Source organism: Lonchura striata, chromosome 25 (genome assembly GCF_046129695.1).
Source record: "Lonchura striata isolate bLonStr1 chromosome 25, bLonStr1.mat, whole genome shotgun sequence".
Classification (NCBI taxonomy): Eukaryota; Metazoa; Chordata; class Aves; order Passeriformes; family Estrildidae; genus Lonchura; species Lonchura striata.
In genome coordinates, this window is record NC_134627.1 from 3,236,311 (window position 1) to 3,344,553 (window position 108,243).

Here is a 108,243-nt window from a genome sequence, read left to right on the forward strand (position 1 = left end):
TGATTTTGCATAATTTGCTGTGAACAAAGAACTTACTTCGTTTGGAGGCTGCAAGGAAGTGATGCAGAAAAATCTGTGACTGGACAGGTAGGGATAAGCTGTGAGTGCTTGTTACCAACACACATTTATAATATTGTACAGTAATGCAATTATAGCATATCAATTTATAATATTACATATTTTTTATAATTCATCAAACCATCCAGCAGGGGTTAAAACTTTATCTTGCAAAATTCAGATCGACAAGGATAGTGAGCTATAGCCAATTCAGCCAATTCAGTGGTGGATGTGGCCAACAGAGTGTTTTTGAATTTCAGATACCTTTCCGAAAATAAGAAGAAAAAACTATAAGAACTATGTTAAAAATTATAAAAAAATCAGTCTCTTCAGGATGCACGTCAGTGCTCTTCATTTGTTGTCAATGGAGCTGCCCTGGCTGTGGGCAGTGTGAAAAGGGAGGCGAGCACTCCTGAGTAGGCTCAGGACACATTGGTTTATCAGGGACTATTATTGTGGGATAATCCAAGATACTTGGAGAGAGAAATAAATTGTGGAGCTCTTGTGCCAGCTGTCATGTCCCCAGTGCTGCACCATCATGCTTAGGGTAGTGGGACAGTGTTAGCAAACTTGAAGAAGCTATGAAATTTTTTTTCATTAAAACAGGGAAGAGTAGTAGATTTAATTTTGCAGATTTCATTTGGTGTTAAACCCATCTGCCTTTTAGTGGGGCAGATAAAACCCTGCTGCCAGTGGAATCAGTAACTGGAGTGGGAAATGCAACTGGACCTGGGAGGAGTCTGAAATGTGAGGTAAGAGGTGCAAGGCTGGCTGCTGGAGGTAGATTTTTTTGTGATTAGACTATTTAGTCTAGTCAGAAAAAGCAGATAAACTGTAGGGAAAACAAGCCCTTCTCTGAATTTGAAATAGAAGCAGCAAATTGACAGATGGCTCAGGATAGCAGGAGCAGTACAGCGGGGCCAGCTAATCACTGCAGATAAGATCTGCAACACAGGCAGACTCCCAGCCCCCCCTGTGGCACCGTCCCTGTCCCTGCAGATGTCCTGGCCTGGCAGGTGGGGAAATGCCACCGCACCAAGGGGTGACCTCATGGCCCAGGGGACATGTGCAGCTCCAGCTGTGGCAGCAGTGCCTAGGGCAGCCCTGCTGCCAAGGAGGCTGAGCCAAACCACAGCAAACCTCAGCCTCTGATGGGAGCCTCAATCTCAGGGAATATAAAAGCTCCTGAGACACAATCTGCCTCTAAATCCCTTGGCAGGTGTTTTCCAGCCCCAAGGAAATATGTTTCATGTTACCCACAGTATCAAAACTGTCTTGTGAGAAGATGGTAAAATTAAATTCCTGAGGAAAAGGTTTGTAAGAGCATCAGGCGAGTCAGCGCTAGAGCAGGATCTTCTCTTCAGTGGGGTGTGTTGGGTACTGTGTGCAAACTTGGTAAAGAGATCCACTCCAAAGGGATCCCTATCTTCAACTGTGCTCTGCATTCCTGAGTGTCACTACAGTCCAGAGCTTCCTGAGCCATCAGAAACTCCTGGGACCCCTCTCACAGAGCACCTGACATACCTGGGCCTTGGGAAATGGCCTGGAAAGCACCACCCTGCTGTGGTTACACTGAGCAACACCAGGTTGCACTGAGCAACTATGGACCTACAGCAGCTACCTGGAGAAGCTGTGGCTGCCCCATCCCTAGAAGTGTCCAAAGTCAAGTTGGACAGGGCTTGGAGCAACCTGGGACAGTGGAAGGTGTCCATGCCCATGGCAGGGGGTGGCACTGGATGGGCTTTAAGGTTCCCTCCCACCCAAACCATCCTGGGATTCCATGATTCTGTGACTAGCACAAGAGCTGCCAGGCAGGACTGAATGGTGAATTCCATCTTTGATGCCTCCATTCTGTCCTCACACTTTTTCCTGGTCTCCATTAACACAAGAGCCTTGGGAAGATTTTGCTCAGATTACTGGGGAAGGTTTCAGGAAAATTCCTCTATGACATGCTTGAGAAAGCTCTATCCCCCACTGCTGCAGACAATCCCATTTTCCCTCTTGGGGGACTTGGGCTGGATTGACAGGAGTCGACATCCATCCTGTGGGTGCATGCAGCTCCCGGGGCCTCTTTGTGTCAGGCTGCTTTAACAACAAACAGAGCACAGCCCCTGCAGCATCCCAGCCAGCGGGGAGACACGGGGAGAGGGACCCGGCAGGGCCGGCTCCGCATGCCTGGATTACCCCGTGGATGAAGCGCAGATGAAAACAATTTTGGGTTTTTGGGTTTTTGTTTTCATTTTAAGATCCCCCATATTGACAAAATGTGAGTATGAGGCAGATTGACATCCAGATTTGACTTGGGAAACAGTTCAGCATTAACCTATTAAGCTAATAAACTTCAGTTATCCGGATTGGTTTGCCAAAATTAGACCCAGGAAATGGCTGCTTATTCAGTGGGAAAGAGAACATAAAAGATCTGCTCCTAAAATTTCTCAAAGCAGCTGATGATGTTGTCTAATTTCAATGGAATTCTTAACCTGACACATTTCAGAGAGATTTGACTGTCAGGGAACTGACCCCTGGAAAAATCAGGATAATGGTACGTGGTATTGCTCACAGATTTTAAGATTTTCCTATGTAAGTGTTACATTATGCACATCCACTTCAGGGTTAATAGTGCCCAGACAGACTCTGCCATAATAAATTTATTATGTATTATTAAACAGGGTTGCCCAGTAAATAAATTTAAATGATTTTCAAAGCCAGAGCTTTTAAGGCCAAAACTCAGAGATTTCTGTGGGATTTGGAATTGAGGGGGGATGCCATTTCAGCTGAAGGCAGCTGAGGTTCCTAACAGGTTCCTGATGCTGGGCAAAAGGAAGGTGTAGTGGCAGGATTATTAGAATTTAATTTGTGCACTGTCTGGGGAAGGCAATGTAATTTCTTTCCCCTTCTGCCTCCTTGGCTCTGTTGGAAGAGGCTCTTTGCTCCCGTTTCCTGAATTTCATTAATAAGGTCAAACAGGCAGGATCAGCAGGGAAAAGGCATGAGGAATTCAGTCCTACATGAAGAACTGAGTTGTGTATAATCATTATTATGATAATATAACATTTATAGTGCAGTGGAGGCATGGAGCTACTAACACAGCCATGCAGTGCCTGCACCAAAAATCCATCAAGGTCAGTATTTCACCTCCAGCAGCCCCGTGTGGCCACCACCAGGGAAAGATGAAAGCATGAGGAAAATACACTTGCCCAGGATTCTCCAAACCTCAAAGCCATTTGCGTCTCAAAGATCCTTCAGGCTGGGAGATGCTGCAGTGCTCCTCACCACTGGGTATATTTTGTTTTTATTCCTATTCCTGCCATATTTCCCTGCCTCATTTCAGAAGGAAGGGAGGGAGTGAAACAGCAGAGATGTTCCTTGTCTCCTTCCCTTGGTCTGGCCTTCCCCATCCTTTCCATATCCATTTCCCTGGGATATTTATGCAGAAGGGAATGATGGTCTGAGCATTTGTGACTCTCACAGCCACAGATCAGTCTCAAAACTGACTGTGACAGTTGTGCAGAAACATTCTTAATTTGGGAAGATGAGCAGGAAGGTGCAGTGCGTCTTTAAAAAGCTCCTTGCTCAGGGAGACCTGGGTCCAGCACATCACCCAAGAGCCCGAGAAATTTGATAGATGAGTCTCCAACATTCTTGTCATGTCTCCCCTTCTCGTTTTGCCCCCTTCCCCAGGCTGGAAGTGCTGAGAGGCGTGCTGTGAGGTCTGCCTTGTGTCCGGGAGCCTGTCAGAGCTGGGACATGCAGCCCATGGCCTGCAGCTGGACTCACAGCAGTCTCCATCAAGCACTCATCCACACGTCTCTCCCGGGCGGAATGCCCTGGGGTTCGGCACTCCTTTGTTTTGAAAGTCGCAGTTATTTGTATCAGCAAAGCATGCAAAGAGTGTCCCAAAACGAGAGGGAGGGGGAAGAGAAAGAGAGAGGGGGGCAGAGAGTTTCTGTGCCTCATGGGATCACGCTCAGAGAAGCAGGGAGTGATGCATTATTGGGGTCTGATACTAAACAGAGCAGCAGTGTTTTTGGGGAGAACCCCAAGTGCCATGGCTGTGAGTGGGACATGGGCTGGTGCAGGCAGAGCAAAGGAGACTGTGTGAGGATCCAGCTCTCCCTTGGGTGCTGCCAGGCTGCACAAGGCAGAGGAGAGCAATGGCAACAGCAATGGGGTTGGAAAGCTGCTAATGCACACAGGGTCTGCAGATTATGTGATAGAGAAAATCCCCCAGTTGGGGTTCTGGGAGAGCAGGGAATATAAAATCCTTTTTCTCCAGTAGATGCTACGCAGGAATGACCTGGGGACATGAGAGACAGTGATAAGTGACTCTCTCCATCCCCTTTTATCCTGTTTACAATACAGAGGCTTTCCTTGAACAAAACCCTTTTTTCCTCTCCATGCTCCTGGCTGTTGTGTCTAAATGAGCCAATTTGCTGAAGAACTCCTCCTGGAAGGACTTGAAGTCTAACAAGAACAGACGCTGGGTTGCAGCATGTTGTTTCTGGCAAAAATCAATTTCTTCACAAAAGAACAGAAATCTGTTCTTGTATTTTCAGTGCTTGCCATTTCATCAAGGCTCCTGTGATACCTCTCACAGCCTTGGCCAGGAGGGAATCCCAGAGTCTATTTCCATTCAACCTATTTCCAGAAGTGTTTGAAAATGGGGTCTAATGGCCCAGGGAAGGGAGAGCAAAGGAGTGAATGTGTTTGTTACTGCTGCAGTTAATGGTTTTGTTGATATGCTGTTTATCCTTGGGCTGATGTGATTTCTGGGGCTTGAGTTGCTGTTTGACATCCAGGGGATAATCTCTTGCCAGAGGCCTGGCTGGCTGCATGGCAGGGCAGGGAAGACTAAGTTTGATGCATCATCTGAGACACAAGAGATGGACCCACAGGGACAGAATCTCTCATTAATTAAAGATGTGTTGTTGTTTCCCTCTTTTATATCTGTGTGGTGCTCAGGGATGTGTTCTCCTGTGACAAGGCTGCATTCTTCAGGTGCTCACCCTGAACTGCAAATGAGCAACAACAGAAAGAACCCAACACTGGTTTCCCAATTTGCCCAGTCTCACATCAGGAGGTGTCTGCCTTTAACTTCCCCACCTCTGAAAATATTTTCTCACTTTTCCTCCATCATTTGTCATCCTTCAATAGCCTGAATTTTGCTGTACAGTTATTTTGGTTTTGCCTAAGTCAAATGCAGGACAAGGCTGCGAGTGTTGAAGGAAGTTTAGGACTTAAATCAGTGTATTTTATTCCATAGTATTAGAGCATTTTATCTGGATGGACTCAGTTTAAGACAATTCTTGTTGATAAAGCAGGTTTACCTCACATCACAGGTGGGACAGGCAGCACAAACCCAGAAAAAGGCAGAATCAGCTCAATATCAGGGGAATTCAAAGCCTGAGGAACAAGTATAAAATGACAATATTTATTAGAGGGAAGAAACAGTGGAGAAGGAGAGAGCTGAGTGTTTGTCTGGACCATGAGGACAGAGGCTACAGACTTTTCAATTGAAAACTGACTTTTCAAATTCAGCTGATCTTGTGGTATAGAGTTGAATGCTTTACAGAATACAAGCCTTTCCCAGTTTTTCCCAATCAAACTCTTATTGGCATGAAGTTACATTTGTTGACAAGAACTATTTTCCATTAAACCACAGTGACAAGACAGAGTTATGGTCCTAATTGGAGCTTTTTGATCAGTGTTTGTAGCTGTGCGTCTGATATGCTGCTGCCCTAACTGGGCTATACCTTCCCACCACGTTGGTTTTTTTAATCATTCATCTCCTTGCTTTTCCCATGAAGTAAAAGTTGACAGGAATTCAGGTGGCTCAGCAGACTCTGACCACAAAGATATAAGGTGTAGTAGCCCAGTACATACAAGGAAGAGTTGTGGCTTCAACTGTAGTGGATTATCTGGTCCAAACAATGAAGAATAAACTAAAAAGCAGTCTCTCATGCAGCCCCAGGGAAAAGCTCTGTCAGATAGGGCAGGAACCTGCAGTTCCCCTATGAATGGGTAACATCCCACAGGAGAGAATTTAGTGTATCTCTAAGTATGGAGAAAAACCAGGATTATTAAGAAAGCAAACCTCTTTGCAGGATGGACACCCTAAACTGACCTTGACCATGTGGGAACAAACCTGTGAAGTGCAGGCAGTTCCCTGGCAAAGAAACACTGAACAGGACAGCAAGACACAGTGCAGGACAGGTGTAACAATGGTGAAAGAGCAGAAAGAACTGTTTTAGAAGGGATACCTGGAGGTAGGATTCATCCTGTGAGGAGGGAGGTATCAGCTCAGTATCTGCATCTCCAGGTGTGTTGGTCACTGGATTCCCAGAGGTGACCTCGGGAGGTCCCACCTGCAGAGCTGTGCCCTCGGCATCAGGAGGGTGTGGAGCTGCTCAGGGGAGGAGGCCCTGGAGCTGCTCCAGGGCTGAGCCCCTCTGCATGGAACCACGGTGGGAGACCTCGGGGTGTTCACCTGGAGAAGAATCCAGGGAGAGCTCAGAGCCCCTTCCGGGGCCTGGAGAGCTGAAGAGGCACTGGGGACACGGGATGGAGGAACAGGACACAGGGAAGGGCTTCACACTACCAGAGGGCAGGGATGGATGGGATATTGGGCAGGAATTGTTCCCTTTGAGGGTGGGCAGGCCCTGGCACAGGGTGCCCAGAGCAGCTGTGGTGCCCCTGGATCCCTGGGAGCGTCCATGGCCAGGCTGGACAGGGCTAGGAGCAGCCTGGGACAGTGGAAGGTGTCCCTGCCACGGCAGGGGACAGGGGCACGAATCCACTCCATGCTCCGGTGCGGGGGATGCAGTTCCCCGACCCCAGGCGGCTCTCGCAGCTGACCGGGAGGCTGCAGCCGCTGCTCCCGACGCTGCGGACGGAGGCAGCCACCCACGGATCGTGTGGGAAGGGCCGCCCGCAACCGGCCCCTCAGGGCTCTCCCGGTTCCTCCCGGCCCCTCACGGCCCCGCCCCGCGCGCGCCACGCCGGTCCTGCAGCGCCCCCTGGCGGCCCGCGGGGCGCAGGGCGGCCCGGGGCAGGCGGAAGCGGAAGCGGAAGCGGCGGGAGGCGGTGGCGGGGCCGGAAGTGGCGGGAGGTGACGTGTGCGGAGCCGAGCCGGTGCGGGATGGAGGGGCTGTACCAGCAAACCAACAAGTGCGTGAGGGACTGAGGGGGGTGAAGGACTGAGAGGAGTGTGAGGGATTGAGGGGAGTGTGAGGGATTGAGGGGTGTGAGAGATTGAGGGATTTGTGAGGGACTGAGGGGTGTGAGGGATTGAGGGGTGTGAGAGATTGAGGGATTTGTGAGAGACTGAGGGGTGTGAGATTGAGGGATTTGTGAGGGACTGAGAGGTGTGAGGGATTGAGGGGTGTGAGAGATGGAGGGATTTGTGAGGGGCTGAGGGGAATGTGAGGGATTGAGGGGTGTGAGAGATGGAGGGATTTGTGAGGGGCTGAGGGGAATGTGAGGGATTGCGGGGTGTGTGAAGGACCGAGAGATTTGTGAGGGCTGTCCCATCAAACCTGCCATGTCTGAAGGATCGGCGGCAGCGCCTCAAACCGCGTGTGAGGAGCTCGGGCCGGGTGTGTGGGAGCCCAGGGCCGACACCCACAGATCTCAGCGCCCTTGGAAAGTATTTCCCCACAAAACCCCGTCCCGGAGGGAGCAGAACCCCGAACCGCGTGTGCCACGTCAGCCCCAGGGCTCGGCCGGCCCGGGGCACCGGGAACGGTGATTCCTGCTTTATTAAAGCACGCCCGTTTATAAGGATTTTTGCAGCTGTGAGGGGTCTGCCACAGTTGAAACCACCTCTGGAGGCGTGTGGCTCCTTGAGGATAAATCCCACATCTCACAGATTATACCGGTCTGGAGAGGGGGGAATGGTGTGGGAATTGCAAAATAAGGCAAAAATTCTTGCGGTTCTTCTGGAAATCCATGTGGAATAACTCATGGGAAAGGGGCCAAAGGACACAGCTAAGTCAATATTCCAAATTTCCATGGTAATTTGCATCTTTGTGGAGCTCTGTTAAGGGTGGTGGGGTGGTAAGAGACTTCAGTTGGATCTTATGTTGGATTGTTGTTTCTCTGTCACTGAATAATAATAGAGTGACCCTGTAGGGAAGAGCAGGACATCCTGCTGGAGATCTGGAAATGCAGGAATGTCACAGCAGCTGTTATGGATATGGGGACTGATGTTCTCCTGTTCCCATTTCTGTAGTGCCTTATTTTGTGATCATTGAATGGTTCAGGCTGGAAGAGACCCTAAAGCCCAACTAGTTCCAGAAGAATTTAACAACCATCAATACTTTTTTTTTGTTTTGTTTTCTTATGCCACTGCTTGTCCAGCAAGTAGTTTTTTCTTATATTTACAAGCTTTTCATTTCAGTTGATGCCTGTGAATTCACATGTTGTGACACCATGAAAATCATGCCCACTGTCATCTCCAGACCAAGCTGAACAGCTGTTTTTTGTAGAAAAGCTGTTCTGTGCTTTTCATAACCTTCACCTTGATTTCTGTTTTTAAATGAAGTTACTTTGTAGGTGCACATGAGGTGAGAGCATAGCTTGCTTCCTGCTGAGGAGCTGGTGGTCAGGGATGGGCTGTCTGCTCTGACACTGTGTTGCTGATTCCTGTGCTCTTCTAAAAAGTGCATTTCAGTAAAAGAAGCAGAAAAGTGAGGTGCTGAGGAATGATTTCGTGTCTGTTACCTGACTTCTCTGTTCATTTTGTTTTTATGTCCTGATAGGCAGGTCCATGAGGTCCAGTCTTACATGGGGCACCTGGAAACTTCAGACAAAGAGTCAGTGCACTGTAAGTAATGAGGGAGGTTGATTTAGTTTGCATCTTTAACCTTGTATGCCTTCTCATTAAATTTACAGTCATTATTGGAACAAATTTAGCTCCTAAGCCATTGTGATCAGCTGCTGAGACACGTCACCAATTCAGAATGCATTGAAATTGTGTTGCTGTTTAACTTCAATAAGGTGGTGTTTGTATGAGCTCAGACCAAAAAAGACAGGACAAGAATTTGTTTCATCTTCCTGTTATAATCCTTTAACTGCCACAGAGTGCTTGCTGTGGATACTTCTTTACTGTTGTGGTAGAATGCCAGAGTTTTGGTGCTGTTAGATTTTGGAACTCATGGTCAGGGTGTCTGTGCAGGCCTTCAGCACAAACAGATCAAAGCCCCCACAGTGATGCACTCGTGGAGGTTTTTGAACACCTGGAATTAATGAACACCTTGGTGTGGTGTTCAAGAGCTGCAGACTGAGAGCATCTCTGGGTTGGTTTGTGAGAAGCTGAGAAAGCTGAGATGTGTCTGAGCCTGCCCTGCTGTGGTGTTATTCCCTCAGCATCCACCAACTGGCAGCTTTCCCCTAAAGATGCCCAGTGCACTTTTGGGGAAGGTGCTGTGATTTTGTGTGCGGGAACTTCAGCAGGATGCTCCTGACATTGGTGCTACATTAGAGTCAGAACCTGTGATTCCACCTTGTAGGAAGTGTGTAGAACCATTGGGTGTGAAGTTGCCTCAGTAAATTTGGACTATAACCCTGTGCTCATAAGTGACTGTAATAATGAGATGCTCTGATATGTGTGGCAGGACTTTTTACCCCAGTGTAGAATTGGCACATGTATTTGGGACCTATGTTTGAACCCTTAATTCTTGCATGAGTCACTACTAATGGGTTTAATCAGGAACTTCTGAGGTGAAAGGACACTGCATTGACTGGATGTATTTCTGCACATGCTCCCTGACTTCTCTTACCTTAAACTTATTTGTGAAACATGACTGGGCTCTAGGAAGGGCTGTGATAAACTTCTTATCGCAAAATAGTAACTTACTAATTCTGGTTGTGGTTTTTGTGGTGGCTGTATTACTCCTACAATGCCAGACTTCCCAGGCAGCTGTTCACTGGGGGTGATTTTGAAAGCCCTGAAAATTAGTATAATTTGCCATTTTGCTTCTATTGCTTGAGACCATTTCAAGAGATAGCATTGTGTAGTTTCCATAGTTTACAGTTGGTTCATCAGTTAACATAAATGAATAAACATATGTATCTATATCTCTCTATATAAAGTTACTAGTGTGTATTTCAGAATTTATGGAAAATAGGATTATCCATGGTTGAAGAGGAGGAATAGGGGCCAGGAAATCAAACTTTTCCAACTTGGAGCAAATAGTCCCTTCTTGCTCAGAAAATGTCTAGTGGTGTAGTTTGGTCTGACAAGTTTCTGTAACTGTTAGCTCTGCTGTGTTGGATTCAGCTGCAGGAAATGATGGAGAGCTGCATCAGGACAATTTCAGTCATTTGTCTCTGGATGTGAGCCAGTCACTCTTTTGCTATGTGAGCTCCAGGGGCAAAGACGAGGTCGTGTGTGCTCTTTGCTTCTCTGGGTGTTCCTGGGAAGTGGTTTTCTGGGAAGTCCTGGTGTGTGGAGTACTTGGCAGGTGGTTGATGATGCTTCTTGTTCCTGTGACAGCAAATCCTACTGAGGGAGCAGGAAGGGGCTGCAGGGGGAATGTGTGGGTTTGAAATCCTAATTCATGGAGCTGATGGGAAAAGAGGCTCAGATGTCTGGAACGAGCAGGGGCTTTCCTAGCTGCCTTCTCAGAGGAGGAGGGAAAGGTGAGAGTGTCAAATCACTGACCTAAAGAAGTGACATTTCATTGTATTTATAATTCTCAGTTACCTGATTATTTTCATCCAGTAAAGATTTGCATCTGCCAGGTTTTGCATATTCCTTTGAATGCTTTTGAGTGTTTGCCTTCATCAGATTGCAGTTGTCTAATTCAAGTCAAATCCTGTTTTTATTTCCTTGCAGTGGTAGAAAATGAGATTCAGGCAAGAATAGACAACATATTCAGCAACTTGGAACGTCTGGAAATCCTGTCCAGCAAAGAACCTCCCAACAAGAGGCAGAGTGCCAAACTGTGAGTTCACTGCTTTGCTGTGATTGTGCAGGGTAGTCTTGTAATTAGTTTAATTAAATTTACTGAAACCCTTTGCCTTTTGATTTGTGTGAAATCTTTATACTTTGTATAACTGATTTCTGTGCAATACAGTAGCAAAATTGAGGCACAGAGGCAAAATCACTTTCCTGCATTCAACCCCAGGCTCATGAGAATCATTAAAGCTGGAAAAGGCCTCAAAGATCATCAGGTCCAGACTGGTGATGCAGCTGGATTCATGCTTTGTTCTCAGATGAGCAGAACATCTCTGGATGCTCTCTCTGATACTTGGTTTTAATGGCATTTTGGTGGTAGAGAGTAAAATTTCTTCATTTGGTGTCATTTTCTCTGGGCCATTTTCTAAGATGTTGTTGACTGAAATAAAGAGGTTTCTAAAGTGAGCAATAGTTTGAGCAAGAGGTTGGACCACAGACATTAGGACTTGCTGCTCTTAATTAATTCTGTGACTCAGTTATTAATGTTTAGTCCAAAAAAGTACTTGTAAATAGTAGGGGTGGATTTCATGTCACCTGTATTAAAGAAAGAGGCCAGTATCTGAAATAGTCATTGATTTCTTTATAGAATCCTGGAATAGTTTCGTTTGGAAGGGGCCTTAAAGATGGGTTCCAGCCCCTCCATGGGCAGGGACACCTTCTACTAGACCAGGATAGTCTGGTGATCAAACATTAAATTTTATCAATCATTTAATCAGTGGAGTTCTGGACATGATTTGTTTCAGCCCAGTAGAGATGTCAGAGCTGTCTCCTGTATTACCCAGTGACTTTTGAGCTCTTTTTAATAAAACCTCAAAGTTCAGAACATTTTGCTAATTAAAGAAACTGGAAAGCATAATCTTTAATGTGAAAGGGGAGGGTCAGAAAATAGAACCTGTACAAATGCTACCATCTTCCCAAATCTGTGTTAAATGAGTAATGGATACAGTTACATAACACCTGAAGAGAAAATCCATGGGATAGAATGTCCAAGACAGCTCAGGAGTTCTGCTTCACATTCTGTCATTAGCCTGAAGGCTAAATAATTGATTAAAGTGAATAATCACTTGTGTAGTAGAAAATTGAGACAGGGAGGTTGTAGGTGTGGAATTTCAGCCTAGCATTGGATGTCTTGCATCTTGTAGTGAAGTAGAGCCCATCGTTCCTTGTTATTCATTGCTGTTAATTTGCAGTGCTCTTTTGCTGGAACAAAAAGCACAGAAAAGCAGAGTGTTTTTGTGCTGCTCTTTGCAGGAGAGTGGACCAGCTGAAATACGATGTGCAGCACCTGCAGACAGCCCTGAGGAACTTCCAGCACCGCCGGTACCTGCGGGAGCAGCAGGAGCGGCAGCGCGAGGAGCTGCTGGCCCGCACCTTCACCACCAACGTAAATATCCCTGCTGGGGCTCCCTGTGCTCCAGCAGCTCAATTCCAGCAGGGGGGAGGCAGGCAGCGTGTAAACAGGACTCTTGGAAGCTGCTGAGAGTGTGAGTAAAGGTAGAGAGGAATCAAAATATGTCGGGAGAAAGTACCGCTCCCTTGAGGAAAAGATGGGCTCTTAAGATAACAGGAAAAGGCTCCAGAATGCTCCTCTTTTATTCAGTGCAATCCAAAGGGTCAGTGAGGTAGGTACCAAAGTGTCCATTTCACTTGGATTTGTGTCAAATGTCTACCAGATCCTGAGATCTGTAAAAAGCCTGACTTATACACACCCCAGCAGCAGGTGTCAGCAAACTTCAGTGCAGCCAAACAGAAATCACACACCTGGGACAAAGCCCTTGTGTTTATGCCTAAAAATGAGTCAAAAGTTCCTAATAACATGAATGTGTTTCACTTGCTCTTGTTAGCTCCTCCATTGGGAAGTCCGTCCAGTGCAAATTGCAGGAGGAATTTTGCTCTGAATAACGTAGGCTTGCTTTCAGATTTCACTTTTCTGCCACTGAAAAGTTAGTCTTGGGGTTTTTTTGGGTGTGTTTTTTTTTTTTTTATTTTGTTTGAGTTTTTTTGTTATGTTTTTTGTTTGGTTTGGTTTTTATTTTTTTGGCTTTTTAATACTATTTTTACATTTTTGTTTAATTTCCCTCTTTATTTCCCTTCTTTGTTAAAGGCATCTCACCTAACATTTTGTCAGTCATTGTCAGGACAAGAAAGAAAGAAAGTGAGCAATCCTAATTAACTGAAATTTGGGCAGTTTAATGCATTTTTCAAAGCCTGCCATAAAGATAACATCTGGTATTTTGTTAGCTATTTCAAAATTATAAACAAGGCTTGAAATGCTGCAATTTGTTGTTTTTAAACACTGTGGTGTTTCCCTGCAAGTAGGGACAAGTTTTCCTTCAGGAAAATTTGCAGTTCAGAAACAAAAACTGTGAGTGGAACAGTTTTAAAGAGCAGTAGCAGGCTTACAGCATGCTAACCCATGGGCAAATAGGTTATTTTCTCCTTCAGGGGTTGAGAGGTATGGTAGATGAAAAAAATAATACAAAGTATGTATTTCTTTTTAACTTGCTACAAAAATGTAGCTTTAAAATGGTCCTTTAATAGGAAATTGATGATTTATTTATCACTTATCAGCCTCTCTAGGTTTCAGTTTTCCACAGTTCCTGTTCATACACTCCCCTATTCTATCAGAGATGTCAGCTGAGTGTCTGAGTAAATCACTTCAACTTCCAGAACACATCTTTAGGAACACATCTGTAGCAGTGTTCTGAACAATTTGCTTAATTCAAGAGTTAAAAATGGTATTTATCTTTAAAGCCTTTCCTGTACCTGGAGAAAATCACAAGCAGCAAAACAGAGCTCTGCTGCCATCCCATCTCCTCGAGGAGGGTCACAAATCTACTTCTCTATTTTTATCGCTGCCTTAGAGTGGATAAAAAAAACTTTGTACAGAAATGAAATCTGCTGGTTTGAAGGCTGTTAAATAACTGGAATAAGAGCCATTCACATGGAAATCTAAGTGCTTCTGCTCAGAAACTTGTGTGAGCCTTGGTGCTGTGTTCACAGGGGCTCAGGTTTGTATGTTCTGCCACAGCCCCTTCATCCAGGGCCCCTGAGAGCTCTGTCCCTGATTCTTCCTTCTCCAGAGTGAGCAGACCCCCTGCCCAGGCAGGGCAACACCAGACCTTGGGTCCTGTGTGGCATTTTCAGATGAACATTTGGGGTTTTTACCAAATGTTCAGAGCACATTGTGCTGTATGTGTGTGCCACCTGCAGCTGCTGGGCACACCGAGTGCCATTCATTCACATGACTGTGAATTCTGCCTTTGGCTGGTTCTTGTTCTGAGCACCTGGAGGAGGTGATCAGTGTTCCCAACACTTGCCCCTTACCAGTCCCCAGTTCCTGCTCTAAACCATGTGGGAGTAGTGAGCCATTTCCTTGCCCCTCTGGATGGAGTGGTGTCCAGAAACAGGGACCTGGAGGCCTTTGGCAGACAGGGGTGATCCCATCCCTGCTCTCCTGTGCAGTTCAGGTTAGAGTTTTACCCTGTTATTTCCAGTTCAAGATTCCCAGTTCCTAGTTGAGTGAATGCATCTTTTCTGGAAAAACATGAAAAAATACTAATTTTTAATTTTTTTTTTTTTAAATAGGGCCTTGGGTGATGAGTGAGCCAGAGCTCAGGGAGCCAGGCCCATGTCTGTTTGGCCTTACTGCCAGATATTTGTACTATTTTGTAAATGTTTAGAATGTCATCTCCAAACATTTTTTCAGGCTTTTTGTTGCTCAGAAATGTGGTGTGAAATCTTCCACAAGTCCTTCACTTGTAGTGATCAATGACTAAGCACCCTCTTGGTGTTTGACACCTTGTTAAAGACCTTCTGTTAGCTTTGATGTTCTCTTCTGCAGTACCCTTTCCTACTGAGATTATAAAAATTCTCTGCTTTTGCTCTTTTCATCCTTGAGATCTCATTACAGTTGAGCAGCTGCTCAGCTTTGCCTTTTGACTTCCTCCGTATCTTCTCTAAATTACTCTTTTCACTCAAATATCAATGTTTTATTTAAAATCACCATGAAAAAAAAAAGCGTAAGCACAGTCCTGGCAGTCCTGTTGGGTTCTGGCCGTGGCTGCTGGTGCATGTTGTGTTTCTGAGTGAGCAGGTAACCGAGTCCCTGCTTTCCCCACAGGACTCTGACACCACCATCCCGATCGACGAAACCTTGCAGTTTAATGAATCCCTGCAGAGTGCCCACCGAGGCATGGATGAGCTTATTGGCAGTGGCACCAACATCCTGGCGGGGCTGAGGGACCAGAGAGTCACATTAAAGGTGGGGGCATCATTTTTTACCAGAAAGACCCCACATTTTTCTGTGTTCATGCTGATCGGGCTAAGTAGAATCTATATATGTATTGTCTCAGTACATTGCTCTGAGCTGAGGATGCTGGAAAGGCCCAAACTTCATTTAAACAACTTGAAATCTTTATATTTTACCATCTGTTAGGAGTACTTTAAAGATCTCTTGGGGCTGGCTGGCCTTCATCTGCAGGGCAGCATCTGGAGTGCTGAATGTTATGTTTGTTTTTATTTGGTTGATTGTTGCTTGTTTGTTCAGGTTCAGGACGGGCAGTCACCGGCTGGCAGGAAGATGTTGGTTCAGATTAGCATCACTCAGAGCAGCCACAAAGCTGCTGTAGAGCACTTGTGATCAAGATTAGTAATAAAGATAATGCACCTCAACAGTCCCTCCTTCTCTGCTGACAGCAGCTGCATTTCTGCATGTCTCTTCATAGCAAATATTTGTCTTTTATTTTGTAGACTGTTGAAAGTGATGGTCAATTCTGAGTGAAAAGCTCAAGGATACAAAAAACTTTTTAATAAGAACTGTGTGGGGAGAAACTGGACTTGTGAAAAAGGCAGGGAAATGCTCATTGTGTTCATCTTCAGATGGGGATAACTGCTGTTCTCAGTTTTGTGACACTGTTTTGTTTTCAGATGTATTTGCCAGATTTAGGCATTTTTAATGACATAAATTCCAGATTTGGTCAGGTCTGTCACACGTGCAGCTCCATGGTGTGGCAGGCAGTGCAAGCCTGGTCTGCACTGAGGGAGCTGAGCTGGGTGTGCATGGGCACTTTGCTGTCCTGACCCAGGGTTCCAGGCTGCCTGGTGTTCTCTGAGCCTGCACAGGACCAGCACAGGTCCAAAGCAGGCTGCAGCTCCTTCCCTGCTCCCTACTCTGGTGACCAGGCCCTGCACCCACAGATCTTACGTGGAGAAATCAAAGCAGAGTTTGAAGCTGAGTTCTTCCCAAGATGAGGTTTAGCTTCTGGTTCAGCTCACTTGTTCACTGACCTGGTAAGCATGGATTTGTTTTAAGACTAGGCCCATTACTAGAAAAACCATGAAGAAAACTTAGTGGGTGGTTCAGTGTTCATTGCAGAGGAATGGTGTTACTGAGCACTCTGGCCACAGGAGTGGTGGGGAGAGGGAGAGGTTCTGCTGCCAGCTCATGAGGAAAAGGCTGGAAGGACTCATTCCTAGTGCCTGGAGGAGATTGGGGTTCTGAATGCTTTTTGGGAAGAGCACCCTACTTGAAGTTCCTGCATCCCTGAGAGGATTGTAAACATTTGTCTGCTGTGTTGAGCACTGGGCTGCTTTGGTGACTACTCACATTGGCCTGAACTGTCCAATCATCAGTGTCCCTGTGCTGCACACAGGGAATTGGGGTTGATTCTCCGAGCTGGGAAATCACTGATCCAAGGTAATCTCTCATGAGGGACTGGATGAAGCACATGGATTCTGGAGGGTTCCTGAGAAGAAGGTGCATCCCAGCACAGGAGAGCTCACAGGTGCCACAGAGGAGCCCTGGCAGGACCTGGTGCCCTGCAGGGATGGGGAAATGCTGTTTCTTGTAGCAGCACCAGCCTTTGCTGCCTGGCTGGCAGTGACTGCCTGGGTCCTGCTGGGTCTCCCTGGGCCTCCTGGCTCTTCTCCAGCCTTTGCCAGGCACGTGAGCTCTGGGCCAGCCCTGCAGCAGGGAGTTGCTGGCTCTGTGCTTTTGGGGCCATCATGTTCCTGGGTGTTCAGGGGCATGTTGTTTCTCCCTCACGGGTGAAGAGATGTCTGCTCATGTTCCTTTTCCCCTTAACTCGGTTTTTCTTACACTGACACAGACTTTGCTGCCTGAGAACATCTGGCAGAAACAGCTGGTGTAGAGACAGCTTACAAAGAGAAATGGGTTAATGTGTGATCATGGAACATCCCATGTTGGAAGGGCCTCCCAAGGATCGTTGAGTCCAGCTCCTGGCCCTGCAGACACCCCAACAAACCCACCCTGTGCATCTCTGGGAGCATTGTCCAAATACTCCTGGAGCTCTGGCAGCCTCCAGGAATGACCATTCCCCGGGGAGCCTGGGCAGTGCCAGCACCCACTGCAGGGAGATGATTTTCCTGATATCCAGCCCAACCCTCCCCATGCCCAGCTCAGCCATTCCCTGGCTCCTGTCCCTGTCACAGAGCAGAGATTGGAGCTGCCCCTCAGGAGGAGCTGCAGCCCCTGGGGAGGTCTGGCCTCAGTCTCTTCTGCTCCAGCTGAACAAGTGCTCCTCCTGTGGCCCCTCCAGATCCTTCCCCACCCTTGTATCCCTCCTTTGCACACTAATAGCTTTATTCTCAGTAACTTTGTGTATATTGGGTATAAATAGACAGGTATGGAATGAGTATTGCTAGATTGTCCCTTTAACTGATCCAGTTGTACAATTCCACTGTTCCATGACTGCAGGAATTGAAGAGTTTTTCCTTTCTATTGTTTGCTTTCATTTTAAAGCTTCATATTTGGTTTCTGTTCTCCCAGCAAGGTTTGGTTTTGTTCTGAAGCACTGTGAAAGGATTCTGCAGAGACAGGGAGGTGCTGAGCCTGAGAGCAGTGTGCAGGGTGTTAATAGGAGGTGTGGGAGCTGGAGAAAACTGATTACTTGGGACTAGCAGAGACACACCCGATGTCAGTGAGGGACTTGAACTGCCTTGAATTGACACAAGGCACTGATGTAGTTTGGCATTGCAAATCTCTGTTTTATGGACTGAGAAACTTCTGCATGTGAGTCTAATAAGTTGGTCTAAATTCTCTCCTTGGAGAGCCTTTCTGATCTTTAGTCAGGTTAGTACTCAAAAAAATCCCTATTTTCACATTTTCACTCTTTTGAGACCAAAAATAATGTGGACTAAAGAAGAGAGGCTGAAGTTTTTATTTCAAAGTCAAACATGGGATTCAGCAGTGTGATGGGAATCTGTGCTGTTGACCTGGCTCAGAGATGAAGGCAGTTTACAGCATCCTTAAGTGGGGTGTTCTCTCAGGGACAGCCCAGCTGTCACCGTGAAGGACTGTCCATTGTCCCTGGTGTGGCAGGGCCCTCCTGGCAGTTGCCCTGTGCACACCTGGGTGTGAGGAGGGTCCTGGCCAGTGTCTGGCTGTGGCTCAGTGCTCTGCCTCCCACAGGTGGGTCACCATGTCCAGCTTTCCAGGAAGGGTCCTTCTCACCTCCTATGCCACCAGGACTCTGCAGCCCTGAGTCCTCTCCCTTCTCCTCACTCAGGGCAATATCCCACCCTGACCTGTGCCTGGAGCACATATCTGTGCCTGTATTTCATACTGTTTCCTCCAACCACTGCCCTGAAATAAAGCAGGAGGGTTTCTGTTGTGTCCCTGCTGCTGATCTATTGGTGGGATCCATATTCCTAATAATATCAGGTGTCCTGCCTTCAGCACCCTGTGCTTTTCTGTGGAAGGATCTCAGGGAATGGCATTAATTACACATTTATCTGCCTTTTTTCTGCTATTTACTTTGCCTAGTGTCTGGACCTTCTCAGTCTGAACTCTACAGTTCAGTCGGTATGAACTACACTTTAGCAAGGGGAGCTCTACATAAAACCTTGGCTGGTCTTTTTAGACTGTGACTGGAACAGGACCAGCAGAACTCTTACTCCTCCCAAAGGAGTGCATTTTTCTGAGACACTTTTTATCTTGTCTCTGTCCAGACAGATTGTTTTGTCTTTAACCACATTCCTGTTCATGTGTATGAATTAATTAGTCCAAACACCCAGTTGTTTCCAGGGTCCCATGGCCACCTCCTGTGGAATGGTAGGGATGGTTGGCTGAGAGAAGTTCCATGGATTAGAATCCATCACTCAGCACCAATGATGAAGTACCCTTGGACTGTGGAATAGGAAGGCTCAGAGCATGAGGGTGATTGTGTCTTTGCTGTGTTGTTGTCCTCAGGGCACTCACAAGAAGATCCTGGACGTTGCCAACATGCTGGGCCTGTCCAACACGGTGATGCGGCTGATCGAGAAACGTGCCTTCCAGGACAAGTTCCTCATGCTGGGGGGCATGGCCGTGACCTGCCTCATCATGTTCCTTGTTGTGCAGTACCTGACATGAGCTGCTCACCTCCTGCAAGAGGACTGTCTCCAGAACTGACTTTCCTCTGGGTGCTGCTTTGGATGAGCCCTTCCCGTGGACTTCAGAGTTTACAAATCCCACTTGGACAGTGTCACGTGGAAGGCACGTCGGGAAATGGATGTGTCTGGGGATGCTGTGCTTGAGAATGGCCCTGTGAAAATAACCCTTGGCCTTTACTGCTCTCCCCTCAAGCCTGCAGGTTTAATGGTCTGATTAATAGGAAGCAGAAGTGAAGATTGTGCCCAGCTGTAGCAAGGCAGGAATGTCCCTTTGGGCACACAGGGATGGGAGGATGCAAAGGCACAGCCTGGGATGCAGCGAGTCTTTCCTGTGCTGGCCAGCACTGACCTGACCCCTGCATTTTACAGTGCAAGAATGGCACAGAGAATTTCACAGTGTTCATGGACCTGAGTTCAGCCTGTGGGACTGAGTTTGCAAAAAGATTTGGGAAGTGAAGGGCTCCCATCTGCTGTTCCATTTGCTTGGAGGAGGAGGATGTGTGGGAAGACTTAAAACACGGTTATAACCTCAGTTACCTTCACACACAGTATTACCCAGCACAGATCTCTGGTTTAGACTGAAATGCTGCTCTGCTCCTCTGAGGGGTGTTCTGGTCTCTCTCTGCCCTGCTGCTTCCCAGGGGGTGCTGAGTGCCATGCTCCCTCCTGCTTCCACTGGGATGCACGTCAGGCCTGTGGTATCTCCCCAGGCCTCCTGCCAAATCCAGCCTCCAAAACTGACATTTCTAATGCCAGAGCACAAAGGTTTGGGGAGCTGTGTTAATTTCCTGAGGTGCTGGTTGGGTTTGGGGCTCTGGAGCTGGAACTTCTGAGGTGAGTCCCCCTGTACTCCCTGGAGGTGTGGGATTATTCACAGAGCTGGAATGAGTTCTTCACACCAGAGGAATGGTGGGATCAGCACAACAGGCCCTGGCACTGAAAAATCAGCTTGGTCAGAGAGTTTCCTCAAGTCTGTGCCTTGGGATGGAGATGTCCCCACCCTTGGGAAGGGCATTCCCCTTTGTACCTGTGGAGTCCTGTGAAGGACACTCAGATGTGCCACCTCCTGGGGGTGGTGCTGGCTCACACTCATCACCTTGGGGTCATTCCCTGCCCCCAGTGAAACACTGGAGCTGTGAAATCCTTGTCTCAGCCTGGCACCACCCCCTCTGCAGCCTGGGGGTGTCTGATAGAGGGGCCATCCTGGCATTGTAGGCATCATCCATTTCAGTCACCCCACAGATCCTTTCCTATCCCCATGTGTAGCAAGTCTGGAGCATTCCCTGATGTCTGACAGTGGCACAGAAGTGTCATACCCAGATAATGTGGCCTTGTGCTGGCAATTCCTTCCCTATCTGGAATAGTTGTGGGTCTCTGGATTAGTAACTAATCACAAGCTCTACACTTGCTGACTGCACTGGGCTTTGCTTTCAATATGTGATCTGTTGCAAACTGGGAGGAAGGGTTTTAATAATTGAAAAAAAAATTAGAAGTAATTTGAGGGAATATGGACCATGAGACAGGGCCATGCTGGTGACCAGAGCTGGGGTGGGGCCCAGCCAGACACCCAGAATGGCCCCTGTTTATGGGCTTCTCTATTTATTTGATATTTCTGAAGTGTTTCCTGCTCTTGGAGTTCCGTTTGTCCAGGTTTTCCAAGGAAATAGTGTAGCAGAGCAAACATGGAACTGGTTTTCATTTGAGCCCAAGGAAGTAAGGAATTAAAAGGAAAAGAGGGTGATGGAGCGTCTGTTTTGCTGTGTAGTAAGAATCATAAATCCAAATTTGCCTGAAATTTCATTTGGATATGAAATCTGATGGATTCAGCCCTTGAGAGGGCAGCTGAGTACTTGCAAGGGGTCCCTGGCAAATCTCAGTTCTGATGAACTGATCCATTTCCACTGCATTTTACAGTGTTGGGGTTTAGGGTTTAAGGCTGTCATTGTCTAAAGTTTCTTTAGTTGTGACCTGGTGTAGGAGAGTTTCTCTTACACCAGGGTGGGCCTCTGGCCAATCTCTTTCCTTTTGGGCTGTGGTAGGAGCCGTAAGATACTTGGAACTGGATTTTTTTTTCCTGTTTCTGAGCCTAGCTTGGCATTTTAATAGATGCTTTCCTGTTGATTTTGCCTTCTGAAGTCTTGTCCCTGCACAGGCTGGTTTCCCCTTGGTGAGCCAAGTGTCCTTGCTACCCATGACACCCAAAGGTGACACAGGGGGCTTGAAGGAACCACCTGGGGAACTGGATCTGGGGACATGCGACATCAGACACGTTTGTGGTGCCTGTAAATCCAGAGATTCCAAGGCCAGCTCAGGTGGTTTGTGTGATACCCAAAAACCTGCATGGCAGTGGGACATGGCAGGGGACATGGGTAGTTCCTTCAAGCCCTACATCTCCCCTTTGGATGCAGTGGGAAATGAGCTGGAGCCCTGGTGGGATTGTGGTCTCTGCCAAAGGAGATGAGCTGGAGCTCTGGAGGCTTTGCTGCTGCAGCTTGGTGGTGTTTCCTTCATCACCAAACACTCACTTCTGCTTCCAAACTGTGGCATGAGTTCCAGCTCTGGGGTGAGCTGGTCTCAGGAGGGGACTCTGGGAATTCACTTGTCTCTGGAATAAAACTTTTTACCAGTATTTTATACATAAAGGAGCAAGGGTGGGATATGATTCACGTGATGTTCTGTGAATAAAGATTTTTTTTTCAACCAAAATGAAGGTTTTGGTGTTTTATTACCTTAGCCAATATAATAAACAAGCAGGACCAGCTCCTGGTTCAGTGTGGATGGAGGAGGGGGCTGCAGGGGAGAGGGCCACGGAGCTGCTGTGGGGGGCTCCCATTTGAGTCACAGTGGGAAATGGGTCCCACTGCACGGGGGTTGGAAGGAGCAGGAGCCTGTGCTGGGCCTCACTGGTCAGTCTGGTGGGATGTGCCAGGCTGGGGCAGCCCCAGAGCTGGTGGTGGAAGGGAATGGAAATGGGTGGGTGATGGAACAGGAGTGGGGGGCAGCTGGGGGCACATCCAGGCCCCTGCTGTGCTCTACCCACTCCCCCTTAGGGCCTGAGAGGGGCCAGACCTTCCTCTCCCTGTCTACCTGGCAGTGATGCAGCTCAGGGGGTTCTAATTAGGAGAAGTGGAAGAAGAGCTTGGAGAGCAAAATGTGGTTGTTGATAAAGAGATTGTGGGTTTAAAATGTGAGATCAAGGGGTTGGGTTATCTTCTTCTTGCTCTTAAATTCTGTTTTGAAGTAATTCCAGTCCCCACAGCTACAAAACACTTACTAAATCAGAAAATACCCAGCAAAGAATGCAGAAAGCTGTCAGTGCTATATGTATGAACTTGATGCAGAGGTGGGACCAGCCCATGGCAGTGCTGGGATGGGGCTGCACTGGATGCTATCCAGGCTGGGCCCCTGAGGGGCTTTGACACTGTGAGCAGCAGCTGGAAATGGGACTGATGCTTCAGGAGGGTGTTTGAGTGTGACTGGGCATGTGGAAGAAATGTCCTGGTTTCACCTGGGATTGAGTTAATTTTCTCCCCAGCAGCTGTTCCTAGGGCTGTGTTTGGGATTCAGTATGGAAATAATGTTGATAACACAGCAATGGTTTGTGTTTACTCTAAATTAAGGACTTTTCAGTTTCCCAGGCTCTGCAAAGGCTCAAGAAGCTGGGAGGGAGCAGGGCCAGGACATGTGACCTGAACTGGCCAAAGCAATATTCCAAACCACAGAGAGTCATTCCAAGCATATAAACTGGGAATGATGGCCTGGGAGGGGTCAGAGGCTGGTGAACAACTGTACTGGCCAGCACTTGTCTGTCTTGGCTTTTTTGTCTCCCCCTCTCCCTCCCACATTATTTTTTTATTATTATTTATACCTAACTTTATTTCAATTATTAAACTGTTCTTATCTCAACCCCCAAGTTTTACTTTTCCATCTGCCCCAATTCCCCCATCTCCCTTCGTGGGGGGCAGTGAGCTGTGATGTTTAGTTGCTGGCTGGGGTTAAATCTGAGAGGGAAAGGTTTTTAAACAAACTAAACCTCTTAAAAAGCAGTGAAATGAGCACTTAAAAGCAGTGAAAAGGGGGGTAAGGTATGTGCAGAATAGAGGGGGAGATAATGAGTGATAAGAGATTATGATTGGGTGGGACATAATTAATTTAGAAGGAAGATAGTGTAGATAAGTACCAGAGGATGTTTGTACTTGGCCCAAAGCCTGCTCTGTGTCTGCCTCTCCCTGTTCACTCTTCCTCAGGTTAACCCCAGAATGTCAGCACAAGGGATGTGTTAAAAATCAACCTTCTTTAGAAGCCCATAGTAACACTGCCCAGGGCTGGAAGTCTCAGCTGGAGGAGGAAAATATCTCTTCCCAGGTATTATGTGTGTTTTGGATAATTTGTGCCTATAAAGAGAAATATATATAAAATATGTTATGTTGGCAAGAAATATTCTTATAAGGTTTGAAGCATGCAAGCCAGAGTCAGGGATTGCCTCACATATGTCAAAGCCACAGCTGACAAGAGGGAGAAGGGCTTCATTTGCAAATGAATAAACCTATCTCTATGGAGATGGGTCCTTCTCCAAGGTGATCCCAGGAACTCCCAATGATGAGTACTCGATGAATATATAAGATTGAGATACCCAGAACCATCAGGAAGACACATCTCAATGCTGAGTTCCAGTAGCTCGATGATTGGCATACATCACTTCCCAGACACGGTTTTGTTCAGCTCTACTCTACGCAGAGAAAAGAAACTACATGAATGTGAACCTCTGAAAAGAAAGAAAACCCTGCCTCAGGCAGAATAGAGGGTGTAAGAGCTGCTCAGACAGAACAGTCAGTGTGAACAGAGGAGACCCTATGCTGTAGAGGCTGGACCAGTGTTTCCCCCAGCACTGATCCCGGGCTCAGCGCTGTCCTTATGATTGTGGCTGTCTTAGACCGAATCGTTATCGCAAAATAAAAATCTATTCATTATTAATTCGGCTCGATCATTTTTACCTATAACAGCAGGCCATAAAAGGTGAACGAGCTGTGGTTCCCCAGCCCCAGGTAAAGTAGTGCTCTGGCCCACAAATCCTACAAACGCTGCTGTCAAAGCAGAAACAATCACAGCTGGTGTTTGTCACCACTTTCATTCCAAGTGACAAAAAAGATATGAAGGTGAAAAGGAGAAGTTCCCATGTCAGCACTTATTGACTCTGTAATCTATGTTATGGAGTAATGCATATGTAAAATATATATATGTAATAAATGATGCTTGTACAAAAAAAATCTTCAAGTTTTAAATCACAAGCTGCAGCCAGGCCGTCTCTGTGCTTCTTTCCTGGGCCATCTATACATCAGGAACATGCATCTCAATACCAGGTTCCCTTAACTCAAGATCAGCATTCATCACTTCCCAGAAACAGCTTTGTCCAGCTCAGCACAGAGAAAAGGATACCCATGAATACGTGAAGCAAAGAGAAGGACAGGAGAACCTCTGCCCCAGACAGAAAAAACTGTATAAAAACTGACGACAGAGACAGCATTTGTGAACAGAGGAGATCTGATGCTGAAGAGGTCGTACCCGTGTTCACCCAGCTCAGCACTGCCTTTCTGATTGTGGCTATCCATCACCAAATCTTGGTCGCAAAATAAAAACTTATTTTAATAATTATTAATTTGGCTTGATCATTTTTACCTATTACAACTCCAAAGAAAAGCAGTCTGAGGGCATTTAAAACATTTTTATTCTAAATTTCCAACTAGAACCTTAACATAAATTGACAGAACTTTAGAAGAATCCTAATTTTGCACATTCCAGTCAACATGTAGCATTTTCTACTGTTAGCATACAGATAGATGGTGGATATCCAGTCTTTAGGGGAAAATTAGAAGGAATTAATCTCTTTGTAGACAAACACCATGTCTGGCTTCTTAATTCTTTATGGTTGTATCTTTAGATCCCGTTTTGTACTTTGCATATTTAGAAATATACTGCTTGATCTGAACATTTTCAGTCCTAAACATGCATTTTTACTGAATTAAACCATTCCTACTCCCTTCCTCCTCTAATACAGGACAGGTACCTGAGAGCTCTCAAACATGTTTCAAGCATTAGAAAACTGCAAAACTCTAATGGAAACTGGAAAAGCACCTCAGTGTCCTCCTGAAACTTCCCCTGTTAGGAGTTGTGTGTGATGCAAGGAACTTGCAGAGGATTCTCTGTTAAGGTCTGCCTGGGGAAGTCACTCACAGGAGACAAAAGTAAGACCTAAGGTGACAAATGTAAGGCTTAATGTGTGAAGGTGCAAAAGTTAAGCTCAGGATGCTCTCAAAGCAGTCTCTGCAAACAACAACACGGTTTAAAACCCAACCTGAACACTTCCCATACTCTGAGTGGACAAACTCAGAATCCAACAAATAAAAACAAAAACTGCATGCACATTAAAATACTTCTAAGTTTGCCTGTTACAAAAACCAGAGACTTAGCAATTACGATGTTTTTCCTGTTCACAGGGAGCCACCAAGACGCAGGGCTAGCCTGGGTAGGTTTCTGTGTACATTTATCTATTTTTTCAAGAACAGTAACAAAATTCACCAAGGTGAGGGTAACTTTTAAAACAAATGGTTGGGGGAAACATCTGGTAACCATGGACAGTTCCACATATTCAAACATTACAGAAACACATTATGCAAAAAAAAACAAAGTGTAGAGTTCTGCCATCAGGTCCAGAGCATGTCTGTCTTCTGCAGGAGCTCTCCCATCCAAACCAGGGAGATGCTTACTGCTGGGGCAAAACTAGATTCCTAGGGGAGGGACTAATACTCCCGAGTTCTGGAAAGGACAAGATACAATTTTTGCATGAGATTGTAATATACGTTATGAAATAATACCTGCTTATGTGAAATATATGTATGCAATAAATGGTGCTTGTACGAAAAATCCTTAAAGTTTTAAACCACAAGCCGAAGCTGCAAAACCACAGATGGCAGCAAGCAGAAAGACCTCATTTACAAATGAAAATGTGGCTGTGTGTGAAACTCTCCTTTCCTGGACCATCAAGGAGATCCCAGTGATGAATACACAGGAGATATCTACAATCTAGATAGTCAGAGTGTCAGGAGCATGCATCTCAATACCAGGTTCCCTTAACTCAAGATCAGCATTCATCACTTCCCAGAAGTGGCTTTTGTACAGCCCAACACAGAGAAAAGGAGACCTCATGAATAAGAATAGGAGCACCTCTGCCCCAGACAGAAAAAACTGTATAAAAACTGACTGGACAGAGACAGCATTTGTGAACAGAGGAGATCTGATGCTGAAGAGGTCGTACCTGTGTTCACCCAGCTCAGCACTGCCTTTCTGATTGTGGCTATCCACGACTGAATCTCAGTTGCAAAATAAAAACCTATTTTATTAATTATTAATTTGGCTTGCTCATTTTTACCTATAACAAGATGGACAAATATACAACAACTTCCCCAATCCCCCAAGGGACAGTGGCCTCTGCAGAGGCAGAACTTGTCCCCTTGGCAACAGAGCTTGTCTACAACTGACATTTCAGTTTGGTTTGCCAGACTCAGCCCAACACTGGCAATTGCAGAGTCCTGGCTGTGCAGGACCTGTGTCTGCAGTGCCCTGAGAGCAGCAGGTTCAGTTGCTCTCAGTGGCAACCAGGAGAATCATTCCTCAAAGGATCTTTAAGCTGTTGCTTTGCTGCTAAAGGCAAATAAAAATCTTTGATTTCAGCATTAGACGCTTCCCCATGGGGAGCTCCTTCTCTCCCTCCCCTAGATGGAATTTGATAGCTTCTTCTCCCAGTGGTGCTGTTTAAGGACTCTGTTTCATCTCAGCTCTGACTTAGGGGTGGCTGACAGCTCAAAGCAAAGGAACAATTTGGTTTAAGTCAGGGGCAGGGCTGGGGGTGAAGGGGGATAATGGGGATGCTGTGGAACAGTGTGTTTAGAGAGGCAGAGCCAACGTGGCCAGGAAGCAGCTCTGCCTAACCTGGGCCACAGGAACGGAGCAAGGAAAGAACAGAGAGGATGCCTCAAAGGAAGGACACAGAGGATGATCCCAGCAGCAGATTCCCTCAGAAGCTGCTCTCAAGAAGCAGCTGTTCCATACAACCCTCCTGTTCATGCAGTGACAGCCATGAAGTGCTGCTACAGCCAGAGATTTCAGGAACTGTCCCCAGCTGTGGCCTGGGTGCCTCAGCCCATGCTCAGTACTCACAGGCCTGCAGACAGGTTGTACGGGAGGGTCTCAGGGGGCCGCATCCTTGAGGGCAAGGAGTTGTTCTTGTCACTGATGGTGCTGGAATTAAGTGACTTTGGTTACTTGTGGCAAATGCACTGGCTCACATTTATGCATTTTACTGCAGCAAGGCCCTGGGGGATGGTGCTGTGCCACCATTCTGGTGGTGCTGAGGAGAACTGGATGTGCTCTGAACACTCAAAGGTTTTGTAAAGAGTCTGACAGGTGGAACCAGGCAGTGCTGCTGTCAGCCCCTATGGAAGAGCTCACACAGAACTCAGAGCTGCCAGGGACAGGATTATTGCTGGACTGTAAATGAACCTGTTAAATAAACCTTCAAACACCTTGGGCAGCTCTGGTGGTGCCACCACATCCCCTAGCCAGCCAGGGCAGCCCCTTCCTGTTCACAGCTGGGCACTGAGCTCCTTGCTCCCCCTGCCCCAAACTCTGACCACTCTTTGGAAAGGGCACAAGGGGAGGGTTCTGCTGACACAGGGCCCAACTTCAGCAGCTCTGCCAGGCCCCAGGAGCTCACAAGAAATCTCCCAAAGACTCAAAGGACCACCTTTCTCCCTGCACATTGCCCAGACATCCATCTGTTCCTGAACACAGGCCACAGGAGCTGTATCAGTGCTCCTGAGGGTTTCCTGCTCTTGTCCATATTTGTATAAACAAACACTGATGTAAAGAATCAAAATTGCATTCCCTACCTTTTCATGGCAGAGCTGATCACACCCCAAACAAAAGCAGACTCGGATCCTTCCAGCAAGTCTGTGAAAGAAAGCAGATGTTGTGATCCAGAACTAAGAAACCCCAGAAACCACCATCAGATCAGTACCTTAAATGGCTTCCCACTGCCAGAGGGCAGGGCTGGGTGGGATACTGGGAAGGAATTGTTCCCTGTGAGGGTGGGCAGGCCCTGGCACAGGGTGCCCAGAGCAGCTGTGGCTGCCCCATGGAATGAGATGAACTTTTAAGATGCCATCCAAACCAAACCATTCAGGGATTCTGTGATCAGCAATATCTCTGTCATATTTTTTACATATTCAAGAGAGAGGAAAAGTTGACCTATGAGGAATGTGTCTGCTTCACTGAGGAACATGTTTCCATTGCTATCACCACACATAAGGTACAAAATTATGGGAGGAACGGGATGCTTGGAAATCTCTTCCTGTGCTTGTTCTGGCAGGCTTTTTGGATTGCTCTCTATTGCAAGCCAAGCTTGCTGGGTGGAGAGATCAATATTCATATGAAGGAGCATAAACAAAGTGCCCTACAAGGCAGCCCTGAGTGAACAGCACTCCTGGCCTCACACCATCCCCAGAGGAGCCAGAGGACATGGCCAGGAAGAAGGCAGCAGATAGGCAAGTTCCTCACCTGTTTCCCAGTCTTCAGCACAAGGAGGTGCCTGCCATGTGCTCCCATTATTCAGCTGCTCCTGCGGGGACTCAAAGGACCGGCTCACTTCAGAAAGAGAGAAAACACAGTGACCAGCAGTCCTTAAATCCATTAAACACTTTGGCTCAAACTGCAGAACACCTCTGGGCTTTAGAGGAAGGCCCACCCAAAGCAAACAGTTTGGGGACAGCTGAAATGCAGCAACTTCAAATTTGCCTTTTTCAATGAAAAAGAGAAGACTGTGCTCCCTGAAATTCTGAGCAGGAATTCTGGAGTGAAGAGGAAACCTGCTAACATGGATGCAGGCATCACTGCCTGCGCACCTCTACAGAAGATAGAAAACCATGTGCCCTATGGTGAGCAAGAGTTAAAGGGAGATCAGCTCTGCAAGAGGAGCAGCCCATCCTTGTGGCCATAAATGCATCCCACTCTTCCTTACAGAGGCACTTGCTACATGGTTTTGGGTAAAACCTTTGATTCAACAAGCCTGGTAACAAAATACATGCAAGACCTATCCAGAGCATCTGCCATATTCTCAAGAAACTGCCCAATGAAGCCAAGCACATGAGACCAACTTTCCCCAAAGCTGCTGTGTCACACACAACTACAGACAACCATTTGCCTACCACTCTTGGATTACTCCATGAGGACACCTCAGTCCCCAGGGTGCAGAGACAGCTGGGAGCACAGGGGGTCTCTTACCCACATCTTGCTCTACAAAGGCTTTGTCCTTGCACTTCATGATGTGGTCGCTGAGGTTGGCCCGAGGAACCAGGTGACGAGCGTTGAAAGGGCATGTGGCCAATTTCTTTGCAATTTCAGGGTTGCTCTGGAAAAGGGAAAACCAAAATTATGTGCCACATCTCACAAAGTCACTTACCTCTTGCTGATACATAGGGAAAAAAGACTGGGGTATTTGCAATGTATTGGTTAGACACTCACTAAATACAAAAAGGGAGATGAACATGACTTTTCTTACAAAAACATTTCACAGAAACTGAGCCATACTGACTGAAATGAAAAAGACTCTCAGCAAACTCCACACAGTTCCCTGCAGTGCTGGTGGTATGACTGCATGGCTTACAGCACAAATGAAACCATTTTAAAACCAGTAGGGGGGAGACATAATATCAAAGCAGTGTGACCCCCCCCCGTGTGGCGAATAACTCTATGCTGCAGAAGGCAGAATAATTTGCATTTATTAAGCTAAATTATATTACATCAATATATTTATATATATAATACTATACTAGAACTATATCATACTAAAAGGATACTAAAGAAAAACCCGTGACTGTCTCCAGACACAGCTTTGACCCAACTGGCCAATCAATCCAAACAACCATCACCGGTGTCCAATTAACAAATCACTCTTCAGTAAACAATCTCGGTAACACATTCCACATGTGCCAAACAACAGGCACAGCAAATAGAGATAAGATTTGTTTTCTTCTTTCTCTGAGCTTTCTCACTGTGTCTCACAATTTCCCAGGAAAAATCCTGGGAGAGAGAATCATGTAATCATGTCTCTCTCTGTTCAGAGAATGTGAATACCACATCAGGAAAATCTAAACCATTCAGAATTATTTTAACTAAGTGGGCACACAGGCAAAGATATTCTGTAAGCCTTTGAGAAGAGCCAGGGAGCTGGCAGCATTCCACCTGCATTTCTACTATAGCAGGCACCAGTTCTAGTGGTAGAGCTCAGCTGTCACTACAGTAAATGATCTGCAAGTGATAGAGAATTACTGGGAACACCCCAGCTCTGCCACTGGACCAGTGCTTGCCTGGCTCTGCTGGTCAGGGATTAGACTCACACCCAAGGCTGCTCCAGGCAGTTCTTCCTCCACCACTGCTGATCCCTGGCTTCAGCACACCCAAGGCCCTTGGCACTCCCTGCCTGGTACAGCCAGGGCTGCCATGTCCATAGGTGTCCATCACTGCTGTCACCTGGCATGAGCGAGTGGCTTCCAACTGCCAGAGGGCAGGGTTAGATGGGATACTGGTAAGGAATTCCTCCCTGTGAGGGTGGGGAGGCCCTGGCACAAGTTACCCAGAGCAGCTGTGGCTGCTCCTGGGATCTCTGGAAGTGTCCAAGGCCAGGCTGGACAGGGCTTGGAGCAACCTGGGGCAGCAGAAGGTGTCCCTGCCATTGTGGGGGTGGCACTGGATGAGCTTTAAGGTCCCTTCCCACCCAAACCATCCTGTGATTGCAGGATTCTTAAACAGTTCCAGCCAAGAAGATCTAACTTCTCTGCCCGCAGTGTCCCCGTTTGGGTCAGGACTGTGTTCTGCACAGAGCAATGGGAAACTGAGCTGGATGGAAGTGTTAATTGGATTTTATGCATAAAGCATGCAAAGGAAACCCAACAAATTTGTCCCAAGCAAGAGGGACAATCTTCACCCAGACCCTTGCCACTGCAAATAACACACTGTGGCATCTTCAGATGGACCAGTGACAATCCCCAAGCTCTTCTGCTAATTACTTAGACACTGGTTTTATCTGCTTGATGATCACTATCTCACCACATCCTAAAAGTGGAAAAATGAATACGGCCTCCCTGTGAGCTGCTGGAATAGACCAGAGTCTCCTCCCTGAACTAACCATGAAGGATCTCTGTCTCCTTCCAACAGAGCCAGACTGTGAATGGGTGAATTCCTGTGTGCCTGGAGCTCTCATTAAAAAAATCCTGAAATTATATGAAATAAAAATTAAACAGGGCTACACATCAGGAAAAGCAGAAGACAGGGAATATTTGCAAGCACAGTCACTCAGTCACTGCCTGTCCAGCTCACCTCCTTACACTTCACCAGGTGATACGGAAACCGCCGTGCTCTGATCCAGTGATGTTTAACCAAGGGGCACTGAATTAACCTCTCTGGATCCAACATATCTGGTGGAAAAGGTAAGAGCATCTGGTTAGGAAGATGAGAATCATTCACACAGTGCACTGGGGAAAGCCCCACACTACCACATCAAGGCTGTGGTCTGAGGGAGTTAAACCAGTTGCTCTTAGTTTGAAACCATTCATTACGGCAGGCACTTGCTTTGCATAACCAAATTAATTAAACCTGAAGTCCTCATAACTGGGACATTAGTTAAAACAGAGGAGAGTCAGCACCACTGAGCATAATAACTCTTTAGGTTATTAGAGAGCCAACCACCCTTACTCCAAGAGAAAGCCAGCAGCATTTCCCAGCTCTCCTGGAGGAGGATCAGTGGGATCATGTCACACCCACCAGCGCCTTCAGCAGCTGAAGCAAATGTTTTTTCCATCAACAGCTTGTTTTGCTGGAGGCAGAATGTGAGGGAACTGAGTTACTTTCTGGAGGCAGCAGTGTGCCTAACATGGTACATGAAACTCTGAATGAAGCTTTTAATCATGTAATTATTTAGGAGCTGAGGTGTTACTAAAGCAGCAAAAACACTGAGGAACAAACATATTGAACATGAAGCAGTGTGAATCAATGCATACATAATTGTCTATAAAATATAAATATTAATAAATATGCATATTCTCAGTGAGGAAGAGAAGCAGCCAGGAGGAGACACAAGGCCCCACTACTCCCTGTGGGTCTGTCTGTGGGTACACACCAAGGAGCCTGGGCTGCTCCCATACTTTCTGCTCTGCCACTCTTGCTGCAGGGGTTTTCAGCACATTTAGGATTTGATTATGCAGGAGCTAACCCAGCTCTGTGCACTGGCTGCTGCTGCTGCCTCTGCCCTCCTCTCTCACACATGTGGCTCCATCAGACCTCAGGCTGGCAGTTGTTAAAATGCTGTTCCAGAAGTCCCAAAGAACAGAATTCAGGCTAAGAGCCACTTGGAAAGAGAAGAGACAGACAGGACCCTTGTCTCCATCTGGGCTGTGCAGTGCTGCTGCCTCTGAGCACCTCTTACCTCAACAGCCTACTCAGGGAAATTAAGAGCACCTGGCTTTGCATTGGCCCAGCTGCCTCTGGAAGAGCAATCACAAGTGGCTTTGTCACTGAAAACGTTGTGAAAAATGAAACACTCTAATACTGTAAATTCAGTATTAGAAAGCAGCGTTTCTCTTTTTTGGCACCGGCTGCATGGGGGATGCTCCTCCAAACATTCCTCCCTTCTGAGGAGGGTTTTTTCTCCTTGAATGCATTCCAACTATGGGGTCTGGCCAAGATACACCCTTATCAGGCACACATTCTTTATTCTCACAGCTAAGATACACAGTAGTGCATGTTAACCACTGATATGTAAATACAGGATTAAGCACTATCTGTTTATGGTATTCACAAGACTAAACAGTATTTGGTAGAGATTTTTTCCAATAGCGTCTCTTTTTGAACTGGCGCCACACAGGATCAAGTGTGGTTCCAGTGAAGGGAACAGAGCGTCCAGCAGCACAGGAGCAGCTCAGGCAGCCAAGCAGCTGTAATTTTATACATGGCTGAAACTACCAAAGCACCGGAACAATGCCACGTGCAGGGAGATCCTTGTACCTGTCCCTGTCCACGCTGCATTGAAACGGATCCCAAAACCTCCTGGACCACTGAGCCGGGAGACATGGGTGGCAGCCACGCTCGAACCGAACAAAGTCGCTTTATTCAGTGACATCCTGCAGGATGGACCTCACCCGCACCAGCCGCAGCGACCTGGGCTGCGATCACCGAGAGGGCCCGCGGGGTCCGCCCGGCTCGGGCACCGGGCGTGGGGACGGACCGGGCCGAGAGAGAACAGCCCAGCCCCGAGGGGAGAGACAAACCCGGCCCGAGGGGAGAGACAAACCCGGCCCGAGGGGAGACGACAAACCCGGCCCGAGGGGAGACGACAAACCCGGCCCGAGGGGAGACGACAAACCCGGCCCGAGGGGAGACGACAAACCCGGCCCGAGGGGAGACGACAAACCCGGCCCGAGGGGAGAGACAAACCCGGCCCGAGGGGAGACGACAAACCCGGCCCCAGGGGAGAGACAAACCCGGCCCGAGGGGAGAGACAAACCCGGCCCGAGGGGAGAGACAAACCCGGCCCAGGGGAGCAGACCCCAGTGGCGCGGGTGTGGTCCCCGCCCTGCCCGCACCATCGAGCGCTGTCCCGTCCCTCCCCAACCAAACTTCAAACCTCACCCAAGTCCTCCTCGAGCTCCATGGCAGGGGCGGCCGGGGTCCGCTCTGGGCCGGAGTGTGGGGTCAGCTGTGGGGCCGAGACCGCCTCGAGGCCGGCTGCGGGGGAGCGTGTGGAGACGTCTGTGGGGCCAAGTGCGCCTAGCCGCGGGGCTGGTTTGGGGCGGGTGTGGGGCGGGGCCGGGCCGGTCTCGCCCTTCCCGCCCCGCCGCGGGGTTGGCTCGGGCTCGGCTGTGGGGCCGGGCCGGTCTCGCCCTTCCCGCCCCGCCGCGGTTGCCGCGGCAGCGCCGCGCGCGCGGCGCCATCGAGGGCGGCCGGGCCGGGCCGGGCCCGGAGCCGCCGCTGGGCCCCGACCCCGACCCCAAACCCTGAAACCGCCCTGAGAGGTTGGGGAATGTTCAGCCGGAATAAACCCATGTAGATAGAAGAAGCTAGGCGTAGACTCATCCCGATGTTTTTGACTGGGATTGCTGCAGCCTTAAGCGCTGGTTATGAGCTGGCCACGGATAGTGAATTAAAATTATCGAGATTGGAAGAGACCTTTGATACGATCGAGGCCATCCAGTCCAACTACCCCTAAACCTCATCACCCGGCACCTCCTGAACACCCCAGGGATGGTGGCTCCTTCCAGGGCCTGACCACCCTGATCTGGATGTTTCCTGTCTCAGCTCAAGGCCATTCCCCATCCTCTCACAGCACAAGAGACTGGCCCCACCTCACTGCAGCCTTTCAGGGAGGCGCAGAGAGTGACAAAATCACCCCTGAGCCTCCTTCCTGGCTAAACAAACCCATCTCCCTCAGCTGTGCTTCATAACTGTAATAGATGGGTGGTGTTGAGACTGGCTCTCACAGATGAGGAATAGATATTATGTGTGTTAAAAGAAGACATAAGACAACTTATTTTGGCTGGAATGGAGTTGATTTCGTCTGTAATTGCACAGTAGCTGGCAGAGTGCTGTGCTTTGACTTCAGTATGGGAAGAACACTGATAATATTACTCAAAAAAATTGCATTGATCACCTTGGTATGTGACAAGCCAATAATTACACTCCCTAGGGAGACATCGATTATGTCAGAGTTGCACAAGCATGGGTGCTTCGTGGAATTCCACAAATCGAGCATGCCAAATATAAAAACATTTTACTATTTATACATTTTAGCAAACAAATTAATTAGTGTTCATTGGCTACATGTAACATAGCTCTTTTATTAATTAGTATTCTGTCTTCTTAGTATTCATTAGTTGGCTAATGATTCTCTCATTTCTCATGCTAGTTAGTCCCCATGCTCAGTCTTTATCTTCTTCTGGGTCAGGGGCTTTCTTGGCTCAGTGGTCTGTGTGTCGGTAGCCGCAATCTGCCCCTGACAGAATTATCTTTCACCTGCTTGGAGCTGATTTTAACACAGTTGCTGAGTTGGCTTTGTTAGTTTCTTCTTTATCTTGGGAGTTCTGCCAGATGTCCTTGAAGGCTCTAAATTCTACATTCCTGGTGTCCACTATAATGGTTTTCCCTCCTTCACAAGCTTTGTTAACCTCTCCCTAGCTCTGAGGTCAATGAAGCATGTCCAGACTAAACCTTAACAAGGCAATTCCAGGAACAAGTTGTCTAACACCTGGATGTGACTTACAGTTCTCTGGCTGCTCTCTATTTCACAGATTAAATCTCTCTTCTTGTCGATTAGTCTTGAAAGTATACAAAGATCACACATCAAAGAACATAATTTCTTGAGAAAAATTAACATACTTAATATTTTGTAACAATAACACACTGATGGTTTGTGTGCTCAGTTGTGTTTACTGTGTGTCTGGGGCTGTTTCAGTCCCCTGGTGCACCTGAAGCCAGAGCAGGATGCTGCAGCCCCAGCAGAGACTGTACCTCTGTCAGCTCAGAATGTCTCCCTGCACTGACTTGGAGAAAAGACTCAGCAAGGTGTTAGAAGACTCCAGACCAAAATTTGGACCAAGGGGTGTGTGCCAGCACATGTGGCGGGCAGGTGCCCAAGTCACAGGAATATCATTGCCTGGGGATTTCTTTGCACCAGCTTGAGCTCACCTACTGCTCTATTAAATTATTTGCTTTTATAATTCTGATGCCTGAGACTCTGCTTTGGGAAACCAAGAATCTCAGGCCCATCATTCTGCCTCTGCTTCATAGCATCCCAGTATCATCAAAGTTGGAAAATCTCTCTGAGATCATCAGGTCCAGCTATTCCCTCAGCAGTGCCAAGGTCCCCAAGTACCACATCTACATGTTTTTTGAACATTTCCAGGAATAGTGACTCCAGCACTGCCATGGACAGCCTGTTCCAATGTCTTACCACCCTTTCAGTGAAGAATTTTTCCCAAATAGCCAACCTAAACCCCTCCTGGCACAACTTCAGACTGTTTTAATTCTGTCCCTTGTTCTCTTGGAGGAGAGCCTAAGCCCCACCTGGCTGCACCCTCATGTCAGGGAGTTGTGGAGTCAGAAGGTCCCTCTGAGCCTCCTTTTCTCCAGGCTGAGCCCTCCCAGCTCCCTCAGCTTCTCCTCATTAGACTTGTCCTCCAGTTATTTCTTCTCCTCCCTGGACAATCCACACTCACAGCCCCCTTCTCCTTGGGGCTTTCAGAACTGACTTCAAATGAGGAGTTTCATATACATGTAAGCAAAGGCACTGACCTTCAATCCCCTGATTTCCTTTAGGGGAAGAAGAGACACTAAAAGGTTTCCCACTGTTCTAGTTAGGAGTTACAGGCCAAGGTTTTTCTGGCAGTAGCCAGAAATTTGCCAAATTTAATTCCAGCAGGTGACTGAAGGCTTACCAGTGCTCTCTAATAGCAGCAAGAGCAGAATCATCTTAAGACACAAGAGATAGTGTATTTGTAGAATCAAAACTTTACATCAGGAGAGGAGTGTAGGCTTCTCTTGAGTGGAAATACTACAACACATTTCCAAGCACAGAGAAGCTGGCCTCTTCCAGTCCTGTCTGCAAAAATATGTAAAAAATTGTTTCCAGAAACCTAAGATGGACTAAATCTGTCAAAGCAGTGTGTCTTATACACATGATCTGCAATGAAGTTTTACTCTTTTGCAAAGGCTGAAAAGGGCTCAGTACACTGTGCCATCCTTCCTACGGCAAATAATGAAGGCCTTCCATATGCCTCATGCAACCCAAACATTCCCAGAGGAACACCCTTCCTCCTGACTGTGTGTGTTTGGAGTGTCCACAGAGGCAGGGACCCTGCACGGAGAGTTAACAATCATTGTGTGAACAATCAATGCACAAACATCCCTGAAATACCCTCCCAGAACCACCCCTGGTTAACATGGCTCTGCTTGGGCACCTGGAGATCATACCTGTAGGGTAAAGTATGTCACAGAGGCATGGGCTGGGATGCAACAAAAATTTAATAAATCAGAAGAGATAAACAGGTCAATCCAAAAGAGGAATCCAGTGCAGAAAGCACCAGGGGACAGATCAGAGTTTGGTTTATGGCTGTGGCAGGGATCCCAGCAGGCGTCCATCTGCCTGATCCAGAGAGGGAGCAGGGCCAGCAGGTGCTCCCCAGGATGGCTGTGTGGGGATCACAGCCCCAGGGAGCACAAGGGAACAAGGACACAGGAGGGAACGGAGAGAGTGGCAGGGGACAGAGGCAGGGATGGGCTGTGCTTGCCAAGAGCCCAGGCTGGCCCTGTCCTTCTGCAAGGGCTGCTGGGGTTCTCAGCCCCTCAGGAAGCAAGAAGCCGATGCTGCGTGCCCAGGGCGGTTCCAGCCTGGGAGTCCCTGGGTTCCTTCCCCAGGGCCAGCGGCAGCAGCTTCAGCAGGGGAGGCACCTCGTGCCACAGAGGCCACTGCCCAAGCCAGAGAGGCCAAAGCCCCCAGAGCTGATGGGCACTCCCTGGGAGCTGAGGATGCTGCCAACAGCAGCCGAGGTGGAGGATCCCACCACGGTGTTCTGTGGGAAGGAGCTGAGGATGGGCCCGGGCAGGGTCACCACCACGGGCGAGGGTTCGATGGCCACGGTGGAGTCCTGGCACTGCCTGACACAGGGCTCATTGCAGCTGTTGGCCAGCGGGGTGGGGCCGCAGGGCTGGCAGGGCCGGCACGGGCTGTAGCAGGACATGTCTTGGGGCTGCAGGAGCACCTGGGAGACAGGGCAGGGGAAAGCAGAGCACACGCAGTGGGTGAGGGTCAGCCTGTCACCCCACCATGAGGGACCAAAGGCATGAACTGGAGACTGGCCCAGGAGCTGCACAGAGAGACCCACAGCCTTCTGCATCCTCAAAAGAGCCCAGCAAGAGCTACCCAAGGAAGAGCACTCTGTGGTCCGTAGCTCTGGAAACACCTCAGATAAGCCCAACCTTTGCCCATGTTACACCTTCTGCCTCCTTCCCACATCCATGACAAGAATCCATAAAGCTGAAAAAAGCATGTATAGATGGATGAAGCCCATTGGAGGAGGAGAAGATGAGAGAAAGCTTCAGACTCACCTTGTTCTCAAGGAGATGGAGGTGAGAGGAGTGGATGAGAGAGTGAGGAGAAGGTCCTGCTTTTATACAGATCCTGCACTGCCCCAGGCCCACAGTCACTGCACAAGGACAGTAATTTTCCTACAGACTCATCTCAAAGCAAAACATTCTACCCAATGGCACAGATTGTGGTTTGGTTTTCATCTATTTTGCCATTTCATTTCCCCATTTTTGACATTCTCACTAAGTCATAAAGGCTTCTACATGACTTCTACATGTGGTGGGATGAGAAGTCCCACAAGGATTTCTTGTGCAGGAACAGAATATTGTGGGCAGGAACAAGACTCAAGTTGTCCCATGTGGAGTTCTGTACTTCATTTCTACCTAAGGGATTTGTTGTCTCTTGGGACAGTGCCCTCTCTTCCCCCTCTCTACAAGCCAGGATGCATTTTGGCTGCACCTTTTGCACCCTGACCTGGAGGACACACCAAGTCCTGCCATTGTCAATTCTGTGCACACCCTGAGCTGTGGCAGTGCTGCCAAGCAAGTCAGGCTGAGGGCAATGGCTGCCTGGAGCTGTGGTGTGTGGGCTCAGCCCAGTGCCAGAAGATGGTTTTCCAGGGTTAAGGATGGAGCTGCCCTTGCTGGAAGGGAATTCAGCCCTGCCTGGGACAAAGCCTGCACATATCACGCACTCCTGGCTTGGCCTCACCCCAAAATTGGAGCGTGACTCACCATGGGTCAGGAGAGTTTGGCTTTGGAGATTTGCCTACTGAAGGCATTCCCTTGCCTACCTGGGATGCATCCCAGCTGCCTCCATGTCTGCAGGGCAGGGAAGTGCATCAGTCCTTGGTGCAGTTTGAAATCTGGTTTTGCATCCAGGGCTTTCTGAGCACACCTCCTCCCTGAGCACTGCATGTTGGATTCTGTAGTGATTTTCTCTATCACTTCTCCAGATATCAAAAAAAGTCTGGCTGGCCTGTTATTCCCTGACTCCTTCTCATGCCTCTCTTGAACCCCAGACACTCTCTGGCGTTCTTCCAATTCTCAGATGCTTTCCATGGTCCCTGCGACTTTCAAAGGGAGTTGAGAAAGGCTTTGCCCTGAGCCCAGTGAACACATAACATCAATCCACACACACTCATGCCAGACCAGTGTGTTTGAATGCTCCTCTATCAGATTCTGTTCTGCTTGGGGAAATCTTTGCTGTTCCAGATGTTGGAGGATTACCAGGAACGTGAGTTCCTGACAGCAATTCCTGATGGTAAAGACCAAGGACATGAACCTTTGAGCATGTTCACCTTTCCTGTACCCCCTGCCCTCAGGGAAGCTGCCCTGTTGAATACTGGGGCTGCCTGTGTCCAAGGCTCCCTTTATGGATGGCCTGTCTGGAGAAGATCTTCTTATTGCTCCTCCATGTGCTTTGCCTGATTCAGCTCCAGGTGGGCTTTGGCTTTCATAATACCTAGGAAAAGGCATTAAGAGCAAGAGAGCTGAAACATGGGAACAGCCTGGCTGCCTGGACATGCTGCAGCTCTTGAGGAGAGCAGAGAGAGAGTGAAAAGAGAGAAGCAAGTTAAATGTTCATAAAAAGTGGATTATTGTGTGCTGCCTGACACGTGCAATGCGAGGCAGGGACTCTCCCTGCAGGGGATGCTGCAAAGAGTCGATTTTGACTGCCCTAAAACATCATTCCCTGCCTTCATCCAGCACTTGTGTCCATGTGCCCTCACTTACATGGCTCTGCCTGGGATATGCTTTGCTTCCCATCACAGAACATGACAGGATCCTGCAATGCAGGGCAGGAATGTTGGAAATGAGGAAATGAAAAGGCAGTGTAGATGGAAGCAAAATGTGAATCGCTGCCACTATGTGGGATATTTTTCTTTGAAGATGAGTCTGCTAAAAAATTACGCCCTTGTGCAGGACTGTGGGCCTGGGGCAATGCAAGAGCTGTATAAAAGGAGGCTCTTCTCCCGACTCTCACATTCACTCCACTCACCTCCATCTCCTTGGAACAAGGTGAGTTGGGAGCTCATTCTCCTTTTTCTCCTTCTTCTCTGGGCTTTCTCTGCACATACCTGTGACTTTGTCCTACGTGAGATCTTGCAGATGCTTTTTGTGAGAGGAGGAAAGGAGTGGGAAGTGTGTGACTGCTGGGTCTTGGCAGAAGTAATGCCCCAGATTTGGGCTGGTTGGGGATGACCCTGGGCTTGAGATCTTGGTGGGGTTTGTATGAGGGGAAGAGCCCCTGTGCCTCCAGAAAGAGACTTCAGCTCTCATTCCCAGCTCATGCCTTGGCTCCCTCATGGTGAGGTCACAGTTGGATCCTTACCCACCCCTTGCGATTTACGTCCCTCTGCTCTCTGTGCCAGGTGCTCCTGCAGCCCCAAGACATGTCCTGCTACAGCCCGTGCCGGCCCTGCCAGCCCTGCGGCCCCACCCCGCTGGCCAACAGCTGCAATGAGCCCTGTGTCAGGCAGTGCCAGGACTCCACCGTGGCCATCGAACCCTCGCCCGTGGTGGTGACCCTGCCCGGCCCCATCCTCAGCTCCTTCCCACAGAACACCGTGGTGGGATCCTCCACCTCGGCTGCTGTTGGCAGCATCCTCAGCTCTCAGGGAGTGCCCATCAGCTCTGGGGGCTTTGGCCTCTCTGGCTTGGGCAGTGGCCTCTGTGGCACGAGGTGCTTCCCCTGCTGAAGCTGCTCCCTGCACTGTGGCCTCCACCTGGATCCCCCTCTCCTCCCTCTTTTGACTCATTAAATTGTGCTGCATCCCAGCCTGTGTCTTTGTGTCATCCTTTGCCTGGCAGAGATGTTGCCCCAGGGGTGTGTCTGGGTGGGGGTTGTTGGGGCTAGTTTTGCCCCGGCTGTCAGCACAGGCTGGCATTGGGAGTGCTCAGCGTGCACTGAGTGACTCTCTGTGTTCTGAGTTTCTCTGCCTCTTTGGGTCAGGACAGAATTTCCCCTACATTGTCCAGGGACAAACATGCACTCTGCACTTCTGTTCCTTCTCCTTTCTCATCTCAACAGTGTGACACAAATCCTCAGGAGAGAATGTGTTACTGACCAGACAGAGCTACTGGCTTGCCATGATATTCCAGCAGATCCCATGGATCTGAAAGATTTCTGTAAGGGAGGGATAGAGTTCAATGGGCAGCCTTCTCACAGACCCCAGTTATGATGGGAGCACAGAATGGGTTTTGTTGGAGTAGATTGTTAAATGTATTTAGTCCAGCCCTCCTGCCATGGAGAATATCTCAGCTCCAGCTAACCTGTTCCAGTTTAAAACTCCTGCCCCTCATCCAATCACTTGATATAATGTCTCTCTCCAATTTTCTTACACCACCCCATGAACTGGAAGGCTGCAATAAGGTCCTCCAGACCCTGCTCTTCTCCTGAATGAAAACCTGAACTGCTCCAGCTGCCCTCCAGAGCAGGGTTGATGCATCCATGTGACCATGCTCTGCAGGGCAGCTCTCCTCCCATGCACCCCCAGTTCCTATTGATTTCTGAGATTGCCCCAAGGCAGTGTCAGGACCTTGCACTTGGCTTCGTTGAAGTTCCTGAGTTCCACGTGGACCTGTTGCTCAAGTCTGTCAGGATCCCTGTGGATTTAAACCCTTCCATCTGCCGTAGCTCTTGCTCCCCTCAGCTTCATGTCATTGCTGAGGGTCACAAATCAATGAGGTTGGAAAAGACCTCCAGGATCATCACCTTGAGAAGATGCCCCTGTGGCCACTTAAGCACATCACAAAGTTCCATGAGGGTGCCCCCAATCCCACTGTCCCTGTCACTGATGCTCCCAGACACCGAGGGCTGTCAGCAGCACCCTGGGCTGTGCGAGAAGGAGCGGAGCCAGGAGATGTGGATGCTGCTCTGCTCAGCCCTTCCCTGCTGCCATCCCCCGTGTGGGAAATGAATTTGTAGGGAATTCTCAAAGCCTGACAGAAGGCCCACATTGCATTCATCTGTTGACAGACATTGGTGACAGAGAAATGGAACTAGAAGCAAGTTTCAAAGGTTGGCTTTGCAAATAGAACTAATAACTTTATAGAAACAGAACTATGAAAGATACATCAAATTAAGATGCACAAGGAGTAATTTTAGATGATTTGCTTGAAGGCATTTACAGCATGGGGTGGATAAGGTGATAGGCCAAGATACACTTATAATGTATTTCATTTAGGAATAGTTGCTTTCTTATTCTAATAGCATGAATGATAATATCTGTATTGTCTCATTCTTCTCATGAGATTGAACATAGAATAAAAATGTTTAAAATGTCTCTAAGTATTCCCATCTCTAGGTCAGAAAAAAGCATAATCCTACACCCCGTATTGGGCACAGGTTGTAATGCAAGAACCACCAGGACAAAGCAGACTGAGTTTAGTGCAGGGGGGCCGGGATGGTGAGGAGATCAGAGCACTTGACTCAGGCACAGGGATTGATGGGCATGGAGAGGAGAATGGTTTGTTCAGGGAGAGAAAATAATCCTTGGAGTAGACAGGGCCAATGAAGAGGTTTGGTTCATTCTGTTCATCGATGTCTTAAGGGATAATGACTCAAAACATTCCCCCATTTGTGGAGACCAGGGTGCTTTGGTGAACTGGGGCAGGTGAGCTCTGGCTGTGTAATGGCCAACCTCAGATCTAGTCTGACAGAGGGTGCATGATGGGCTTGGAATGAGGCAGGAGTTTGGTGCTGGTGTCTTTTGCCACCCAGAGCAGCCCTCCCTTGCACAGAGCACTGGGTTGTGGGGGCCCCTCTGTTCCCCAGGGGAAGCACCAGGACACTCAGGTGTGGCCTGACAGTGTTCATTTTTGCTGCTGGGCCCCACTGGGCCAAAACCAAAGCAACTGTGCTGACTGTGATGGCAGCTGTGTTGGCTTAGAAGGTGTCAAGGGCTCCTGAAGGGTCCCATCATCCAAGACATTACATGAGCCAGTGTGAAGCTCCCTCTCCAAGGGAGGAACCTGAGCATCTCCAGCGGAAACTGAGTGAAAATAAGCCAAATAGATTTTATGTTCTGTGGATTTTCTTCGGGTTTTTCTCCCACCACTTCTTTGAGACTTCCCCCACCACCTGACAGGTCCAGTCTGAGAACACTTTGACCAAGAGTGCTCATCAACCAAGTCTCATCACATGGCCTGTGGCTTGGGAGATCTTGACAATCTTGCCCCTAATTTCTCTTCCTTCCTTTTGCCTTGTGCATGTCTCTGGGTGATGTGGTTGCATTTTCATCTTGCCATGCTTTCATGTTGTTGTATTGCTTTAGAAAATAAGAGCCATAATGGCTACAGATGTGTTTTCCTGTCCAATCGTATTTTTCTAAAATAATCCCTCTGTGTGGACTTACAGACACCAATCATTCAGTGTTGGTCCTCCCTAATCAATCCCAAGGGATGTATTAACAAGAACCTGGGTTACCCCTCACCTTCTGCAGTGGGTTGTAACACAGACACCTGGAGAAGGGTAGAACGCAGCAATGCCATAATAAAGCACACACAAGTCTCCCATCTTAAAAAGCACTGAAACACCTTTTCCTACATATGTCTCACAGAACAATCCCTGAGAAACACCTCCCTCCCTGTGAATCTTGGGAGACCAACAAGAGAGGAAAGGATGACACAGATGCATGGGCTGGGATGCAACAGAAATTTAATGAGTCAAAAGATGAGAACAAGGCCACTCTGAGTGGAGGCCTCAGTGCAGAGAGGAGCTGGGTCAGCTCAGAATCTCCATCACACGGCTGTGGCAGGGATCCCAGCAGGTGTCCATCTGCCTGATCCAGAGAGGGAGCAGGGCCAGCAGGGGCTCCCCAGGATGGCTGTGTGGGGATCACAGCCCCAGGGAGCACAAGGGAACAAGGACACAGGAGGGAACGGAGAGAGTGGCAGGGGACAGAGGCAGGGATGGGCTGTGCTTGCCAAGAGCCCAGGCTGGCCCTGTCCTTCTGCAAGGGCTGCTGGGGTTCTCAGCCCCTCAGGAAGCAAGAAGCCGATGCTGCGTGCCCAGGGCGGTTCCAGCCTGGGAGTCCCTGGGTTCCTTCCCCAGGGCCAGCGGCAGCAGCTTCAGCAGGGGAGGCACCTCGTGCCACAGAGGCCACTGCCCAAGCCAGAGAGGCCAAAGCCCCCAGAGCTGATGGGCACTCCCTGAGAGCTGAGGATGCTGCCAACAGCAGCCGAGGTGGAGGATCCCACCACGGTGTTCTGTGGGAAGGAGCTGAGGATGGGCCCGGGCAGGGTCACCACCACGGGCGAGGGCTGGATGAACACGGTGGAGTCCTGGCACTGCCTGACACAGGGCTCATTGCAGCTGTTGGCCAGCGGGGTGGGGCCGCAGGGCTGGCAGGGCCGGCACGGGCTGTAGCAGGACATGTCTTGGGGCTGCAGGAGCACCTGGGAGACAGGGCAGGGGAAAGCAGAGCACACGCAGTGGGTGAGGGTCAGCCTGTCACCCCACCATGAGGGACCAAAGGCATGAACTGGAGACTGGCCCAGGAGCTGCACAGAGAGACCCACAGCCTTCTGCATCCTCAAAAGAGCCCAGCAAGAGCTACCCAAGGAAGAGCACTCTGTGGTCCGTAGCTCTGGAAACACCTCAGATAAGCCCAACCTTTGCCCAGGTTACACCTTCTGCCTCCTTCCCACATCCATGACAAGAATCCATAAAGCTGAAAAAAGCATGTATAGATGGAAGAAGCCCATTGGAGGAGGAGAAGATGAGAGAAAGCTTCAGACTCACCTTGTTCTCAAGGAGATGGAGGTGAGAGGAGTGGATGAGAGAGTGAGGAGAAGGTCCTGCTTTTATACAGTTCCTGCACTGCCCCAGGCCCACAGTCACTGCACAAGGACAGTAATTTTCCTACAGACTCATCTCAAAGCAAAACATTCTACCCAATGGCACAGATTGTGGTTTGGTTTTCATCTATTTTGCCATTTCATTTCCCCATTTTTGACATTCTCACTAAGTCATGAAGGCTTCTACATGACTTCTACATGTGGTGGGATGAGAAGTCCCACAAGGATTTCTTGTGCAGGAACAGAATATTGTGGGCAGGAACAAGACTCAAGTTGTCCCATGTGGAGTTCTGTACTTCATTTCTACCTAAGGGATTTGTTGTCTCTTGGGACAGTGCCCTCTCTTCCCCCTCTCTACAAGCCAGGATGCATTTTGGCTGCACCTTTTGCACCCTGACCTGGAGGACACACCAAGTCCTGCCATTGTCAATTCTGTGCACACCCTGTGCTGTGGCAGTGCTGCCAAGCAAGTCAGGCTGAGGGCAATGGCCTTTGGGCTGCCTGGAGCTGTGGTGTGTGGGCTCAGCCCAGTGCCAGACGATGGTTTTCCAGGGTTAAGGACAGAGCTGCCCTTGCTGGAAGGGAATTCAGCCCTGCCTGGGACAAAGCCTGCACACATCACGCACTCCTGGCTTGGCCTCACCCCAAAATTGGAGCGTGACTCACCATGGGTCAGGAGAGTTTGGCTTTGGAGATTTGCCTACTGAAGGCATTCCCTTGCCTACCTGGGATGCGTCCCAGCTGCCTCCATGTCTGCAGGGCAGGGAAGTGCATCAGTCCTTGGTGCAGTTTGAAATCTGGTTTTGCATCCAGGGCTTTCTGAGCACACCTCCTCCCTGAGCACTGCATGTTGGATTCTGTAGTGATTTTCTCTATCACTTCTCCAGATATCAAAAAAAGTCTGGCTGGCCTGTTATTCCCTGACTCCTTCTCATGCCTCTCTTGAACCCCAGACACTCTCTGGCGTTCTTCCAATTCTCAGATGCTTTCCATGGTCCCTGCGACTTTCAAAGGGAGTTGAGAAAGGCTTTGTCCTGAGCCCAGTGAACACGTAACATCAATCCACACACACTCATGCCAGACCAGTGTGTTTGAATGCTCCTCTATCAGATTCTGTTCTGCTTGGGGAAATCTTTGCTGTTCCAGATGTTGGAGGATTACCAGGAACGTGAGTTCCTGACAGCAATTCCTGATGGTAAAGACCAAGGACATGAACCTTTGAGCATGTTCACCTTTCCTGTACCCCCTGCCCTCAGGGAAGCTGCCCTGTTGAATGCTGGGGCTGCCTGTGTCCAAGGCTCCCTTTATGGATGGCCTGTCTGGAGAAGATCTTCTTATTGCTCCTCCATGTGCTTTGCCTGATTCAGCTCCAGGTGGGCTTTGGCTTTCATAACACCTAGGAAAAGGCATTAAGAGCAAGAGAGCTGAAACATTAGAACAGCTTGGCTGTCTGGACATGCTGCAGTTCTTAAGGAGAGCAGAGAGAGAGTGAATAGAGAGAAGCAAGTTAAATGTTCATAAAAAGTGGATTATTGTGTGCTGCCTGACACGTGCAATGCGAGGCAGGGACTCTCCCTGCAGGGGATGCTGCAAAGAGTTGATTTTGACTGCCCTAAACCATCATTCCCTGCCTTCATCCAGCAATTTTGTCCATGTGCCCTCACTTACATGGCTCTGCCTGGGATATCCTTTGCTTCTCATCACAGAACATGAAAGGATCCTGCAATGCAGGGCAGGAATGTTGGAAATGAGGAAATGAAAAGGCATCGTAGATGGAAGCAAAATGTGAATCGCTGCCACTATGTGGGATATTTTCCTTTGAAGATGAGTCTGCTAAAAAATTACGCCCTTGTGCAGGACTGTGGGCCTGGGGCAATGCAAGAGCTGTATAAAAGGAGGCTGTTCTCCCCAACCTCACATTCACTCCACTCACCTCCATCTCCTTGGAACAAGGTGAGTTTGAATCTCATTCTGCATTTTCTCCTTCTTCTCTGGGCTTTCTCTGCACATACCTGTGACTTTTTACCATGTGAGATCTTGCAGGTGCATTTTGTGAGAGGAGGAAAGGAGTGGGAAGTGTGTGACTGCTGGGTCTTGGCAGAAGTAATGCCCCAGATTTGGGCTGGTTGGGGATGACCCTGGGCTTGAGATCTTGGTGGGGTTTGTATGAGGGGAAGAGCCCCTGTGCCTCCAGAAAGAGCCTTCAGCTCTCATTCGCAGCTCATGCCTTGGCTCCCTCATGGTGAGGTCACAGTTGGATCCTTACACACCCCTTGTGATTTACGTCCCTCTGCTCTCTGTGCCAGGTGCACGTGCAGCCCCAAGACATGTCCTGCTACAGCCCGTGCCGGCCCTGCCAGCCCTGCGGCCCCACCCCGCTGGCCAACAGCTGCAATGAGCCCTGTGTCAGGCAGTGCCAGGACTCCACCGTGGCCATCGAACCCTCGCCCGTGGTGGTGACCCTGCCTGGCCCCATCCTCAGCTCCTTCCCACAGAACACCGTGGTGGGATCCTCCACCTCGGCTGCTGTTGGCAGCATCCTCAGCTCTCAGGGAGTGCCCATCAGCTCTGGGGGCTTTGGCCTCTCTGGCTTGGGCAGTGGCCTCTGTGGCACGAGGTGCTTCCCCTGCTGAAGTTGGTCCCTGCACTGTGGCCTCCACCTGGATCCCCCTCTCCTCCCTCTTTTGACTCATTAAATTGTGCTGCATCCCAGCCTGTGTCTTTGTGTCATCCTTTGCCTGGCAGAGATGTTGCCCCAGGGGTGTGTCTGGGTGGGGGTTGTTGGGGCTGGTTTTGCCCCGGCTGTCAGCACAGGCTGGTATTGGGAGTGCTCAGCGTGCACTGAGTGACTCTCTGGGTTCTGAGTTTCTCTGCCTCTTTGGGTCAGGACAGAATTTCCCCTACATTGTCCAGGGACAAACATGCACTCTGCACTTCTGTTCCTTCTCCTTTCTCATCTCAACAGTGTGACACAAATCCTCAGGAGAGAATGTGTCCAGACAGAGCTATTGGATTGCCATCATATTCCAGCAGATCCCATGGATCTGAAAGATTTCTGTAAGGGAGGGATAGAGTTCAATGGACTGCCTTCTCATAGACCCCAGTTATGATGGGAGCACAGAATGGGTTTTGTTGGAATAGATTGTTAAATGTATTTAGTCCAGCCCTCCTGCCATGGAGAGTATCTCAGCTCCAGCTAACCTATTCCAGTTTAAAACTCCTGCCCCTCATCCAATCACTTGATATAATGTCTCTCTCCAATTTTCTTACACCACCCCATGAACTGGAAGGCTGCAATAAGGTCCTCCAGACCCTGCTCTTCTCCTGAATGAAAACCTGAACTGCTCCAGCTGCCCTCCAGAGCAGGGTTGATGCATCCATGTGACCATGCTCTGCAGGGCAGCTCTCCTCCCATGCACCCCCAGTTCCTATTGATTTCTGAGATTGCCCCAAGGCAGTGTCAGGACCTTGCACTTGGCTTTGTTGAAGTTCCTGAGTTCCACGTGGACCTGTTGCTCAAGTCTGTCAGGATCCCTGTGGATTTAAACCCTTCCATCTGCCGTAGCTCTTGCTCCCCTCAGCTTCATGTCATTGCTGAGGGTCACAAATCAATGAGGTTGGAAAAGACCTCCAGGATCATCACCTTGAGAAGATGCCCCTGTGGCCACTTAAGCACATCACAAAGTGCCATGAGGGAGCCCTCAATCTCACTGTCCCTGACACTGATGCTCCCAGACACCGAGGGCTGTCAGCAGCACCCTGGGCTGTGCGAGCAGGAGCGGAGCCAGGAGATGTGGATGCTGCTCTGCTCAGCCCTCGCCTGCTGCCAACCCCCGTGTGGGAAATGAATTTGTAGGGAATTCTCAAAGCCTGACAGAAGGCCCACATTGCATTCATCTGTTGACAGACATGGGTGACAGAGAAATGGAACTAGAAGCAAGTTTCAAAGGTTGGCTTTGCAAATAGAACTAATAACTTTATAGAAATAGAACCAATAAAGATACATCAAATTAAGATGCACAAGGAGTAATTTTAGATGATTTGCTTGAAGGAATTTACAGCATGGGAGGGATAAACTGATAGGCCAAGATACACTTATAATGTATTTCATTTAGGAATAGTTGCTTTCTTATTCTAATAGCATGAATGATAATATCTGTATTGTCTCATTCTTCTCATGAGATTGAACATAGAATAAAAATGTTTAAAATGTCTCTAAGTATTCCCATCTCTAGGTCAGAAAAAAGCATAATCCTACACCCCGTATTGGGCACAGGCTGTAATGCAAGAACCACCAGGACAAAGCAGACTGAGTTTAGTGCAGGGGGGCCGGGATGGTGAGGAGATCAGAGCACTTGACTCACGCACAGGGATTCATGGGTATGGAGAGGAGAATGGTTTGTTCAGGGAGAGAAAATCATCCTTGGATTTGACAGGGCCAATGAAGAGGTTTGGTTCATTCTGTTCATCGATGTCTTAAGGGATAATGACTCAAAACATTCCCCCATTTGTGGAGACCAGGGTGCTTTGGTGAACTGGGGCAGGTGAGCTCTGGCTGTGTAATGGCCAACCTCAGATCTAGTCTGACAGAGGGTGCATGATGGGCTTGGAATGAGGCAGGAGTTTGGTGCTGGTGTCTCTTGCCACCCGGAGCAGCCCTCCCTTGCACAGAGCACTGGGTTGTGGGGGCCCCTCTGTTCCCCAGGGGAAGCACCAGGACACTCAGGTGTGGCCTGACAGTGTTCATTTCTGCTGCTGGGCCCCATTGGGCCAAAACCAAAGCAACTGTGCTGACTGTGATGGCAGCTGTGTTGGCTTAGAAGGTGTCAAGGGCTCCTGAAGGGTCCCATCATCCAAGACATTACATGATCCAGTGTGAAGCTCCCCCTCCAAGGCAGGAACCTGAGCATCTCCAGCAGAAACTGAGTGAAAATAAGCCAAATAGATTTTATGTTCTGTGGATTTTCTTCGGGTTTTTCTCCCACCACTTCTTTGAGACTTCCCCCACCACCTGACAGGTCCAGTCTGTGATCACTTTGACCAAGAGTGCACATCAACCAAGTCTCATCACATGGCCTGTGGCTTGGGAGATCTTGACAATCTTGCCCCTAATTTCTCTTCCTACCTTTTGCCTTGTGCATGTCTCTGGGTGATGTGGTTGCATTTTCATCTTGCCATGCTTTCATGTTGTTGTATTGCTTTAGAAAATAAGAGCCATAATGGCTACAGATGTGTTTTCCTGTCCAATCGTATTTTTCTAAAATAATCCCTCTGTGTGGACTTACAGACACCAATCATTCAGTGTTGGTCCTCCCTAATCAATCCCAAGGGATGTATTAACAAGAACCTGGGTTACCCCTCACCTTCTGCAGTGGGTTGTAACACAGACACCTGGAGAAGGGTAGAACGCAGCAATGCCATAATAAAGCACACACAAGTCTCCCATCTTAAAAAGCACTGAAACACCTTTTCCTACATCTGTCTCACAGAACAATCCCTGAGAAACACCTCCCTTCCTGGGAACCTTGGGAAACCAGAAGAGAGGAAAGGATGACACAGATGCATGGGCTGGGATGCAACAGAAATTTAATGAGTCAAAAGATGAGAACAAGGCCACTCTGAGTGGAGGCCTCAGTGCAGAGAGCAGCTGGGTCAGCTCAGAATCTCCATCACACGGCTGTGGCAGGGATCCCAGCAGGCGTCCATCTGCCTGATCCAGAGAGGGAGCAGGGCCAGCAGGGGCTCCCCAGGATGGCTGTGTGGGGATCACAGCCCCAGGGAGCACAAGGGAACAAGGACACAGGAGGGAACGGAGAGAGTGGCAAGGGACAGAGGCAGGGATGGGCTGTGCTTGCCAAGAGCCCAGGCTGGCCCTGTCCTTCTGCAAGGGCTGCTGGGGTTCTCAGCCCCTCAGGAAGCAAGAAGCCGATGCTGCGTGCCCAGGGCGGTTCCAGCCTGGGAGTCCCTGGGTTCCTTCCCCAGGGCCAGCGGCAGCAGCTTCAGCAGGGGAGGCACCTCGTGCCACAGAGGCCACTGCCCAAGCCAGAGAGGCCAAAGCCCCCAGAGCTGATGGGCACTCCCTGAGAGCTGAGGATGCTGCCAACAGCAGCCGAAGTGGAGGATCCCACCACGGTGTTCTGTGGGAAGGAGCTGAGGATGGGCCCGGGCAGGGTCACCACCACGGGCGAGGGCTGGATGGCCACGGTGGAGTCCTGGCACTGCCTGACACAGGGCTCATTGCAGCTGTTGGCCAGCGGGGTGGGGCCGCAGGGCTGGCAGGGCCGGCACGGGCTGTAGCAGGACATGTCTTGGGGCTGCAGGAGCACCTGGGAGACAGGGCAGGGGAAAGCAGAGCACACGCAGTGGGTGAGGGTCAGCCTGTCACCCCATGCTGAGGTTGACATTGTTTCTCTCAACTCCCCACAACATAGCAAATAGATATCTGCACCTCGCCAATAACTCAGGACACAGCCAAGCCCCTGTATCTTTCTATGCCACACCTGCTGCCCCGTTCCCTCACCCATGGCAGGAAGCACTAGTCCCCATCTGAAGACAGGTTATGGGCTTAGATATATATTCAGATGAGGACAAGCAGGAGGAGAAATGATTCAAACTCACCTTATTCCCAAGGAGCTGGAGATGGGAAGAGTAGATGAGAGAGTGAGGAGAATTATTCGCTTTTATACTGCTCCTGCACCACCCTAGGCTCACAGTAGCTGCACAGGGCAGCAATTTTCCTACAGACTCATCTACAAAGCAAAATATCCTCCCTAATGCCACAGGGTATGTTTTGGTTTCCATCAATGCTGTAATTTAATTTCCACGTTTCTGACATCCCCACTAGGTCATGAAGATCCCTTTCATGTTAAGGGATGAGAATCCAAATTATTTTTCCTGCAGGAACACATGAGTAATGGCTGGACTTAATGATCTTGGAGGTCTTACCAATTCTTTTGATTCTGTGATTCATTAATTCTCTGATCATGGGCATGAATCAAGTCTCAAAGAGAGCCCTGGAACATTGGGCTGCTCCTCAATATCTGGGGGAGGTGTTGGGTGTCTGGACTGTTCTCTGTTCCTCCCTCTCTCCTCACCCACGATGCCCTTTGGCTGCACAATGTGGTGCCTGACCTGGATGACAAACAAGGCCACTTTTCCAATACATGCTGTCAGTACTGAGAACACACGTGACCTGTGAAAGAGCTGCCAAGCATCCCTTTTCCCAGGGCCAGGATGGAGCTGCCCTTGCTGGAGGGGGACTCAGCCCTGCCTTGGCCAGGCCTGCAGACATCACACCCTCCTGGCTTGGCCTCACACCAAAAGGCTGACACACGGCCAACCCAAAATTAGACCCTGACCTGCCACTGGTGAGGAGAGTCTCTCCCTGGAAATTTGCCTACTGAAGGCATTTCCTTGCCCTCCTGGGACGCGTCCTAGCTGCCTCCATGTCTGCAGGGCAGAGAAGTGCATCAGTCCTTGGTATATTTTGGAAGCTGCTTTTATACACAGGGCTTTTCTGAGTGCATCCCCTCCTTGCACATCCCCAAGTGCAGGCACTGCTGTTTCCCCAAATCTCTCACTTGTTGGGGAAATGGAGGATGTTTCCTTACCTCTGCAATGGTTCTGGGTTGTTCTCTAGGCTGAGGAGGCATTTGGAGCATTGGAAAGGGGTGTGCCTTAGCCCCAGTGCCCTGCAGAAGCCATAGAGCTTTGGACCTCAGGATGTGTCCAAAGCAGTGGGGCAGTGTTTTTCTAGAACCCCTTCTTTCAGCTCCTGAGCCTCCAGGTGAGCTCCCTTCCACAGCCAGTTGTCTTTCACCAGGAAGATGAGTCCTTGTGTCCATTCTCTCTCTCCATCAGCATCTCCTCCTGTTATCCTGTGTCTTGTCTTGACTTTTCAAGGTTTCTGGAACTACCAGGTACCCCTAAGATGCTGCCAGCTTTTCTTATCTCTTTTGCTCTTCACAGATGCCTGTGAAGGCACATCGGACCTGCCAGATACCTGAGTAGAGGGAAGTGTTGGCATGTTTGAAGTCCAGGTCAATCCTACTCAGATCCTCCCTGTCTGCTGAGGACCTCCCAAAGGGAGCTCAGAGGTGCTTTCTTTGACACCAACACTCATGTGCCCATCAGCAGGTCACACACTTCAATTGTTCCAGTCTGTTTAAATGTTCTCACAGCTGATCCTCCTCCTCTGCCATGGGGAGGTTTTCCCTACCCCTATTTCTGAGGAGTACCAGAAGGTTGATTCTGTGACATGAAAAGTTGCCACTAAAGACCAAGGCCCAGAAGCCTTGAAGAACCTTCCCCTTTCCTGTAACCCCTGCCCCCAGTGAAGCTGCTCCAGTCAGCCTTGGCTCAAGCCTCCCTTTTGCTCTTGCCCTGTGTGGAAGATCTTCTCCTTTCCCACCACAAGCTTTCCTGATTCAGCTCCAGGTGAGCTTTGGCTTTCTAACCCCAGCCCTGGAATGCCCAGCCTGCCAAACGATCTGCATCAAGAGGAAGGGAGAGGAAAGCATTTCCCTGGAGAAGCAGTGTCCAGTGGGCGCTGGAGTGAGGTGAGAGGAGGAGAGGGCAGCAGGCAGGACGTGCTGTGAGGAGAGGAACCTTTGGGTGCTCTGCTGCTCTTTGGGGCAGGGCAGAGCTGGGGCTGTCCCTGCAGAGGCAGCAGCCAGCAATGGCAAGGCACTGCCCCGAGCCAACATCCCCTGCCTGCTCGGGAGCCTGCGGCACGGGGGCACATCCTGTGCCTGCACGGACACGCTCTGGTCCCGGGTGTCCTCAGGCCTCGAGTGGCACACGTGAAAGGAGCTGCAACACAGAGCAAGCACGTCAGAAATGAGGAAATGGAATGGCAGCGTTGATGGAAATCAAACCACAACGTGTGGCGTTAGGGCAGATATTTTGCTTTGGAGGTGAATGTGTTGGAAAATTACTGTCCTTGTGCAGTGCCTGTGGGCCTGGGGCAGTGCTAGACCAGTATAAAAGGGGAACCTTCTCCTCGTGCTCTTATTCACTCCTTCAGATCCATCTCCTTGGGATCAAGGTGAGTCTGAACCCTTTTCTTTTATTCTTCCTCCTTTGGTGTTTCTGAGCACATTCTCTGCTTAAATCCCATGTGGGTTCTTGAGCACTGCTGGTTGTAGGAGAGGGAAATAGAAAAGCTGTGCATGGAGAGAGGCTGGGTTTTTTCTGAGATGTCTCATGAGTTCTAGCCCAGGTGTGCAAGTCACTGAGCTTCATAACACTTCAGGAGATTCTTGGGGGATTGAGCAAACAGTGAGGCTGTTTGGCTTCTTTAAGCAGCCTCCTGCTGTTTTCTCTTTGCTATTCTCCATCATGGTGCACCAACACTCTGCTCTGACATAGCCTTTTCTCAACTCTGCCTCCCCATTTCTGTCTCCCAGGTGCGCCTGCAGCCCCAAGACATGTCCTGCTACAGCCCATGCCAGCCCTGCGGCCCCACCCCGCTGGCCAACAGCTGCAATGAGCCCTGTGTCAGGCAGTGCCAGGACTCCACCGTGGCCATCCAGCCCTCGCCCGTGGTGGTGACCCTGCCTGGGCCCATCCTCAGCTCCTTCCCACAGAACACCGTGGTGGGATCCTCCACCTCGGCTGCTGTTGGCAGCATCCTCAGCTCTCAGGGAGTGCCCATCAGCTCTGGGGGCTTTGGCCTCTCTGGCTTGGGCAGTGGCCTCTGTGGCACGAGGTGCCTCCCCTGCTGAAGCTGCTGCCGCTGGCCCTGGGGAAGGAACCCAGGGACTCCAGGGCTGGAACCGCCCTGGGCACGCAGCATCGGCTTCTTGCTTCCTGAGGGGCTGAGAACCCCAGCAGCCCTTGCAGAAGGACAGGGCCAGCCTGGGCTCTTGGCAAGCACAGCCCATCCCTGCCTCTGTCCCCTGCCACTCTCTCCGTTCCCTCCTGTGTCCTTGTTCCCTTGTGCTCCCTGGGGCTGTGATCCCCACACAGCCATCCTGGGGAGCACTGCTCCCTCCACTTCTGTGTGGGCACCTGCTTGGAAAACACACCCTGGAAAACAACAGACTGTATTTTCTCCCTGGTGCTCTGTGCATTGGCTTCTCAGCTTGGATTGACCTAATTTTCCTGTTTTGACTCATTAAAGTTCTTTTGCATCCGCAGTCCATGTTTTGCTCTCATGTATTCCTCTCATTTATTCCACTGCAGATCCTCTCCCAACATGCCCAGAAAGAGAGGTGGTGCTCAGGGCTGGTTACAGGAGGGGATTGTGGGGAATGGTTGTTCACAGGTTGTTAACACAAGCTCAATTTAAATATTCATATTGATGCAATAGGTAACTCCGTTTTCTAATTTTCTCTACTGAACTGGGGTTGGAGAGTATGGCCCGATGCTCTTCAATGCTCATAATGACGAGGAAGAAGATTTTTGGTCTCTCCTAAAGCGTTCTTTTTGGGAGGGGTTAAAGGGTTAAAAGGAGAAACCTCCATTGTGTGGAAGAGCACATGGTGGGACAAATCCTTAGCTACTGGTGCTGCAATATTTTCTCAATTCAGTCTTCTGTTGTATTTTTGATAAGGTTTTAATTAAACCTTTTAAAGTTTTTGAAAGTGAGTATAATTTTTCACACCGGGCACAGGACAGGGCATGAGCAGGGGGAGATGCTCCAGCTGTGGGCCTGTGTGGTGTGTTTCACTCAGTCAGCACTCAGCAGCTCTCCTTTACATCTGCTTTCCCAGTGGGATTGGGGAGGAACTGGGAGAGCAAGGGAGAGGCCTTTCAGTCAAAATATATTTAAGAAAGAAAGGGACAAGAGAGAAAACCCAGGAAAGACAACATTTAAGGAAGTTGGAGACAGACATTCTATCAAGGCTTGCAGTGATTGGACAATGTGAAAAATGCAGATTTTATGATTGGCTTTTCGCAAATGTGACAATGAATATTATATGTGTAATGTTAGAAAGTTATGCTGTATTTATTACGTAGTGTGTTAAATGTAGTTTTAGGTTACAACATAATGTTAAAATAGAGACTATGTATGTGGGGGAAGTTTTTTTTTTAGGAATGAGATACTCGCTTTGAGGAACACCTAAATCTTCCAAAGGAGAGGAATTCATAGCTTCTTATCAGAAGAAATTAATTTCTTCAGGCCTTGCTCAGACTCGAAGACGCCAGGAGATTAATGCAAATAGTTGACATACAACAGACAGAGTCTCTTGTTTTAAATAGAATGTATGCATAACCATATATATGTATATATATGCATATATGAATATGCAACAAGTGTATTGTTTTAAGGGTGATTCCTTTGTTCACAAGTCATGCTTTTCGTGACTTAGTGTCCTAGAGCATCCGGACGTCCGTAATTCTTTGCTTTTTATTGTCTTGTAATTGTCCTAACTCTAAACTTTATTACTCTAATTGTATTATTATTTTTATAACCATTTTATTATTATTAAACTTGTAAAATTTTAAAAACCGAGTGATTGGTATTTTTCACAGACAAGGAGCAAGATATTTAATGTGAAATAGGATAGATATAGAAGGCACTAAAGAAAGAAATTTATGATGATGAGTGTGCTGAGACAATGGAAAATGTTGGTTATAGAGTGATGTGGTACCCCCATCTTGAGAAAAGTCCAAGGTCAGGTTTGAAGGACCTTTGAGTAACCTGATACAGTGACAGATATTCCTGCCCATGGAAAGGGGTTGGACTAGATGACCTTTATTGGACTCTTTCAGTTACTGAAAGAATGTGTAATATGTCAAATTTACCTCAGTTCAGGATGATCTTTGATGTCGGACAGCCCTGGTTCCAGCCAGGAGAGAGTTAATTTTTGCAGTAGCCAGGAGAGGGCATGGCCAGCATCCAGAGGTTTTTCTGTGCCCCCTAAGGTCATTGCTGGGGCTGGGAGGGGGAAGGGGGTCACTGTAGGAAGGAGTTGCTGTTGGCATGGTTGTAGCTGCAGTTGGGTTGGGATCTCCTCAGTTGCATTTTGGCATGTGAGTCACTCTCTCTTGTGTACACTTTACGTGAAAAATACATATTTTATGATTGGCTTTTTGCAAATATTAAAATGAATATTACATGTGTAATGTTAGAAAGTTAAGCTGTATTAATTCTCTTAAGTGGTGTGTTAAATATAATTTTAGGTTATAACATAATGTTAAAATAGAAACTCTGCAATGTAAGATATTTTTTACTAGCTCAAGGAAAGGGATAATATAATCAAGAAACTCTTCACACAGACATAACAGCAACAGGACACATTAAGAGTTACAGCCTCCTTATCGGAAAAGACAAACATTCTTCCACCTTCTCTCTGCCTTTATGGAACCACCAGAATTAAGGGGAAGAAGTTGACAAAAACCAGAAAAATTCTTAATTTGCAAGGAATTTATGCATCATGTATGAGATATATGAATATGCAACAGGTTGTTGCTTTTAAGGGTTATTCCTTTGTTCACCAGGCATGTTTTAGGCAGCTTAGTGTCCAAAAACATCTGGATGTCTGTAATTCTTTACATTTTATTGTCTTGTAATTGTCCTAACTCTAAATTTTTATTACTCTAATTGTATTACTATTTTTATAACCATTTTGTTATTATTAAACTTGTAAAAATTCTAAAAACAAGTGATTGGTGTTTTTCACACTTTAGTTATTAATATTGCTGTGGTTATAGTTCATTTTCTTATCTAATTTCTTCCAGTAAATTGTACTTATCTAAGCCTGTGATCTTTGCTTTTTGTGCCTACAATTCTCCTCTCCAGCTCTCCACAGTGGAGAAGGAGGGGAAGGGGTGAGAGCAGCACGTGGAGCATTAAACTGGAGAATACCATTGTCAAGCCATGATAAAGATCTTTCTGTACTTTCCAGCCTAATCAGTAAGAAAGGAGACCTAACCAGTGGAACAGGCAGCAGCTGGTTCCCCTAATCAAGGATATCTGGAAACTAAACAAGCCTTAAAGATGAAATTGTAATGGTTTGGCCCAGGTGAGCAGGAGGGGGCATGGGCAAGAGCTCCATGTTAATTGATACTAGCTCATGTCCTTTCTGTATTTGTTCTCTCTTGCTTCCAGGGAGAAGGCTGTTCCTCCCAGTGAGAAAAAGCCTGGGAGGGTGAAACCATCTGAAATGTTTTCATTTTCCTGTAAGTAATTTCTTAGTCTCATAGCTTTTGGTATTAATGTTGTAACTGTTACTGTTTGTTATCTTATTTAATTGCTGTTTCTAGTAAATTGTTCTTATCTCAACCTGTGATCTTTGACTTTTGTGCTTCCAACTGGAGGGGAAGGGGAAGCCAGTGTTAGTGTGGATTTTTTGGTTTTTTTTTTAATCAGGGCTACTGAAGTGGAGAATACCATCCCTAAACCACAACAATAATAATAATAAATCAAGATGTTGTGTGCCAGTGCAGCAGATTGCAGTTAGCATCTCTTACTCCAGAACATCTGTGGAAAAATAAGTTTTTAAGGATGTAGTAAATCAAGATGTTGATGTGTGCCAATATATACATTACTAACCTGGCAGAATATTCAAGGTCCATGTATCCTATAGCTGAATTATGTTCATTTCAATACTGAAAGTCACACTTACAGGTCAAAAAGACCCTGTGCTCAAGTGAAGAGCCTTCCCCTGAGTATGTGTAGAATTGAGCTGGGTTGTGTAACTTGTATGGAACTCAGTAACCCATCCCCATAGAGAGCTATACTTGGAAAGTTTCTAACTGAATTTCTGAGTACAAATAATGGCATTAAAAGTCTGGTGGGTATGTTTGATTTGGGGAATTCCACCAAGCACCCAGGCTTGTGCAACTCTGACATAAATAATGTCTGATTTTCTGGGCAGCACAACCAAACCCATTCTGTGATTCCATGGGGACACACATCAGTGAGAAGGCAGCCCACTGCACTGTGCTCCCCTTTTTGGGAATCCTGTGGTTCGGATGGGACCTTCTGGAGTTTGATGGGAAGCTGGCCCTTTGTCTTGTCCGTAAAACATTCACTGCTGAGTACTGAAGCCAGGCTCCTCATAAGACAGGAAAGCTGGACAGGACAGAACACACGTTAAACCAATAGGGTTAATGAAACATTCTCCATTTATTAGTGAGAAGATGGCAGTTTATATACACTTCTATATAGTTTACAGTTTACAAAGGCACTCTCATTGGCAAGCTAACATTGTTTGTCTTTGTCTTAAGGTGGACTAAACCCCACACTATAAACCTAAAATACTTCACACCCAGACAGCCCAGTGCTCCCCATCACACCTTAATATAATTTCTAACTGCGCCACAAACTCTTAATTTCTAACTGTGCCACAGGCTTGAAGGCCTCACAAGGCCCAGATCTGAGGCCTAGGCTGGAGTAGCTCAAATCTCATTCCAGACATAAATCATGCCCTCTCTCTCTCAGAAATGCTGCAACAGAGTGCTTGTGTCAAATGTTTAGCTTAAAGAGGAAAGAGGTGCATGGTTGTCCCTGGACTGTGTAGGGTAATCTATTCTATTCTATTCTATTCTGAAGAACTTTGGGGTGCCTTCCACGAACCAGAACTGTGCTCTGGAAGCCCAGAAAGACAACTGTGTCCTGGGTTGCATCCAAACCAGCTTGGGCAGCAGGACAAGGGAGGGGATTCTGCCAGGCTCAGAAGAGAGAGAGACCCCCCTGCAGAGCTGCCTCCAACTCAGGGGATCCAGCACAGGAAGCACGTGGAGCTGTTGGAGCGAGTCCAGAGGAAGCTGAGATTATCAGAGGGATGGAGCAGCTCTGCTATGAGGAAAGGCTGTGAGAATTGGGATTGCTCAGACTGGAGAGAAAAAGCTTTGGAATGATGTAATTGTGGCCTTGCAGTACATGAGGGGAATCTACAGTCAAGATGGAAAGAGACTATTTACAAGAATATGTAGTGACAGGAAAAGAAGAATGGCTTCACATTGGCAGAAGGTAAATTTAGAACTGTATTTAAAGAAGTAATCCTTTATTACAAGGGTGGTGAGGCCCTGGCAGAGAGCTCAGGGAAGCTGTGGCTGCCCTTGGAACCCTGGAGATATTCAAGGCCAGGCTGAGGCAGGGCTTGGAGCAATCAGGGATAGTGGAAGGTGTTCCTGCCCATGACAAGTAATGGAACAGGATGAGCTTTAAGGTCCTTTCCAATCCAACACATTCTGGGATTTTATCATTCTTTCAGATCCATTGAGACAGGGAAATTCAGAACCCAAAAAGGTTGCAAACAGAGTATCCTAATGCCAGCCTGTGCTGACAGCCAGGGCAAAACCAGCCCCAACAGCACCCTCCCAGAAACACCCCTGGGGCAAAATCACTGACAGGAAAAGGATGACACAAAGACACAGGCTGGGATGCAGCACAATTTAATGAGTCAAAAGAGGGAGGAGAGGGGGATCCAGGTGGAGGCCACAGTGCAGGGAGCAGCTTCAGCAGGGGAAACACCTCGTGCCACAGAGGCCACTGCCCAAGCCAGAGAGGCCAAAGCCCCCAGAGCTGATGGGCACTCCCTGAGAGCTGAGGATGCTGCCAACAGCAGCCGAGGTGGAGGATCCCACCACGGTGTTCTGTGGGAAGGAGCTGAGGATGGGCCCGGGCAGGGTCACCACCACGGGCGAGGGCTGGATGGCCACGGTGGAGTCCTGGCACTGCCTGACACAGGGCTCATTGCAGCTGTTGGCCAGCGGGGTGGGGCCGCAGGGCTGGCAGGGCTGGCACGGGCTGTAGCAGGACATGTCTTGGGGCTGCAGGAGCACCTGGCACAGAGAGCAGAGGGACGTAAATCGCAAGGGGTGGGTAAGGATCCAACTGTGACCTCACCATGAGGGAGCCAAGGCATGAGCTGGGAATGAGAGCTGAAGGCTCTTTCTGGAGGCACAGGGGCTCTTCCCCTCATACAAACCCCACCAAGATCTCAAGCCCAGGGTCGTCCCCAACCATCCCAAATCTGGGGCATGACTTCTGCCAAGACCCAGCAGTCACACACTTCCCACTCCTTTCTTCCTCTCACAAAAAGCATCTGCAAGATCTCACATGGGACAAAGTCACAGGTATGTGCAGAGAAAGCCCAGAGAAGAAGGAGAAAATGGAGAATGAGCTTCCAACCCACCTTCTTCCAAAGAGTGGAGGTGAGTGGAGTGAATGTGAGAGTGGGGAGAAGAGCCTCCTTTTATACAGCTTCTGCATTGCCCCAGGCCCGCAGTGCTGCACAAGGGTGTAATTTTTTAGCAGACTCATCTTCAAAGGAAAATATCCCACATAGTGGCAGCGATTCACATTTTGCTTCCATCTATGCTGCCTTTTCATTTCCTCATTTCCAACATTCCTGCCCTGCATTGCAGGATCCTTTCATGTTCTGTGATGAGAAGCAAAGGATATCCCAGGCAGAGCCAGGTCAGTGAGGGCACATGGACACAAGTGCTGGATGAAGGCAGGGAATGATGTTTTAGGGCAGTCAAAATCAACTCTTTGCAGCATTCCCTGCAAGAAGTGTCCCTGCCTCACACTGTACATGTCAGAGGACACCCAAATGATCCACTTTTTATGAACATTTAACTTGCTTCTCTCTTTTCACTCTCTCTCTGCTCTCTGCAATGGTCATGAGCTGCAGCATGTCCAGGCAGCCAGGCTGTTCCAGTGTTTCAGCTCTCTTGCTCTTAATGCCTTTTCCTAGGTGTTATGAAAGCCAAAGCCCACCTGGAGCTGAATCAGGCAAAGCACATGGAGGAGCAATAAGAAGATCTTCTCCAGACAGGCCATCCATAAAGGGAGCCTTGGACACAGGCAGCCCCAGTGTTCAACAGGGCAGCTTCCCCGAGGGCAGGGGATACAGGAAAGGTGAACATGCTCAAAGGTTCATGTCCTTGGTCTTTACCATCAGGAATTGCTGTCAGGAACTCACGTTCCTGGTAATCCTCCAACATCTGGAACAGAATAGATTTCCCCAAGCAGAACAGAATCTGATGGAGGAGCATTCAAACACACTGGTCTGGCACAAGTGTGTGTGATGTTATGTGTTCACTGGGCTCAGGACAAAGACTTTCTCAACTCCCTTTGAAAGTTGCAGGGACCATGGAAAGCATCTGAGAATTGGAAGAACGCCAGAGAGTGTCTGGGGTTCAAGAGAGGCATGACAGGAGAGGCAGGGAATAACAGGCCAGCCAGACTTTTTTTGATATCTGGAGAAGTGATAGAGAAAATCACTACAGAATCCAACATGCAGTGCTCAGGGAGGAGGTGTGCTCAGAAAGCCCTGGATGCAAAACCAGATTTCAAACTGCACCAAGGACTGATGCACTTCCCTGCCCTGCAGACATGGAGGCAGCTGGGACGCATCCCAGGTAGGCAAGGGAATGCCTTCAGTAGGCAAATCTCCAAAGCCAAACTCTCCTGACCCATGGCGAGTCACGCTCCAATTTTGGGGTGAGGCCAAGGCAGGAGTGCGTGATGTGTGCAGGCTTTGTCCCAGGCAGGGCTGAATTCCCTTCCAGCAAGGGCAGCTCCATCCTTAACCCTGGAAAACCATCTTCAGGCACTGGGCTGAGCCCACACACCACAGCTCCAGGCAGCCCAAAGTCCCTTGCCCTCAGCCTGACTTGCTTGGCAGCACTGCCACAGCTCAGGGTGTGCACAGAATTGACAATGGCAGGACTTGGTGTGTCCTCCAGGTCAGGGTGCAAAAGGTGCAGCCAAAATGCATCCTGGCTTGTAGAGAGGGGGAAGAGAGGGCACTGTCCCAAGAGACAACAAATCCCTTAGGTAGAAATGAAGTACAGAACTCCACATGGGACAACTTGAGTCTTGTTCCTGCCCACAATATTCTGTTCCTGCACAAGAAATCCTTGTGGGACTTCTCATCCCACCACATGGTAGAAGCCTCCATGACTTAGTGAGAATGTCAAAAATGGGGAAATGAAATTGCAAAATAGATGAAAACCAAACCACAATCTGTGCCATTGGGTAGAATGTTTTGCTTTGAGATGAGTCTGTAGGAAAATTACTGTCCTTGTGCAGTGACTGTGGGCCTGGGGCAGTGCAGGAACTGTATAAAAGCAGGACCTTCTCCTCACTCTCTCATCCACTCCTCTCACCTCCATCTCCTTGAGAACAAGGTGAGTCTGAAGCTTTCTCTCATCTTCTACTCCTCCAATGGGCTTCTTCCATCTATACATGCTTCTTTGTACTTTATGGATTCTTGTCATGGATGAGGGAAGGAGGCAGAAGGTGTAACATGGGCAAAGGCTGGGCTTGTGTGAGCTGTTTCCAGAGCTATGGACCATAGAGGGATCTTCTTTGCGTAGCTCTTGCTGGGCTCTTTTGAGGATGGATAAGCCTGTGGGTGTCTCTGTGCAGCTCCTGGGCCAGTCTCCAGTTCATGCCTTTGGTCCCTCATGGTGGGGTGACAGGCTGACCCTCACCCACTGCGTGTGCTCTGCTTTCCCCTGCCCTGTCTCCCAGGTGTGCCTGCAGCCCCAAGACATGTCCTGCTACAGCCCGTGCCGGCCCTGCCAGCCCTGCGGCCCCACCCCGCTGGCCAACAGCTGCAATGAGCCCTGTGTCAGGCAGTGCCAGGACTCCACCGTGGCCATCGAACCCTCGCCCGTGGTGGTGACCCTGCCCGGGCCCATCCTCAGCTCCTTCCCACAGAACACCGTGGTGGGATCCTCCACCTCGGCTGCTGTTGGCAGCATCCTCAGCTCTCAGGGAGTGCCCATCAGCTCTGGGGGCTTTGGCCTCTCTGGCTTGGGCAGTGGCCTCTGTGGCACGAGGTGCCTCCCCTGCTGAAGCTGCTGCCGCTGGCCCTGGGGAAGGAACCCAGGGACTCCCAGGCTGGAACCGCCCTGGGCACGCAGCATCGGCTTCTTGCTTCCTGAGGGGCTGAGAACCCCAGCAGCCCTTGCAGAAGGACAGGGCCAGCCTGGGCTCTTGGCAAGCACAGCCCATCCCTGCCTCTGTCCCCTGCCACTCTCTCCGTTCCCTCCTGTGTCCTTGTTCCCTTGTGCTCCCTGGGGCTGTGATCCCCACGCAGCCATCCTGGGGAGCACCTGCTGGCCCTGCTCCCTCTCTGGATCCAGCAGATGGACACCTGCTGGGATCCCTGCCACAGCCGTGTGATGGAGATTCTGAGCTGACCCAGCTGCTCTCTGCACTGAGGCCTCCACTCAGAGTGGCCTTGTTCTCATCTTTTGACTCATTAAATTTCTGTTGCATCCCAGCCCATGCATCTGTGTCATCCTTTTCTCTCTTGTTGATCTCCCAAGATTCCCTGGGAGGGAGGTGTTTCTCAGGGATGGGTGTGCAGCAGATTTCAGTGAATGTGTTTGAGTGCCTTTTAACAAATGAGAGTTATATCTGCTTTATCATAGTTTTGCTGCTTTCTATCCTTCTTGATATGTCTGGAGCTGGTAGAATGAACCAATCCTCTTCAGTGGACCTGCCTACTCCAAGGAAGGTTTTCTGTCCAACCAAACCATTCTCCTCTCCACACTCAGCAATCCCTGTGCCTTAGTCAAGTGCTTTAACCTCCTCACCATCCTGGCCACCCTGCACCAAACTCACTCCACTTGCTCCAGGTGGTTCTTCCTTTGCAGCCTGTCCCCCACACAGGGAATGGCAGCAGGCAAGTGCTGAGCAGAGCAGCATCATCGCTCCCACCCAGCTCCTGGTTCCACTCCTCTTGCACAGCCCAGGATGCCGCTGACAGCCCTGGGTGCCAGGGCACAGCCAGAGCAGTCTCCGCTGTTCTGATGTGGTGACTGCCAAAGCCCCTTTCCCTGGCCCTGCTTTGGGGCTGCTGCCTGCCAGGGGCTGAGGGAGATGTGGGGAGACAGAGCTGGTTTGTCCCAAGTCAGCTGCCCTTCAGGGCTCTGGGGACATGTGTGCCCAGCTGTGTCCTGCGGCAGTTCAGCCCTCCCTCAGCTGCTTCTGGACAGCCCTTTGAGCCACTCAGCCCACACCTGCTGCCTCTCTTCCTTCCCAATGTTTTTTCCTGCCACCATGTCTCCAAAAACCTTCCTAGGAAGCCCTGGGCAGAGACAAGGGAGGAGAAGGAAAAAGAGGCCAAGCACGGCCTGTGGGTCTGTGTGGTGTTATGAGCAGCAGTAAACACTGAGCAGTGCTTCTTTTGATCTGCTAACCCACTGGGAAGGAGGAGAATTGGAAAAGCAGGGGAGTGACATACCCTGGTTTCAAGATCAGGATATTCTATGAAGGAATTGGAGAAAAAAGAGAAAACCAAGTGGTTCCAAGGGAGTCATGTGAGCAGCAGCAGACCAACGCCCATACAGTGTCTGAAGAATGGCTTCTCTGGGAAGACAGTCCACAGATTTATTGCTAAGCATGACATTATACATGCCCAGTTGTTGTGGTCTTATCACCATAACTGGAGGGATTTAAAAGATGTCTAGTTGTGACATTCAGGGACATGGTTTAGTGTTGAGCTTGGAAGAGCTGGGCTAATTGTTGGACCCCTTAATCTTAACGGTCTTGTATAGCTCAGTGATTCCATGATCTTACATGACCTGGAACAGCCCTGTGGTCAGTTGAGGTCATTTGTCCTGGTTGTATCAGCTCCAGCTGCTTACCCACTCCTGGCCTCCACTATGGGTGATGCAGCATGAGAAAGAGGAATGGTGTTGATGGTGGGTCAGCCCTGTGCAGCAGCAGGTCAGGCTTTGGTGTGTTCTTTGCAGTGGTTTAGCCACATTTAGTGGATAAATATTTAGCCATATTTGTAGTTTAGCTACATTTGAAGCACAGAACAATACTGGCTGCTCTGAAGACAATGACCTCCAGGCCAGTCAGGCCAGTACAGACTGGTGTAAGAGACTTAAAGACCACAAGTGCCTTAAACACTGTCAAGGCCACAGAATAAGATAAGCTACTACAGTGGGAACTTGAGGTAACCACAGAGAGTGGGATTTGCATCTGAAAGGTGATAATTCCAGGCCTGATCTGGGGAGCATCCTTGTTAACATATCTGGACAAAAATTCCCCCTGTGGCAGACTGTGGAAAAGGAAACAACTGCTTACACACATTTCTTCCTAAGCTATGGGAACTGTATCTACACCCTGAGGATACCTAGAACTTGGACTGTACAAAGCTGATACCACAGAAGAACAAGTCAGAGAAGTTTTTTCCCAACACTGAGAAGACCAGAAGGGAAAACCAACAGGATGCTGCTGGAACCATGGGGTGGTGATATCTTTCAACTTAAACTCTCTCTCTCTCACTCTCTTACCCGCCTCTATCTCCTATTTCTTTCTATCTATCGCTACCTCACATTTGCGATTAAATAAAATGATTACTATTAACTTTAGCATATGGTCTCATCTGTACCTTAATTTGGGCAGAGGAACTTCTTAATAATCATATCAAAACAACTGGGCCTCTGTTCCATCTCCTGTTATACCCTTCGCTTTTCCTGGTTTCCTCCTGCCCCCAAAGAGTGAGGGCAGCCAAGCAAGATGAAGTGCCTGAACTTCTCTCCTTTCTCTTCCTCTCTCCTCCTATCCACTTCCACGAGACTTTTGGGGTTTCTGCCCTTCCAGGGCCCTCCACAACCCAGGCTTCTCAACAAACGTCAGCCGTGGCCACATGCCCCTTCTGCAGAATGAGCACCAAGGGCAAGAGGGAGGTCTGGGCAAAGCTGGATCTGATGGTCAGGGGATCAGTTGGGGAGTCATGGCTTCCTTCCTCACCTGCAAGTTACAGAGTCTCACAAGAATTTTGGGAGCATCCAAGGATTTATACTCATGGGCTCAATGTCCAAGTGGAAACGAATGATGACTGATGCCCATCAGGGATCAATACAGGGACCAATATTAGTTAATAAGTTCATCAATAACATAGTGGGACTGAGTGGACGCTCAACAAGTTTGTGAATGACATCATGCTGAGCCTTGAGGAAAGTGTTCCAAATCAGAGGGATCTTGGCAGATTTGAGAATGGTCCCATGTGAAACTCAGGAACTTCAACCAGGCCAGCACTGGAAGAGAAATAGTTTAGACCAGCCCTGCAGAGAAGGAACCAGAAATCATGGAGGTAGAAAAATTGGACATGAGCCAGCAATGTGTTCTTGACATCCAGAAATTCAATCATGTCTTGGTCTGCACAAACAGAAATACAGCCAGCAGGTCAGCTCTCGTTAGACCCCACCTGAATCCAGCTGGACTCCTCAATTCAGAGTAAGCATGGACCTGTTAGAGCAGCTGCAAACAGGGGCTGCAAAAATGATCACACAGATGCATTGCCCCTACCATGCAGAAAGAGTGAGGCACTTGAGTTTTCTCATGCAGGAGAGAGCAGGCTCTGGGGAGACCTTATTGCAGCATTTCAGTATGCAAAGGGAATGCATAAGGAAGTTGGAGAGAGACATTATATCAAGGCCTGCAGTGACTGGACAATGAGAAACACATTTAAACAGAAATAGGGTAGATGTGGATGAGACAGAAGGAAGAAGTTAATGACGTGGTAGGAAATGGAAAATGGCAGGTCCCATGATGGGAAGTGTTCAAGGTGAATTTTAATGGAACTTGGAATAACTGATATAGTGGCACAATACTGTTAGGAAGGGTTTGCCTGGCACCTGATGGGAAGCTGGAACCTGTGTCCTTCCAGCAACACATTCACTGCTTGGTACTTCCAATGCAGTGCTTAGCCGACTCAATGGAAAAGTGTGTGAAGAAAGTACAAGTTAGCCATTGAACTATTTACAGAAATTCCATTCTGATGCAAAGAGGCAGAGAAACTCAGAACCCAGAGAGTCACTCAGTGCACACTGAGCACTCCCAATGCCAGCCTGTGCTGACAGCCAGGGCAAAACCAGCCCCAACAACCCCCACCCAGAAACACCCCTGGGACAACATCTCTGCCAGGCAAAGGATGACACAAAGACACAGGCTGGGATGCAGCAGAATTTATTGAGTCAAAAGTGGGAAAAGAGGGGGGTCCAGGTGGAGGCCACAGTGCAGAGAGCAGCTTCAGCAGGGGAGGCACCTCGTGCCACAGAGGCCACTGCCCAAGCCAGAGAGGCCAAAGCCCCCAGAGCTGATGGGCACTCCCTGAGAGCTGAGGATGCTGCCAACAGCAGCCGAGGTGGAGGATCCCACAGCAGTGTTCTGTGGGAAGGAGCTGAGGATGGGCCCGGGCAGGGTCACCACCACGGGCGAGGGCTGGATGAACACGGTGGAGTCCTGGCACTGCCTGACACAGGGCTCATTGCAGCTGTTGGCCAGCGGGGTGGGGCCGCAGGGCTGGCAGGGCCGGCACGGGCTGTAGCAGGACATGTCTTGGGGCTGCACGTGCACCTGGCAGTGGGAGAAGCAAAAATGAAGGCGTGAGGGATGTTTCAAGTGTAATGTTTCATCCCCCAACATGAGGGAGTCCCTTTTCCTCATCCATAAAGAAATCCACCAGGACCCCACAGGCATCTCCTTTCCCTCAGAACAACACAGCAAGAATTGCAGGCTCCGGGAGAACCCCACACAGGCCATGCCTCCAGAGACATCTCTGTGAAGCCTGATCCTTTTCCTCTCCCCACTGTCTGCATCCTTTCCTCTCGCAGAATAAGTATTCTTGTGGCCCCAGAATATGATGGAGGGAGGTATGTGCAGAGACAACCCATAAGAGGTGGAAAAGGAGGACAAGGAAGAGGACAAGAGGAAAGTCTTCAAAACTCACCTTGTTCCCAACAAGATGGAGCTGAAGGAGTGGATGTGAGAGTGAGGAGAAGGGCTGGCTTTTATACTTCTCCTGCACCACCCCAGGCCCACAGTCACTGCATTTGGGCAGTAATTTTCTTACAGACTCACCTCCCAAGCAAAATATACTCCCTAACGCCACAGGTTGTGCTTTTGTTTCTGTCAACGCTGCCACTTCATTTCCTCATTTCTGACATGGCCTCCAAGGATTATTTCAAGCATTGAGATGAAAGACCAAAGGGTTTTCTGGGCAGTGACACATCAGTGCGTGCAGAGGATGAGCTGCATGCGCTGGAGGGGTCTGTGCAGATAATTGACACCTATCTGGGGAAATATGCTGTGGTTTCTTTCTACTCTCTTTGCAGGCAGCTGAACATACCCTCCCTCCAAGCTTGTCTTCTCCTCATGTGGCAGTTTGTTTGGCAAGGTTGTCCCCTCTCATGGCTGCATTGTGGAGTTACCACCTATCAGCATTTGTGCTATCAGTGTGCTGTCAGCAGTTCTGAGGGAAGATAACTTTGCTCTCCTGAACACCAGGATTCCTTGAGATACGTCATGGAGTTGGGACCCTTCTCACTCTCGTAGGGGTGTGTGGAGGTTCAGTAAATACCTTGTTCTTCCCATTTTCCTCAGACCATCATACACTTTGGCCCCACTTTTGGCCATAGTAGCCGAGAATAATTTTCCAAAACAAGCTGATTGTCCTGAAAGCCCCCTGAGCTGTGGGAGTGATGGTAACAAGTTCATGCTGACAGAAATATCTGTTTGAGCTGCCTGGAGCTCTGCATAAGGAACAGCCCAGTGAGTGAAGATGGTTTTCCTCAGGTGTGGATGGATCTGCCCTTGCTGGAGGGGAATTCATCAGTGTGTGGGTCATGGGCCTGCACACAGCAAGTCACAAGGCTGACACACAGCCAACCCAAAATTAGACTGAGTCTCCCCACAAGTAGAGAGAGTCTCTCCTTGGAGATTTGCCTACTGAAGGCGTTTCCTTGCCCTCCTGGGATGCGTCCCAGCTGCCTCCATGTCTGCAGGGCAGGGAAGTGCAGCCCTCCTTGATGTGGTTCGAGAACTGGGTTTGCACCCAGGGCCCTTCTGAACTTGTCCCCTCCCTGAGTGTCCCGAGGCATGTGGTACCACACGATCCTTCCAGCTCTCATTCACTTGGGAGTTTGGCACGTTTCAGCTTCTCCAGAGGAGCTGATTTGTGCTCCAGGGTGAGGCAGCCTTTGGGTCAGGGGAAAGGAAGCATGAGGAAGCACTAATGCCAGGAGAAGTCATGTCACATGAAGCCTAGGGACGTGTCCCAGATGGTAGGGAGATGTTTTCTACAAACCTTTAACTGTGAAAAGCATTCAGGAGAGCCTCTGACCACAGCCTGAGACAAGCCTGAGGCCAGGTAGATGAGGCCTGCGCCTCCCTTCTCTGTGTGTGTGTGGGCTGACTTTTCTCAGGCAATCCTTGACTTGGTGGTCACCTACTGCAATTAAAGACAGCACTTCACTGTTCCAAGCCAACATATACCTGCCCAGGATCCCTCCAATACTTCTGCACTCACTGGCATGACTCTTCATGGGATATCTTCCAGTTGCGGCACATGAAAGGATCATGCAAAGCAGAGCAGGAATGTCAGAAATGAGGAAATGAAGTGGCAGCGTTGACAGAAACAAAAGCACAACCTGTGGCGTTAGGGAGTATATTTTGCTTGGGAGGTGAGTCTGTAAGAAAATTACTGCCCAAATGCAGTGACTGTGGGCCTGGGGTGGTGCAGGAGAAGTATAAAAGCCAGCCCTTCTCCTCACTCTCACATCCACTCCTTCAGCTCCATCTTGTTGGGAACAAGGTGAGTTTTGAAGACTTTCCTCTTGTCCTCTTCCTTGTCCTCCTTTTCCACCTCTTATGGGTTGTCTCTGCACATACCTCCCTCCATCATATTCTGGGGCCGCAAGAATACTTATTCTGCGAGAGGAAAGGATGCAGACAGTGGGGAGAGGAAAAGGATCAGGCTTCACAGAGATGTCTCTGGAGGCATGGCCTGTGTGGGGTTCTCCCGGAGCCTGCAATTCTTGCTGTGTTGTTCTGAGGGAAAGGAGATGCCTGTGGGGTCCTGGTGGATTTCTTTATGGATGAGGAAAAGGGACTCCCTCATGTTGGGGGATGAAACATTACACTTGAAACATCCCTCACGCCTTCATTTTTGCTTCTCCCACTGCCAGGTGCACGTGCAGCCCCAAGACATGTCCTGCTACAGCCCGTGCCGGCCCTGCCAGCCCTGCGGCCCCACCCCGCTGGCCAACAGCTGCAATGAGCCCTGTGTCAGGCAGTGCCAGGACTCCACCGTGTTCATCCAGCCCTCGCCCGTGGTGGTGACCCTGCCCGGGCCCATCCTCAGCTCCTTCCCACAGAACACTGCTGTGGGATCCTCCACCTCGGCTGCTGTTGGCAGCATCCTCAGCTCTCAGGGAGTGCCCATCAGCTCTGGGGGCTTTGGCCTCTCTGGCTTGGGCAGTGGCCTCTGTGGCACGAGGTGCCTCCCCTGCTGAAGCTGCTCTCTGCACTGTGGCCTCCACCTGGACCCCCCTCTTTTCCCACTTTTGACTCAATAAATTCTGCTGCATCCCAGCCTGTGTCTTTGTGTCATCCTTTGCCTGGCAGAGATGTTGTCCCAGGGGTGTTTCTGGGTGGGGGTTGTTGGGGCTGGTTTTGCCCTGGCTGTCAGCACAGGCTGGCATTGGGAGTGCTCAGTGTGCACTGAGTGACTCTCTGGGTTCTGAGTTTCTCTGCCTCTTTGCATCAGAATGGAATTTCTGTAAATAGTTCAATGGCTAACTTGTACTTTCTTCACACACTTTTCCATTGAGTCGGCTAAGCACTGCATTGGAAGTACCAAGCAGTGAATGTGTTGCTGGAAGGACACAGGTTCCAGCTTCCCATCAGGTGCCAGGCAAACCCTTCCTAACAGTATTGTGCCACTATATCAGTTATTCCAAGTTCCATTAAAATTCACCTTGAACACTTCCCATCATGGGACCTGCCATTTTCCATTTCCTACCACGTCATTAACTTCTTCCTTCTGTCTCATCCACATCTACCCTATTTCTGTTTAAATGTGTTTCTCATTGTCCAGTCACTGCAGGCCTTGATATAATGTCTCTCTCCAGCTTCCTTATGCATTCCCTTTGCATACTGAAATGCTGCAATAAGGTCTCCCCAGAGCCTGCTCTCTCCTGCATGAGAAAACTCAAGTGCCTCACTCTTTCTGCATGGTAGGGGCAATGCATCTGTGTGATCATTTTTGCAGCCCCTGTTTGCAGCTGCTCTAACAGGTCCATGCTTACTCTGAATTGAGGAGTCCAGCTGGATTCAGGTGGGGTCTAACGAGAGCTGACCTGCTGGCTGTATTTCTGTTTGTGCAGACCAAGACATGATTGAATTTCTGGATGTCAAGAACACATTGCTGGCTCATGTCCAATTTTTCTACCTCCATGATTTCTGGTTCCTTCTCTGCAGGGCTGGTCTAAACTATTTCTCTTCCAGTGCTGGCCTGGTTGAAGTTCCTGAGTTTCACATGGGACCATTCTCAAATCTGCCAAGATCCCTCTGATTTGGAACACTTTCCTCAAGGCTCAGCATGATGTCATTCACAAACTTGTTGAGCGTCCACTCAGTCCCACTATGTTATTGATGAACTTATTAACTAATATTGGTCCCTGTATTGATCCCTGATGGGCATCAGTCATCATTCGTTTCCACTTGGACATTGAGCCCATGAGTATAAATCCTTGGATGCTCCCAAAATTCTTGTGAGACTCTGTAACTTGCAGGTGAGGAAGGAAGCCATGACTCCCCAACTGATCCCCTGACCATCAGATCCAGCTTTGCCCAGACCTCCCTCTTGCCCTTGGTGCTCATTCTGCAGAAGGGGCATGTGGCCACGGCTGACGTTTGTTGAGAAGCCTGGGTTGTGGAGGGCCCTGGAAGGGCAGAAACCCCAAAAGTCTCGTGGAAGTGGATAGGAGGAGAGAGGAAGAGAAAGGAGAGAAGTTCAGGCACTTCATCTTGCTTGGCTGCCCTCACTCTTTGGGGGCAGGAGGAAACCAGGAAAAGCGAAGGGTATAACAGGAGATGGAACAGAGGCCCAGTTGTTTTGATATGATTATTAAGAAGTTCCTCTGCCCAAATTAAGGTACAGATGAGACCATATGCTAAAGTTAATAGTAATCATTTTATTTAATCGCAAATGTGAGGTAGCGATAGATAGAAAGAAATAGGAGATAGAGGCGGGTAAGAGAGTGAGAGAGAGAGAGTTTAAGTTGAAAGATATCACCACCCCATGGTTCCAGCAGCATCCTGTTGGTTTTCCCTTCTGGTCTTCTCAGTGTTGGGAAAAAACTTCTCTGACTTGTTCTTCTGTGGTATCAGCTTTGTACAGTCCAAGTTCTAGGTATCCTCAGGGTGTAGATACAGTTCCCATAGCTTAGGAAGAAATGTGTGTAAGCAGTTGTTTCCTTTTCCACAGTCTGCCACAGGGGGAATTTTTGTCCAGATATGTTAACAAGGATGCTCCCCAGATCAGGCCTGGAATTATCACCTTTCAGATGCAAATCCCACTCTCTGTGGTTACCTCAAGTTCCCACTGTAGTAGCTTATCTTATTCTGTGGCCTTGACAGTGTTTAAGGCACTTGTGGTCTTTAAGTCTCTTACACCAGTCTGTACTGGCCTGACTGGCCTGGAGGTCATTGTCTTCAGAGCAGCCAGTATTGTTCTGTGCTTCAAATGTAGCTAAACTACAAATATGGCTAAATATTTATCCACTAAATGTGGCTAAACCACTGCAAAGAACACACCAAAGCCTGACCTGCTGCTGCACAGGGCTGACCCACCATCAACACCATTCCTCTTTCTCATGCTGCATCACCCATAGTGGAGGCCAGGAGTGGGTAAGCAGCTGGAGCTGATACAACCAGGACAAATGACCTCAACTGACCACAGGGCTGTTCCAGGTCATGTAAGATCATGGAATCACTGAGCTATACAAGACCGTTAAGATTAAGGGGTCCAACAATTAGCCCAGCTCTTCCAAGCTCAACACTAAACCATGTCCCTGAATGTCACAACTAGACATCTTTTAAATCCCTCCAGTTATGGTGATAAGACCACAACAACTGGGCATGTATAATGTCATGCTTAGCAATAAATCTGTGGACTGTCTTCCCAGAGAAGCCATTCTTCAGACACTGTATGGGCGTTGGTCTGCTGCTGCTCACATGACTCCCTTGGAACCACTTGGTTTTCTCTTTTTTCTCCAATTCCTTCATAGAATATCCTGATCTTGAAACCAGGGTATGTCACTCCCCTGCTTTTCCAATTCTCCTCCTTCCCAGTGGGTTAGCAGATCAAAAGAAGCACTGCTCAGTGTTTACTGCTGCTCATAACACCACACAGACCCACAGGCCGTGCTTGGCCTCTTTTTCCTTCTCCTCCCTTGTCTCTGCCCAGGGCTTCCTAGGAAGGTTTTTGGAGACATGGTGGCAGGAAAAAACATTGGGAAGGAAGAGAGGCAGCAGGTGTGGGCTGAGTGGCTCAAAGGGCTGTCCAGAAGCAGCTGAGGGAGGGCTGAACTGCCGCAGGACACAGCTGGGCACACATGTCCCCAGAGCCCTGAAGGGCAGCTGACTTGGGACAAACCAGCTCTGTCTCCCCACATCTCCCTCAGCCCCTGGCAGGCAGCAGCCCCAAAGCAGGGCCAGGGAAAGGGGCTTTGGCAGTCACCACATCAGAACAGCGGAGACTGCTCTGGCTGTGCCCTGGCACCCAGGGCTGTCAGCGGCATCCTGGGCTGTGCAAGAGGAGTGGAACCAGGAGCTGGGTGGGAGCGATGATGCCGCTCTGCTCAGCACTTGCCTGCTGCCATTCCCTGTGTGGGGGACAGGCTGCAAAGGAAGAACCACCTGGAGCAAGTGGAGTGAGTTTGGTGCAGGGTGGCCAGGATGGTGAGGAGGTTAAAGCACTTGACTAAGGCACAGGGATTGCTGAGTGTGGAGAGGAGAATGGTTTGGTTGGACAGAAAACCTTCCTTGGAGTAGGCAGGTCCACTGAAGAGGATTGGCTCATTCTACCAGCTCCAGACATATCAAGAAGGATAGAAAGCAGCAATACCATGATAAAGCAGATATAACTCTCATTTGTTAAAAGGCACTCAAAGACCTTCTCCGAAATCTGCTGCACACCGACCCCTGTCCAGCACCTCCCTCCCTGAGAATCTTGGGAGACCAACAAGAGAGGAAAGGATGACACAGATGCATGGGCTGGGATGCAACAGAAATTTAATGAGTCAAAAGATGAGAACAAGGCCACTCTGAGTGGAGGCCTCAGTGCAGAGAGCAGCTGGGTCAGCTCAGAATCTCCATCACATGGCTGTGGCAGGGATCCCAGCAGGTGTCCATCTGCCTGATCCAGAGAGGGAGCAGGGCCAGCAGGGGCTCCCCAGGATGGCTGCGTGGGGATCACAGCCCCAGGGAGCACAAGGGAACAAGAACACAGGAGGGAACGGAGAGAGTGGCAGGGGACAGAGGCAGGGATGGGCTGTGATTCCCAAGAGCCCAGGCTGGCCCTGTCCTTCTGCAAGGGCTGCTGGGGTTCTCAGCCCCTCAGGAAGCAAGAAGCCGATGCTGCGTGCCCAGGGCGGTTCCAGCCTGGGAGTCCCTGGGTTCCTTCCCCAGGGCCAGCGGCAGCAGCTTCAGCAGGGGAGGCACCTCGTGCCACAGAGGCCACTGCCCAAGCCAGAGAGGCCAAAGCCCCCAGAGCTGATGGGCACTCCCTGAGAGCTGAGGATGCTGCCAACAGCAGCCGAGGTGGAGGATCCCACCACGGTGTTCTGTGGGAAGGAGCTGAGGATGGGCCCGGGCAGGGTCACCACCACGGGCGAGGGCTGGATGAACACGGTGGAGTCCTGGCACTGCCTGACACAGGGCTCATTGCAGCTGTTGGCCAGCGGGGTGGGGCCGCAGGGCTGGCAGGGCCGGCACGGGCTGTAGCAGGACATGTCTTGGGGCTGCACGTGCACCTGGCACAGAGAGCAGAGAGGAGCAGTCCGTGAGCACTTTTTGAAAAGCAGCCTCACCACACTGTGAGCGAGATCCTTTCTCTCAGCCCCTAGCAGCACCACCAAGGACGCCCAAGCCAGGGACGACCCCTCCCAACCCACACCTTAGGAGACACCTCAATTTATATCCAGCCTTTATCCATGATACATTTGCACACTCCCAGGGTAAGCACCCTCAAGACACAGCAGGGAACAAGGACAGAGATATATATGATACATGAAGTAATATATATATACAGATATGAACTGAAATCCCTGGGAATTACGAGGTGGAAGACAAAAGGAAGGAGGAAGGGCACAAGGATAACCCAAAGGAAGACAAGAAAAGGCTCAGAACTCACCTTGTTCCCAACAAGATGGAGCTGAAGGAGTGGATGAGAGAGTGAGGAGAAGGTCCTGCTTTTATACTGCTCCTACACTGCCCCAGGACCACAGGCACTGCACAGGGGCAGTAATTTTCCTACAGATTCATCCCCAAAGCAGACTGTCCTCCCAAATGCCCCAGGTTGGGTTTTGGTTTCTGTCAACGCTGCCATTTCATTTCCTCATTGCTGACATGGCCATTAGGTCACAGAGGATCTTTGAAGTGTTGGGATGAGAGGCCTGAGGCTTTCCCGAGCACCACCACGTCAGTACAGGCAGAAGAAGTGCCCCCATGTGCTGGAGAGATATGTGTGGGCAGGGCATGTGGCTGTGGCAAAATATGTGGGGAGTGCTTTTACAAACCCCTGTGAGGAAACATGGTTGCATCTTCCCACCAATGCAGTCCCCTCCTGAGTACCTGAAGTCATCCCTGAATGTGGGCATGCTGCATCCCTCTGCCTCCCTGGTGCCTCCCTGCTCAGGCCATGACTCACTGGGCATCGCCCTGCTAGGCAGGTTTGGTACACTGCTGGTTTCAAATGGCTTTGCCCAAGGAAATCTTCAAGGAAATCTCCTTCAGGGAGAAGATTTGTCAGAGTTGTCTCCTCTCACTGCCATCTCTGAGGGACCCCAGCCTGTGCTGTCAGCAGGTTTGTGGAAGGTGAGCACTGTCCTATCAAAACCCCCTTGATCCCCCAAAAAATCTCGTGGAGTGAGGTGCCTCTTCTCTCACCACCTGAGGGATATGTTTGTTCTTGGAACATCACTCTCTTTCTCCCCCTCTCCTCACCCCATTATGCACTTTGGCTGCACCCTTTGCACCCTGACTTGGGGGACACACAAAGTCCTGCCCCCTTTTTCAAAACATGCTGTCAGTGCTGAGAGCACCCCAGTGCTGCCAAGCAGATCAGGCTGAGGGCAATGGCCTTTGGGGCAGCCTGGAGCTGTGGTGTGTAGGGACAGCCCAGTGCCAGAAGATGGTTTTCCTGGAAAAGGAGTGGAGTTGCCTGAAGGATTGAGGCCTTGGCAGGATCTTGAGGCCTGGCAGGATCCTGCAGTGCCACATGCCTGGGGATGCTCAGGGAGGGGATGTGCTCAGGAAAGCCCTGGGTACAAAACCATCTCTGAGATTACACCAAGGACTGATGCACTTCCCTGCCCTGCAGACATGGAGGCAGCTGAGGTGCGTCCCAGGAGGGCAAGGAAATGCCTTCAGTAGGCAAATTTCCAGGGAGAGACTCTCCTTACCAGTGGCAAGTCAGGCTCTAATTTTGGGTTGGCCGTGTGTCAGCCTTTTGGTGTGAGGCCAAGCCAGAAGGGTGTGATGTCTGCAGGCCTGGCCAAGGCAGGGCTGAGTCCCCCTCCAGCAAGGGCAGCTCCATCCTGGCCCTGGGAAAAGGGATGCTTGGCAGCTCTTTCACAGGTCAGGGATGCTTGCAAGGACTGACAATGTGTATTGAAAAAGTGGCCCATGATTGTGTGTCCTGCAGGTTATGGTATAAAATGTGCAGGAAATTGCACTGTGGGGAGGAGAGAGGGAGGAATATGGTGCTATCCCAAGAACCTGCAGACCCCTCTGACAGAGAGGACATTGAGGGCCAACCCCAAAGGGGTCCTTCATGAATTAGGGAAGGCAACAATCTCCTTCCACAAACCTGCTGACAGCACAGGCTGGGGTCCCTCAGAGATGGCAGTGAGAGGAGACAACTCTGACACATAAACCAGGAGATGTCTTCCCTGAAGGAGAAGATTTGCTTGGGCAAAGCCATTTGAAACCAGCAGTGTACCAAACCTGCCTAGCAAGGCGATACCCAGTGAGTAATGGCCTGAGCAGGGAGGCACCAGGGAGGCAGAGGGATGCAGCGTGCCCACATTCAGGGATGACTTCAGGTACTCAGGAGGGGACTGCATTGGTGGGAAGATGCAACCATGTTTCCTCACAGGGGTTTGTAAAAGCACTCCCCACATATTTTGCCACAGCCACATGCCCTGCCCACACATATCTCTCCAGCACATGGGGACACATCTTCTGCCTGTACTGATGTGGTGGTGCTCGGGAAAGCCTCAGGCCTCTCATCCCAACACTTCAAAGATCCTCTGTGGCCTAATGGCCATGTCAGCAATGAGGAAATGAAATGGCAGCGTTGACAGAAACCAAAACCCAACCTGGGGCATTTGGGAGGACAGTCTGCTTTGGGGATGAGTCTGTAGGAAAATTACTGCCCCTGTGCAGTGCCTGTGGTCCTGGGGCAGTGCAGGAGCAGTATAAAAGCAGGACCTTCTCCTCACTCTCTCATCCACTCCTTCAGCTCCATCTTGTTGGGAACAAGGTGAGTTCTGAGCCTTTTCTTGTCTTCCTCTGTGTTATCCTTGTGCCCTTCCTCCTTTCTTTTTTCTTCCACCTTGTAATTATCTGGGATTTCAGTTCATATATATATATATATATGATTTTGTGTATCATATATATCTCTGTCCTTGTTCCCTGCTGTGTCTTGAGGGTGCTTACCCTGGGAGTGGGCAGGGTAAGCACCTGTATCATAGATAAAGGCTGGATATAAATTGAGGTGTCTCCTAAGGTGTGGGTTGGGAGGGGTCGTCCCTGGCTTGGGCGTCCTTGGTGGTGCTGCTAGGGGCTGAGAGAAAGGATCTCCCTCACAGTGTGGTGACAGGCTGCTTTTCAAACAGTGCTCACGGACTGCTCCTCTCTGCTCTCTGTGCCAGGTGCACCTGCAGCCCCAAGACATGTCCTGCTACAGCCCGTGCCGGCCCTGCCAGCCCTGCGGCCCCACCCCGCTGGCCAACAGCTGCAATGAGCCCTGTGTCAGGCAGTGCCAGGACTCCACCGTGTTCATCCAGCCCTCGCCCGTGGTGGTGACCCTGCCCGGCCCCATCCTCAGCTCCTTCCCACAGAACACCGTGGTGGGATCCTCCACCTCGGCTGCTGTTGGCAGCATCCTCAGCTCTCAGGGAGTGCCCATCAGCTCTGGGGGCTTTGGCCTCTCTGGCTTGGGCAGTGGCCTCTGTGGCACGAGGTGCTTCCCCTGCTGAAGCTGCTCCCTGCACTGTGGCCTCCACCTGGATCCCCCTCTCCTCCCTCTTTTGACTCATTAAATTGTGCTGCATCCCAGCCTGTGTCTTTGTGTCATCCGTTGCCTGGCAGAGATGTTGTCCCAGGGGTGTTTCTGGGTGGGGGTTGTTGGGGCTGGTTTTGCCCTGGCTGTCAGTACAGTCTGGCATTGGGAGTGCTCAGTGTGCACTGAGTGACTCTCTGGGTTCTGAGTTTCTCTGCCTCTTTGTGTCAGGATAGAATTTCCCTACACTGTCCAGGAACAAACATGCTCTCTGCACTTCTTTTCCTTTTCCTTTCTCAGTCTTACACTGTGACACAAGTACTCAGGAGAGAATGTGTTACTGACCAGACAGAGCTACTGGATTCCCATTAGACTCCAGCAGATCCCTTCCTAACACAAGAGGGAGGGACAGAGTGCATTGTGCTGCCTTCTCACAGACCCCTGTTATCAGTGGTGCAGAGAATGGGTCTGGGTGGAAGAGACAATTAGGGTTTATCAGTCCAACCCTGCTGCCATGGATATGGATATCCTTTACTGCATCACAAAAGGTTGGAGCAAACCTGATCTTGAACTCTTCCCAAGATAGGACACCCCATCATTCTCTAGATAACATTTCCCAGTCTCTTATCACACTCATCATTGTAAAATTCTTCATTATGTCCTTTCTGTATTTATCATATTTCAGTTTAAAACTCTTGCTCCAGTTATTGCAGGCCTTGATAATACATCTCTTTCCAACTTCTTCATTCATCCATCCCCTTTACATATCAAAAGTTCTTCCCAGAGCCTGCTCTTCTCCTGCCTGAAAAATCCTCACCTCCCTCCAGCCTTTCTCCATGGTAAGGGCAATGCATCTGTGTGATCATTTTTGCAGACCTTGTCTGGAGCTGCTCTAACAGGTCCATGCCTACTTTGAATTAAGGACTCCTGACTGGATTCAGAGTTCCAGGTGAAGTTTAAGAAGCGAAGACAAGAAATGGAGAATCCCCTCCTTTTACTTGCTAGCCATGTTTCTGTTTGTGCAGCCCTGGCCTGATGGAACTTCTGAGCAGTAAACACACATTGCTGGCTCATATCCAGTGTCCCCATGCCTTCCTTAAAAGTCTGCTCTCAGTCCTTTCTTCTCCCAGGCTGCTCTGATATTGTGGATTTCCAGAATGCAACTTTCCTTGGAGAGTTTCTAGTGAGGGGGAGGCAGGGAGAGGCATCAGGTGTGGGATGAGGGTCTCAAAGGGTTGTGCAGGGTTAGGGTTAGGGTTACCTGAGGAAGGGGAAGGGCGGAACTGCTGCAGGATGCAGGTAGGCATGGTGACAGATGTCCTCAAAGAGTCCAGATTTGAAGTTGTTGCTGTTGAGATGGTCACAACACACAGAAGAACAGCATGCACTTCAGAAAGCTTCTCACTGTTTATTTTAACAGCATCCTGTCTTTTATACCTTCTCACAAAGTTTATACCTATTCATTGGCTACAATAAATCAACATAATGTTCATTGGCCCAGAGTGGTCTCCAACACTGTTTTCCACCAACATCCAACTGCAAGGCCCCCCTGTTTATCTTTTCTTTTCCTTGGTTTCCATGTTGATGACCTTGGTAGAACTCATTTCAGGGGGAAAGGAGACTCCTACCAGCTTCTCCTCTTCAACTAACTCTTTCTGGCTAACAGACCAGCTGCCAGCCCCTTCCACATGAAGTTGGTTTTGTAGTAGCCAACCCTGTCACATTGTTCAGTGTGGAAGATCAGACAGCTACAGAAGCTGAGCTGGTTAGTGCCACCAAACTTTTGGCCCTGGTAGAGTGAAAGCTGAGGAAGAGATAAACTCAAGGCAAGGACAGAAGTGAAAACATCATATCTGATCACTCTGACCCTCTGACGCTGACCGCTCTGATGAGGGAAGAGGGAACAAAGACTTTGCTAGTAAAAGAGGTAAGAAGGACATTACTAGAGTAAGAATGATAATCAAGAAAATTGTATTTCTAAAGGGACTGGGATAAAGAGGTCTGAATGAAATATTTTGTACAAATGTAGTGACCTATAAATACTGGTGAACTTGTGTAATAAACTGGCTTTGTTCTGCTGGCATAAGCAGAGTCCGTGTCTGTCAATCCCTGCACTTCAGTCTCTAAAAAGAATGAGGTGCTTTTTGGTGTTCAGGAACACTGGCAGGAGTGTTCCTGGACACTAAAGATTGTCATCAGCATCCTGGGCTATCAGAGCACAACTGTCAACAGGATATTGATGGGAGCAAAGATCTTACTCTGCTCAGCAGTCCCCAGATGGTATCAAGTATGCTGTGCTGCCTACTGGACTGTAACACAAAAAGATCTCCAGCAAAGGAAGTGAAATACATGAAGATTGAGTGAAGTGGGAGTAGTGAGTGAAGTGGGGCATTGGTGAGTGAAGTGGGACATTTACTTGTGCATTAGAGGCTGAGGACACAGGCTTGTTGACAACAGAGAAGAGAAAGATAGAAAGCTTTGTTGGGAGAACTAAAAATATTTTTGGAGTATCTGTGATCATTGAACTGTGTGAGGTAATTCTTGCATGTAGAGAGAGGCAGATTAATTTAGAAAGGTGATGCTTAATATGAGTAATCAATGCTGTGTTAACATAATGGATGTGATGTTGACAACCATGGCAACACCAATTCCAACAACGCCCTCCTGGAACCACACAGCAACACCTCTCTTGCTGGACATGTTGGGTGAGCATGTGCAGGGGAAAGGATGACACAGAGACATGGATTGGGATGCAGCAGAGCTTTAATGAGTCAAAAGATTAGGAAGAAGTCATTCTGAGTGGTAGATAGAGCACTGAGGCTCTATCCCTGGGTTTGTACCATCCTGTGTGTCCCTGGGTTCCTTCCCCAGGGCCAGTGGCAGCAGCTTCAGCAGGGGAAGCACCTCGTGCCACAGAGGCCACTGCCCAAGCCAGAGAGGCCAAAGCCCCCAGAGCTGATGGGCACTCCCTGAGAGCTGAGGATGCTGCCAACAGCAGCCGAGGTGGAGGATCCCACCACGGTGTTCTGTGGGAAGGAGCTGAGGATGGGCCCGAGCAGGGTCACCACCACGGGCGAGGGCTGGATGAACACGGTGGAGTCCTGGCACTGCCTGACACAGGGCTCATTGCAGCTGTTGGCCAGCGGGGTGGGGCCGCAGGGCTGGCAGGGCCGGCACGGGCTGTAGCAGGACATGTCTTGGGGCTGCAGGTGCACCTGGGAGACAGGGAAATGAGAAGCAGAGCACAGGGCTGAGTGAGGGGGCTCTGTTTGTCCATCATCTGGAGAAAAGCCAGATGTGCAAAACTGCACAATGTTGTTTAGAAAGGCCCACCAGACTCCCCTTCTACTCAGCTGTAAGGAATCCCCCTAAGAATGACCAAGCCCTGGGCTCCTCCACAGCACAGGAGACAGTTCAGCCAAAACCCAGCCTGTTTCCATGAACAACTTCTGCCCCTTCCATCTTCCACAACAGGCAGTTCTCAACAACCCACACAGGACCATCAGAGTGGATAGGCTCAGAAAACTCAAAGGAAAAATAAAAGAAAGGGCTTCAAACTCACCTTGATCCCAAGAAGGTCGAGGTGAGAGGAGTGAATGAGAGCACGAGGAGGTTCCCCTTTTATACTGGTCTAGCACTGCCCCAGGCCCACAGGCACTGCACAAGGACAGTAATTTTCCAACACATTCACCTCCAAAGCAAAATATCCGCCCTAACGCCACACGTTGTGGTTTGATTTCCATCAACGCTGCCATTCCATTTCCTCATTTCTGACGTGCTTGCTCTGTGTTGCAGCTCCTTTCACGTGTGCCACTCGAGGCCTGAGGACACCCGGGACCAGAGCGTGTCCGTGCAGGCACAGGATGTGCCCCCGTGCCGCAGGCTCCCGAGCAGGCAGGGGATGTTGGCTCGGGGCAGTGCCTTGCCATTGCTAGCAGCTGCCTCTGCAGGGACAGCCCCAGCTCTGCCCTGCCCCAAAGAGCAGCAGAGCACCCAAAGGTTCCTCTCCTCACAGCACGTCCTGCCTGCTGCCCTCTCCTCGTCTCACATCACTCCAGTGCCCACTGGACACTGCTTCTCCAGGGAAATGCTTTCCTCTCCCTTCCTCTTGATGCAGATCGTTTGGCAGGCTGGGCATTCCAGGGCTGGGGTTAGAAAGCCAAAGCCCACCTGGAGCTGAATCAGGAAAGCTTGTGGTGGGAAAGGAGAAGATCTTCCACACAGGGCAAGAGCAAAAGGGAGGCTTGAGCCAAGGCTGACTGGAGCAGCTTCACTGGGGGCAGGGGTTACAGGAAAGGGGAAGGTTCTTCAAGGCTTCTGGGCCTTGGTCTTTAGTGGCAACTTTTCATGTCACAGGATCAACCTCCTGGTACTCCTCAGAAATAGGGGTAGGGAAAACCTCCCCATGGCAGAGGAGGAGGATCAGCTGTGAGAACATTTAAACAGACTGGAACAATTGAAGTGTGTGACCTGCTGATGGGCACATGAGTGTTGGTGTCAAAGAAAGCACCTCTGAGCTCCCTTTGGGAGGTTCCAGTAGTCAGGGAATGCAGCTGAGAACCAGGAGAAAGAAAATGGGCATCCTGATTTCTAGACGTCCATGACTGAAATCTGGATTGGCTTCAGTTCTCCAAGGTTTCTGATGAATGGGATGAAGTGTAGCTGGCAGAGACTCACTCTTAGTGCACCACAGGGCCCAGACTGGCGCCAGCACTGTTTAACCCCTTTAGGCAAAGTCCTGCAAGGCTGGAGGGAGAAACTCCTGCCTGCCACAGGCTCGGGCTGTGGGAGCCAAAGAGCTTTGCAGTACAGAAAGGGCGTCCTGCAGGACATCGCGACACAGCCCTGGGCGTTCGTGGGACTGGCACCTGGCAGCATCCAAAATTGCATTAGGAAGGGGTTTCTTCTCCAACTGTGGAACATGACCCCTCTCCTCTGCTCTGCAGTGCTGAGAAATCAGTGCCATAAAGAGCAGTTGCCCAGTAAAAGAGAGGCACAGTCATACTGGTGCAGGTCCAGCAAAGGGCCTCAGACCCCATGAGGTGACTGGAACCCCTGGAACAGGAGGGGCTGCTTGATTGTCTCCTGGAGGAGAGGGGACATCTGGGCTCACTGCTCAGCAATGACTAAAAGAGCTGTGGCAGGAGTCCAGAACACAGAGCCAGGCTCTCCTGAGTCTTCTCCAGAGAAGGGACAAGAGGAAATAAGCACACTGGAAATAGGGAAATTCCGGGGAAGCATAACAAAAGATTTTATTAGTGTGAGGATGATAAAAAACTCGCTTGCAGTTGACACAGGCAGGTTGAGGATTGTTTGTGCTTGTAGAAATTCAGGACTTGGCCCTGAGCATCCTCTAAGAGCTGATCATGCTGTGCAGAGGCGTGGTTGGACAAGGTGATCTCCGAGGTTTCTTCCAGTCTCATAGTCTGTCATGGGGAAAAAACAGTGATGCAGAACTGGTTTTTTTGAAAAGGAGAAACTGGATGCGAACACTGGAATCAAGGGCAGCCTTGGCTGTCACACCACAGAAAGTGGAGAGGAAGAGCTGTATCAGGGAGGAAATGGGTAGCAATGTACATCCCCCGGATATCAAAAATCTTGCACTCAGTCAGGCATCTGGCAGGATGGAGGCACCTGTGAAGAGTAAAAGAGGTTAGAAAAGCTTGCAACAGCTTAGGCATCCTGTGGTCAAGGATTAAGAAAAGTCCAGGAAAAACACAAGAAACCAATAGGAGCTCTGAGAATAGGGGATGTGCTCACGAGTGCCCTGGGTACAAAACCAGGTTACATCAAGGAGTGCTGCACTTCCCTGCCCTGCAGACATGGAGGTAGCTGGGATGCATCCTAGAGGGCAAGGGAATGCCTTCAGTAGGCAAATTTCCAGTGAGGGACTCTCTCCACCTGTAGCGAGTCATGCTCTAATTTTGTGTTGGCTGTGTGTCAGCCGTTTGGTGTGAGGCCAAGCCAGGAGTGTGTGATGTCTGCAGGCTTTGTTCCAGGCCAGGATGAGTTCCCCTCCAGCAAGGGCAGCTCCAGCCATGCAGAGAGAAAACATCTCCAATATTGGGCTGTAGCCAAGCCCAGAGCTCCAAACAGACACACAACACACCTTGCCTTCAGCAGGACCTTACTCTCTGCCAAAGAGGGTGGAAATCAGTGTTACCATTTTTCCCTGGTGTCATGATCCCTTCCTTCCAGAGACAACTCCAGTACACCTTCTGTCTGTGCTGTATCCCTGCCTGGGAAAGCCTTTGGTCTTTCATCTCAATACTTGAAAGGATCCTTGGATGCCTAATGATCACGTCAGGAATGAGGAAAACAAATGGCAATGTTGATGGAAATAAAAGCACAGCCTGTGGCATTAGGTAGGATATTTTGCTTTGGAGGTGAGTCTGCAGGAAAATTACTACCCTTGTGCAGTGACTGTGGGCCTGGGGCAGAGCAGGGGCAATATAAGAGAGAGCTTGTCCTCACTCTCTCATCCACTCCTCTTGCCTCAGTCTGCTTAGGATCGAGGTGAGTCGGGTAACTTTTCTCCTCTCCTTCCTCTTCCTTCTCCTGTTTTCCAGTGCATACCTCTCACTTGGTCCTATGCTGCATCATGGGACTGCTCTCTGTGAGAGGTGAAATGTGAAAGAGGGTCATGTGGAGGGAGGCTGGGGATTTGCTGAAGTGAGTGATAGTCTGGGCAGGAACATTCTGAGATTGGTTGCTCTTGGCAGGGAACCTGTGGGCTAAATGAGAGGAAAAACCTGTGGGCATCCTTGCATCTTCAGTTCTTGAGTTTTTGTCTCCGTCTTGGCTTGAGTCATGGTGTGGTGACAGGCTGAACTACAAACACCGCTCACGGACTGCTCCTCTCTCCTCTCTGCCAGGTGCACGTGCAGCCCCAAGACATGTCCTGCTACAGCCCGTGCCGGCCCTGCCAGCCCTGCGGCCCCACCCCGCTGGCCAACAGCTGCAATGAGCCCTGTGTCAGGCAGTGCCAGGACTCCACCGTGTTCATCCAGCCCTCGCCCGTGGTGGTGACCCTGCCCGGGCCCATCCTCAGCTCCTTCCCACAGAACACCGTGGTGGGATCCTCCACCTCGGCTGCTGTTGGCAGCATCCTCAGCTCTCAGGGAGTGCCCATCAGCTCTGGGGGCTTTGGCCTCTCTGGCTTGGGCAGTGGCCTCTGTGGCACGAGGTGCCTCCCCTGCTGAAGCTGCTGCCGCTGGCCCTGGGGAAGGAACCCAGGGACTCCCAGGCTGGAACCGCCCTGGGCACGCAGCATCGGCTTCTTGCTTCCTGAGGGGCTGAGAACCCCAGCAGCCCTTGCAGAAGGACAGGGCCAGCCTGGGCTCTTGGCAAGCACAGCCCGTCCCTGCCTTTGTCCCCTGCCACTCTCTCCGTTCCCTCTTGTGACCTTGCTCCTGTGTGCTCCCTGGGGCTGTGATCCCCACGCAGCCATCCTGGGGAGCACCTGCTGGCCCTGCTCCCTCTCTGGATCAGGCAGATGGACGCCTGCTGGAGCACAGATTTCCTTCTGTCCCTCATGCTCTCTGCATTGGGACCTCCAGATGGACCAACCTTGTTTCTGTGTTTTGTCTCATTAAATTTCTCCTTCATCCCAGCCCATGTGTTTGTTTCATTCTTTCCTCTGCAGGTTCTTTCTCATTATGCCCAGGGGAAAATAAGTTTTTAAGAGCTGTTTTTGTGAGGCTTTGCTTGGGATGAATATACAGTGATGGATAATAGCTTTGTATAGGTTGTACACAAGATGGAGTTCAATTTCACCGAATTAACCCTTCTACTGGTTCTTCATAGTTGGAGCTAGAATGGTGCTGATACAAAAATATTTTGGGTTTTTCTGGGCAGTGCTTGCCCAGCATCAACACTATCTCTCCACCCTCCTCTGCAAAAGGCCATGAAGTTGGATGTGGTCAAGATGTTGGGAGAGGACATAGCCAGGCTGCATGACCCACACTGGCCAAAGGGATATGCAATAGCATATGACATCATGGTCAGCAAAAAATGCTGAGAGAAAGGAAGAGGGGGCTGGCAGGGGAGCATTTATTAATAGATTGTCAAGGAAGAAACCACCAAGTGTACTCTGTTCCTGCTTTCCAGGAGAGGCTAGACATTGACAGTTGATGGAAGGTGATAATAAAACTATTTTTTTCCCCCGTGTTTTTGCAGTCTTTCCTTGCTTTTCTTCATTAAACTACCTTTATCTCCACACACACAGTATTAATTTCATCTTCTCCCACCATACTCTCTCAGCAAAGGGAGTAATTGAAATTTTGATGGGCACCTGAGGGCCAGGAAAGATGAGACTGTGTGGAGGATAAAATAGACCTCTCCATTCTCATCCATGAATAATGCAGGTTGTTTTGTTGTACAAGCTCACAAAGTCCTTTTCCATCTTAGTGTGAAGTGTTGAAAAATACTAATTAACTCTATTGACCTAATGTGGTGTTTGAAGTAATTGATGTCAGGGTGGTGTAAGAATAAAGAATTTTTTGGTGTGGCAACAGTGAAACTTGTCCTGAGGTGGCTGGTGGCAGCTTTTAACACAACCCTGGAGCTTGACTGGTACTATCAAAGGACAGGGATTGAGACAGGGACCCAAATCACTTCTGAGAATGTCACGAGTGAGTCACGCATCTGAACTACATTTAAGAACACAGCAGTTGAGGCAGACACCCAAATCACACATGGGAACACCAGGGCTGAGACAGGGACCCAGACAACGCCTATGGTAATGGTTTCTTGGAGAAACTTGTTGCTGTCTCTGGTAGTGGTGGACGCAACCTTCTCTGAGAGCGTCTTGTGCCTTTGTGGCAGGAGGCATGAGAGCACCAGCACACACAGACAGACAGACACACACACACATACAGACAGACAGATACACAGACAGACAGGCACACACGCAGCAGCTCTGTAAGCTCTGTAGTGAAGGCATGGGACTGTCCAGGCATGGAGTTCTAATGTGCTCCATTTCAGGCAATGCTGAAGGAGTCCATGGCATAAAGACAAAGGAGGGTCCGGGTTATAAATACAGAGAAAGAGGGGGTGGAGAAGAGCATCAGGGATCCAATGGTCTGAGGGCTCAGGGGCAGTACTCTGGGAAGGGACCAATAGAGAATGCCAGGGTGGATAGGTAGGGTTACAAAGGCCAATGGAATAACAGGGAAGGGAGAACATTCTAGAATAAGAACATATAGGGGTAAAAGGGGTAGAGAACACCAATGGGCCAGTGGGAAGACAGAACTGGGACAAATTAACATAGTGCTGCGGAGCACCATGGGGGAAGCTTCTTTCCTCCCCCTAAGCTGTGAGGAATGCCCAGAGGCTAAGGTGCTTCTCTGCAGGGCATTCCTTGTGCCTTCTCCCCAGCAGGCTCATGGACCTCCACAGAAACTGACTGCTCCTGGCTCTAATGTGAGTTGTATTCGCTGGATAAAAATTTGGCTTTATGGTGGTGCTCAGAGAGTGGTGGTGAATAGAGTTATGTCTAGTTGATGGCCAGTCACTAGTGGTGTTGCCCTAGTATTTGAACTCAGTGTTTGGTCTACTTCTGATCAGTATCTTCATGCATGACCAGGGCCAGGGGGTCAAGTGTATCCTCAATAAGTTTGCAGGTGACTACAAGCTGGATGTCACTGTTGATCTTCAGGAGGGTAGAAAGATTTTATAGAGGGATCTGGACACACTGCATCAATGGACCGAGGCCAATTGTATAAGGTTCAATAAAAAGAAATGCTGGGTCCAGCCCTTGGGTCACAAAAGTCCCCTACATCTCTACAGTTTTGGGGAGAATGGCTGGAAAGCTGCCTGGGGGAAGAGACCTGAGTGTGCTGACTAACAGCAGTGGAACATGAGCCTAGACTCCATCATAACTGCCGGGATAGTCCACAGGCTGAACTTGGGATGCTTATTGGATAAGAACCACACTGTGCACACTGAATAATTTTATTGGGGATTAAAGCTTGCCTTTGTATTTCTTTGAATACATTTTTGCAGTCTGATACTATCGCTGGCAATCCTCAAACCGTAACCTGTCACAATTTTATGTTATTCAGAGTATTATTCCACAAAATGTCAGTGTCGGGGCTTCACGGGTGTTTCCAGTCTCTGGCAGTAGGGAACATACTTGAATACAGTGCAAGACCCACTAAGGATCCAAAAGTGGGGAAACCTGCTGAGGGGTTTCACTGACTGATGGTGTTTCCCTGACTGAGTCAGTTGAGCTGGCCTTCAATCCAGCAGGATGGCTCCATGCAGGGCCCCCATCATTGGACACTCACAGAGTGGTTGGGCACAAGGGTCTCAGCTTTTCTTCAAATCAAACACTACGGGTCAAGGAAATCTCCCTTTTTCATGTGGCAGCATCTCTGATGGAGCTCTAGTAATTGAACTGTTGAGGCATTCCATCCATAGGTAGAGAAGTTTGAAAAACAGAGGATCATCCTATAAGCATAGTCAAAACTATTCTGTGATAATGGTCCCTGTACAGTCATACTCAATAACCCCCCATGTCATTTTGTAAGGACAAATACAGGGGAAATTATGACAAAAAGGCAATGGCTCAAATGCAGCAGAACTTTAATGAGTCAAAAGATGAAAACTAGGTAAATCTGAGCTACAGGAGCACTAGAGGCAGATAGGAGTATGCACCAAATAATTGTGGTGGAGACCTCAGAAGATGTCCATCTGCCTGCCCTGCAGAGGGAGCAGGGCCAGCAGGGGCTCCCCAGGATGGCTGTGTGGGGATCACAGCCCCAGGGAGCACAAGGGAACAAGGACACAGGAGGGAACGGAGAGAGTGACAGGGGACAGAGGCAGGGACGGGCTGTGCTCGCCAAGAGCCCAGGCTGGCCCTGTCCTTCTGCAAGGGCTGCTGGGGTTGCTCAGCCCCTCAGGAAGCAAGAAGCTGATGCTGCATGCCCAGGGCGGTTCCATCTTGCTGAAACCTTAGGTTCTCACCCTGGAATTGTCACCAGCAGCTTCAGCAGGGGAAGTACCTTCTGCCACAGAGGCCACTGCCCAAGCCAGAGAGGCCAAAGCCCCCAGAGCTGATGGGCACTCCCTGAGAGCTGAGGATGCTGCCAACAGCAGCCGAGGTGGAGGATCCCACGGCGGTGTTCTGTGGGAAGGAGCTGAGGATGGGGCCGGGCAGGGTCACCACCACGGGCGAGGGCTGGATGGCCACGGTGGAGTCCTGGCACTGCCTGACACAGGGCTCATTGCAGCTGTTCGCCAGCGGGGTGGGGCCGCAGGGCTGGCAGGGCCGGCACGGGCTGTAGCAGGACATGTCTTGGGGCTGGAGATGTACCTGTAAGACAAGGGAGAGGGAAGCAGAACAGAAACTGTGGGTGAAGAGCACTCTTTTCCCCCACTAAGAGTGAGATAAGTCATAAGTTGGAGAAAAGAGCTGGGAACTTTGCAGTGAGATCCACAGGTATCACATTACTTTCTGCCCAAAAGAACCCTCTGGACAGCTACCAAGCCCAAAGAATTTCTTTCCTAGCCCATAGCTCATGAGACACTTAGCCAAGTTTCATCCTCTGGTGATGACAGAAGTTCCTCCCCTTCCCTCTTCTGTGATAGCAGTTCCAAGCCTCCACGCAGGACTGGGGCAGGTATGAGCTGAGATGCATTGGAGGAATATGAAGAGAAAGAGGAGAGAAAGCTTCAGACTCACCTTGTACTGAAGGAGGTGGGAGGCGAGAGGAGTGGATGAGAGAGTGAGGAGAAGGACCTGCTTTTATACTGCTCTTGCACTGCCCCAGGCCCACAGACATTGCATGACAGCAGTAATTTTCTAGCAGACTCACTTCAAAAACAAAATGTTCTACGTAGTGTTTTGGTTTCTGTCAACCTGTTCTGCTATTTAATTTCCTCATTTTCAACATTCCTGCTCTGCTTTCATGTGCTGAGATGAGGCACCCAAGGATATTCTGGGTGATGCTGTGTCAGTGAAGGCAGAAAATGTGTTTGAAGTGTCATGGGGTCCCATGAACACAGGGGATGTTGGCTTGAAGTGAATTACAATTATATACAGCTCCCCTTGCAGCAAGAGGTTTCAGCTCTCTTCCTATTATAGAGCTTTTTTTCTGGGGAGAATATTTGCCAGTTTTTCTGAGTATGCAGGACTAACCAAAGCCTGCCCGGGTTTGAACCTGGCAAAATACATGATGGGCAGAAGAAATTCTTCCAGATAGATGAGAAGTCCAAAGGCTAACTGGTGCAGCTTCACTGAAGATGAGGGTTACAGGAAAATGGAGGTACTCAAGGGATTCTTGGTCTCTACTAGCAGGAATTGGTGTCAAGACACTGGGCTCCATAGAAAGTCATCAGCAGGAAAGGCTTACCTGCACTAGGGCAGCATCAGGTGTGGGAACATATTAACAGATGGACTGTGATGAGTGTGTGTGGTTTGATGCTATGCACCTCAGGAGGGATGGTTGGTGTCTGGTTGCTCTCAACTCCCTTTAAAAGACTTGGCACTCACAGAATACATCTCAGGACTGTGAGAAAGCCAGTGGACCTCTTGTCTTCAAGAAAGCCATGAAGAAGGAGTGAAGCCTCACCTCAATCTCTGCAAAAGCAATGGAGTAAATCAACCTGGCAGCAATTTCTCAGGATAAAAGAAGTTGCCTGTGAGGGGTCAGCATAGATTTCTGGAGGCTTGATAAATCTCATTACATTGTCAGATTTTTGTGCCTAGCTGTAGAGGGTGAGGGAAGTTTGTCAAATGTTAATTTCATCTTAGGCCTTTGATGCTATTACCTGTAACAATCCTGGGAGACAAACTGACAAAATACAGGCTGGGGAAGTGAGTAGTACAGAGGACTGAACTCTGTGAATATTGTTGGTCTCCAAGGGTTGGCACGAGGGGCACAAAGTCCAACTGGCAGACACACTTGGTGTACTGCAGGGCCTAGACTGGGGCCAGCACCTCATAGCAGAAGACAGGGGTTCTGGAGGGCACCATGGGACAGCCCTGAGCCCTTGTGGAAACGGCATCTGACCATATCCTGGGCTGCTCAGGAATAAGGTGTCTTTCAGAGGGAAGATAATCTCAGCAGTGCAGAGATAGAGGAGAAAATTATTCTCCCAGTCTATACCTACAGGATCTCCCAGGTTGCTGCATCCCCTAAAAGAGTTCTAAGAAAGTGAGGGAGCCTTCCCAGGAGTGAAAGGGTATTAAAAAAAAAAGACTGCCTGACAAGAGTCAACCAGTGAAAGCCCGCTAATGCATTCCAGGTCATGGCTTCTATAAAGTGAGTTATTGACTGCCTGGAGAACTGGGCCACTGGAGCCCTCTAGCACTCAAGAAGGACAAATGGCAAGATCTGCACTTCTCACTGAAATGAAAAAACCTCTTCCAGCAGTATGGGCTGGAGACTGGACTATGCTAGAGTCTTAGAGCCTCAGCTCTCTTTCCTCTTGTGAGAGATATGCCTTGGGGAGAGGCTTGGAGGGTGGAATGGACACACAAGCCTCATTCTCCTGGCCAAAGAGACCATGCTGTGTAGAGGAGCTCTCCTGAATGCCCTGTGGAGGGATAGAAGGGGTTGCAGAAAACATCTCCCCAGTGGCTGGGACTCATCAATGTTCCTGTGCATTGAGTATTCTCTTGGCATCTGTGCTTCAGCATACCTTGTTTACCATGCCCAAAAAGACTCGCTTGCAGAGCAACCCAGCACCCTTGGGGAAGCAGGAACTTGTCCAACTCCCTAGTAAATGAGAGCTGTCAGTGACAACCCCTGCAGTGCCACGTACCTCAGAACACTGAGGGAGGGGATGTGCTTGTAAGGGCCCTGGGTACAAAACCAGTTCTCAAACCACATCAAGGAGTGATGCACTTCTCTGCCCTGCAGACATGGAAGAGTTGGGGTGTGTTCCAGGAGAGCAAGGAAATGCCTTCAGTAGGCACATTTCCAGGGGGAGACTCTCCCTTACCAGTGACAAGTCACACTCTAATTTTGACTTGGCTGTGTGTCAGCCTTTTGGTGTGAGGTCAAGCCAGGAGGGTGTGATGTCTGTAGACCCATATCCCTTGCAGGGACACAACTGCCCTCCAGCAAGGGCAGATTCATCCATAATCCAGGAAAGCTGGTGCAAGCACTGGGCTGGACCCGAGTACACAGCTTCAGGCAGCCACAACAGCCATTGCTGACAGCATGACCTCCTTGCCAACACTCCCACAGCTTCAGGGGCTCACAGGACAGTCAGCATGTTTTGGAGAAGTCTCTCCTGCTGGTCAGGGTTTAAGGCATGCAGCCAAAGCTCATGGCACTGTGAGGAGAATGGACAAACAAGGTGCTGTGCCAAGCCCCAACAGACCCCTCATGTAGTGAGGGGAGATCTGACTCCACCAGAACTGTAATCATTGTCCTTAGGGAGGATGACAATTTCTTTCTTCATAGTGACTGAAGGCAGTGATGTGAGACCCCCAGAGAGCACCATGAGAGGGGATGACTCTTCCAAGCAAATTTGTAAAGGATTGAGAGAGAAGCATAAGTCACATCATTAGGCACAGGAGCCTTTGTGCACCTAGGACAGACTCCTGCGTTGGCAGGGGGAGAGTCAAACCTTTCAGTAATGGGGTTTGAAAGGAATATCACCAGATTTTCCAGTTCCATGTCCTACATCCACACAGACCCCTCCTGCATTTGAGGGTACATATTCTGGTGATAGTGACATGATCCATCTTGGGAAATCATTTGATCTGTCATCCTGGAACTTAAAAGGAGCATACACAGCATAATGGGCATGTCAGAAATGAGGAAATGTACTGGCAATGGTGATGGAAAACAAAACACAACCTGGGGCATTAGGTGGGATACTTTGCTTTAGAGATGAGTCTGTTGGAAAATTACTATCCTCATGCAGTGACTGTGGGCCTGGGGCGACACAGGAGCAGTATAAAAGCTGTTCCATCTCCTCACTGCTTCATCCACTCCTCTCCTGCACAGAATCTCCTTGGGAACAAGGTAAGTCTGAAGCTCTTTATTCTTCTTTTATTCATTCTCATCATTATGCTTCTTTGGGATTTTTCAGCACAAAGCTGAAAAGTCTCTCTTTTCTATATCTGATTCTGGGTTTGCTTTCTATGGGAAAGGGAAACGTGCAAAAGCAGTGACATGAAGAGAGGTTGGAGGTCTGTTGGGTGTCTCTTGTGGTATGGGCTAGGAAGGGATCTCCCAGAGCTTGGTTGTGTTTTGTAGGTTTCTTTTGGGCTTTGGAGAACAAGAAGCCTGTGGGCCTCCCTATGATCCTTCCAGCTTTTTGTGTGAGCTCATGTCTTCTTTCCCTTGTGGTGGTGTTAGAGACTTCTACTCACTTATGCTTTTGTACCCCCCTCTCCTCTCTGTGCCAGGTGCACCTGCAGCCCCAAGACATGTCCTGCTACAGCCCGTGCCGGCCCTGCCAGCCCTGCGGCCCCACCCCGCTGGCCAACAGCTGCAATGAGCCCTGTGTCAGGCAGTGCCAGGACTCCACCGTGGCCATCCAGCCCTCGCCCGTGGTGGTGACCCTGCCCGGCCCCATCCTCAGCTCCTTCCCACAGAACACTGCTGTGGGATCCTCCACCTCGGCTGCTGTTGGCAGCATCCTCAGCTCTCAGGGAGTGCCCATCAGCTCTGGGGGCTTTGGCCTCTCTGGCTTGGGCAGTGGCCTCTGTGGCAGAAGGTGCTTCCCCTGCTGAAGCTGCTGGTGATGATTCCAGTGTGTGAACCTAAGGACTCAGCAAGATGGTACTTCACTGGGGATGGAGCATCAGCTTCTTGCTTCCTGAGGGGCTGAGCAACCCCAGCAGCCCTTGCAAAAGGATTCTTGGGAATCACAGCCCATCCCTGTCTCTGCCCTCTTCCCTCTGTTGTCTCCCTCCTGTATCCTTGTTCCCTTGTGCTCTTCTTGTGAGCCTGACACGTCCAGCCAGGGCCTTGCTCCCTCTGTAGGGCAGATGGACTTCTAGAAGGTTCTCAGCTACAGCTGTGGGGAACAATCTCTTATCTGTCCCTCGTGCTCACTGCACCATGACCATTGCTTGAAATGACCTAATTTCCCTCTCTTGACTCATTAAAGTTATGCTGCATTTGAGCCGTTGCCTCTGTGTCATTTTTCCTGCAGATACTTTCCCAAGACAACCAGGGAAAGAGATGGTGCTCAATCTTTGTTCTGAGAGGTGTTTGAGGATGTCTCTGAAGTGACTGGTAACACAGGCTTACATCAAGTTTGCTTAGTCAGACACTGGATTACTTTCTGCTTTCTAAATCTTGCAAAACTAGCAGGATGATGACATTCCAGATGCCAAAGGGATTTTATTTCTAATGTAATCTAGGGCCAACTTTATTCTCTGTGGATGGAAAGTTCATACAGAGCACCAGTTTTTCTCTAGTGCACCAGTACAACTTGGTCCATATCTGCCAATGAAATTTCCACTTCTTTGTCATTGGAGGGTCCACTAACCACAAGAACTGCATGCCAGAATCCCTTTACTTATGCTTATTCACTCCACCTGGAAACAATCCCTCCTTTTTTTGTTGTGGGATAAAAACCTTTGCAAAGACCAACAAAGTTTTTGTCACTGAGGTATTTGACTTAGTGGAACCTTTAATAGTTTCTTTCAGCCTTTGGAACAGTGCAGTGAGACCAGGTCAATGTAGGCTAGTCTACAAGGAAGTGTGGTCTTGGGACATGGAAAGATAAAATTTCCACTGCAGAATCTTTTGATCGCTTTGTCCATCACCTGAAGAGTGGCTGCTATCAGAGCAGCTGGACATGTCTGGCTGTGTAGGTGAAATAGCTACTGCACCCAGACCTCAGCCTTCATAGAATCACCAAATACCCTGAGCTGGAAGGCACCCACAAGGATCATCGAGTCCAAATCCTGGCCCTGCACAGATACCCAACCTGCCATCCCAACCATGTGCCTGAGGGCATTGTTGAAATGTTCCTTGAGCTCTGGCAGCCTTGGGACTGTGAACATTCCCTGTTCAATATCTGACCACTCTCTAGAGAAAGACTCTTCCTGATACCCAAACTAGTTCTGCTGCTGAGAAACAGGAGACCCATGCCCACTCCCAACTAGAGACATTGTTGTTTAATTAGTACTTACCCACTCAATTGTTTCAGTTGTATCCTAATCTTATGTACTATTACTTTTTTGAGTTACTGCTCTAATACTTTTATGAGCTTTTGTTATTGTTGTTATGTTAGTTATGATCCCTTCTTTTGTAAAGTACTTGCGGAAATCAATAGGAGAAGCCTTTTTAATTAAACAAAAATGGAGAGATGTGGAAGCCCATGGGTCTACTGGGGAGAGGGCAACAATGCTCTCCTGCAGAGAAACACCTTAGCCTCTGGGCATTCCTCACAGCTCAGGGGGAGGAAAGAAGCTTCACCCATGGTGCTCCGCAGCACTATGTTAATTTGTCCCAGTTCTGTCTTCCCATTGGCCTATTGGTCTTTCCCACCCCTATCCATTCTAGAATATTCTCCCTTCCCTGTTATTCCATTGGCCTTTGTAACCCTACCTATCCACCCTGGCATTCTCTATTGGTCCCTTCCCAGAGTACCACCCCTGAGCCCTCAGACCATTGGATCCCTGATGCTCTTCTCCGCCCCCTCTTTCCCTGTATTTATACCCTGGGACGCTTGTTGAGTTAGGAATGGCTGAAGGAAAGTGACATTGACTCCATGCTCGGGTGGCATAAAGCGAGCTTTATTAGGAGCTTTATTAGGAGCTTTATTAGGAGCTATATTTTATAGACAGGATCATTCACCCAGAACCTGATTGGTTTTTAACAATGCCCCTTACATCACTGGTTAATTAGGAACAACGCCTTCTTTCCATAAACATCATGTACAGAAATTCCAAATGTTCACAAATACCAGGTGTGGGGATTAATGTAAGAATTGTTTTCATTCTTTTCTCTGAGTGTTCTCACAACTTTCCCCAGGACGATGCCAGGGAAAGCTGTCTGTTTCTGACTAAACTGTCACATCCACATAGACTGTCCTTAGTCTTTGGCCCCCGGACTCCCTCAGCATTGCCTGAAATAAAGCATGTTGGAACTCCATGCCTGGACCCTCCCATACCTTCATTACCAAGCTGCTGTGTGTGGATATGTGTGTGTGTGTGTCTGTGTATCAGTGTGTGTGTCTGTGTGCATCTGTGTGTCGTGTCAGTGTGTCTTTGTGTGTCTATCTGTGTTTGTCTGTGTGTGTGTGTGCTGGTGCTCTTGTGGCTCCTACCTGTTGACTTAAGACGCTCTTGGTGGCCCCCATCCACCACCACCACAGACCACAACAGAGAATCACCGAACCACGTGTCCTGGTCCAATACCCTCACTCCTTGAGGCCAAATCCTTCACCTGTTGTGAGATGCAAAATCATCTGAAGTGAGTATTTTCACTGACTTCTGAGAGAAATTTTTCCACAGGTACCTTATCTTGCACTGATTATGTCTGTGTCCATACCCTCTGCGCATATGCTATAGCAAATCTGGAAGTTAGGTTTAGGCTAAATGCTATTAAATTGCTAGTAAGTGTTCTTTCTCTCTTATATTGTTAAGTTTAAGACATCAATCAAGGTATACATTAAGTTACAGTACTGTTAAGTTTAAGTGTTTTTAAGCTTTAGGCCCCATTCCTTTTCATCCTTGTTTACATTTTTACACATAGACACACCCTCCCTCCCAGGTATTTTCAATTAATTTCTGTTTTGATTGCCTGGTTTTTGTTTGGTTTTGTTATTGCTTGCTTCCTCCTTGTTGTGTCTTGTTTTGCCTTTGTTGTCCCCCCGTTGTCCCTAGTTGCCCTTTGTAAATAGAGTGATCCTGCCAAAGAATCTGTTGTGCTTTGTAGTTTAATATTCAATCAGACTTTTGTTCATACCCTTGCTGGTGATTTTTTGAGCAATCTCAAGCACACTCGTTCAGGACACTCTGGGAGTCCACACAAAGCAAGATTTAGTGGGATATCTCATTTGTGGAGTCTTGAAACAAAAGTGATCATTCAGTGTTTCAACAGCACACCCTGCCAGCACAGATATGCCCAAGATATATTCTTTAACTGGGGCAATTAACACCTTCATGACAAATGGGGTGGTGTCTCCTATTGTTGGAGAACCTTAGCTTGGAGGGTGGGGGTGGAACTGCCCCCCAAGACGCAGGTCTGGGAAGTCTCTTCATTAGCAGCAATATCGCCATGTAACGCAGTAACTTCTGCACCCGTATCCAGCAGAACTGACCATGCAGAGTTCCTCCAGATGCCAGTTCATAGTTAGAGTAACATGGGGGCATCATGATTAACAACCTGCTCCCAAAGAGGGGCTGCAATGCTGCCATTTGAGGGGACCCGTTAACCTGCTGCTCCTGCTACTTTGGCATCTGTCAGGAGTTGTGGAGATCTGTGGTGGCAGGTGGGGTGGTGGGGGGGATTACTTCTTCTGGCAGATGTGAACTTCTGCCAACAGCGAAACATTTCTGATGTTGCAATTCCATTTATTTCTGACTGTGGAACAGCGGCTTGCACACAGTCTTTCCACATTTGTTTCCTTGTTTCCCATGAGGTGATTCTTTTCAGCTTTGCTGGACTATCCTTTCTCACTACCTGCACAGCCAGCTATGGGGTCACAGCTCCAGTATCCTTCCAGGCATTTGTTAAGGCACTTACTGTGGGAATTGGCCTATGTGTGACTTGGAATCAGCCAGACTTTACTCCAAAAGAACCAGGCGTTAGTTTCAAGCCTTAACTTAGGTGAGCCTGAGAGTTCCCCCATAAGCCTTTGGTGTGATTACATTAAGTTGTCCATGTTCTGCTCCCCTATTGGTTACTTATTTCCCCTATATGGTCATAGTTCTAGATTGTTCCACCCCCAAGTGTATATATTGTTGCTTTCTCCTTGTTTTGGGTCTTTGGATCCTGCCCCTTGTACCGCGCTTGACTTCTCCATATTTGTTGGTTTTTTTCACCCTTTATTAAAGTTACTTTTTGGGCATCTTCATTGAACCTGCTGCTTTTCATTTTTGCCACCCTCACCCTAAAGTCAGGGAACCAGAAAGGCTTGTTGCAGCCACCCGTCACTGTGACAAGTTATGTTGTACCATATGTGACTGTTGGTTTCAATTCATTGGGTACCCCCTTCACAAACTGCATTTTGACACTTCTCATTAGTGCCTATTCATCAGGATCAGATCCTGTGGTCAGGGCATGAGCTGCTCCCATCTGCTGCAGCAAACAAGTATCTTCATCCATTGTGCACCAGGTCCCAAGGGAGCTCACTACTCAGCAGGATGTGTTTTCTGTCCAAACCACCCCACACAGTGAGACACAGTGTAGGCACAAGCAGAATCGTGTCCCTCAGGACCCCTGATATTCCATAGCTGAACACACCCCTGTGTTTCACTCTTCCATCACTCCAGGGAGGCCCAGGGTTCTGATCTGAGCCTGCCATGTCCCCCCAGAACAACACCTTTCTCCCTGGTAGCTGGAGACAACATAGGGAGAGACAAAGACCACACAGAGGCACAGGCTGGGATGCAGCAAAACTTTAATGAGTTAGAAGAAGAAAAGCAGGTCCTCTGAGTGAGCATGGCAGTGCAGAGAGCACCAGGGGGATGTAGGAGACTCTGTCCCTTGGCCATGGTGCAGTTCACACCTTGGATGTGGCTTAGCCACTGATCACAGCCCAGGGGAGGACATGAGAATAGACACAAGAAAGATCAGGAGGGAAACAGGCAAGTTAGACAAAGGCCATGGTTTGAGAGCACAGAAATAGCTCTTCCCAAATGCCATGGATGCTCAGTGCCTCCAAGTGACCATGTTTAGTCCATTTCCATCTTCTTGGTGCTGGGGTGTCTTTCAGTGGGGCAGTCACCAGCAGCTTTAGCAGATCCTGTTACAGTAGCGGTTGGTGATACAGGAGATGTCAAAGCCCCCAGAGTTGATGGGCACTCCCTGAGAGCTGAGGATGCTGCCAACGGCAGCAGAGGTGGAGGATCCCACGGTGGTGTTCTGTGGGAAGGAGCTGAGGATGGGGCCGGGCAGGGTCACCACCACGGACGAGGGCTCGATGACGATGGTGGAGTCCTGGCACTGCCTGACACAGCACTCATTGCAGCTGTTGGCCAGTGGGGTGGGGCCGCAGGGCGGGTAGCAGGGGTTGCAGGGTGGGTAGCAGGGGTTGCAGGGTGGGTAGCAAGGGGGGCAAGGCTGGCAGCTGGACATGGCTCTGAATCACAGGTGCACCTGGGAGAGAAGAAAAAGAAAAGATGGGGATGGTTAAGGAGCCACCTTTCCACCCACCACAAGGGAGCCAAGACACAGCCTGGCCTGGGAGATGCAGCCAGTGCAGGAACAACCACATGACTCTTTGCTTGGTCCCCACTTTTTAGTCAAGAGTGTTGCAGTGTGATTTCATGGTTTATCCCAGAACCCCGGTTTCTCCCCTGAAGGTGTCCTCCCAGGTGTCTCAATCACTCCTTCTTTTGCCACCCTGACCCCTCCCAGCACTATCTGTCACTCCTGGCACTCCAGAAATGATTGGGCTGATTCAAAAATGCCCTCCACCCCCAGGGAGCATTGGGCCATCCAGGTGTCCTTTGTTCCTTGAGACCTCCTCTCCCATACCTAGTTTGTGGGCTCCCTATCCCTTCTGCCGTGCCTCCCCCAGTATAAAAGAGGGGAGTATAAACCACGCTGTCTGGGAGTTCTGATGGAGCAGTGATAGGATTCAGAGTTCTGCTTGGAGCTGCTGCTACATTCAGAGGCCTGCGGGCCAGAATAAAAACTGTGGATTGAACCCTCCATCAGAACCAACTCCTTTCCTTCACCATAGCCTTAAAAGCCTCTCCAACAGTGGGAAACCTGAGGAGCAGACCCCTGCAAGGGAAGCTCCATCCTGCCACCTGAGCTTTGGCATGTCTGAACTTGTCTGCACGTGCCCAGCTGCAGCATTCAGCTAGCCAAAAGTGTCTGGGGTAAAACACCACAGTTGCCACCATTTGGTCCAGCAGCAGGGGCCAGACAAGCCAGGGCACATCCTGTTCCTCATATTGCAGCCACCAGTACAAGAAAATAAGAGTTCCCCCAGCCTAGACACAGCCTCTCTTCACACCAAACCGTCTCTCCACCTCCCTCCCCAAACAGGCAGCCCCAAGCCCAGTATAAGACAGAGCTTCCAACTCACTTGCTTCCAAAGGAGAAGAAGGACAGTGAAGTGGATGAGAGAGTGAAAAGATGGCATGCCTTTTATACTGGTCCTGCACTGCCCCAGGTCCAGAGGAAGTCTCTCTGGAAACAATAATTTTCTGAGAAGCCCATTTCAAGTGCAAAACACTCCAATTAATGATATGGGCTGTGTTTTGTTTTCCTGTATGGCCGCATTTTCATTGCCTTCTTTGGCCACACACGTTTCTCCCTGAAGGCTCCTTTTTAGAGCTGGGCATGGAAGCCCACAGACCTGTGGGACAGGAGCTCATTGGTGCCAGCAGAAGATGAGTCTTGAGTGCCAGAGGCATTGCCTGCAGTCTGGGGACATTGGCTGGGGCACTCCCATGGGCTTGTTTGCAGCCCTGTGGGCAGGAAGGGCCCTGCTGTTCCAAGCCCTGGAATGCTTGCTCAGATGCTAAAGGGCTACTGAACGTGTTGATGTGCCACGTCCCCTTCCTCCCACCCTCCAAAATCTCTGACTGACACTGGCCATTGCTTTTGCAGGTTGGTTGTCAGCACTGCTCTCTTGTCTCTCTTCCTCTTAATGCTGCTCTCAGTAGTCCTTGGTGAACCTGTTGGGCCTCATCTAGTCCATGGACTCTCTCTGATAATCCCCTACTAGCACAAACAACCTCATTGTGTCCTCTCCCAGGATGCTCCAGCCTTGCCCACCCAAGAGGTTTCTCTGAGTCTCCTTTGCCACACAAGCCCACAGCTGCTCACATGGTGGCAGCGCTCTTTGGTCAGTGGTGCTTTCACTACATCAAGGCCTCTTTTGCTTCTCACATTGCCCCCCCAGTTAGTGGGGTACAAGAAGTGGGCAGGGGACACAGCTGGGACAGCAAAAGCAATGGCCAGTGTCAGTCAGAGATTTTGGAGGGTGGGAGGAAGGGGACGTGGCACATCAACACGTTCAGTAGCCCTTTAGCATCTGAGCAAGCATTCCAGGGCTTGGAACAGCAGGGCCCTTCCTGCCCACAGGGCTGCAAACAAGCCCATGGGAGTGCCCCAGCCAATGTCCCCAGACTGCAGGCAATGCCTCTGGCACTCAAGACTCATCTTCTGCTGGCACCAATGAGCTCCTGTCCCACAGGTCTGTGGGCTTCCATGCCCAGCTCTAAAAAGGAGCCTTCAGGGAGAAACGTGTGTGGCCAAAGAAGGCAATGAAAATGCGGCCATACAGGAAAACAAAACACAGCCCATATCATTAATTGGAGTGTTTTGCACTTGAAATGGGCTTCTCAGAAAATTATTGTTTCCAGAGAGACTTCCTCTGGACCTGGGGCAGTGCAGGACCAGTATAAAAGGCATGCCATCTTTTCACTCTCTCATCCACTTCACTGTCCTTCTTCTCCTTTGGAAGCAAGTGAGTTGGAAGCTCTGTCTTATACTGGGCTTGGGGCTGCCTGTTTGGGGAGGGAGGTGGAGAGACGGTTTGGTGTGAAGAGAGGCTGTGTCTGGGCTGGAGGAACTCTTGTTCTCTTGACTAAGAAAGTGCTTTTGCAGGCCTGTCTGTCCTTGCCCAGTGGAGGGAACCAGGCAAAGAGTCATGTGGCTGTTCCTGCACTGGCTGCATCTCCCAGGCCAGGCTGTGTCTTGGCTCCCTTGTGGTGGGTGGAAAGGTGGCTCCTTAACCATCCCCATCTTGTATTTTTTTCTCTCCCAGGTGCACCTGTGATTCAGAGCCATGTCCAGCTGCCAGCCTTGCCCCCCTTGCTACCCGCCCTGCAACCCCTGCTACCCGCCCTGCAACCCCTGCTACCCTCCCTGCGGCCCCACCCCGCTGGCCAACAGCTGCAATGAGTGCTGTGTCAGGCAGTGCCAGGACTCCACCGTGTTCATCCAGCCCTCGCCCGTGGTGGTGACCCTGCCCGGGCCCATCCTCAGCTCCTTCCCACAGAACACCGTGGTGGGATCCTCCACCTCCGCTGCTGCTGGCAGCATCCTCAGCTCTCAGGGAGTGCCCATCAACTCTGGGGGCTTTGACATCTCCTGTATCACCAACCGCTACTGTAACAGGATCTGCTAAAGCTGCTGGTGACTGCCCCACAGAAGAACCCCCCGGAACCCAGAAGATGGAAATGGACTGAGCGTGGAGTTCCTGACCATTGCTTTCAGAGGCACTGACCACCCATGACTCCACCTGCACTGGAGGAGGGGTGTCTGGGCTCTCTTAATCCTTGGTCCTTGTCTAAATTGCCTGTTTCTCCTGCTCATCTTTCTCTCTTTTTCTTCTCTGTTGTTTTGTCCTCTCCTGGGCTGTGATCAGTGGCTAAGCCCCATCCGAGGTGTGAACTGCACCATGGCCAAGGGACAGAGTCTCCTTCTGTCCTCTTGTGCCGTCTGCACTGCCATGCCCACTCAGAGGACCTGCTTTTCTTCTTGCAACTCATTAAAGTTTTGCTGCATCCCAGCCTGTGCCTCTGTGTGGTCCTTGTCTCTCCCTATGTTGTCTCCAGCTGCCAGAAAGGTGTTGATCTGGGGATATATGGCAGTCACAGATGAGACCCCTGGGTCTTCTTCGAGTGGTGGAACAGTGAGACACTATAGCAGGATCTTCTGCCCTGTAATGTGGGCAAGCAGCTTGGAGAATGCCTTGTTTGCCAGGCTATCAGTAGTGGACTGTGGGGGGGGTCTCTCTATCTGGCTCACCAAATCCCAATCAGCATCCTTGCATTGCTACAATGACAGACACATGACTGAGCCTCACTCTATACTATACAAGTCCAGTCCAATTTTAGACAATAGGTTCTTCTAACATTTTCCTACTTGGATGTGTGTGTGAACTTTCCTGCTTTGGAGTGGAAATGTCCCTTCAAGACTACTCCTTTATGTCAAGTAAGAGATCTGCCCATGATACCCATTGGTATGCTGAGTTGCACCAATATCTATTTCAATAGTTCTTTATTTTTGCGAGCTTTAATATAATTGCTTTAATTGCTTTGATATAGTGCACTATCCTGTCATATTCTACACAGTACTGATAGTTTTAGGTTTTATACTGTGTAGTATATAATTGTGATTAATATATTTTGTCTAATAATTTGCCACAATAGTTCATTTTACATATATGTATGTATGTATCTAAAATTTTTCATAATTAATATTGTGGGACAAAGTTATGTAAACCACTCACATTCTAGGGCTAAGATTGGATGCAGCCTAACCCACACTCCTCTCTGAGGAGGAATTTAGAAAGCCAGGGTGTCCTCTCTGCACCTCACAACTCAACAGGACTTCTCTAATAGAAGATCCCACTCCACCAGTGACAATTTGGTGTAGTTGGCAGGATGCTAAATTTGAGAAACAGACAAAACAGAATATTTACAGAGGCACAGTATAGTCAAGAAAACCAGGGATATAGTAATTGAAAAGGAAAAACACGCTGCCATTTTGGCATTGAGAGAAGTGTCTTGCCAAGCAATGAAATAAGGCATTTAGGCATGGTTTTACTTAACTAAAACTTTGCAAATTAGAAGTTGAATACCTTGGAGGGCAAGATGAAAAGGAATTGAATGCTAAAAAGAGATTGGCTGAAAACTTGAGGGACCAGTTTTATGACTTTTTGCAAAGAGAAAGATAATTAAATTTGCAAACTCCCTGTCTCAGTGGGGAACTGGAGAATAAGGAGTTCTCCAGCGTTGCTAATTAGGTAGACAGGGAGGCAGACTTCACTCAATGTGATCTCCCCATCTTTTATTCATTGTCAAAGGAGTTTGATGCAGTAAAGGCAGACTTCCCACCTCACCCTAAACTCTGCCAACTTGTAAAAACTTAATTAATTTATGAGGTAGAGCCCACTGTAACAACTAAATTAAACCTTGCACTGTGATGCAATTGGCAAAACTGCAAGAGCGATGTAGCAAGGATTCCACAGAAATCAAACTAGGCAAGCAGCTCTGTCAGAGCACACAGTCATGCCCAGCAGTGGCATGGCACACAGGGCTCTTATATTAGGCCCATTTCTGTAAATTAGGTGCAAAGTAGGACGACAGGTATGATCCTTGCCTTTAGGTCCCAAGCACTCCACAAATAACAGCCATTCCCATGAGCAGTCTGTTGAGCCTAGACTGCAGGATCCATTTACACAAGTCCACATCCTAGTGGAAGAGAACAGGGGTTCCATCTCATCTGTTGCAGAATGAAAGAAAGGGGGGTGAAGAGTGTGGGAATACTATGCTCCAGCAGGGTGTGGGTGGAGGGAGGCAGAGATCTCTGAAGTTTGCTCTTGGGGAAAGAGTTTTATTGGGGTGTAGGGAGGTCCTGCCTCGTGCTCCCAGGTGTAGCACATGGCCAGGCCTGAGAAGGTGGGGGAGGGGAGAGACAAAAAGAGGGTTTAGGAGAGGGGAAGCCCCAGGAGGGGAGGAAGTTCTAAGGAGGGGGGGAGAGGTTCCAAGAGGGGAGGAAGTTCCAAGAGGGCGCGTGGCCCCTCGGAGCCCCCTTATCAGGGGCTCCTAGGTGGGTTGGGATAAGGCATGGGCCAATGGGGTTACAGACACTGATGTTTTAGGGGAAGGTACAGAGGTGTGGGATGAGCCACACATCTTTTGGGGGGTGAGATGGAACAGCCCATTTCACCCCAGGACTCATCCGAAGGCAGGAGTGACATCCAGCTAGCTGGGACAACTGTTCTCATCCTAGCTGTATTATGAACAATCATATTTATCTATCATCTGTAACAGAAGAGTATCATGGTTTGAAAGACAGATATCTGCCAAGGAAGGAGGGACTCTCCATTGGAATAGAAAATACGACTATCTTCCCTCTAAATTATAACTTTGAAATTATGAGGCTTCCAGACGGATATATGGGAAAAAGAATAACAGTCCTTTACTAATAAATATATAGCAGTCCTTTAATAATAAATATATGTATAACAAGGCAAACAGCAGCAGCAGCAGCAGCAGCGAACAGAAGCAGACACCCAGCCCCGGCCTCTCGCGGCTGCAGGCACTTTCCCCTTGGGTGCAGTTCCGGGCACAGCCAGCAGGGGCGCTGCTGGCTCATGGCTGGTCAGGGCGGGTGCGATGATTGCCCCGGGGCTGCAGGGGGCGCTGTTCATGGCGGCTCTGGCGGTGGAAGGGATGGAGAAGGGGCTCCCCTCAAACTCCCCGTGGCAGCCGGTCCTGGTGCCCCTCCGGATGGTGAAATGGGCTGTAGCAGGAGTGGCGGCTGGAATGGCAGAGGCAGGCATATTGCGAGGAGGTGAAAAAAAAATGTAACAGAAAACTCCACAGCCTTAGCAGGAGCTGTGGGGGTCAGGTGGAAATGGAGCGTTGGGTTAGAGTGTACCAAAAAAGCCCAAGGCAGAGGCAGAAAGCAGCAGCTGGGCTTCTCTGTAGAAGATGCTGCACACAGCTGGGGGACACACCCTCAGGAAGGGGGAGGGGGTTGGGGTCCCAGGTTTTTCCCCTGAGGCACCTGAGTAGATGGAGAGGGTCCTTTCCAGACAATCGAGTGTTACTAAGGTCCCAGTTCACTGGCTGCTCTAATGAGCAGAGGCTAACCTGTGGTAAAGAAGAAGCAGTGCCAGGCTGCACTCCACACTGGTGGTGAATTCTTCCCACGGTAGCAGAAACTCGACATTCCCCTCCAATCCTGAGAGTGACAGGAGCCAAGCCCACTCCCTCACCCTCCAGCCAAAATCTTATGGTATCTCTGCCCTTCCAAGAAAAAGTCCCTCAGCTAGAAGAGCAGCTTCATCCTTCTCTCCACCTTGGCCACTTCTTTTGTCTCTTAAGTACCAGTTGTTATTATCTCTTAGGCAACGGATGGGAGAGAATGCAAAAAAAAAAAAAAAAAAAAAATCCTGACCTCCAACAAACAGATGAGAGACTTAATAATTGGTCTGGTCCTTCACTGCTTCAGGCCTTGAGATTTTCTCTTGTGGAAGCAATAATTTCCTGAAATGACTTGCAAAACATTCCAGCTAATGATATGGTCTGTGTTTTAGATTCCTGCATTGTTAACTTTTGATTCCTGTGTTTATGTTCATTCCCTCATGGATATTTACTCTGAGGTCTGATGAGAATTCCAAGAATTTCCATTGGAGGAGCATGTCAGTGCTACCATAAACTGCATTGGAAGTCCTTCAGGGTTCCCTTGCAGACTGGAGTCATTGGCCTGGCACACTCCCGTGGGGTGTTTCCCAGCAAGCTGACAGAGCACACAAAGCCAAAATCCTTCCAGCCATGCAATCCTTTTTGGGAACCCAGGACATCCCTCTGGCTGCCCTGGCTGTCTTGAGACCCTGGCAGGGGGCTCCGAGACCTTGGCATGAAGTCAGAAACACCTGTGGCTTTGATTTTAGCTCGTGGAAAAAACTGCCAACTTTGTCTGAGGAATTACAAGCCACAAGCGTTTGAGTAGTGTGGTAGTTGAATTAACAGAGGGTGAAAAAGTAGAATTTTAG

The 108,243-nt window shown here is 49.3% G+C and overlaps 16 protein-coding genes and 3 pseudogenes across 19 annotated transcripts; 9 read left to right on the forward strand and 10 right to left on the reverse strand.

The window, feature by feature from the left end:
- Positions 1 to 7,141: 7,141 nt before the first annotated feature.
- GOSR2 (golgi SNAP receptor complex member 2) lies at positions 7,142 to 20,056 on the forward strand. Its single transcript, XM_021551509.2, has 6 exons — positions 7,142 to 7,224; positions 8,817 to 8,881; positions 10,895 to 11,003; positions 12,269 to 12,401; positions 15,141 to 15,281; positions 19,230 to 20,056. Exons 1-6 carry the CDS (start codon positions 7,196 to 7,198, stop codon positions 19,389 to 19,391), a joined length of 639 nt encoding a protein of 212 aa, XP_021407184.1. The 5' UTR covers positions 7,142 to 7,195; the 3' UTR covers positions 19,392 to 20,056.
- Positions 20,057 to 25,118: 5,062 nt separating this feature from the next.
- Positions 25,119 to 34,264, reverse strand: GTSF1 (gametocyte specific factor 1). Its single transcript, XM_021551508.2, has 7 exons — positions 34,148 to 34,264; positions 31,841 to 31,938; positions 29,747 to 29,873; positions 29,024 to 29,110; positions 28,357 to 28,417; positions 27,626 to 27,706; positions 25,119 to 26,224 (listed from the first exon to the last, which is right to left on the reverse strand). Exons 1-7 carry the CDS (start codon positions 34,167 to 34,169, stop codon positions 26,209 to 26,211), a joined length of 492 nt encoding a protein of 163 aa, XP_021407183.2. The 5' UTR covers positions 34,170 to 34,264; the 3' UTR covers positions 25,119 to 26,208.
- Positions 34,265 to 37,944: 3,680 nt separating this feature from the next.
- LOC144247485 (feather keratin 1-like) lies at positions 37,945 to 38,749 on the reverse strand (annotated as a pseudogene).
- A 2,243-nt stretch (positions 38,750 to 40,992) lies between these two features.
- On the forward strand, positions 40,993 to 41,298 carry LOC144247486 (feather keratin Cos1-2-like). Its single transcript, XM_077788403.1, has one exon. The coding sequence runs from the start codon at positions 40,993 to 40,995 to the stop codon at positions 41,296 to 41,298; it is 306 nt and encodes a 101-aa protein (XP_077644529.1).
- Positions 41,299 to 44,671: 3,373 nt separating this feature from the next.
- Positions 44,672 to 45,476, reverse strand: LOC144247487 (feather keratin 1-like; annotated as a pseudogene).
- Positions 45,477 to 47,727: 2,251 nt separating this feature from the next.
- Positions 47,728 to 48,033, forward strand: LOC144247488 (feather keratin Cos1-2-like). Its single transcript, XM_077788404.1, has one exon. The coding sequence runs from the start codon at positions 47,728 to 47,730 to the stop codon at positions 48,031 to 48,033; it is 306 nt and encodes a 101-aa protein (XP_077644530.1).
- Positions 48,034 to 51,399: 3,366 nt separating this feature from the next.
- On the reverse strand, positions 51,400 to 51,705 carry LOC144247489 (feather keratin 1-like). The gene has a single exon (XM_077788405.1). It carries the CDS (start codon positions 51,703 to 51,705, stop codon positions 51,400 to 51,402), a length of 306 nt encoding a protein of 101 aa, XP_077644531.1.
- A 3,123-nt stretch (positions 51,706 to 54,828) lies between these two features.
- LOC110482259 (feather keratin 1-like) lies at positions 54,829 to 55,125 on the forward strand. Its single transcript, XM_021551394.3, has one exon. It carries the CDS (start codon positions 54,829 to 54,831, stop codon positions 55,123 to 55,125), a length of 297 nt encoding a protein of 98 aa, XP_021407069.2.
- A 5,686-nt stretch (positions 55,126 to 60,811) lies between these two features.
- LOC144247490 (feather keratin Cos1-2-like) lies at positions 60,812 to 61,117 on the reverse strand. The gene has a single exon (XM_077788406.1). The coding sequence runs from the start codon at positions 61,115 to 61,117 to the stop codon at positions 60,812 to 60,814; it is 306 nt and encodes a 101-aa protein (XP_077644532.1).
- Positions 61,118 to 63,361: 2,244 nt separating this feature from the next.
- On the forward strand, positions 63,362 to 64,166 carry LOC144247491 (feather keratin 1-like; annotated as a pseudogene).
- Positions 64,167 to 68,363: 4,197 nt separating this feature from the next.
- Positions 68,364 to 68,669, reverse strand: LOC144247492 (feather keratin 1-like). Its single transcript, XM_077788407.1, has one exon. The coding sequence runs from the start codon at positions 68,667 to 68,669 to the stop codon at positions 68,364 to 68,366; it is 306 nt and encodes a 101-aa protein (XP_077644533.1).
- Positions 68,670 to 71,320: 2,651 nt separating this feature from the next.
- On the forward strand, positions 71,321 to 71,626 carry LOC144247493 (feather keratin 1-like). Its single transcript, XM_077788408.1, has one exon. It carries the CDS (start codon positions 71,321 to 71,323, stop codon positions 71,624 to 71,626), a length of 306 nt encoding a protein of 101 aa, XP_077644534.1.
- Positions 71,627 to 75,823: 4,197 nt separating this feature from the next.
- On the reverse strand, positions 75,824 to 76,602 carry LOC144247494 (feather keratin 1-like). Of its 2 annotated transcripts, XM_077788410.1 has the most exons (3): positions 76,554 to 76,602; positions 76,372 to 76,382; positions 75,824 to 76,138 (listed from the first exon to the last, which is right to left on the reverse strand). In XM_077788410.1, the coding sequence occupies exon 3, from the start codon at positions 76,127 to 76,129 to the stop codon at positions 75,824 to 75,826; it is 306 nt and encodes a 101-aa protein (XP_077644536.1). In that variant the 5' UTR covers positions 76,130 to 76,138; positions 76,372 to 76,382; positions 76,554 to 76,602. The 2 variants fall into 2 exon arrangements, with proteins under 2 accessions (XP_077644536.1, XP_077644535.1); XM_077788409.1 differs by lacking the exons at positions 76,372 to 76,382; positions 76,554 to 76,602 and having other exon boundaries at positions 75,824 to 76,129.
- Positions 76,603 to 78,810: 2,208 nt separating this feature from the next.
- LOC144247495 (feather keratin 1-like) lies at positions 78,811 to 79,600 on the forward strand. 2 transcript variants are annotated; one of them, XM_077788412.1, is made up of 3 exons: positions 78,811 to 78,859; positions 79,031 to 79,041; positions 79,286 to 79,600. In XM_077788412.1, the coding sequence occupies exon 3, from the start codon at positions 79,295 to 79,297 to the stop codon at positions 79,598 to 79,600; it is 306 nt and encodes a 101-aa protein (XP_077644538.1). In that variant the 5' UTR covers positions 78,811 to 78,859; positions 79,031 to 79,041; positions 79,286 to 79,294. The 2 variants fall into 2 exon arrangements, with proteins under 2 accessions (XP_077644538.1, XP_077644537.1); XM_077788411.1 differs by lacking the exons at positions 78,811 to 78,859; positions 79,031 to 79,041 and having other exon boundaries at positions 79,295 to 79,600.
- A 2,911-nt stretch (positions 79,601 to 82,511) lies between these two features.
- LOC110483202 (feather keratin 1) lies at positions 82,512 to 83,201 on the reverse strand. Its single transcript, XM_021552904.2, has 2 exons — positions 83,186 to 83,201; positions 82,512 to 82,838 (listed from the first exon to the last, which is right to left on the reverse strand). The coding sequence occupies exon 2, from the start codon at positions 82,815 to 82,817 to the stop codon at positions 82,512 to 82,514; it is 306 nt and encodes a 101-aa protein (XP_021408579.2). The 5' UTR covers positions 82,818 to 82,838; positions 83,186 to 83,201.
- Positions 83,202 to 86,519: 3,318 nt separating this feature from the next.
- Positions 86,520 to 86,825, forward strand: LOC110483203 (feather keratin 1-like). Its single transcript, XM_021552905.2, has one exon. The coding sequence runs from the start codon at positions 86,520 to 86,522 to the stop codon at positions 86,823 to 86,825; it is 306 nt and encodes a 101-aa protein (XP_021408580.2).
- A 3,788-nt stretch (positions 86,826 to 90,613) lies between these two features.
- Positions 90,614 to 91,409, reverse strand: LOC144247496 (feather keratin 1-like). 2 transcript variants are annotated; one of them, XM_077788413.1, is made up of 2 exons: positions 91,347 to 91,409; positions 90,614 to 90,976 (listed from the first exon to the last, which is right to left on the reverse strand). In XM_077788413.1, exons 1-2 carry the CDS (start codon positions 91,407 to 91,409, stop codon positions 90,614 to 90,616), a joined length of 426 nt encoding a protein of 141 aa, XP_077644539.1. The 2 variants fall into 2 exon arrangements, with proteins under 2 accessions (XP_077644539.1, XP_077644540.1); XM_077788414.1 differs by having other exon boundaries at positions 90,614 to 90,921; positions 91,317 to 91,383.
- A 3,605-nt stretch (positions 91,410 to 95,014) lies between these two features.
- LOC110483204 (feather keratin 1-like) lies at positions 95,015 to 95,320 on the forward strand. The gene has a single exon (XM_021552906.3). It carries the CDS (start codon positions 95,015 to 95,017, stop codon positions 95,318 to 95,320), a length of 306 nt encoding a protein of 101 aa, XP_021408581.2.
- Positions 95,321 to 100,505: 5,185 nt separating this feature from the next.
- Positions 100,506 to 100,847, reverse strand: LOC110483206 (feather keratin Cos1-1/Cos1-3/Cos2-1). The gene has a single exon (XM_021552909.2). It carries the CDS (start codon positions 100,845 to 100,847, stop codon positions 100,506 to 100,508), a length of 342 nt encoding a protein of 113 aa, XP_021408584.1.
- Between the last annotated feature and the right edge of the window lie 7,396 nt (positions 100,848 to 108,243).

Coding starts and splice junctions, on each gene's coding strand:
- GOSR2 (XM_021551509.2), top strand. CDS start 7,196: ATGGAGGGGCTGTACCAGCAAACCAACAA. Junction 12,402..15,140: donor CCCGCACCTTCACCACCAAC/GTAAATATCCCT, acceptor CTTTCCCCACAG/GACTCTGACACCACCATCCC. Junction 15,282..19,229: donor ACCAGAGAGTCACATTAAAG/GTGGGGGCATCA, acceptor TGTTGTCCTCAG/GGCACTCACAAGAAGATCCT.
- GTSF1 (XM_021551508.2), bottom strand. CDS start 34,169: ATGGAGCTCGAGGAGGACTTGG. Junction 31,939..34,147: donor GGAGCTCGAGGAGGACTTGG/GTGAGGTTTGAA, acceptor CTTTTCCACCAG/ATATGTTGGATCCAGAGAGG. Junction 29,874..31,840: donor ACCTGGTGAAGTGTAAGGAG/GTGAGCTGGACA, acceptor TCCCTTTTCCAG/AGCAACCCTGAAATTGCAAA.
- LOC144247486 (XM_077788403.1), top strand. CDS start 40,993: ATGTCCTGCTACAGCCCGTGCCGGCCCTGCCAGCCCTGCGGCCCCACC.
- LOC144247488 (XM_077788404.1), top strand. CDS start 47,728: ATGTCCTGCTACAGCCCGTGCCGGCCCTGCCAGCCCTGCGGCCCCACC.
- LOC144247489 (XM_077788405.1), bottom strand. CDS start 51,705: ATGTCCTGCTACAGCCCGTGCCGGCCCTGCCAGCCCTGCGGCCCCACC.
- LOC110482259 (XM_021551394.3), top strand. CDS start 54,829: ATGTCCTGCTACAGCCCATGCCAGCCCTGCGGCCCCACCCCGCTGGCC.
- LOC144247490 (XM_077788406.1), bottom strand. CDS start 61,117: ATGTCCTGCTACAGCCCGTGCCAGCCCTGCCAGCCCTGCGGCCCCACC.
- LOC144247492 (XM_077788407.1), bottom strand. CDS start 68,669: ATGTCCTGCTACAGCCCGTGCCGGCCCTGCCAGCCCTGCGGCCCCACC.
- LOC144247493 (XM_077788408.1), top strand. CDS start 71,321: ATGTCCTGCTACAGCCCGTGCCGGCCCTGCCAGCCCTGCGGCCCCACC.
- LOC144247494 (XM_077788410.1), bottom strand. CDS start 76,129: ATGTCCTGCTACAGCCCGTGCCGGCCCTGCCAGCCCTGCGGCCCCACC.
- LOC144247495 (XM_077788412.1), top strand. CDS start 79,295: ATGTCCTGCTACAGCCCGTGCCGGCCCTGCCAGCCCTGCGGCCCCACC.
- LOC110483202 (XM_021552904.2), bottom strand. CDS start 82,817: ATGTCCTGCTACAGCCCGTGCCGGCCCTGCCAGCCCTGCGGCCCCACC.
- LOC110483203 (XM_021552905.2), top strand. CDS start 86,520: ATGTCCTGCTACAGCCCGTGCCGGCCCTGCCAGCCCTGCGGCCCCACC.
- LOC144247496 (XM_077788413.1), bottom strand. CDS start 91,409: ATGTCTGTGGGCCTGGGGCAGTGCAAGAGCAGTATAAAAGCAGGTCCT. Junction 90,977..91,346: donor GTCCTTCTCCTCACTCTCTC/ATCCACTCCTCT, acceptor CTCTTCACCCAC/AGTTTCTGTTCTGCTTCCCT.
- LOC110483204 (XM_021552906.3), top strand. CDS start 95,015: ATGTCCTGCTACAGCCCGTGCCGGCCCTGCCAGCCCTGCGGCCCCACC.
- LOC110483206 (XM_021552909.2), bottom strand. CDS start 100,847: ATGTCCAGCTGCCAGCCTTGCCCCCCTTGCTACCCACCCTGCAACCCC.